Source organism: Rhinatrema bivittatum, chromosome 3 (assembly GCF_901001135.1).
Source record: "Rhinatrema bivittatum chromosome 3, aRhiBiv1.1, whole genome shotgun sequence".
In the NCBI taxonomy this organism is placed as follows: Eukaryota; Metazoa; Chordata; class Amphibia; order Gymnophiona; family Rhinatrematidae; genus Rhinatrema; species Rhinatrema bivittatum.
In genome coordinates, this window is record NC_042617.1 from 561,553,919 (window position 1) to 561,670,475 (window position 116,557).

General features: G+C 43.6%; 1 protein-coding gene across 2 annotated transcripts; it reads left to right on the plus strand.

The window, feature by feature from the left end:
* The first annotated feature begins 20,822 nt into the window (after window positions 1-20,822).
* Window positions 20,823-102,715, plus strand: IFNGR1 (interferon gamma receptor 1). 2 transcript variants are annotated; one of them, XM_029596489.1, is made up of 8 exons: window positions 20,823-21,550; window positions 68,693-68,749; window positions 71,072-71,186; window positions 73,142-73,314; window positions 76,671-76,846; window positions 81,691-81,856; window positions 82,835-82,959; window positions 98,203-102,715. In XM_029596489.1, the coding sequence occupies exons 1-8, from the start codon at window positions 21,415-21,417 to the stop codon at window positions 98,713-98,715; spliced, it is 1,461 nt and encodes a 486-aa protein (XP_029452349.1). In that variant the 5' UTR covers window positions 20,823-21,414; the 3' UTR covers window positions 98,716-102,715. The 2 variants fall into 2 exon arrangements, with proteins under 2 accessions (XP_029452349.1, XP_029452350.1); XM_029596490.1 differs by lacking the exon at window positions 68,693-68,749 and having other exon boundaries at window positions 21,379-21,550; window positions 98,203-102,711.
* Window positions 102,716-116,557: the final 13,842 nt, after the last annotated feature.

Here is a 116,557-nt window from a genome sequence, read left to right on the forward strand (position 1 = left end):
GGGAAGCGGAATATAAATCAAATCAAATCAAATAAATAAACAAACAACCTGTCAAGACTCACATGCAGTAGCTGATTGTAAATAACACTTTGCAGTCAAAAGATTCCCAAAAGTGTCAAGGGGGGGGGGGGGGGGGGGAGGCATATTTCCCAGTTTTGAACTTGGAGCTGCTGGGTTGGAGGTGGTTGTGTTGTGCATTGAGCCAGAGGAGAAATCAGAGAAAGCCAACTGTGGATTAAAGATGGCTTGCCACCCCTGATCTGGATTGGTCCTCAGGGGACTCAAAAGGAGTGCCGGGGCACGTCCCCAGTGTTCTCAGCATTTAGATAGGGTGGAGGCCAAAGAAAGGTGTGGGATCCCAGACCTGTGAGGTCTTGCCAAGCTATGTAATCATGTGATATTGTACTGTCAAGTTGTGAAGTCTGAAAGGATTATACTGTACTGTGCAAAGACCTGGACTGATTATCTGGACTGAAAGTAAGCTAGTTCCTACTTGTTGTTCACCTTTAAGTTTACCTGCAGCACATAAGTCAGGAACTGTTGTGTTGCTTACATCTCTAATAAATCCTTTAATGCAATATAAATCTTGTGTACATGTGCTGCAGAGTCTTCAGCCTGACAAAAAGATTCCAAAGTCTTAGAATACAAGCAAATCATACAATGACCCTGAACAGTAATCAACTCTGTCATCACTGGTGGCACATAAGATTAAACCATTCATTTGTTTATATTATTTGGCACATCACCCTGTTTCTGTATACTATGTTTTGGATCGAGTTACGCAGTCTTATAAAATGTGCTCTCTAGATTGTAGGAAATGTGATATTTTCTAGCTACATTAAAAAAAAGATTTCATTGGGATCATTCGTCCAATAACCCAATAATCTTCTTTCAGCCTCTGTAAACCGTGCAAACATTTTAACTATCACTATTTCCTTTATGCCCCAGTCGCTCTTAGCCTTTTCATCTATCACGAGATCTTTAAATACAAAATTCTGGAACCAGACCTGGTAGTGGGGGGAGATGGGACGTGCAAGAAAAGGTAAAAAGTCCATGATCGGGGACACTGTAAGGGTGGCTGAGAGCACACTACACGCTCTCACTCTCCCCCTTCCAAGTCCTGCCTGGTAAGGACTGCAGCTTTCAATGACATCTCTTCTGATTAGATTATAAAGACTGGGCAAAGAACAGGTGTGCAATGAGCTGTGTCTGGGAACACCCATAGACAATTTCTGGTAAATAGATGTCGCAATCGTTGTTCTGGTAAATTATCAGCAAAAAAAAAAAAAAAAAGCATCTGCAGTATCTGCGGCCGAGGCTCTCAAACCGGAAAGACAGCTGAAGGAACAAAAGCTATTGCGGAATACACAGTCCTGACTTACTGCAGATCCTTTACGTCCTTCAGTTTCATCAGATTGCCTTATGTCACCCAGGTCTGGTTCACTTAATACTGGATACTTGCATTAGTACCAGCATGAGGAAAGTGATCAGTTAGTGTCACAAGCAACAGCAAAAATAAAGAGAGTGAAAAAAAACAAACCACAAAACTGCAAGCCAAGCTGAGCCAGCCAAGCCAGCACCATTAGGCACTGTTCTGGTGAAGCTCGCGCCAGCAGTCAGCCAGCACACGGTACTTACTACTGCTCCGGAGACCAGGAAAGTATAGAAAAAAAAATTAGCAGAGGGAATTTAGAGGTCAGGGAGGAGAGAGGGAAAGGGGTAGGGTAGGGGTTATAGGACATTCCCTGCCAGTCCGCTGGGAGGGAACTGGGGAAAGGCCCAGTTCGTCGCTGCGCACATTTTTAAAAATTAACACCCCCCCCCCCCGGCACGCACGAGTCAGCACTCGCGTGCACGTGCACGCCAATATAAAATCGACGGGTCCATGTGCACGCCAGGAACCGCGCACATGGACGCCGGTGCATTCCTTTTAAAATCTACCTTTTAATCTCTTGCACGATTCTTAAGTTGTTGGACTCTACGTCACTCCAGACATAAAGCGCACCCCCCCCCCCCCCCACACCAAGTTGCTCCTCCCTATGATTGCGATATAATTTTTACCCTGGTAGGGCACTATCCCTTTGGTTGTCCTCCTTCCACCAGGTCTCTGAGATGCCAATTAAGTCCATGTCATCATTCACTGCTATACACTCTAACTCTCCCATCTTACTTCTTAGACTTCTGGCACTGGCAGACAGACATTTCAAAGGGTGTTTTTTGTTTGTATTAACATCCTGCTTTTTCCCTGTCAACTGAAATTTGGAATCTTTTAGCTCATCTGATTTTTTTACTGATAGGCACATGGACTACTTTTGCTTTTATTGGAAACTCTCTGTTGGATTGCGTTAACTGCTTCCTCATTATCCTTTGAAGATACCTTCCTCTGAAGCATGCGCTGCTGAGCGACTGTCTGCTTTCCCCTTTGTTCTAGTTTAAAAGCTGCTCTATCTCCTTTTTAAAGGTTAGCACCAGCAGTCTGGTTCCACCCTGGTTAAGGTAGAGCCCATCCTTTCGGAAAAAGACTCCCCCCTTCCCCAAAAAGGTTCCCTGGTTCTTTAAAAAACTGAATCCCTCTTCCCCTGCACCATCCTCTCATCCACACATTGAGACTCCAGAGAGCTCTGCCTGCCTCTGATGACCTGCACATGGAACATGGCTTCCAGAACCTCCTTCTTACATTTTCCTGTCGTTGGCTGCCCACATGTTCCACGACAGCTGGCTCCTCCCCAGCACTGTCTAAAATCTTATCTGGGTGATGTATGAGGTCCGCCACCTTTGCATCAAGCAGGCACGTTACCATGGCGATCCTCGTGCCTGCCAACCACCCAGCTATCTACATTCCTAATAATTGTATCACAACTATGATGGTTGACCTAAACCTTCCCTTCACTCCTAATCATAGTGCTAACATAGCAAACATCTAAATGGAACTTCCTTTTCTGAAATAAGAATACAATCTACTTTTGAAAGCAGTTCTGTTTAGCAGCTGCCAATGTCAAGAACCATGAAACATTAAAAAATAATTTCAAACTAAATAAATAACTCAGGTTGGCTACATAGCTCTCCTAAAGGTTTCCAGATAACCAAAACAGGTTCCAATTCCCCCCCCTCCCCCCCCCCCCATGCTTCCCAAGAAAAAAAATATCAAGAACTATATAATACATTAAAAAATTGATTCACAACTCAGAAAAATTCTCTCTTGGGTCAATGGTCACCTTAAAAAGAAAAGTGACTATTAACGCAAGTTTGAATTATTTTTTTCTGTCTTTAGTCTGGTTGTGAAGTAAATATCTCTCTTCAACATTCATCTAACCTTCCCTACTTCATTTTTTGTTTTATAGTTGTTGACGGTCCAAGAAAGCAAACCAGTAATCGATCCAGATGGATGTCAGCAACAAACACAAGTAGATGGATCGGTATAAAAGAAGATTTTATTGAAGCTTGCCCAACTCTGGCCGAGTTTCGCTCAAAGAGCTGCCTCAGGGGCTTTCAAGCCACCTCAATTGGCTTACACATCACGTAACCAAATCCAAATGATTGGAGCAGCTGGCTTTTTCAAACTATAAAAGCAAACATCTTTTTCAAACTATAAAAGCCAGCTGCTCCAATCATTTGGATTTGGTTACGTGATGTGTAAGCCAATTGAGGTGGCTTGAAAGCCCCTGAGGCAGCTCTTTGAGCGAAACTCGGCCAGAGTCGGGCAAGCTTCAATAAAATCTTCTTTTATACCGATCCATCTACTTGTGTTTGTTATAGTTGTTGACGACAGGCTCTGGTATGGACGAGAAGAACCACAAATGTAAACCTGTACAGTTCTTGCACCAGCCCCTGGGGGGGGCCCGGAGAAGGGACCGAGGCGGAATCATTTGCACTCTCCACCGTTCGATTGCTCGGAATGAGGACTGGTCTATTGGCCCTGGAATGCTGAAAATAAATGGATACTAAGCGCCAGTACCTGTCAGCTGCACCGGTACTTGGAATTCAGGCTAGCGGGAGGAGGCAAGATCCTTTTCTCCTCTCACTGGGCTTCAGAGCCACTTTGGGGCGTTTGTGGGTGGAGAGTTGGGTTAGGTAGAAGATATGGGGTTTGGGGTTTGGGGCTCAGCTACTTCTTTTCTTTGATGAGCAGGAAAGAGAGGGATCTGGCACCGCTTGCTGCTATATATATATATATATTTATTTTATTTTTTTCATCTTGGGGAGCGTGGGACGGAGGGGGGATTGGGACCTGTTTTGTTTATCTGGATAGCTTTAGGACAGTGACTGTATATGACTGACCTGAGTTATTTGGACCACATTAAGTGATTATTTGGTCTTTGTGATGACCTGTGTTGTTTTTTTTTAATGTTTCTAATTTAAAACATTCCTAAACCACTTCCCCAGCCATAAACAGGTAGTCCAAAGCAGTGTACATAGCTTAAACACTAAGGGGCAGGCGTAACTTAAAAATTAAAGGTAAGGGGAGGGGTAGGGGGTGGGGCAGAAGGAAAGTTCCCTCCGAGGCCGCTCCGATTTCGGAGCGGCCTCGGAGGGAACAGAGGAAGGCTGCGCGGCTCGGCGCGCGCAAGTTGCACAATCGTGCACCCCCTTGCGCGCGCCGAACCTGGATTTTATAACATGCGTGCACGTTATAAAATCAGGCATAAATTTGTGCGCGCCGGGTTGCGCACACAAATCTACGCCCCCGCACGTGGTTTTTAAAATCTGGCCCTAAATTTAATAAATACATAAATCAAAATGCAAAAGAAAGCAACAACTGATATTTGCAAAAAGTTTAGTCATGCCCTGGGCATGCCTCCAGCCCAGCCTTTGTTTCTTTGAGTAAGAACAGAAGAAATGCCAGGTTGGGTTAGAGCAAAGTCTCAGCGGCCAGTCTGAGTCACAAGTACCTGGCAGATTCCAAAAATAGATGTTTCTTGCCTTTCCCAGGAACAGAAATGGCTTTCCCTTATCTACCTGGTGAATAATGTTTTATAGACTTTTCCTCCATGGACTTGGCCAAACCTCTTTTAAACTCCGCTACGCTGATCGCCCTGACCACACCCTGTGGCAACAGATTCCACAGCATGATTGTGCATATTGCGGTCGATTTTCAAAACCGCGTGCGCACATGGATGCGCCGATTGTATAACATGTGCGCGCCGGCATGCGCATGTTATAAAGTCCAATGTCTCCGTGCACATGTGCACATTTTAACATCCGTGCACGCATGTGCGTGTGGACTGCAGCTCGTGCGCACGGGGGGGAGGGGAATTTTCAAATTATGTGCGGTGACGCGATCTGCCTTTTCTCCAGTTCCCTCCCAGTCCGCTCCAGTTAAAGACAGAACTCCCCTACCCCCCTGCCTAACCTTTCCCTTTCTCCTCTCCACTCAGACCCCTAACCCTTACCTAGCTATAGTAAATTTTTTTATTAAACTACTTACTGCTCCTCCGTCCCGCCCCACCCAGATCACCCCCCCACCCTTTTCTCAGGGCCCATCACTTCTGCGTGTAACGGGGGTTACGCGCCTTGTCGGGCCTGTTCTAAAATTGCTCGTGGTGCACGCAAGACCTGGCCAGGCGCGTAACCTTTGTATTTTTACACGCGCGGCCCTTTGAAAATTAACTTGATTGACAAAGTACTTTCTCTGCATTTGTTTCAAATCTGCTGGTTGTTATTTAGGAATCTGATTTATATTCTGCCTTTCTGCACTTCAAAGCAGATAACATTCAGGTACTGTAGGTATCTCCCTGTCCCCGGAGGGCTCATACTCTAAGGGGGGGTCATTTTTCAAATTGTGTTAGGGCCTTATCGCGGGTGTTAGGGCTCTAATGCCCAAGATAATGCCATAACGCGTGTGATAAATAACACATTGCGAGATGGGAATGCAAATTTTAAAAATTTAGTCAAGGGGGAGGAGTAAATAAAAATGAGGGGTGCTTAATGTATGCATGCTATCTTGGGATTTAACACCGGAAATAACTTACACCTTTTTTCCTGGCATTATGGCCAAGCCAGGATTTGAGATATTTATCGCAAAACCCGTTTCGGGCAGGGAGGGAGAGCACCTCTGGGGAGGTACACATATTAGTCAACTTTTTATACCACTGTAAGAGGGTCATCATGAACTCGGGATGAGGTTTTAGTGGTGGCCTAGGTTTGGGGAGGCAGTTTTACAAGCACAGTCAGAGATACGAACAGCACAGATACCATCAGTAAAGATTTTATGTGATTTGGAGTGACGAAAGGTACACAAAGATGAGGTTTGTACGATGTACTCTCGACCTAGCTTGGTGCACTCTCTAGCTGCTATCAAGCTAGGTCGAGAGTACATCGTACAAATCTCATCTTTGTGTACCTTTCCTCACTCCAGATCACATCAAATCTTCACTGATGTCTACTGTGCTGTTTGTATTTCTGACTGTGAATGTAAACTACTCCCCAAAATCTAGCCCACCACCAAAACCTCACCCTGCGTTACTAGTTGCCCTTCTTACAGTGGTATAAATAGTTTACTTATATAAGAGCCTTATAAGGAATATTTCTCTCTCTCTTTCTCTCTGCAAAGGTATGAACAACCTTTGTTCATAAGGAAAATTACCCTAACCGTGCCCCTTTTTATCGCGTGCGCTATTTTTCGTAAATTTTATAACAAAATGATAAATCTAGGCCTAAGTTTGCATCTGAGGTAATGGAGGATAAAGTGACTTGCCCAAAGTCACAAGGAGAAGCAGTGAGATTTTAAACCTTGGTTTCCCTGATTCATAGCCCACTGCTCTAACCACTAGGCTACTTCTCTTTGGAACTGTTGTAGATAATACTTTGAAATATTCAGCCAAAAAAGCAAATCAGCTTTTAGGTATTATTAGGAAAGGCATAGAAAATAAAACAAAGGATATCATAATGCCTCTTATCAATTCATGGTCTGACTGCAGCAAATATTGTGTGCAGTTTGTTTCATTTATTTATTTTATTTATTTAAATTTCTTATATACCGGCATTCGCGATGGGAGTCGCATCATGCCGGTTTACAAATAACAAGGTGTGACAACAGAATAAATACTTAATAACTTAAAAACATTAACATGTGATAGAAGAATAAGGTAGCAGTTACAATAAAACAGGGATAAAATGCAACTTGGAATGAAGAGAAGGCAAAAGAGAGATTAACACTGAGTGTCCCCTCATTTTAGTATTAACACTGAGTGTCTCCTCATTAGAGGGGACACTCAGTGTTAATCTCTAATGAGGGGACACTGAGTGTCCCCTCATTAGAGATTAACACTGAGTGTCCCCTCATTTTAGTATTATTTGAAAGAGTAAACAACCATTTTTATTTACCTGTTCCACTGAATTCATGATTTTGTAAACTTCTATCATTTCCCCTCTCAGCCATCTTTTTTCCAAGTTGAACAGCCCTAATGCATGCAACCTTTGTTCATAAGGGAGCCATTCCATCCCCTTTATCATTTTTGTTGCCCTTCTCTTTATCTGTTTTTTTGAGATAGGATGACCAGAATGGCACCCAATACTCAAGATGCACTATGGATCGACATAGAGGCAATATATTTTCCATTCTTTTTCAGATTACTCCTAACATTCTATTTGCTTTTTTGACTGCTGCTGTGCACTGAGCTGAGAATTTCAATACCTTGTCCTCAAAGACTCCAAGGTCCTTTTCCTGGGTGGCGACTCCTACTATGGAACTCAGCATTACTGAGTTCCATAGTAGGAGTCTGTATAGCCCTGCACTCATGCCACCTTCCTACACCACCACCCCCCCTTTTACAGACACACAATTAAATTATGCATTTATAACACATTTTACATGAAAAAGAACATTCAAAAGTACAGTCTTCTGAGACAATAACACTTACAACACGCATATTTTATTTACATGCACTCCTGTGGTACGAACCAGAAAACTCTGCAAACAAGACACTTAGAGCTCCTATGGAATTAGACTTTTTGTAATGTGTATTGGTTGTGAGCTTGGCCCTCAGAAAGCTATGAATAAACAGAATTACCATTACAATATGGTAAACCTCCCATACAAAAAGAATCCTAACAACCTTATATATGAAAAGGCTACACGGCACATATTACACCAGGCCCTAGAGCACCAATAAAACTCTTATTAGGATGCCAGGCTGCTACCAGAAATTACATGCCAGCAAAATACCTCATCTCAGTCACCAAAACAGACAGACCCTCACCAAATATAGAATAAAGTGATCAGAAAGTATAACCGGAAACATACTGAGAACAAGTGACCTGGAACAACAAGCCACCTCTATATGTAGCGCAACAGTGGAAAAACAGAAACCATTACCATTCTTCATAAAACATTAAATAATAAAATTAAGAAATATAAAACAGTCATAATAGTAAAATCAAATAAAAAAAAAAGAATAAAGACTTCAAACCAGTTAATGAATAGAATATCCAAAATTTCCCAACACCAATAAAATATTTCAAAACATCTGAATAAAAAAAATCCAATAATTAAAAAATGTTCTATTCCCCCAAAAAAATAAATATTTCAAGAGCAGAATAATCAAATTACATCCAATAATTAGAACTAATAAGGATTAAAAAATATTCTGCTCTCCCTAACTGTGATCTTCTGATTTCCAGTCACTCTGAGGTTGTCGTGGATTGAGGGAGGTAGGGCTGCACAAATTTTATCTTCTCTCTCACACACATTCACAATAACACATTCATTCTCTCACATATTCCCTCTCTCTAACATGCACAGGCTCCCTCTCCCTCACAGATACATTATATGTGTGTGTGTGTGTGTGTGTGTGTGTGCGCGCGCCTGTGAGAGCTTATATGTGACACACAGGCTCTCACAGGCACACATACACAAACACACACAGGCTCTCACAGAGACACACACACAGTCACATATACATGCACACAAACACAAGCTCTCAGACACACAGTGGCTCTCACTCACTCGCACACACATACAAGCTTAACGCACATACACACATGGCCTCCTGTTGTCATCAGCTGTGGTGGGATGAGCTCCGCTACAGCCCCACGAGCCTCTTTTTGCCTTCGAGTTGTGGTGGGTCATCTACATGCATCTTGTATGCCCACCAGGGAGACTAAGAATAACTCTAACAGTTGCAGTAAGTGGTGGATGTGGGGCCCATTTGCCTAATGATAACCAGACCCTGAGCCTCCTGAACGGAGGTGGCTCAGGCTGGCTGCACTTTCTGTTTCTCAGGAGCTCTGTAATGGGCAGGCTGTCACGGTGAGAGCCAGCGGGGGCCTGCACCGGGCCCAGCAGGAGACAGTGCCGCAGACGTCACAGCCGCCTCCCATGCCAGGTCAGGCGGGTGCCCCGGCTCTGTGTCTCGGGGCCCAGAAGGGGGGCAGCACCTCCCGACTCTGCCCTCGCTGGCGTTTCCCAGAGACGCACTGGCGGCCCAGCTTCTCGATTCGTGGAAGGGAGCCTGACGCGGCCACCGCCGCTTCCCTCCCCCAGAAAGGGAGAAGCCGCTGCTCCCTGAGTGCTGAGCAGCGGCGGCAGCTCCGATTCCAGGCCGGGATTGGGTGGGGCGAGCAGGTCGCAGTGCAGCTGGGCAGAGGGAGCTGGCAGGACACTGGGGCGGTGCGGCAAGTGAGGCGGCCTTTAACTTGAGCTCCGCCGGCAGCCCTGGCCTCTCCTGCTGCCATCGCCGCCACCGGCGAGTTGAGCTCTGCCAGCGGCCCCACAGCCTGTCCTGCTGCCCTGTGCAAATGCACGGTGTGCACACCTAGTCACACCGGGCCTGCAGATGCCTAGTCTCCTACTTTTGCACGATCTTTCTGCAGTTCCTTACAGTCCATTGTTGTTTTAACAACTTTGAATAATTTTGTACCATCTGCAAATTTGATTACCTCACTCTTTGCTCCCTTTTCCAGCTCATTTATGAATATGTTAAATAACACAGGTCCCAGTACCAATCCCTGTGGTACTCCACAAATGACCTTTCTTCTTTCGGAAAACTGAACATTTAGTTCTACCCTCTATATCCTTTTATCCAGATAGCAATCACAATAGGACCCTGCCTCCTATCCCATGACCTCCCATTTTCCTGAGGAAGGATTTTATCAAATGTCTTCTAAAAATCCAGATGCAATATATAGACCAGTTCACTTTTATATACGATTGTTTATGCCTTCTAAAAATCTAAAAGATTAATAAAGCAAGGAAAGGCTTCCCTTTGCTAAAATAATGTTGATTCTTCCACATTAAGCCATGTCTATCCATATGGCTAGTAATTTTGTTTTTAAGAATAGTTCCACCATTTTGTCTAGCACCAATATCATGATCACTGCTGTAGAGTTTCCCAGATTACACTGGAGCCCTTTTTTAAAAATTGGTGTCACATTGGTTACCCTTTAGTCTTCAGATACTGTGGCTGTTTTTAATCAATCATACAGGTGAATTTTAAAAAATGTACATAAGTTAAGTAGCCTCTACTCGCATATTCTGTTATTTTATAAAAGTAAAAAAAATACACATGCACATTCACCTGTGCATAAAAAAGTAGCCAGTCTAGGAGCATTCTGGGGCAGAGCCAACAGTTATATGTGCAAGCTGCTATTTTAAAAGACACACATTTGCCAACTTACTTGCATAATTTTATATCTGCTAATAATCTGGAGTGAATGATTTTAAATGTGTTTATTGGGTACTGATGGCTGGGTGGGAGGAGTGCACGCTAAAGAACCAGGAGGGTTTCGATGACCTGGAGAAAGACTGGAGGACTAATGGGCTAATTGGTAAAACTGGTAAATTTCTTGGTGTGTGCATGTTTTAAAATTGGTTGACATATGTGCATAAATCCCAATATACATGAGTCCTACTTTAATATGTAAATATACGTGCATATATTTTTAAAATAGATAGGAAAAGTATGCGGGTTCAATATATTGTCCACCACCCACATATGTAAATAAATTTTCAATTTTCTCATACATAGTATCTATTAAAGAGGTTGGCTCCTTGCCCCCTCTTCTGTATATAGTATTTATTTTAATTTAATTAGTTACTTTCCGTTCACCCCTTCTTTATTTTCTTATTCCAAGTTAAGGCTTCCTTGTTGTAATGTAACTGTATGCTCCGTACCTCTTGTTGATTGGTTAATTATATTTTTTGCTTAGTTCATTGTAAACCGAGTTGATTTGATTTGTATCAAGAAAGTCGGTATATAAAAGCCTTTAATAAATAAATAAATAAATATTGATATACGTTGTTTCAATGCATTGCATGTATTCGCTTGTAAGCCTACATGTGCGCATATGTTGAGGGGTAAAAGACATTTTATAAAATGCATGTATAATCACATGCAGCTTATAAAATACATTGGTAAAACTATGCGTGGCCATGTACATGCGTATATGTCATCGCGTGCATTTGTTTGAAAGTTATCCTCATAGGTTGCAGATTACTAATAACAAGGCTACAATTTCATGTTTGAGATGAGAATTCTGAGGTAAATACCATCCAGTCCTGCTGATTTCTTATACTGTTCTTAACCTTCCTAATTTCCTGGTTTCCTAGTTTGTCCCGTCCCATCCTGTTTTATTTTTACATTTGTAAATAGTTTTGAAAGTTTCATTATTGTTCAGTAAACAATTTACCATTTTTTTTCAAACTTTGTGTGTTGGTATCCTTTCTTTAGTAGCTACTAGGGCTTATTTAGGGGGGGAATGGCCAGCAATGCTGTGCCACAACATCTTACCAAGAGTTCAACCAGCAAGGGTTTTCTTTTTTAGGTCCTCCAATCTTATTCCCCCCTGCTCTAACCCTATATTGCTGGGACCAGAAGAGAAAGCACACACAAAGGGATGGATTTAACTTTAGTCTGGGGAGATCACGTGATGTGGTGGGCTTGGTAGGCATCAGCCACCCGAGCTCCGGCTACCACCCCAGCTAAATCCTTCCCCATTGTGTGCACCCTGCTGCTTTTTTTCGCGCCCGAATCATTAAATATTCCTTCGGATTCCAACGACATCTTGGTGCGGTGATACTGGGCTTCGCATGGCTTCCCGCACGATAAGGAAGGATAAGGAGAAGACGAAGGCCTCAGATCCTAAAATGGCCTTCGCACATACCGTGGAGCATCAGGTGGGAGAATCATTGGAGGATAAGATCTTGCATGCTGTAGTGGTGTCGGCCCTGGATATGCGTCTGCATCAGATATCAGAGCAGATCGCAGAGGTTAGGGCTTCCCTCACCGAATTTGACACCCGGGTAGAGCAGATTGAGGGCAGAGTTGATCTCGCCGAAGATGACATTGGAGCCCTTAAACGCCGCGTTGAGGAGCTAGAAAAGCAGGCGAAAGCGAGCAAGGACAAAATTGACGATCTCGAGAATCGCTCCCGCCGTAATAACTTGCGTTTCGTCAGGTTTCCAGAATCCCTACTTGAATTTGAGCTACCGTGCCTGTTGGAGGCTTGGCTGCTAAGTATCGTCCTCTCTCGCTTCTCCATCTGGTGGTCTGCTGGAGAGGGCACACCGGCTGGGCCGCAAGAGCGAGGGTGACATGGCGTGACGGCCGAGAGTGATCATCACCCGCTTTCTGCATTTTGCACACACATCTTTAGTTCCCCAGCATTATCAGAAGGCTCGTGAATTTTTTTATGAGTCTCATGGTCATGGGTGACCCTTCAGAGGAAAGCATTTAATGGTGTCTGCTCCAAGCTTTTCAATATAAAAATCCGATTCGCACTAATGTTTCCGCGAAGTTAAAGATCTCTCATCAAGGCCAACTTAAGTTCTTTACTTCGGCAATGGAGGCCCGCGAATTTGTTCCAGGCTTAGCTGGAAATGAGCAATCATCATCACCCTGATTGAAAACGGATCTACAGGCTGTGGGAGAATTTCCTCGAGGGTAACGTTCTTTTTGTGAATCTTTTGGAGTGTTTGTCAGTGTTGGCTCTTTAAGCGATAATTTTCTACATGTGGGGGGCCAGCCACATTGGGAAGCACATGGTTTTGAGCTCGTTTTCATAGCGAGATCACTCCAGCCTCCTCTTTACATATATCCTTCATGACCGGCTCAATTTTGGTCCAACTTCATTCATCGGGTGACTAGTTGAATCAGTTCTATGTGGTTTCTTTGTTGTGGGGCCGTTTGCTTATGTTTTTACTTAGAAGGATGGCGGGGTGGTAGCCAAGCACATGGGTCCATCTACGTGCTCCGTATCCCTTAAATAGGGATAAATGAGGTAATGCGGGGAGTGGAAGGGGCTATCGACTCTCGAGCTAAGACCAGACTCAGAGTTTGTTGGACAAGTTATTCATATTAGCTGGGGGTTGGGGTTGGGAGGGACGGGGACTTTACAGAGAACCTCAGTGTGATTATGCTTCAAGTTCTGGGAATGTGGTTTGTGTTATTATTCAATATATGCACTAACTGTCAATCTTTTTTTTACACCTGCAACACTGAGATCCCCTTGTGTACACGGGATAGGGCTTTCTCTCTGTGGGGATGACGTTCTTTTGCTGCGCCACAGCACCTTGAGAAAGGTTTCATGGCATTGAAAATGGTGACGTGGAATGTAGCGGGGCTGGGCACCCCATCAAGTGAGAAAAGGTACTTGCACGCTTAACCAGACTCCGTGCTAAATTGGCTTTATTGCATGAGACATCTGCTCCTGAAGTACTAAAATTACAAAAGAAATGGATAGCACAGGTTTTTTATGCTACCGGGAATTCCAAAAGTAGGGGGGTAGACATTCTTTTTCATAAATCCACTCCCTTTAAAATGCAGGAGACTGTGGTAGATCCCCAGGGTAGATACGTTATCTTGAAAGGATGTTTGATGGGATCGCCAATAATTCTGGCATCTATATATGCTCCCAATTCATATGACCATTCATATTATACTACCTTACTCTCCACATTACTAGGTTGGGGGATTATCCTATTGTAATAGGGGGAGATTTTAATTTTGCAGTGGATCCGATGCTGGGCAGACAGCCGCCGAGCGGAGGACACCAAATTAGTGAATACAAAGGCTCTAATTTCCTATGCAAGCATCTCCACCTGTTAGATTTTTGGAGAATGCTTCATCCTGGGGAGTGTGAATTCAAGCATCTTGCACGGGCTCATCCCGCCCGCTCCCGGATAGATTATTTGCTAGTCTCAGAATCTCTTTTTTCTAGATTCACTAAGTCACTATCGAAACATTATCAATCTCTGACCATTGCCCAGTGGTGGGGACTTTTGGCCAAAATGTGGCTTTTCCCGGAGTCAGCGGAGACCTCCATCCTTTCTGACTGGAGATCCCGAATGGGAGTACCATGAATAGATGAGACTCATAGCGGTGGCGAGTGAGGAAAAGGATGAAATTGCCCCCAGCCCCAGAGTCAAGAAGAGCCAAAGTGGCAAAAGTTCCCCCAGGATACTCCAAAGTGACTGGAACCGTATATTGGGGAGCAGGACTCACACAACCTAGGATTAGCTCCCCAGTAACGCCTAGGCTTGGGAGTTTCCCGGTCATTCCCAGCATTGTGCTAGCGTGTGTCCCTTACCTCCACAGTACAAACACAGGCCTAGGATATGGCAGTGCTTCCTTTCTTCTGGGGTGAGGGGACTGCAGCTGAGTTGCATGGGCTCCACAACCTGACTGGATTGATGTTCCTGAGGTAGTGCCATTGGTTGGGAGAAAGATGGAGCCAATGTAACGGGTCTATGGACAGATTTAATTTCTCGGGCCCGTTGCTGAAGTCTGCGATCAATTCTTCCTGACAGATTGATTAGACCTTCTAGATCATCAGGAAGATCCCTTGCCTCAAGCTCATCTTTAATGCAAGGAGATAGTCCTTCTAGAAAGATGCTGTGTAGACTGTCCTCCCGCCATCCTAGCTCCGATGCCAAAGTACGGAACTCAACCGTGTAATCGACCAGCAGCTGGGAACCTTGGTGGAGATGCAAGAGTTCTGACAAGCTGGCTCATCAAATACTAATTTAAAATTATGCAAAACTTGCTGTAGATTCCCCAGCAGGGGATCACCTCGCTCCCACAGCAGGGGGGCCCATGCCAGAGCCTTTCCATCCAATAAAGACAGAATGTAGGTGGTCTTCACCTAATCTGATGGGAACTGTGTGGGTTGAAGAGAGAACCATATGAGGCAGTGGTTGATGAAACCCCTGCACTGCTTGGCTTCTCCCGCATAATGAGGTGGCACTAGTAGATGTGTAGAGGCGGCTGGACCAGCGACTGGAGGAATCAGTGGTGGAACTACCACCGGGGGAATTGAATCCAGGCGGTTAGCTAGTCTTTCAATGGTAGCAGTCAAAGTATCTAAGCAGTGTTGCTGCTGCTGCATCCATTGGACCAGGCCGGGGATGGCCTGGAGGGCAGACAGATCCACTGAGTCCATGGCCTTGGCAATCGATTAATTATTTGATTCATGGACTCATAGTCTGACCTATGTGATAGAATAAGTCAGAAGGTAGAGCAAGAAAACAAACAGGCTTTTTATAAAACTGACCTTCAAGATGAGGAGTTGAACTGAACACGTAGGTGATTCAATATTAAAAGTATTTATTCAGCAAACCTTATAGGATTCAAGAAGATATCTCAAATGAAACTTTGGAACTGAGCAAAAACATGGTAACAAGCAAAAAGTATTTATACAAGTCAAAAAGGCAGAGACAAAGCTGAGGAGAAGCATTCACCGTTGCTGTCAGTTGCCAAGGCAACCAGAACGCTTCTCCTCAGTGCTTATAAACAGCAAACATACCTTTAGATTCTAAGCAGAGCTCGAGCCCCCTTTTCCCTCTGAAGTCTCCATAAATCATGTGCATGCTCCCAGCTGTTCAGGCCAGCACATAGAACCCAGCCAAGCATGCGCGCGTCTGACATCACGTGCGCATGCATGTGCACCCCAATGTCAGACACGGAGCGCACAAATCGCGGCAAGGCCCGAAACATCCGCTGCAGTCCCCGACCGATATGCCGATGAACCCCCATCAGTGACCTCCCGACCAACCTGCACCAAAGCCCATTCTAACCAGAGGTAATATCTTAACATTAAATAATGACGGATTAGAACGAGAAGAAACTGGTAGAAAAACAGCCTTGTTTACAAGTGGCAAAACATCAGCAAATATTTTCAAAACGTCTTAAAAAATATCTCCTTAGAGTTATAGTAGGAAGTTCACCCATAATTTTGGGAAAGTTCAATAAACGTAAATTCAGACGTCTTGAGTTTTCTAGAAATCCAATGCTTCTAGAAATAATTCCACGTTCTTGAACTAAATTAAGTTGATCTGCAACCCCTTTGTCCAAATCCTGCTGAAGAGAAAACAATTTATTGTTATGCTCACATATCTTAAGCTCTTGAAGAGAAACCAATGGATTCAACTTTGAAGCAAAAAAATCCAACATATGAGGGACTGAAGACAAATCTTGACCAAACAGACTTCAGCTCCCAAAGTGAGTCCAGCTTCATAGGTTTCAGAAACTCATCCAATGTTGGTAAAACTAGAAAGCCCGGGTCCAGGTCTGGGGAACTCTTCCCTACTTTTAAATCCAGAGTAGAGACTTCTGGGGAAGAAATAACCATCGGGAAAGACAGAATCGACCCCCTTCAATGATGGCATACCAGATGCTGACTACTCGGCAGCCTCCTCCCACATGGTTGACAGATCATAATTCTGCGCCAGTGCGATCAACGAAAGAAAGTTGCATCTGACTGCCAGCAGAAAGGATTGAGCACAGGGACTGAGAGAAAGACCAGAACCCCTCCACTGGCGCTCTCATCAGGGACTACACCACCTAAAAATCCAGGAGACACAAAGGAGGTGATTAGCTGCTGCCCTTCAAGGTAGAGGGTTTCTCGGGGGTAAACCCTCATCTTTCTTTTGCATTTAGGTACCATTAGAATCAGGAAACAAGTTGCAGAAACAAAGATATGGGGAGTAGCTTTCAGAGTCTCGGATCACACGGCCATCTTGCTTCTCCCTAGCTTACCTGAAGAAAGTTCTCCCTGAAGGAGACCTGTGTAGCGTATTCGGGCCTGCTGCGGCTGCAGGTATAGTTCAGGAATACAGTAAGACTGAACCAATTTAATTATGGTGTAGATATTTATTTACAGAGCTTCAAAGATACAAGAATCAAAGAAGTAGCTCACCTTGCGTCAGGCATAACTAACAGGTAAACGTCCATTGTCTGAGTGTATTGTGAGGTCCCACCAACTCCCTGGGGCCTCCTCAAGCTTTCTAAGTCTGGGATCTTCTGGCAGGGTGAAGGGAACCTCCTTCCACCTCGTATCCCTTGTGGCCTTCTGCCTTAAGGAAACCTGCGCTAAAGGCCTGAACTGGGCTCCTTAAGGTAGAATAAGGGAGTTTTCAGTATACTCTGACTCATACCCTCCCCCTCAGCTCGGCCATGTCCGGTCGAGCAACCAGATGTGCCCGGGGCATACCATGGCTCTGTCTCAAGTGCTTCCCCCCGCCGGCTGGATTGACACCAACACACGGGTTATCTCCATAAGGTTACAAAATGGGGACAATATTGACTCCGGACTACTGGGTATGAAAGCTCGGAGGACAGCCCCTTCTAACATGGCTTGTCCTGCGGCGGTCGTCAAGAGGACATGGGAAGTTGAACACTTTTTATTCATCCCCATGTATACATGTTACTGTCTCTATTTTCTTACCATTAATATGTCCTTGAAATAGTAAGTCTTGGTGAATGAGCGTTTTCCTGCGACTGGAATCTACCAAGGCCTGGGCAGAGATTCTGCCAGTTCCACCTGGTTTATAAAGTCCTTAAGTCATGACCGTGGGATGCCCACAAAATTGCAGCTTTGGAGTTTTGACAACTTGTGATCCCAAGCGCTTTCCCACATTTATTTATTTATTTAGTGCTTTTTTTTATACCGCCATTCATAATATCATGTCGGTTTACATGGAACAGGGGGTAATAACATTAACCTTAACAAAGTGCTGTGACAACTTCTTCACGGCTTCCCCCGGCCAGTGTTCCTCTCTCCTCCATGCCGGTTTTTGCACTGGGCCAGCCTATGCCGGCCCCTCCCCCCCTCTCAGCAGGGTGCCCCTGCCTTTGCTCCTCCCTCTCCTCAGGTTTCTGACTTGGGGGAGAGCAGTCCGGAGTCCACAGAGACTCAGGCCTTTGTTGCTAACGTGCCATCTCCCAGCCTTTACCCTTCCAGCGAGGATTCCCCTGGGTCTGTGGAGGAAGTTTCCTTAAATGCTTCGGGGAGGTGAGTTTTTGTCCTTCACCACCCTGGGTAAAGGCCCTGCCCCTCCTTCGAGTGCCCCAATCCCGGGTTTTTACACCACCCCTTCGCGACAGACATATCCAAGCCTTACTCATGTCCCAGGTGGCCCTCCCCCCTCAGGGCCTGACGGGGGCTATGGTGCGAGGTGGGAAAGCTGTGTCCAGATGCGGTGGGAGCAAGGGGAAATCCCCGTTGCCCAGAAGACAGGCTAGAGTACAGCACGCTGTTGCTGCGCCATGTGCTGATGAGTTGCCTAGTCCTTCGGGTGCGAGAATTAGTGCAGTTTGTACGTGGGGTGACCAAGGTGACTTTAAGGCAGATGCAGTCACTAATCAGTTCTCTTAATTTCAGATGCCACGTGATTCCGATGGGTCAGGCTTTCATTCGTAGGCTCTCTGCGAGGACTGTTGGAGTGAGGGCGGGTCATCATTTTGTCAGAGTAACACGCACAGTGAAAGAAGAGCTGGGGGTCTGGGAAGGTTTTTTAAGAGTCTTTCAATGGTGTTTGTATAATGCAGGAGGGGGAGGTATTGAATCATGACCTTGAGCTGTATTTGGATGCTGCAGGGGCTTTCGGTTTTGGGGTTTATTTCCAAGGGCACTGGTGCGCAGAGCCTTGACCAGAGGCATGGGGGGGGGGGGGGGGGGCGGAGGGTCTCACCAAGAATATCACTTTTTTAGAGTTGTTTCCCATAATAGTGGCGTTGGTTATATGGTGGAATAAGCTCAGGAATAAAAGAGTGATATTTTGGTGCGATATCCTGGGAATGGTTCAGGTGATTAATAGGCAGTCTGCCAAATGTTTGAGGGTGTCTGCTTTGCTCAGGGAATTAGTATTCCTTTATTTGCATTGGAATGTTACCATCACAGCTAGACATGTGCCGGGAGATCAATTTGATTGCTGATACTCTCTCTCGTTTCAAGTGGAACGTCTTCAGGGCATTGGCGCCGCAGGCAAATTTGATGGGGGAGCCATTCCCGGAGCATCTGTGGCATCTCGGCAGTCGTAAACGTGGCGATTGATTTAGAAATCCATGGCACCGGCCACATGGACATCGTATTTGGTGGGCAGAGGCATAGTGGCACGCTTCTTGCAGGCAGTTGGGTGGAGAGGGGGGCCTGCCAGCAAATATGACATTATCCATTTCATCATGTGGGCAAGGTGTCATCTGTGCGCTCCCATTTAGCAGGTTTTTCATTTTTTCAAAAACTGAGAGGCTGGGGAAACCCTGCAGTCAGTTTTATTGTCAAGAGGGTGTTAGGGGGTTGGGGGCAAGATCAGGGTAGAGTGCTGGATAAAAGGCGACTCATTAGGCATGTCTGGCCCCCACACACGCATCTCCTCCTCCTGCCCCCCCCCCCCCCCCCCCGAAGCACATGTCTGGCCCCCACACTCTCACCCCCCCCCCCCCCCCCCCCCCCCCGAAGCACATGTCTGGCCCCCACACACTCATCTCCTCCTCCTCCCCCCCAAGCACATGTCTGGCCCCCACACACTCATCTCCTCCCACCCCCCCCCCCCCCAAGAACATGTCTGGCCCCCACACACTCATCTCCTCCCCCCCCCCCAGCACATGCCTGCCCCCCCCCACTCATCTCCCCCAAGCACATCTGCCTCCCTTAAACTCATTCCCCCACCCCATCCCAGCACATCTCTGCCCCCCTCAAACTCATTCCTCCCCCTCCAGGTACTTCTTCTTTTTGGTTGTTGCCAGTTAAGTGCTTCATTCCCTTCAACATTCAAGCCTGCTGTGCTGCATAAATCTTTCTCTGATATCAGAAGCTGTTGCTTGCCATCAGTGCCTGTCTGGCTGCCCACGTGCTCCTCTGACGATGGACAGACCTCATCTGCAGCAGCAGCCAATCACAGGGACAGCTGGGCTCAAGTCCCACCCACCTAGTGCAAAAAAACACGATTGACAGAAGAAAACGCCCAATCATAAGCAACCCGCGAATTGACGCCTATGGCTAGAAAAAAAAAAAAGCCCAGACTCGGGGGGAAATAAGCGAGGTTGGCAACACTGACAGGACTTTACTTGTCCTTCCTCCTGTTCCCTGGCTGGGGCAGAAGGACGCTACCTTTTGTTCTCCCTTCCTGGTTGGAACAGTGAGGCTGCAAAAGAAAAAAAGAGGGGGGGCGGGGATAACGTGAGAAAGGTGAACAGGGCTTAGGAAAAAGATGAGCAAAAAGTGGGGGGTGCTGCAGAAATCCTGTCCTAACTCCTAGGAGGCAGCAGTGGTGGTCCTTGTCTGGGCAGGCAAGAGCCAGAGGCCAGGCCACAGGAGAAGCTGGGAGACAGAAATGTAGTACCTGCCCTTTCAAAAACCGACTGCTCAGACGTGCCACAGTGCACTGCAGGGGAAGGCGGGAGCAGTAACTAGGAGACAGAAACACTGCTTTCCTGCCTTCCCTGGCAGTTTTGCATTCTGGGAGCTGAGAGCTCCATACCGCAAGGAAGACAATATTGGAGGTACTTAAGCACCGACACGGCTGGCGCCTATGCTCACACCAGCCAGAGAAAAATGTTTTGCACGCATAGATTTGTAAGTCTCGCCTGTTTCAGGCCGGGGCCGCTTCTTCCCCCCCCACGATTCAGTCCTGTGAGTTTTCTGTGCCCAAAGGAAAAATAGAAAAGAACACATAGGCACAGAAACATCAATCGATGGATTCCCCAGTTCAGGAAAAATGTTTGATACCAAGAACTGGGATTGTGACAAGTTTGGTCTCATTTTGTAAATAGACTTACAAGAGTTGTTCTCGGCAGAGCTATTATTTATGCAAATCTCTTATAGCCTGCTTATAAGGAATTAATTGTTCTATCATGGGGTACTGTAGCTTGTATCGTGTGCTGCGGTGTTGAATTTGTGCCTGCCCATAGGAGGAAGTAAAATTAAGCAGGGAGGCGGGGCGGGGGATTCCCAGCCCTTACCCTGTTGTTCTGGTCGGGTCCTCGTGCTGGCTGGGGATTCTTGTCTGCCATCGTTTGGAACATCTCAAGGCACGGAAGAATGTTTTGCTCGTCCCGTTGGGCGGCGGAAGTGACGCGCAGGGCTTCCTGAGCGGTTCGTGCTGATTGTCCGTAGTGGGAAGAGGTTTCCGAGAGCGTTCCCCTTGCAAACCCCCCTTCCTCCCCACCCACCCCCTCTCTCCCGGCGGGACTTTCTGCCTTGATGATGGCTTCTCCGGCAGCTCGGCGCCTCCTTGCGCCCGGCTCGCGGCTTCTGCTACTTCTCCTCCTCCTCCAGGGCTCGGTGGCAGCTCCTTCGGCGAGTTGGGGCCAAAGCCAGCCCAGCAGCGCGGACACAGGTAATGGCTTTTAATGTACTCGCTATATGTTATAGTGCACTATGTATCTGTAGCCATATATATAAATACGCGCTGTATTCTGAGTTGTAGTGCGACATCGCTGTTTCCCCTTTATTTGTCCTAGCCACCCTTCCTCCGTTACGCCTTCCGCCGTCCTTTTCTCGTGCTCATTTTATTTTACGTTATCAAAGTGAGCTAGCGTCAGCCTTACTTGTGTGCCTGGATTTTAATTATTTGGAAGGAAAGAAAGGGAGCATGTTGGAGGGGGATCTCGGGGACGGGGGAAGGAGGAGCAACACCAGAAATGTGGGAAGGCGGGAGGAGCGAAGCTTCGGGATGGGCCACAGGAGCAGAGAAGGCAGGTGGGAAAAATGGAGGAGATTCTGGAATTGGAGAGGGAAGCGGAGGTCCTGGGACTGGTAGGAGGGAGAATGGATTCTCTCTTTCTCTTCTCCAGAATTGAGGAGGACGGTATCCAATTCTTCTGCTCTTTTTTTCCCTTTCTTCCTGGGCCTTTTTCTCAGTCTTTCTCACGTATACTTGCTCCTAGCACCATTGTCCTCACCCCCTTCGCTTCTTGCAACCTCCCCATTCCCCTCCCACTTTTCTGATCCCTTTCTCTCACTTAAACCCGACTCAGCTTACTTTCCTAGCTCTCACTCCTAGTCTCATCTTTTTTCTTTCCCTCTTCCTTTGGCACCTTTTCCCTCTATCATTCCTCTTCCCTTGCATTGCTCCAGCCAGTACGAAGAGGAGGAGAGTGTCAGTGTCTCAGGTCGCATCCCGTTCCTTTGTCACCGAAGTTGTATTCATTTTTTTGAACCATGCAGTAGAGCTGTGCAGTTCAGAACACACATTGGGCCTCAGCGCTAGAGGAGAGGGGTATGTGACAGCTAATCTCCTCCTGGTTAGCTGGATTGGTGTAGTGCGCTTATTCAGCGCAGTTTCTCATTCCTGTGATTCGGTAGCAAGAACCTGATTTTGCAGCCCTGGGCAATGGCCTATGTTCAGATTCTGTGCCCCCAAGCCAAAATTTAGCAGCATGGCCCCAGAACAGAGGTAGGGGCCACTGCTTTCTTTTGATCCATAGAAACATTGAAATGACGGCAGAAAATGACCAAATGATCCACCCAGTCTGCCTAGCAAGCTTATGCCAATATCCGCTGCTCTGTGCAGGTTACCCCCATGCTTATCAGTTTACCAGACTGTAAAAGGCAGGGCCCTCGGATGCTGTTTGAATCCAATTTCCCTTAACTGTTGCCGTGAAAGCAGACAGCAATGTTGGAATTGCATCAAAAGTTTGGGCTTAGTGATTAAGGGTAGTAAGCACCGCATCAGCTATTTACCCCCATGTTTGTTTGTTCCCCAAACCGTAAAAGTTGGTGCCCTTGTTGGTTGCCGTCTGAATCCAGTTTCTCCCTTTTCTCAGCGCTGTTGAAGCAAAGAGCAATAATGGAATTGCATTAACCAGCATTAAGGCTTAATTAAGGGTAGCAACTGCACACCAGCAAGTTACCCCCATGCACCCTTTTATTTCCAACCTCAATTTTAGGTGTCCACAGCGTTTATCCCATACCCCTTTGAATTCCTTGATTGTTTTTCGTCTTCACCACCTCCTCCGGAAGGGCATTCCAGGCATTCACCACTCTCTTCACGAACAAATATTTCCTGACATTGGTTCTGAGTCGTCATCCCTCGAGTTTCATTTCATGACCCCTAATTCTATTGATTTCTTTCCAATGGAAAAGGGTTGACGATTGTGCATCGTTACAGACTTTCTGATATCAGAAAGTCTGTATCATATCTCCCATGCACCTCCTCTCTTCCAGGGTGTACATATTCAGATCCTTCAGCCTCTCTTCATAAGTCTTCCTATGCTGACCCCTCACCATTTTGGTTGCTCTTCTTTGGACCGCCTCTATCCTGACTTTATCCTTTTTTAGATATGGGCACCAGTATTGAACACAGTACTCCAGGTGAGGTCTCACCAAGGGCATTATCGCCTCTTAACCAGTAAGATTTTTTTTTTTTTTTATTCCTGTCTCTATGCAGCCCAGGATTCTTCTGACTTGACACTTTGCTTTGCCATCTTCAGATCATCAGACACTATCACACAAAGGTCCCTCTCCCAGTCCGTGCTCATTAGTCTTTCACCGCCCATCACATGCAGCTCTTTTGGATTGCCTCAGCCCAGATAGATGCAGGACTCTGCACTTTTTGGCATTGAATCCCAGCTGCCAAATCTTCAACTACTCTTCAAGTTCTCTTAAATCACTTTTCATTCTCCCTACTCCTTCAAACATGTCCGCTCTGTTGCAGATATTAGTATCATCCGCAAACAGACAAACTTTGCCTTCTATCCCTTTCGCCAGGTTGTTCACGAAGATATTGAACAGAATCAGTCCCAAAACCAATCCTTGTGACACTCCACTTAACACGGTTCTCTCTTCGGAGTAGGTTCCGTTTACCATTACACGCTATCTCCTGTCAGTCAACCTGTTTGCAATCCATGCTACCACCTTGGCACCCATTCCTAAGCTTCTCATTTTATTCACGAGTCTCCTATGTGGGACCATATCAAAAGCTTTTTTAAAATCCAAGTAAATTGCATCCAATTGATTTTTTTTTTTGATTGGGCGACTAGAGAATTGGATTTGTCTGACAGGACTTTCCCAGATGAATCCATGCTGCCTCGGGTCAAGCAACCCACCAGATTGTACATAGTTCCTTCAGCAGAGTCTCCATTCATTTTATTTATTTATTTATTTGAAGCTTTTATATACCGAGGTTTAGCGCATGCCTTCACCCCGGTTTACATTGAAACGAAACAATGATACATAGAACAAGTAGTGAAACAAAAGTATATATAACAGGTCATGGAGCAGGTTGTAACAGGAAATAACTAAAATAGTTTAAGCCAAATAACGAAAATGAATATAGAAACGAAAAACGAGGAAGGTATATACAATAGAGGGGGAGGCAGTGGGAGGAGGAAGGGGTAAATATCTGCGGAAAAGAGAAGAGGGGAGAAGTAGGTGGAGGCTTAAGGCATCATAATTGTAATTTGCTTAAGTCATCATTGAAAGTCTGGCTGAAGATCCAGGTTTTCAGTTCTTTTTTGAATGCTTTATTATCGATGATATTGGTTAGGTAGTATGGTAGGGCATTCCAGAGTTTTGGCCCAGCTATGGAGAGAGCTCTATTTCTGGTGTTCGTAAGCTTTGCCATGGGATATGTGGATATGTGGGTATTTTCCTACCACTGAGGTGAGGTTAACCGCCCTGTAGTTTCTGCCTCCTCTCTGCTCCCACTCTTGTGAAGTGGGATCACCACCGCTCTTCTCCAATCACTTGGCACCACTCCCGATTCCAGGGATCTGTTGAAAAGGTCAGCACATCTCTGAGCTCCCTGAGTATCCTGGGATGTACCTCATCCAGCCCCATGGCCTTGTCCACTTTGTTTTTCTAGCTCTTCCCTTACATTCTCTTCTATAAATGGAGTTTAATCTTCTCCACCCCCATCCACAGTCTTGTTAACTAGCAGTGGTCCTTCTCCAGGTCCTTCTTTAGTGAACACCGAACTGAAATTTTTGTTTAATATTTCCCCCAGTTCTTCGTGTCTCTCCACACATTGATCTTTGTCGCCTTTCAATTTCACTATACCACTTTGGACCTTTCTCTGCTATAAGTGAAAAATGTTTTGTCACCTCACTTTACCTCTTGACAATCCTTTCTTCTGGCTGACTTTTTGTTTTCTTGGTTTTTTATCTCCCTCAGTTTCACCAGATTTTCTTCCCTGTGTTCCTTTTTTTGGGATCCTTTATATTTCTTGAATGCTGTTCTTTTTGCTTTTATTTTATCCGCCACCTCCTTTGAGAACCAGATCTATTTCTTATTTCTCTTACTTTTTGTTTACTTTTCTAACAAATGGATTTGTTGCCGTTGTAATTGTTCATTTTAGTTTGGCCCACTGTTGATCCACCTCTCATTTTCTCCCAGTCTTCTAGTTCTACCTCCTGGCATGTCCCCATTTCGTCAAAGTCCGTAGTTTTGAAATTCAAATCTCTGCTCTTTGTGTGACCCTCTCTGTATCCTTTTTTCAATATCAAGCCATAACTTCATATGATCAATGGTGCTCAGGTGGGCATATACCTGGACATTATAAACTTTATCGTAACAGGGATGGACCCAAAAAACAGACTGGAAACCAATCCAAGTTGGCTATGTAGCGACCAAGAAACAGAACAGGATCAGTGTATGTACAAGAGCCTTTATTCTGACAAAAGCAAGCCCGACTGACTGAGTTTCGTTCTATATGAAGAGCTGCCTCAGGGGCTATGTGTATATATGAACCAGCTATGAGAGGGTATTACTCCCACTCTGCCTCTAAAAGGTGTATGGACAGAGTGTTTGCAGTATTTTTTAAGACTATTTGGTTAAAGATATCTCCGTAATACTTCAATATGTGTGTTCCGGGTCATGGCGATTTATTTTGTCTGTTGGAAACAGTTTATCAATAAATGTTCTGCCAACCGGACAACACAAAAGACCAGCTGCGACGTGAGTTTTAAATGAGTGGAGCCACAGTCAAATCCATCTAGTGCGTCTGCAGCGTGGATTCAAGGGAGTGCAACTGGTGTTAAATTCAACATGCATCTAAAGGATATGTATAGTGAAGAACCACGGCGTATCAGTTGAAGCCCATCAAAAGTGAAATCTGGATTAAAGCCGGAATCTGGAGCCAGTATCACAGCGTATAGCGTCGACTCATTTAAAATTCACGTCGCAGCTGGTCTTTTGTGTTGTCCGGTTGACAGAACATTTATTGATAAAACTGTTTTTGTCAGAATAACGGCTCTTTTACGTACACCGATCCTGTTTTTTGGTTGCTACATTAGAAACTTTATCCCCGTTAGTGAGCAGTAAGTATAACTCCCTCCCTCGTGGGTTCCATTACCATTTGTTCGAATGGAGCCCCTTACAGAGCAACCGCTGTCTCTCTACTTCTGGTAGATTCCACAGAAGGGATTGTCTAGTCTACCTTTAGCAGACTAAAATCTCCAACAATGGTCACTTCTCTCTTCTTTCCCACTTTTTTTGGATGTCTTCGACCAGATCTGTCTAGTTCTTCTGTTTGAGTCGGAGGCCTGTAAACCACTCCAGTAAAAACGGATGCACCATCATCTATTTTTTTTTTTTTGCTGTCTCACCATATCTGTCCTCAGGCTGGCGGTGGTTGTAATCTCTCTCCCTAGCTGCAGCAGCAGTTCCTATTGGGCTTGGGGCAGTATCAGGCACCAGGCTCCAAATTTTTGGTGCCTAGTCAGCCTGGGATTTCTCCAGTCCTGCATATTACTGTAGATTTTATACAGTAACCTCATTTTACCATGCGAAGTTTAGTCTGCAGATCTTGCTTTCTACTCTTTATAGTGTTTGTGTGATGTAAGCTTACCAGCACTGCTGATACTATCTAGAGTGGCACTGAAAGGGAATTTATAGCTGCGAGTCCTCCAAGCAAAGAAGGCAGAAATAGATGTTGCTTTTTATTAGGCCATCTTGATTTCTTTATGATGTTTTGTTTCTATAGAACGTGTACATCATCAAAATATTAAGAGTGAAATTACTGGTGGTTAGCATTTTGAAAATGAAGTTCTTGCCCAGCGCAGGGCTGGAAGTGTCTTGATGCCTGGATATAGGAGAGGAGCTGTTGGCAGTGTTCGGGTGGCTTGTGCCGTGGGCAAAGAGGAGAAGCTGCCGGTGATCCCCCCCCCCCCCCCCCCCCCCCCCAAATGAGAAGAGGCTGGGAGAGGCAAAGAGGAAGAGAAGAGAGAAAAAAAAAGTCAAAATTAAAATAAAGAAACGTGAGAGAAGCTGTAAACATTTATCTGGCTCATAAATATTGGCACTGATAACCTCCCAGATTTGTGGTGGTTTTTTTTTTTTTTTTTAATTTAAAAAACAACCCCCCCCCCCCCCCCCCCCACTTCTTAGGAACTGTCTGCTCTGATGTTAGATAATATCTAATCTGAAGTCAAAAGTTTGGGTGTTATTTTAAACTCTGCTTTGGTGTTAAAGAGCCAGGTTTCTATAGTTTTACTAGGAAAGCATTTTGGCAACTGAAATTCCTTCTTAGGTGAGGGCGCAAATGACTTTAGTTCAGTATTGCAGAATAAGGTGCTAAGCCACCTAGTTTAGGAAGACCCATAGAAATAACTTACAATAAACCATCCTTTCAGTTGCAAGCAGTTAAACATCAAGCTGTCTAAACAGGTGAGTGAGCACTGCACGGTTGTTGGTCTCATTACATTGGGTTGCGTTTATATTTTTGTGTTATATTTAAGCTTTTAGGATTAACTTTCTGGGCCATAAACCAAAGTGGCCCAATTTTGAGTGAAAAGCTGATGTACCCATCTGATGTAGACTTGCAATTCCATCTGTAAATATGTTGGGGTTAAAAGCAGAGAAAGCACCTTTACTGGATGAGTTCCTTCATGGTGGAATGCACTCCCGCTGCCCCTCCTCTGATAAGGCCAAAGGTTGATCTGCGGTTTCTGGAGGAAGCTATTTTCTGCCTGCATGTTCAGGCCTTGCACTGGAGGAATTTATTTTAAATGCTTATATTGTGATTTCTGTGTCTAAAGGCAATACATTTCATAATTAGCCAAGAATTTAGTGTATTTATTTAACTCTTTTCTATACTGACATTCATGAAGCATAGCATATCATATCGGTTCACATAGAACAGGGGTATTAAAACTTAAACAATAGCGAGGAAGCTACTGATGGAGAAGTTACAGTGAACGAGGGTTACTGGAACTTGGTTGAAGGAAAGCAAAGATAACACGTGCATCCTAAAGGTGGATGGAGAAACTGAATTAATATAGTATGGAAGGTATTGTCTGAAGTATCAGGTGACAATTGATTGATATATTATATAACATAAATATCTGCTGCAAGATTGGGAGCTAACGGTAGAGGGAGGGTGAGGGGGATGGGAAATGTGAGAGGGGTAGGGAAATGGGTTAAGGAAAGGCTTGTTTGGACAACCAGGTCTTTAGGTTTTTTTGTTTTGCTTTTTTTTAAGGTCAGGGGGCAGTGTTCCTGGTGTAGCATGGAGTTCCATAGAGATGGCCCCGCTAAGGAGAAGGCATGTTCCCTAGTAAAAAATGTGGAGAATGGGGGGGGGGGGGGGAGAATGTGGAGGGATCTGACCGGTCTTTTTGAAGTGTGCAGGCGCAGTGAGTCTTTTTTAGCCAGAGAGAGTGCTGGTTGTGAATGGTCTTGTGAATAATAGTAGGGCTCTTACGTAAGATTCTAAAGCTATTGGGAACCAATGGAGATCTTTGCGGATGGGCGTGAGGTGGTCTTTTCGGCTAGAATTGGTTAGGATTCTGGCGGCTGCATTTTGGAGCATCTGTAGGGGTTTAGTGGTGGTTGCGGGGAGGCCTACAAGAAGGGAGTTGCTGTAGTCGATTTTTGAGAAAAGGGTAGCTTGGAGGACAGTGCGGAAGTCATAAAAGTGGAGGAGGGGTTTTTTGGTTTGTTTTTTTTTAGGATTTGAAGTTTGTAGAAGCAGTCTTTTGTTGTGGTGTTAATGGATTTTTTTTTTTTTTTTTAAAGTTCAGCTGGTTGTCTAGTACAACGCCGAGGTCTCTCACTTGTGTGGCTGTGGTGGTGGGGAGGGGTCAGGGTGGGAAAGGTTGTTGTGGTCAGGGGAGATAAGGAGGAGTTTGGTTTTGGCCGTGTTATACTGGTCGGCTCCTGAAAAGGCAGGATGCAAATTAGTATGGATTATAGTTTTCTTTATAACCCGCTTAAAATACCTAAGTGGGGGGGGGGGGGGGCGCTGTTCTGCCGGCGACGGTGATGGCCGCATAAAATTGGGCTTTCCCTCCCAGATCTACTTACTGCAGCTTGCAATCAGCCTGAATCTCCGTGACTACCCAGAACTTGAGATAACTTGCACCTTCGGAGGCTATTATGGCAGCAAAACAGAAAATTGCAGTCTTCCTTTCCAAGCTCCCTTCAGAGCTGGCAGAAGAGTCCGTGGATAGGCCAGTGCAGGCCGCTACGGAGGCCTCCGAGGTAAATTTTGGTGACGTGGTTACCAGCGCCGAAATCGAGCCCCCTGCGCTCATTACGAAGCTTCGCGATGAAATTCGGGGTTGGTTTGTGGAATTTCGAGCAGACTTAGTCACATAAAGAACTCCTAGCCTCCATATCCGATCTGCGGGAGGATTTTGTCACGTTGGGGCAGAGAGTGGATGAGGTGGATCTTAGGACTGAGAACCACGCGGCCGCCCTGAATACCTTGCACAAACAGCAAGACTCTTTTTTTGAAACTGAACTTTCTGGGATGCAAGACAAACTTGAAGACCTCAAACTGCATCAAGAGGTGCAATATTCACATACAGGGAGTTCCTGAATCCCCTGCCTATTCAAATGTACCTGAAGTGGCAGAGCAGATCTGCAGCTTCATACTGCAAGGAGGCACAAATTAAAACAATGGGTCGGGGGAGCAGCCTATTGTCATCAAACTGGAGAGAGCGCATAGAGCATTAGGACCCAGACCCGATGCCAAACCGAGAGACACAGTGCTTTGCTTCTATAGCTTTACCCAAAAAATGTCTGTTCTCGACGCTGCAAGAAAACACAATGTCTGGTTGTGGGAGGGTCATTCTTATAGCCCTCTACCAGGATTTAGCTTCCTCGACACTACGGAAGAGGTATGCCCTGAGAGAAATCACCTCCTTTCTGCGTAATGAAAACATCAGGTTCAGGTGGACTTTTCCATTTTGATTGCAGTTTATTGTGAAGGGAAGGTCGCATCGGGTCAAAACACAGAGCAAGGCTGTCGAGGCCCTGGGAAAGGCCGGCTTTAGCCTCAACATAGCTCCGGCCAAACCTGCACCCAAGCCGCAGAGACTGGAGGACCACCCGAGATGGCACAGAGTGGGCAAGGGTGGCCGGAGGCTTCGACGACACTCTGAGGATTCCATCGTGGCACTCGCGGATCAGGGCTGACAGCCTGCAGAGCCAGCCATTTCTTGGCACTTCAGGTCTTTACTGTGGCAGTTCTGTTGAATAGACACCTGCCATTGATTTTCTACATTCCACTGCCTGCTTGCAGCGGCGGTACCGGGAAGCCTTTGTTCTTACTTGGTTATGCCTGTTCACCTTAGTTCTTGGTTGATTGTATTTTCTTTTCTATGCTGCACTGATCTGGGGGGGTCACCGTCTGCAGCCCTCTTCAACCGCTTGGGCAACCCTCCCGCGTATGGTGTTGGCCATCCTATTCCCAGGATGGATAGGGGGGAAGGGGGATGGGGTTGCTCTTCTCGCAGTATGGTTTTGCAGACTTGAGTGGAAGGGGTCAGAATCTGGACATCAAGGGGTTGGGCCTCAATCTAGCGGAGGACTCTTATGGCTGATCTATTGAGGGTTATATCTTTGAATGTAAAGGGGCTCAATCATCATAAACGCTCTCTTCTGGGGCGAGAGTTATTGGCTAGTAATGCCTCTATTTGGGTTCATTCAGGAAACCCATATTCGAAAGAGATATGAGCATCTCTTATCAAACCGGCTATTCCCTTATAAGTACTTGGCAGCCAGGGGTGGGGATTCTTCTAGCCAAAGATTTTATTCATGAAGTTCTTGCCTTTATACCTGATCCCTTGGGACGCTATGTTTTACTGAAGATACGCACAGGTAATGAGATTTGGACTCTGGTTACTATCTATGCCCCTAATTCGGGCCAAGGTCCCTTCTTTAATACCATTGACAATTTACTGTTGCAACATGCCGATGGTTCTCTTCTCCTAGGCGGGGACTTTAACATTACGATTAACCACTCTGTTGACAATTCTGCTCAGGCATCGGTTGCTTCTAGAGCAGCGAGGACGTCTTTGATCTCTTTAATGGGAAAGTGGGGCCTAATTGATGTTTGGAGGTCTAAATATACCCACTCACGATCCTATACGTATTATTCTAACGCCCACCAATCCTACTCTAGGATTGATTTTTTTTCTGGTTGATACTCTGTTGCAGAACAGAGTGGCAGAGGTGGAAAAAGATCCCATTACCTGGATGGATCATGCACCGGTTAGTCTAGCAGTTAAGGTCACTACTACTCACCTAGGTCAAAGGTTCTGGAGACTTAACGAAATGTTACTCACTGACAAGGAATTTCTGCTAAGGATAGGGCAAGACTTGCAGTCTTATTTTAACTTAAATACTTCTCCAGACAGCTTACCTCCTACATATTGTAAGAAACAGGGGAAAAGAGAGCAAACTTACATTTATTTATTTTATTTATTATTTTTATATACCGACATTCGATCTCAATTGAGATATCACAGAGGGCTTACAATCTAAGTTTTTGTACCTGAGGCAATGGTGGGTAAAGTGAATTGCGCAAGGTCACAAGGAGCGACAGCGGGACTCAAACCCTGGTCTCCTGGTTCATAGCCCAGTGCTCTAACCACTAGGCTATTCCTCCTCCCCATGCTACTGTCATTTTTGGCAAGAGGGTGACTTGATGTCCTCTCACGCTCTGCAAGATCGGTATAGGGGAGATTTGCAGGACTTTCTGGGGTTGGCACAGGTCCGCCACTTTCTGAATAAGGCTAGAGATGATCGTGCGGTCCAACCTACTAAATCCTTCTTTGAGACTTACTGTGATTATGCTGACAAGGTTCAGGGGGTCATCTCTAAACTGTACTCCATTCTAAATTCACATTCTCCCTATGTATTTTCACATATACGGGCTTGGGTGGGTGAGTTGGGGGATGCCTTAACGGAAGATGACTGGAATATTCAAAACATTCAAAATATTCAAAAAATCCCCAAAACATTCAACCATTAACAATACCATTTGTACATAGTATTTAATTAATTTAATTTGTATTTTGTCTAACCAGTTATTCTTTCCTATCTCTTCCTTCTTCTCCAAGTTCTGTGACCCTTGTTAATTGTAACTGTTTCCTTCGATCGCCACAGTTTTAGTTTGATGTATTTAATGCACCCCGTTTCATGTAAACCAGCAAGATATGTCCTCATGATTGCCGATATATAAAAACCTTAAATAAATAAAAATAAATAAATAAATATTGTCTTTCAGAGGACTGCGAAAAGCTCTGTTTCTGCAGCCATTCAGGAACATTGTTATAAGTTACTATACAGGTGGCACTTAACCCCGCTACAATTGCACACTATGTACTCTCATGTCCCTGATACTTGCTGGCGAAAATGTGGGCAAGTGGGATCCTATATGCACATATGGTGGTCATGTCCGGTTGTGATCCCTTTTTGGGATAGCGTACGTGATTGGTTGAGGGACTTGACTGCTTTGGACATCATATTACACCCTGCCCAAGTATTACTGAATCTCCCTTGCGCTACATTGGATACTCCGATGCAAGCCTTTTGTCTCTCATGTATTTATAGCTGCTCGCTAGCTAGAGCTTGGAAATTGCCTACCCCACCATCTCTGCCAGCGGTGATCCACAGACTGCATCTATGCTATCGAATGGCTTACCTCACCGCCCTTTGACGGGATAAAATACCTGCTTTTCAACGGACATGGGAACCCTTTATTAAGTGGATTACAGCTCAATCTGCCCAGTAAATGGACCCTTTCGTTGCAACCCCGAAAGGTAGACATATGAAGAAGTACACACCAAGAGTCAACAATGCCTCTTTATGAGATTCATTTTTCATAGAGCACCAACTGCTGGACACTGTGCTGTCAATCTTCCAACGCTTTGCCACTGCAGCATCCTCCACCTACTGAATAACCTTTTATCTCTGTCATAAACTTTGGATAGAGATAAGAATAGACAGGGGGGGAGGGGTTACAAGACTTGTTGAACTGTTATACGAACTGTTGATATATTACTTGCATCTGCTCTTTGCTTACTGAAGATTTCTCGGTGGAAATTGTTTTGGCCTTCATGTTTCTTTTTGTATCTGTATACATGCGTTTCCTTGGGTCAATAAAAATTTACATTAAAAAAAAATGCCTAAGTGGCTGATAGGACATTCATAGTGAATGTTCAGTATAGAAAACCATAACTAAAATAAACTAATAAAATACATGGCAGAATTCCTTAACTCAAGAGATGTTCAAAACTTTAAAATTCTAAAAGAACATATCTGTAATATGGAACAAAAAATGTTAAAACAGAAGACCAGAAAGCTGTGTGTTTAAAATAAGCTTTTTAGCTGACTTTTGAACATTTTTAAACATGTGATAAAACCGTAAGGCCTCGGGTAACTTATTTACATACATTTGGCGCAGCAACTGAGAAAGCAGAGCTCCAGGTAACCTTCAAATGGGCCTGCCAGACACTTGCAACCTCCACTAGCACCTTCTGGGAAGAACATAAAGCTCTGGGATCGGCGCTTTTAATCACCGCATTACATTCAGGAGGGGGTTTCTGAAAAAGCAATTTATAGATAGCTGTAGCAACTTTATATTCAATTCTTGCATGTGCAGGGAGCTAATGCAGGTCAAGCAACAAGGGAAATATGCGCCCACCTTGACTGGCCCGAAATCAATCGAGTGGCAGCTTTCTGCAAAAGCTGCAGAGCATTAGATACAACATTAGGAAATCCTAGGTAAAGTGTGTTGAAATAGTCGGACAGGTAAGACTTAAAAAAAAAAAAAAATTCCTCTGTTCCTGTAACATATTGGATCAGATGAAGCTTTGAAGGATTAATGTTTAGTAGTGTTCTCACGCTGGAAACGAGAAACTATGTTGCTCCTATAGAAAACAAGGTTTAGCAATGATCAGTAGGGGTGTGGAGGGATCTGCATTGGTTTACCTGTGTGCTTGTGAATACTAGAAGCAAGTTTCTGGCTTCTTAAATTGTCTGTGTGGTTTTCTTTTTAGTTAATGATAAAATACTAGTGTGAGGGGGAGGGGGGCTGCATCTCAGCTAATACTAACGCTAGAAAATGAGAATATAGTGTATGACAGAAATTACAACCAGTTTTGAAATAAAAAGAAAATATTTAAGAGGAATAGCCTAGTGGTTAGAGCAGTGGGCTACGAACCAGGAGACCAGGGTTCCAGTCCTGCTGTCACTCCTTGTGACCTTGGGCAAGTCACTTTACCCTCCATTGCTCAGGTACAAACTTAGACTGTAAGCCCTCTGGAGATAGGGAAATACCTACAGTACCTGAATGTAAACCAGTGTGATATCTCAGATCAAATGTTGGTATATAAAAAAAACAAAACATAAGCTGCCATACTGGGTCAGATCGAGGGCTATCAAGCCCAGCATCCTGTTTCCAACAGTGGCCAATCCAGGTTACAAGTACCCAAATATTAAATAGATCCCATGATATTAATGCCAGTAATAGCAGTGGCTATTCCATAAGTCAACTTGATTAATAGCAGATTATGGACTTCTCTCCAGGAACTTATCCTAATCTTTTTTTTAAACCCAGCTACACTAACTGCACCAACCATTTCCTCCGGCAATGAATTCCAGAGCTTAATTGTGCATTGAGTGAAAAAAGAATTTTCTCCAATTTGATTGAAATGTGCTACTTGTTAACTTCATGGAATGCCTCCTAGTCCTTCTATTATCTGAAAGAGTAAATAACAGATTCACATTTACCTGTTCTAGACCTCTCATGATTTTAAAGACCCCTATCATATCCCCCCTCAGCTGTCTCTTCTCCAAGCTGAACAGCCCTAACCTCTTTTTAGCCTTTCCTCATAGGAGAGCTGTTACATACCCTTTATCATTTCGGTCACCCTCCAGTGCAACTATCTTTTTTTGAGGTGCGGTGACAAGAATTGTACACAGTACTTAAGGTGCGGTCTCACCATGGAGGGATACAGAGGCGTTATGACATTTTCCGTTTTATTCACCATTCCCTTCCTAATAATTCCTAACATTGTTTGCTTTTTTAACTGCCGCAGCACACCGAACCGATGATTTGTGTATCAATTATTTATTTATTTATTATTTTTAGTATACCGAGTTTCATGATAGGAATCACATCAACCCGGTTTACAATTAACAATGTGAGTAAAGGCAGAGAGTAACATAGTAAAAACATTTCCCAATTCAACATCAAATATAGTATGAAACTTAACAAATATAATAATATTTAGGATGTGAGAAAGTTACAAAAAACAAGGAAAAATAACTAGGATCTGAAAGGGGGAGGAAATTGAAGAAAGAATATTAACATTTTAGCCAACATTATGATGCCTAGATCTTTTTCCTGGATCGTAAGTCCTGTGGAACCTAACATAGTGTAACTACAACATGGACATGTTCATTCTTATATGCATCACCATGCACTGTCCACATTTAAAAGTCATCTGCCGTTTGGACGCCTAGTCTTCCAGTCTCACGCAATCTTCCAGTCTCCTGCAGTTTTATCACAATTCGCATGTGATTTAACTATTATGAATAATTTTGTGTCATCTGTAAATTTGATTACCTCATATCCCTTTCCAAATCATTTATAAATATATTAACAAGTTCCAATCCAAGTACAGATCCCTGAGGCACTCCACTGTTTACCTTTTTCCACTGACAAAACTGACCATTTAATCCTACTCTGTTTCCTGTCTTTTAACCAGTTTGCAGTCCATGAAAGGACATCGCCTCCTATCGCATGATTTAATTTTCTTTGAAGCCTCTCATGAGGGACTTTGTCAAACGCCTTCTGAAAATCCAAATACACTACATCTACCGGTTCACCTTTATCCACATGTTTATTAACCCCTTCAAAAAAGTGAAGCAGATTTGTGAGGCAAGACTTCCCTTGAGTAAATCCATGCTGGCTGTGTTCCATTAAACCATAAGAACATAAGAAAATGCCATACTGGGTCAGACCAAAGGTCCATCAAGCCCAGCATCCTGTTTCCAACAGTGGCCAATCCAGGCCATAAGAACCTGGCAAGTACCCAAAAACTAAGTCTATTCCATGTAACCATTGCTAATGGCAGTGGCTATTCTCTAAGTGAACTTAATAGCAGGTAATGGACTTCTCCTCCAAGTTGCAAGTTTTCCTCTCAAGTTGCTGGTATTACAAGTTATGCTTATTCTTTCTTGCTGAATAAACCATGTTCTCATAAATGCTGGGGAGCCATAAGCTGAATATTTCAGACAGGGAGTTGGTTGGGCTGAGCAGCTAACAGAAATTGGCACAGAACTAGCATGATCCCACCTACTATATTAGTGTCACTTGAGTTTAGGGGTTTTTTTTGTTTTGTTTTTTTTGTCTATCCCCTAATGGATATACCAACATGAAAACATCAAGACTTAGTATATATCGGTATATAAAAGCCAATAAATAAATAAGAATAGTCTGATTTCCAAACTGCAGAACAGCTGGGTTTATCACTGTTTTCTTAAACAGAACAGCACTACTTTAACTAAGTCTGTATTTCGCTGCTGTCAGGTTGACTTAATGTAGCAACTATACTACTTATTCTCTTAAACAAGAATTAATAAACACTTATCAAGCTCTAATTATCATTAAATAGCAGGTGATAGGGAAGTATTTCTTTTTTAATTAATTATTGAAAAGGTTATTATAGCTACTTAACTGTGAGTAATGTCAAACTTCATTCAGTCTATTGCACAATATTCTGTTTAAATACAAGTCCGGAATAAAAGCAGACTGATCCTTTCCACATTCATCTAGTATTAAAAGTGCAGTTCTATGCCGAATACTCAAATTTTTATTTTTTTTTTTTTAAATTTCATGGCAGTTGGCACATCATAGTTGCCAGCTTTTGCATCAGTTTCTTTCCTGACTGCATAAATGTTCTCTGCTGTTTGTTCTTCCTTAGACGAACAAAGGATTTTTATTTTTTCTCTCATGGTTAATCTGCTCAGTTAAACCTGCGTAGAGCCAGGTCTGAGTGCTGCCCTTATTTATTTATTTATTTAAAGCGTTTTTTTTTATACCGATAATAGTAGTTACATCATGCTGGTTTTCATCAGAACTGAAGGTGGAAAATACATCAAACAGGTACCGGGGATGGGACTACAGAGAAAAAGAGAGAAGTAGCCAGAAATTGGCAAACGAGCAACAGACTGTATAAAATAACAAGTAAACAATGTGACATTTATTTGTTTATTTATTTGCAGTTTTTATATACCGACATTAGTTTAGTAACCTCACATCGGTTCACAATAACTTTATACATACGTTAGATCACGTACTGATGCAGCAAAGGGTTACAGGCGCAGGGGAACTAATCTGGGTGAAGCCTGCTAAAAGAGCCAAGTCTTTAATTTGCTTTTGAATTTGACGGTACAAGGCTCAAGTCGGAGGTTTGTGGGTGGTGAGTTCCAGCGAGTAGGACCAGTAATGGAGAGGGCTGGATCCCACGTGGAGGGTTCCTTTATTGCAGGGGTCAGGAACCTTTTTGTCTGAGAGAGCCATGAATGCCACAAATATTTTAAAATGTAATTCCGTGAGAGCCATACAATATGTTTAAAACTAAATACAAGTAAATGTGTGCATTTTATGTAAGACCAACACTTTTTAAAAGTACAATAAGTCTCTGAATTCTTTTTAATAACGTTATTATGCTGTTGCTAACCAATGATGAATAAAGTACTTCTTACCATTAATGTGACTTCTGGTGCTGCATGGTTTTTTGCTGATGGCTTTGTAGTCTGGTTGATACGTGGTGAGGTTAAGCTTCACAATGACCCGTGTACGTTACGCATTTCGGTCCATTTCCTTCCCTCTCCCTCCCACTTCCTCTCACTTCCCCCCCCTTCTCCTCACTTTCTCCTCCCTCCCCACAGTCACTCTCCCCTCCCCTTTCAGCTCATCCATAACCCCTTCCCTCGGATGGCGCAGATGGAAGATCTCGGGGGGCTCCTCCCAGTGCCACGTGTTTTTTTTTTTTTTTTCCAGGCACGCTCTGCTCTGACCGACGTGCTTGCCCACACATGGGCGGTAGAGCTGCTCTCTACTGCGCATTTGTGGGCCGTTGGTCAGAACCCATTTATAAGGTAGATTTGTCTGCGAGCCAGATGTAGCCATCAAAAAGAGCCACATCTGGCTCGCGAGCCATAGGTTCCCGACCCCTGCTTTATTGGTTGCTCTGGTGGGGTGGTTAGAGAATGTGAGGCAGAAGCAATTTTTAGATTAACCCTTCATTTTTTTTTTTATTCATGCAAAATGGGGGAGAAGGGTTAGGACATTTTATTCTAAAATGTGGTGGTTTTTTTTAAATACAAAAAAGGTCAAAAAGTTTGCTTCAGATTCTACAATTGTGGAAAACCGTAGACCTTGCTTATGCTTGATTTTTACAATTTCCTATCCTCTCAGTAAGGTAATATGGTTGCCGTGTTAGCCCACTCAAATGCATGGCTAGCAACAATAAGGTACCTTTCTTTTTTTATCGGACTAACATAGATTTCTATCTTTTGAAAGCTAACGCTGCCTTTCTCAGGTCCAAACGGAATGAGCAGGTCGTTCTGGACCTGTCCATTCTGTTTGGAGCTGTGGTAGGGAACGTTTCCTCCAGAAAGGTGAAACTGTATTGTTAGTCCAAGAAAAAAATATGATAAACCTTATTTCCTGTCCCCTCAGTGAAATGGGACGTGTAACTGCACACTTTTTTATTGAGCAAAAATGGAACTGCCATGAGAAGGCAAGGTTGGGTTGGTTGGGATGTGGAGGTGAAAAATTCCCATGACCCCAAACGGCAGTCTGTTAACACTTTTATTTCCATTTTCTACTTATTTGAGACGAGAATCAAAACCATGACAGCAGATCTGCTTGCACAAGCCTGAGAAAATTGATCTGCACACACAAGTTTGCAAATCTTGCCTGTTTTCAGGCAGTGGCTGCTTCCTCCCAGTGATGCAGTCCTGTGAGCTTTTTATGCCCAAAGGAAATATAGAAAAGAACATGTAGGCACAGAAACATCAGTAAATGGATTCCCGAGTTTGGGGGAAAAGATTCTTGATACCAAGAACGGCTAGGATTGTGACAATTCTAAGAGCAATAATTTGGTCTTATTTTGTAAACAGACTTGCAAAAGTTGTTCATGGCAGAACTGTTGTTCATTTATATAAAAGCTGTTATAGCCCACTTAGAACAAATTAATTGTTCTGTCTTGGAGTTCTGTAGCTTGTTAGGGGTGTGTTGCACAGTATATGTAGAATTTGTTTGCTCATAGGAGGAAATACAATTTAACTAGGGATCATGACATTCTGATGGCATTCTGGATTATCTGTAAGTGCAGTAACATGCTTGGGTGTTTTAGAACTATTTCTTAGTGCTCGGAAGGCTGAAAAATGCTGTCTGACCTGTTTTATAGCCAGGAACATCTGATCAGCATTTTTTTTTTCACCCTTCCTGGTACTAAGAATGGCTCTAAAACCCTGAGCATGAAATGTTACTAAACGTCTAAAGGTCATTCTCCATGAAGAAACGGCACAGCAGCAACATGGATGACACTGGGCACCAAATCAAATGCCAAAACAATATCTTTCTGACTTATGTGCAGGAGTTTCCATGCTGCTGTTGCCGTGCATCACAGGTTTTGCTCGCTCCAGAAGTTGCTGCATGTGTAGAAATGTTTGTTTTGGTTAGTTCATTATGGCAGAGAAGGCCGAAAAGACCCTCTTATAAATTGTGAGAAATGCCGCCATAAATTGGCGAGCATGGACCTTCATGACCTGTGCTTGAGCTGCCTGAGGCCTGCTCACAATATGTCCATTTGTGAAAAAATATCCCCCAGGTCCCTGTCTTACAGGGACATGAAGTTAAAATGTTATCGTCACCGTCTGAGAGAGATCAAGCTCAAGAAAATTGACCACAAGGTTGCAGGGTAGACATTTGCCTAGCTTTAAAACAAGAAAAGAACACCTTCCCTTGGAACAATGGAGGCACAGCGATACTATACTGATGTTTCCTGCCATATCTTTGGTGCCAAACATGGTGCTTTATAAATCACCATGCCTTTGGTGATGTCGCGGGGAAATAGTTGATACCATATCTGACAGTGCAATTGCAAAAATCATTGCCAGTGGTGCCGAAGACAAAAAAAAAAAGTCAAATGACCAGCGTTAAATAATATGGTTCCAAAATCAGATTTATCCCCAAAATCCACACAGAATAAAAAACCCCTTCCACCTCTACTGGAATGCCATTCCATACAGACGCTGTGGTCAGATTTTATAAAGACCTATATGACCAAAAGAAATGCCATCAATATCAGAGGGACAGTGTGACCACCCCATATTAGAAAATTGGCATAGGAATTAGTCTCAATTGCCTGTATCACAATAATAAGGAAAGATTATTTCTTCTCCATCTATATCATTGAACTGCAGAACTTCCTCTAAGGAAACATTAGTTCTCATTCAGAGAATTCCTGTAGTTCATTTTGATTCTCTGAATCTAAGCTCTTTGGTTCATTATGAATTACCATCAGATCCATCACCAGAACAAATGAGAAGCTCTACACTTCTGGAGGATACTTCTACCCTGTTTTTTTGCAAAAGTTATCAGAATCACTCTTAATTTACAAGAGAATATGTCCCAAAGGAGGGAATATCAAGGTGTGCTGAAGTTTATTCAGGCGCCAAAACAAACCAAAATTGTTCCAATTCGTGAAGCTTTACTAGAAGCCCAGAGTGAAACATGGAGAAAACCATTCTCCATCCAGCCAGTTGCAAAGAACATAGATCTTAAGTATAGGGTGCAAAATTATTCAAGGCCACACTAAAATACAATTGCCTCATGATTCACCAATAGTAGAATCTGCATTGAAGAAGGCAGAGAGATCCAAACCCAGTTCTCCAGGGAAGGATAGCTGATATTCTTGATGGTATATCAAAGGAGTCGTATATTGATCCCATCATATGTTTTGTATAGTCTTCCGCATCTTCCAGTAGTGTAGTGAAGTCCACTTGATCTGTAGGAACAGATTGTTGGGAGAGGTTCTTCGTCTTTTGTAATGTGTTGTACAGGTATTATACCACTTGCAGCTGATGTGCTCCAATCCAGAATTGCAAGCTTGGTGCCTGAATTACTTTTGTACCTGCGATGGCCAGTTATCTGCTATAGCAACTAGAAGATTAGTTTGGCTTAAGGCTTCCAGATTGCGAGAAGATGTACATGAGGTATTGGTAGATGCACCATGTAATGGAAACCAGTTGTTCAGTGACAAAGAAAAGGAAATGTAAGAGATGTAAAAGGAGCAAAATATAGCAATTCAGTCTCTCGCCACATAGGTGCAAATAGGCCAGTTTTCTCATCATCTCCTCAGCAACCTTTTAGACATGTTTAGTATTACCCAAGAAGAAGATACAGTCAATGCCAATAATGCAGTCCGCGTTCACTGTCTATGTAACAACATAGTCATGAGTTGCTATAACAGCCACAGCAACAAAACAGATCTCGTGATAAAGATAAAGCTCTGCAGAGGCAATCCGAACAGCCACCTTGAAGGTCTATGCCAGGTTTTTGACTCTCATCCAAAGAAATCAGAACCTTTCCATAGAAGGGAGATTTCAGTTTTGTTTTTTTTCAAGCTCCCTAAAACATTTCAGACAAATGGGTGTTCAGAATTATAGTCAAAAGGATACTGCTTAAACTTTTACTCCTGGGGGAATTCTGCACCAAAAAATTGAAAATTCTGAGCATACATTCTGCACATTTATTTGTGAAAATAACAGTATTTTGCAAATCATCCTACATTTCCGTGCAATCCACTATTTTTTCACTTAAATAATAGAACAGAAAACAAAGAGCCTTCGCATTTTTTTCACTTTGTGATTTCCTTCTGGCAGAAAGTATCAAACTGTACAGAGAGTGTTTTACCTTCTTCATCTGAGAATCAATTAGTCGTCTTTGTGAGCCCACACCCTCAGTGACATGAGGCTCATCTGCCCGCAGTTGCTGTCACCCCCTCCACCTGAGTGTCCCTGGAAAGGGGGCTCGTCTGCCAGCAGTGGCAGCAGTTGCTGCTGTTGGCAGATGAGCTAAGCTGGCAGGGACAGCTGCAGTTGCTGCCACCCTTTTACCTTCTTCATTCCCCCCTCCTTTCCCTCCTCCTTCCTCCTCTCTCCCCATCACCATGTATTCCCCTTCTCCCTTTGACCATGTCATATGTTTACATTTGGTTCTTTACCTTTTTCTCATAGTACAGGAATAATATTTATTTTATTTATTTGATTTTTATATGCCGACATTCGTCGGAACATCATGCCGGTTTACATTTTAATACAATAACAAGAGAGAAATACAATAAACAGGGATGGGGAAGGGGGGAGCAGTAATGAAAGAGGAGAGAGGACAGCAGTAGGAAGGATAGGGAAAGAGAAATTTGATAGGAACATTTGAAGAAAATAAAATTAACAATAGACACTATGTACAGGTGGGCTGGTAGCTACCAGACCAGTGATGGCAGTGACAGGGAGAGGGAATGGTAGGGTAGGCTTAAAGCATTATGCACTGATTGCACTTCACTGTTGGTTTCCCAGCCTTCAAGCTGACTGGTTGTGCTGCGTTTGCGAAGGCCCAACAGGCAGGCTCGAGGAGTTTGGCTGTAATTAGCACTGCGCTGCCTCTCAAAAGCCTGGCCTATGTTTCTGGGGATCGCGGAGTTCTGCAGTTAAGGTCCCTTCTCTTCCGGCAGGCTCACGGAGCCATTATTGTTGTGATCTTCCGTGTGTTTGTTGGAGCGATGGTGGGAACTGGAAGCAGCGGTTTCTGCAAAGTAAATGTGAAAATCTGCAGGAAGGGAGAAATCTGCAGAAATTCTGCATTTCACAGTAATGCAGAACTTTCAAGGAGTAAATTTTCCATTCTTTATCACCTTAGAATCCTCCATTCGTTCAGCATCAGCCTGTAGATCAACTAACTTTACTCAAACGATAGCTCAAAGATCTTCTAAACTCAGGAGTGGTAGAACAGGTTCATCAATCACAAAAAAGGGAAAGGCTTCTAGTTGAGAATGAGATTTTCTAATCTCAGACACATGAGGTTTTCATCCTATTTTAGACCTAAGGGATTTAAACACATCCTTCAGAAACGAAAAGTTCAGGATGAATTTCTTAGGAATGATAGTTCTGTGATTGGAGATTGGCTAACAACTCTGGACCTCAAGGATCCTTATGAACATATATCTATTAAAAATAAGTTGCACAGGAAATATTTGGGGTTCACTATAAAAGTCCATCTATTTTCCAGTACAAAGTTTGCCAGTTCAGGCTAGCAAGTGCCCTCAGAGTATTCAAGAAATGTTTAGTGTTGAAGGCCGCCAATTTAAGGAGAACATAAGAAATTGCCATACTGGGTCAGACTAAGAGTCCATCAAGCCCAGTATCCTATTTCCAACAGTGGCCAATCCAGGCTACAAGTACCCAAACACTAAGATCCCATGCTACTGATGCCAGTAACAGCAGTGGCTATTCCCTAAGTCAGCTTGATTAATAGGAGTTAATGGACTTCTCCTCCAAGAACTTATCCAAACCTTTTTTAAACGCAGCTATACTAACTGCAGTAATCACATCCTCTGGCAAAACAACTCCAGAGTTTAATTGTGCGTTGAGTGAAAAAGAACTTTCCCTGATTAGTTTTAAATGTGCTACATTCTAACTTCATAGAGTGCCCCATAGTCATTCTATTATCTGAAAGAGTAAACAACCGATTCACATTTACCTGTTCTAGACCTCTCATGATTTTAAACACCTCTATCATATCCCTCAGCTGTCTCTTCTCCAAGCTGAACAACTCAAACCTCTTTAGCCTTTCCTCATAGGGGAGTTATTCCATCCCCTTTATCATTTTGGTTGCCCTTCTCTGTACCTTCTCCATCACAATTATTTTTTTTGAGATGTGTACAATTCTATTCACCACAGTATTCAAGGTGTGGTCTCATATGGAGCGGTACAGAGACATTGACATTTTCTGTTTTATTCATCATTCCCTTCCTAATAATTCCAAACATTCAGGCCGATACAGAATGGTGCGCTCGGCTGAGCGCACCACCCCTTATATTGTAAGAGGCGCATGGAAAACACGTGGCCAACCCCCCCGAAACTAATAGCGCTCATTACATGCAAATGCAGCTATTTTATTTATTTAAAATCTCTTCTATACTGTCATTAACTTAATTCACCATCACAACAGTTTACAAAAAGGCACTAAAGGAAAAACTTTAATTGGTATAGATTACAAATTATACATGTGCCATCATAGAATGGTAACATATCCTCAATAAAAGAGCTATGTGTTATATAAGATTTAATTATCAGTTGAGTAATTTTTTAAGCAGTTCAAAATTAACATTAATTTGCAGTTGGCCATATTAAAGGGAAAAAAACTGATTACTCGGTGCGTCCTTATTTTTTAAGTGTTTTCTAATTGTTTTCCTCCTCCTCTTTGTCCTTATAAAAAGCTTGTTTAAAAAGCCAGGTTTTCAGACTAGTTTTAATTTTCTTTGCAGCCTTATTTCGAGTGGCATGGAGTTCCATAGAACAGGTCCAGCCAGCAACAGGGCTATCTTTCTTACTTGAGTGGGGCGTGCTGATTTAACAGAAGAAACAGTTAATAGAGCTTTGTTGGCTGATCTCAGGTTTCTGTGTGGTACGTGTACGCACAGTGCTGTGTTAAGCCAGTTGGCCTTTCATTGAGGATTAATTTATGGATTATAAATAGTGCTTTGTATTGTATTATTTGTTCAATTGGTAGCCAGTGTAGTTCAGCAAGCGTCCCTGTAATGTCGTCTCTTTTCTTTTTGCCTGTCAATATTCTAGTAGCGGAATTTTGCATTATTTGGAATGGTCTAATGGTAACTTGAGATGGCCCTAATAGTAGAGAGTTATAGTAATCTGTGCTTGCGAATATCATTGCTTGTAAAACTGTGCGAAAATTGTTCAGAGTTAATAGGGGTTTCAGTCTTCTAAGGGCCATTAATTTGGCGTAACCTTCTTTTTAATTTCTGTGAAATGTTTCATGGTTAGCTCAGGGTCAATTATAACCCCTAGATTCTGTACTTTTATTGCTAAGTGCACTGGGTATACACATATCTCTCACCAGCAAGTAAAAAATTGTATATGTGACATTCAATGCAAAAGACTGGAAAGCTCCCCTCTTGCTGCTGGACTGCTGCCTTCATCTTAATTTTTTTGAGTTCCTAGTTAAGTTTAGGTTACTAAGGGAGTTGGAATTAGCGTCCTTTAAATTTACAGGTGTATTTACTAATTAATCTGCTAGTGTCCTACAAGAGGATGATTAACCTCTCAATAAGGGCTGGTGCAATAGTATGATTTAGTAAGAGTGATTTTTACTAAAAGTGCCTCTTGCCTAAAAATCAAGAGTTGAGATAGGGGTGGTTGGGAAAGACAGACACTAGAATTAACTCTCTAGTTTGCTTACCTCAGGCACACAAGCTCTAAAGAATATATCCCACTATTTCGTCTCTCTCTAAACTTTAAGTCCTAAGATTTCCCAATGCTATACTAAACAATCCTATTCAACCACCATTAAGGTGATCTTCAGTCAAAGGATTGAAAGGTTTGAGATTCGCGCACCTAACTGCACATGCTTCCGATCCTCCTCTTCTGCAAAGGTTGTGGGGCCTCTGGAAACTGGGGCTGTGGAGTTCAAAGCCTGGATCACTCGCTGTGACCGCTGGAGTCCTCTCATGGACGATGCTGGGAGCAGTATGCAGATGAGCCTTCCGGTCCTCTTCTACTGTCTTTGTAGTTCCTTAATTAGATGCTGGCTAATGTTGAATACATAGTTAGAAAATTCATTGAGAATACCTCTTTTACAGTTCTGATCTTTCAGATTCTGGGATTTATGATACATTTCAACAAGATCAATAAACACTTTCACATTGGTTGGAGTTCATATGATCCCTTCTCGACACTCTAGAAGGGGAAGCTTTCCTTCCGGTTCAAAGAAGAGTAAAGTTAACACTATTTATACACAGTCTATGCAAACAGGTGACTGTGAGCTTGTTCATGAAGATATTAGAACACATTATCTACAATACATGTCACACCTTTAGCTCTCCTAAATATGAAACCAATCTAGTAGTACCCAAGCATCACTGGAATCAACATCTTCAATCTCTATCAACCTATTATGTTTACCAGCTTATGGGGGCAGCTGGCACACTCATGTCAACGCCCGGACCCATTTCTCGTGACTAAATAGTGTCTGCCTGTGCAGCTGGACGCTCTCAGAGATCACTGCCATCTTCTTCCTTAGGCATGCGCGTGTCCAAATTTATCATGTTTAAAGGGCCCATGGCGGGAAAAGACCGTGATACCCCTGCATGACATCAACCTAGGCTGCCCTTTAAAAGGCTCCTCGGAAACATCCTCTTTGTTTCAGCAATGGGTCAACTACCGCTGGTAGTGTGAGTTTCTGTGTACCTGCCTTCATCTCACCAGCCTTGTCCAAGCCTCATTCACCTCACCCAACCTATCACATTCTCATCCTTGGACGGACCCCTGGTATTGACTGTAACCTGGACTCTCATTATTCTTGCTTGCCACGTGCCTCTGAACTCAGCCTGACCCTGCATCTAATCTTCTCCCTATGCCCCAGAGACTGCCATCTAAGACCTGCTAGTTCCCAGAACCCAAAGGCTCAACCCAAGGGGAAAGGGGCCGGTATAGGCAAAACTCCAGTTCAGTCTCTGCACCTGTCTGCTCCACCAGTTGATGGTGAGGACCCATAGGGCTTCCCATGTAGGTTGCATCAACCTCACCTCAACATAGGGGTCCACAATTCTAACAAGCCTTGGACCTTGTGGCTCTGTCCTTGCTCCAAACAATACCGGATCTGGCTCAAAGGCTGCAGAAACAGCAGCAGGTATTGAACCATGTTAATGCTGCTCTGGAAAGATTGACTGTCAGGATAGCACTGTGAATCCAGTCCCAGCGCCACTTCCAGTGGTTCCCCTCCACTGGAACCCCCAGCATCCACTAGATCAGTGCTGCAGTTACATGGGCAACACCATGCAGTGTTGAGATTTCACTTTGTTCTGAATTCACTTCTGGCCTGTTCTGGATGTTTGTACATCCTCTCCCTCTTAGGTGGTATTGCACTGGTTTGGGTCTCTCCCCTTTTGGGCACGTGAAGACCTCATGATCCACAATCTGTCCAGTTTTTTAAACTAATTCTGCTTCGAATTTGATGAACCCGGATAAGACACCTCACTAGCAGCTGAGATGCTAAAAATCGGCCAGGGCTCCTAAACCCTCACCAAACATGCTATAGAGTTCAGAACTCTTGCTTCCAAGCCGTCTTGCAGTCCAATCAAAGACGAGTTCGCAGCATGGGAGGTTTTCATGTCCCTGGAGAACCTTATTGCCTTAGCTAGGCATATTGACCGAAAGCTCCATGAGCGATCTCGAGAGAATAAAGCTTGGCAGTCTATTGTCTTAGCGCCCCAGTTCCAGAATCCACCTTGTCCACCTACATCAGGGGGCTCCTGATGTTAAGCCCTCAGAAGAACCCATGCAAGTGGACCTACAGCCACACTGCCCTGAATATGCCAAATACCTGGATGTCTTCTCCAAGCAATGGGCAGAGAAGCTACCTCCACATTTTTCCTATAATTGTGATATTGAGCTCCTTCCAAGTAAAGAACTTCCTCTGAACCAGAGACCAAAGCCATGAGTGACTATATATTTAGGAAAATCTAGCGAGAGGCTTCATCTGTTCTTCCTCTTCCCTCGTTGGAGCGGGCTGCTTCTTTGTGGCAAAAAAGAATGGAACTCTCTGACCCTATATTGACTACAGGGGCCTTAATGTAATTACAAATAAGGATAAGTATTGTAATCCATATGGATTACAATAAAAAAAAATGTAATTCCCTGGATCTCAGGCTGGAAAATTGGTGTAGGAGGGAAAATAAATTAAAGAAGAAAAGTTCTGAAAAGAGGTAAGGGGGAATAAAAGGGGCAAGTTTAGGTGTGTTTGAATGAAAGTTTTGTATGCATGTGGCTGTCACAAGCTCACTGAGCTTGGGACTGCTGCTTTCAGCATTCCAAGTGTAATAGACACGAAGAGATGGATCGGTGAAAAGGACTTTTGTTGAATCTTGCCCGACTCTGGCTGAGTTTCGCACTTCTAGGAACTGCCTCAGGGGCTTATCAGCCACATCTGTTGGCTCTTCCTCGAGCACACTATTTTTTTTTTTTTAAATTGAAAGGTATAGAAAGTTGGATCTTTTCATACATTGGAGCTATGTATGAGAAGTATACTCATTGGTTGAAACCATACTAATGTAGCGATTGTTTCAACGCCAGTATATATACACTTGTTTGTCAGCAGCAAGGCTGCAGTGCAACGTGAAATGCCATCCCATGGTCCGGGAAGCTGAAATGCTCTTGTTGACGCCATCTACACAACCATTCATTCAGCTTCAGAATACAGGCTTTTTTGCCTTTGCCTTCATCCTTGACTGGGATTATCGAGAAGAAAACCCCCTAACTGCTTCACCTTCTCTCCCAGAGCCATGAAGTCACTTTTGATATGTTCCAGAGAATACCTTGCAGGATCATTCTTGTCAATATGGATGAGCTACATTGGGTAATAGTCAGTAGGCTTAATGATTTTCTGTAACTTTTCTGTAGCATCTTTGATCTTGGCACTTGGCAGACAACACACCTTCCAGGACATCATATCTGGAGGACAGATAGATGCCTCCGTACTCCACAGAAGAGAATCTCCAACTCCCTAATTATTGAGTTAATGAGCAGCATGTTATGCTTCTTCCTTCCTTCCTTGGGCTGCTGATGTTGGAGGCATTCAAAAGCAACAGATATAGTTGAAGGGAGCTGTATATGGCTTTTGAGACACTGGTTGGCCACTCCTGGCATATATGATTAGTGTAATTCAGTTTCAGAAAAAATGTAGCACTGCTTGGACTGTGTAATTGCGTGTGATCAAGGTGTACAGAATCCTAATGGCTGAAGATGAATTAAAAAGAAATCTGCAGACTGCGCATAATTGCTCTTTATTCTAATATGCCAATATTTCTGGGCCTGTAGACTGATTAAATGTTGGCTTACTTCATGAAAGAGAACGAATCACTGCCACAAATTAGATTAACTTTCAGTATTGCTATGTATTCTCTACATTTTACATTCTAATGTTCAAATCAATTCTGTGCTGTAAAGGACCTCACGGAGACCCCTGGATTGATACTTTGTGGATATTTTTATGATCAGTTGAGTTCCTGTAGTGATGCTCTCCCTCTACTTCACTGATTATAGGAGCGAAAGACACCCACAAATGAACTGGAAACAGTAACTGAGGTGATCTTTGCTTTCATAGCTTATCTGTCTCTTCGGAATTCCAGCTGCAAACAAACTGATTTCAGTCTTTTTAGCAGAGTGACTTCTTTGTACATTAAAGGATGGAAGAATGGAGAATGGTCTTCTAAAAAAAAAAAGCAGGATGATAAATTGGGACGTAATGGGAAATAGATAACACTTGGAATTTATTTCACTATTAAATATTATCAATGTTTTGGGGCTTCAGCATTTTTTTCTGACGCCTAGCTGAAAGCACACTTTAAATGGAATTAAGATACTGACCCCAAGTCTTTCTTTACTTGAATATTTGTGCATGTCTGAAGAGGTTTATTCTCGCATGCCTCTGATGAAAAAACAGAAGTGTGCTTGAATGGTCAGATAGCATTCTTTGCTTGTCTAAGTACTGAATTGGACCGGATTATATTTCTACAAGCTGTACATACTTATTGGGGAACCTAACCACTTAACACTACCCGTACTGTTGTATATGTTGTTGATCTGTAGGGACCTTCACTTTCGGTTTTTATTTTTTCCTGTGATTTTTTTTATCAGAGTTTATTATAACAAGCACAAAATCAGAAGATGAGATCATGGGGAAAAATGTGACGCATTCTTCTGGGCGAATATCAGACTTTTTATTTTGCTGGACAGAAGCCAAGACAATAAAACGTGTTGGAGCAGATTTTTCCACTCAGCGGCATCCCTGCCTCTACCCCCCCTCCCCTTCCCTTGCTTAGCATGTCACTTTCTTTCCGAACACCCCCAATGCAAATCTCCCTCTCGCCCCCCCCCCCCCCCCATTTCAGCAGCATTCATCCTTAGGAGTGGTGGCTCCAGCTTTCTCCTCTCTCCTTCGGCAGCAGGCTTGCTGAGGCTCCCAGGCTTTTCTTTTCATGGGGCCAGTGAGCCTGCTGGGAAGTGCTTCAAATGCTGCATTGGTGGCACCAAGCAACAGATACTGTGGGTGGGGGGGGGGGGGAGCGGGACTTGAAACACTGCGGGTGCTTCGCCTGCTCTGGTTTCCAGCAGGGACTGGAGGCTTTTGAGATGCTTCGTCTGGAGCTGCTCTTTAATTAGCCTAAAATTAAAGTGCAAATCAGTTTGCTCTGAAAATAAGGCCCTATTCATCTGTCACTTCAACTGGGCTTTCACAGAATTTGCCTGATCCAAACTTGTTCAGAAGCTGTAGTTAATGTGAGTATGCTACACTGAAATCCCCATCTCCTTCCATGCTGGCATAAAGAGTTTGGCAATTGATAACACTGCTGTCCATGCAGATATTCATCCTGCTAAAGGACTCTTCTGCTTGTTCTTATCTAGAGACTAATTAGCATTCTGTTCTAATTTGTATATCTCCCAATTTAAGATTATATAAGAATATAAATACAGTATTTTTCGCTCCATAAGACGCACCTGACCATAAGACGCACGTAGGATTCAGAGGGGGAAAATTAAAAAAAAAAAAAAATTGTGCTAAACCGGCTCTGCGTCTGGGCGTCTTATGGAGCAAATTAGGGGAGTGCATAGCTTTTTTTTCCTCCCCATTTTGTTTTCGGGTCAGGGGAGGGCCATTTCGGTCCACTCCCCAGATCAGAAAACGTTTTTCTCTGGGAACCCCTCCCCCCCCCCCCAAAAAAAACCCCATCCCAACCCTTTAAATTAACAACCCCCACCCTCCTGACTCCCCCAAGACCTGCCGACTTAATTTACCACAACCCCCCACCCTCCTGACCCCCCCAAGACCTGCCGACTTAATTTACCGCAACCCCCCACCCTCCTGACCCCCCCAAGACCTGCCGACTTAATTTACCGCAACCCCCCCACCCTCCTGACCCCCCCAAGACCTGCCAAACGTCCCTGGTGGTCCAGCGGGGGTCCAGGAGCGGTCCGGGAACGATCTCCAGGGCGTGGGCCGTCGGCTGCCAGTAATCAAAATGGCGCCGACGGCCCTTTGCCCTCCCTATGTCACTGGGACCGACCGCTGCTATTGGTCGGAGTCAGGGGGGGGGTTTGGTTTTTTTTTATATTCGCTCCATAAGACGCACATACATTTTCCCCCCACTTTTGGGGGAAAAAAGTGCGTCTTATGGAGCGAAAAATACAGTAGTTCCATGCTGCATCTGAACAATGAACCATGGAGCCCAACATCCTGCCTCTGAAAGTGCCTAATTTGGGTCTTTTGGAAGTACCCAGCAGATCCAAAATGGGGAGAGCCAATCCCTCTTAATATCCCTAAGCTTGTCTGCTTGCCTAATAATGGATCTGTCCTCTCAAAATGTGTTCAGACTTTTTTTTAAACTCAGCTATACTAATAGGCTTAACTACTTCTGTGGCAATAAATTGCAGTTTAATTGTGCATTGCCCTGAAAAAATACTTTCTGAATAATTGTTTTAACTCTGCAACCAGTTATATTCATGGCTCGTCCCCTAGTCTTAGTACTGTTTTCAGGAGTAAATCATTCCCAACTTTCTTTTCCAACACCAATCATGGTTGTATAATCCTGTATCTTATCCTCTTAGAGTTCTTCGATTCAGAGAAGAGAAAATTAAGTTGTTTAGCCTTTCTTTGAGGGAGCTATTCCACCCCCTTTATCGTTTTTGTCATCCTTCTTTGTACCTTTTCTAAGTTCTTCTATATCAGGAGTAGGCAACATCTGCCCTGGAGTACCACAACCATGTCTGGTTTTTAGGGGATCCACAATGAATGGATGAGAGAGTTGCATGCACTTCCTCTATTGTATGCAGATATCTCGCATGCATATTCCTTGTGGGTATCCTGAAAGCTAGACCCGGTTTCAGCACTCCAGGACTTGGAGCTGCCTACCCTGTCCTATATAACTTCTTGAGATGTGGCAACCAGAACTACATCGCAAAGCTTGAGGTTTGGTCACTACAGAAGCATTTTTACAGCTTTGTTCCCTATTTTTATTTTCCTGAACAATTCCTAATATTGTTTGGTTCTGCACACTGAGCAAAGTCTTTCAATCTACTGGCCGCAATGACTCCCAAGATCCTTTTCCTCAGTGATTACTCTGGAACCCAGCATTTTGTTCATATTTTTAGGATTTATTTTTCCCTTTTGCAGTTGTCTACATTTAAATTCCCTGTGTTTAGATGTCCAGTTCCTTAGTCTTGCAAGGTCCTTCTGCAGTTTTCAGTCGGCTTATATTTTAACTAATCTGAATAATTTTGTGTCATCTGCAAATCTGATCACCTCATTCACTGCTCCCTTTTGTTTTATTTTTGGTTTCTTTTCTTCTTGTCCTGGAACCAGTGCTGAGATCCTGGTGTCATGAACCTTTATTTGAAATTACCCAGGCATTATTCTTGTATTTTAAACAGGCCCACCCTCCAACTGTTCCATCTGGTCCCTGCAGCAAGAGTCCTGAGGCCAGGATCCATGCACCAGGGCTTTCTGAAATCTTGTGTCATGGGCTCTAAATCTGGCCACCAGGTGTCACGCTTAACAAAGACTCCCTCTCCAAACATTTCCAGCTACTAATGCCCGTAATAAGCAGCGGCTATTCCCCAAGTCAATTTGATTAATAGCTTCTCCAGGAACTTAACCAAATCTTCTTTTTTTTAAACCCAGCTACACTAACTGCCTTAACCGCATCCTCTGGCAATAAATTTGAGCTTAATTGTGTGAGTGAAAGAATTTTTCTCTGAATTTCTTGTACATGTGTTACTTGCTATCTTCATAGAGTCCCCCCTAGTCCTTGTATTATCTGAAAGAGTAAATAACTATTCACATTTACCCATTCTAGCCCCCTCATGATTTTGTAGACCTCTATCATATTCATCCTCAGCTGTCTCTTCTCCAAGCTGAACAGTTCTAATGTATCATTTTGGTTGCCTTTCTCTATACTTTCCCCAGTGCAACTATATCTTTTTTTGAGATACGACCACTAGAATTGCACACAATACTCAAAGGGCGGTCTCGCCATGGAGCGATACAGAGGTGCTATGACATTCTCTGTTTTGTTTATTCCTTTCCTAATAATTCCTATCATTGTTTGCCTCTTGAATGCTGCAGCACACTGAGCTGATGATTTCAATGTATTTTTTCCGTATGTGCATCACTTTGCACTTGACATAAAATTTAATTTGCCATTTGGATGCCCAGTCTTCAGTCTTGCAAGATTCTCCTGCAATTTATCACAGACTGCTTGTGATTTAACAACCCTGAATAATTTTGTCATCTGCAAAACTGATCACCTCACTTGTTCCCTTTCCAGTTCATTTTATAAAAATATTAACAAACACCGGTCCCCGTCCACTGTTTTCCTTGCTGATTGTGTTCAATGGGGGGTGAAGGGCTGATGTCCACGGAGCAGGATAGAGACCTAGGGGTGATAGTATCTAATGATCTGAAGTCAGCGAAACAATGTGACAAGGCGATAGCTAAAGCCAGAAGAATGCTGGGCTGCATAGAGAGAGGAATATCGAGTAAGAAAAAGGAAGTGATTATCCCCTTGTACAGGTCCTTGGTGAGGCCTTACCTGGAGTACTGTGCTCAGTTCTGGAGTCCATATCTATGAAGGGACAGAGATAGGATGGAGGCAGTCCAGAGAGGGGCGACCAAAAAGGTGGAGGGTCTTCATCGAAAGTCTTATGAGGAGAGATTGAAGAATCTAAATATGTACACCCTGGAGGAGAGGAGGAGCAGGGATGATATGATACAGACTTTCAGATACTTGAAAGATTGTAATGATCCAAAGATAACGACAAACCTTTTCCGTCGGGAGGAAAAAAATCTGTAGAACAGGGGTCACGATTTAAAACTCAAGGGAGGAAGATTCAGAACCAATATCAGGAAGTATTTCTTCACGGAGAGCATGGTGGATGCCTGGAATGCCCTTCCGGAGGAAGTGGTGAAGACCAGAACTGTGAAAGACTTCAAAGGGGTGTGGGATAAACACTGTGGATCCATAAATTCTAGAGGATGTGTATGAAGAGTGGGCGGCTCGCGGGAATGACTGCTACTACCGGAGATAATACCCTTATTCAATAAACATACACAGTTAATGCGACTCCAGCATTGCTCTAAGCTTCAATGGCAAGAGGTAATGTGGGAAAAAATAAAAAGATTTCCATTCACATAAAAGCAGGGAGTAGCTTGCTTGTTACAGCGGATACTACTCCAAACCAAATAAGCCTGATACTTACTTTCAATGCATATCTAGCATAGCTCTCTGCTTCAATGGCAGGGGGAATGAAGAAAAGTGGATCTATATACAGATAACAACCAACAAGGACTGAATTACATAGTCGGGGTAAACAAGCATTGGGTGTAGCTTGCTTATTGCGGAGGTTACTACCCCTAACTAATTAAGCTAGATATTTCACTTAGTTGCAGTTCCAACACTGCTTTCTACATTAATGGAGGGGGGGAGGGAAACAGAACCAAAAAGGTTACTAAGGGCCAAGAGTAACAGATAAGTATGAGAAAAAAATAAGAGTGCGAAAGCTTGCATGGGCAGACTGGATGGGCCGTTGGTCGTCTTCTGCTGTCATTTCTATGTTTCTATATTAAATCATGTCTGTTCTGTGAATTTGTTCTTTAGAATAGCTTCTACAATTTTTCCTGGCACTGGAGTCAGGCTTACTGCTCTGTAGTTTCCCAGATCACCCCTGGAGCCCTTTTTAAATATTGGGGTTACATTAGCAACCTTCTATTCTTCAGATACAATGGACAATTTAAATGATAGGTTACATCTGAAATTTCTGTTGTCAGTGGCCTACTACATCTTCCTGGTTTAATTAATCTGAATCATCACTCTTGAAAACTTTCTGGAACAGGTATCTCCCCAACATCCTCAATAGTAAACACTGAAGCAAAGAATTCATTTAGTCATTCTGCAATGGCCTTATAAGTGCCCCTTTTAACACTATGATCATCTAGTGATCCAACTGATTCTCTTACAGGCTTCTTGCTTCAGATATATTTTTTTTAAAAAGTTTTTATTATGAGTTTTTTGCCTCTATGGTCAGCTTCTTTTCAAATTCTCTCTTAGCCTATCTTTTGAGTGTTTTATATTTAACTTGCAATGGTGGTTATGCTTTTTCTTATTTTCTTCAGATGGATCCTTCAATTTTTGAAGGATGTTCTTTTGGCTAAAATCGCCTCTTTCACCTCGCCTTTTAACCTAATACCTAAGCCTGTTCCTGCAGGGCAGTTAATGCAGGAAACGTATGTAAAACTGTCAACCTGCATCATGAACCCCCTAAACCCTCAGCAACTGGTGATCTTTTGTGACAGGAATGTTGTTACTTCTTGCAAATTAAGCAGTTGCACTTAAAATCATTATGGGTGACCTGTCAGCTTTGTACTGCTTACGGATTGGATAAGTGATGACATGTAAAAACTCCTTTATCATGAGTTTGCCTGCCTCTTTAGTGCTGCTGTCAATTAAGTTCCCACGCTTCCAGAATTAAAAAAAAAACCAAACAAAAAACTAAGCATACCACATCTTCACTTGCTGACTTTTGACTTTTTAGACATGACAGGAAGTTAAAGATCTTACAAAAGCAGCACAGTCACGCCAGCAGCTTTGAGGTGTGACAGGTAAGCTAGAAATTTTTTTTTAAAGGTTAGCAAGGTGCCGGTATCTGCCGGGCTGAATCCTGGGTTTGATTTGTTTTTGAGGAGGTTAGGGGGGTTTTTCTTGGAATCTTTTTTTTTTTTTTTTTTGTTTTTGTTTGTTTTTTAGTTGGCGCCTTAACCAATGACCATATCCACCCTGTACGCGTGGTGGAATTCTGCGCTGTTGTGCAGTGCAGAATTTTCATCTGTTTCAGAGATGCTGGGGTTGTTGCACGCACTGCTCGCTGTCCGTCCCTTGTTCTGATTCTTTTAGCTGTGCTGGTGCTGCCATTTTTTTTTTTTTTTTCCCCACCAAAACAACTTCTGCTTTTTGGCACCTCATGGCTGCCATTGAGCCTGAGCCATGAAGTGCCGGCACTCCTATGCTGGATACAGCACTGCACTGCGCAGCTCAAACTTGCCATGAGCCATGTGGTGCCAGAAAGCAAAAAAAGTGTTCAAGGAGCTGCACTGGTGCCAGTGAATGATGACAGACAAAGACCAAAATAGTCCATCTAGTCTGCTCAGCAAGCTTTTTAGGATAGTAGCAACTGCGCTCAGGCTACCCCAAGCCTTCTGTTTAAGGGTGGTAGCAACTGCCGCTCTGTGCTGTTCCTGTGGCATAGCAGCGAGGAACAGCACAACAATACTGTGCACTAAGGTGAAATTAGATATCAGTCTTCTACCAAACATTCACTAATTCCTGAAAGGTGTTAATACCTATTTCGAACTCTGAATTATCTATCCTGGGCCTAATTGCATCCATTAAAGAGAGAGACTGTGTATGGTTGGCAAGGGGTTTGAGTGAACTGACAGGCCTGGGAATAGGGGAACGACAGGAAGGAGCAAGTTGGGGAGGAGAGAGACAGTGGTGTATGTTGGAAATCAACTGGGAGAGAGTGAGGGTGTGGGATTTTAGTTTGGGGGTCTGCAGAGCCTGGAAAGGTCTCTTTGGTTGTAGGCAGCACCGAGCTTCTTTCAGCTGCTGGCACTTGGGATGTCAACCACGGGCAGTGCTCTGTCCCTTCAACCACTGGCATCTGCAGGTGAAATGCAGAAGAACGTTGTGATTGCAACAAGACAGTGCCAGATTACTTACTGCAAGTCATTTCCTGGCCTGTGGCTGAACCAATGTCATTTTTAATGAATCTATTAACACTGAAGAGTGTTTTTAAAAGTTAGCGTTTGCATTTCCATTAAACAAATTGTACTTTGCTGGTGTGGTTAATAAGTGGAATGGAGTCTTTCGGCATGTTCATTTGTGGGCATGTTTTTAAGTTATGAGGGTTTGCAATTTCTTGCTCATCTGGGAGCACAGTGCTTCAGTTAAACTCTCAGCATTTACTTTGAGATTAATCGGAGCACCCCCTCACAGTTTGTTGTTTTGTTTTGTTTTTTTAACCTACAGAGGTACATCTAGGACATCTGATTTTCACGGGTCTTAGTTTGGGAAGCTGCAGAGTCTGAACTTTTCGAGCTGTGGGCAGGGCCGATTTTTCCTGCAACTGCCGGTGCTTGTGGACACTGCTGTGTTGCCACAAAACTCCAGTTGGAAGGAATTTGAAACAGCTTGGAGTGTATTAGAGCTCGAAATGACTTTGACATTTTGATGAAATGGTAACAAATAATGAGATGAAGCATAGGAAAATGCAAGTTGCTAAACTTGGGGGAAAAAGAATCAAATACATAAATATAGAATAGGGAACGACAGGCTAGGCTGTATTACTGTAGAGAAACTGAATTCAGATCAGCAATGCAGTACTGTTAATTTTGAAAAGCTAACATACCAGGGTTCATTAACAGGAATATTACATGTAAAATACATGAAAGTAACTTCTCCGCTCCATTTGACATTGTGGAGTACTGCATCTAGTTTTGAGCTCCATATTTCAAGGTAGATGGGGAGAAAATCAGAGTAAGAACCTCACTCTGCAAAACATACTCCTAAAGTTTTATATCAGTAGAACAGGCCAGGCCTCATGAACAGGGGCACCAAACCTGCACCTTGTTTTCCTGGGGGCCTTATAGCTTCATATAAACACATACACTGTCTTTATAATTTATAACTTTTTCAAGAAATTGACACTCAATTTCACAAATGTGAACTTTTTTTGAAAAAGTTTAAAAAATGTTATTTGCATTTTGAAAAACGTTTCCTAGAAAATAGTTGGATGGCATTTGGAGGATTACACTTAATTAAGACCAATGATTATAAATTATAAGGCGGTATTTTTGTTGGATGGTGTTGTGGACTTTTGTGTTCGCATCTTTCGGTGGACAGTGTCTTCATTTCACACGGAGTTAAGTAAAGCTTCACTTACAGATGTGTGACTGAACTCTGAACAAACCACATCCTCTCTAGGTGGAAATGTGCTAAAACCTTTTATAATGCTCTCCCTTTCACATTGGTAATCTTGGCACCATCAGCATCTTTGGCATTGTGGTTTCACTTGTGAACGGAAACCGACCAGTGGTGTAGACATGCAGTCTCCCTTCGTTTTGCTAGAATACAGCAACATTAATTTGTGCTTTTGCCCACTTTCTTAAGACTTTTTTTTATTTGCAGCTTCTCGTACAGCAGAAACCTGGACTGATATTTTAATGCCTAATTGTGATCCACAAAATGCATGTTCTTTTTTTCTTTTTGCTCATTTCTTAAATATAACGCATGCTCCGTAATGAAATGGGAGTACAGTGGTCATGGCAAGCAGGTTCCTAGTCAGTGAAAGTATTCTCGGCACTGTTAACTTACTGTGTTGAGTCAGTAGGAGAAGAAGGGGGCATTTTGACTTAGTTTTTTTTTTGTTTTTCTTTTCATTTACACTTTCTTTGCTCTCTCCTCCCCCTCCCGCTTTCAGGCAGTCTTCCCCCAGCACCTCCTTCCTGCTGCCACACTCCTTTCCTCACAACTTCTTCATCTTGCTCTTACAGCCCAGCAATAAGGCAGCGCTGTGGCAGGCTCAGTTCATTTGCAACTTCCTCTCTCTCTCTGTCCTGTCCACCCCCCCCCCCCCCCCGACTCTTCCATTCCCTGGCCCCATGAGCCCCCAGGATTCCAGGCACAAGCCGATGTGGCTTCCATTGGATGCCGGGCCCTAGTTTTATGCACCTGGCCAGACTGGCACCTGGTGTTTTTTTCAGTTCTCTGGGTCAGGCTTTACTCTAGCGAACTGAGCTTTTTCATATTTGTTTGAAATATAATTTCAAGGAGTAGACAGCCTTCAGAAAATAGTGGTAAATTAAAAAGTTATGAATTATGTTTTCTTCCCCTAGTGTGCTGTGGTTCTGTGTGTCTGTGTGTGTGTACATCTTTTAGGCTTGTAATTTTATTAAAACAATTTTTTAATGCTGTTTTAGAAAACTGTTAACTGCATATTTTTCTTTTCCTGTCATAAATTCATTCTCAGCTTTTGCTGTACAAGTCTGCTGCTTTCTTTATTCATTTTTTAAAATTTTTATTCATTTTTATTTATATTCCACTTTTCACATTTTTTTCAGTGCTTCAAAGCGGATTACATTCAGGTACTGTAGGTATTTCCCTATCCCCAGAGAGCTTAGTCTGTTTGTACCTGAGGCAATGGAGGGTAAAGTGACTTGCCCAAGGTCACAAGGAGCCACAGTGGGACTCGAACTGTTTTATATCCCACTGCTCTAACCACTAGGCTACTCCTCCACTCCATTCTGCTTTTATTTCCTTTATTTCTTTTACTTCCCCATTTAGTTCTTTTCATTTTGTCTCATGACACTTGTCCATATATTTTTGCTTCAAGAAGTCACTACAGTAACATCAGGTTGTCTTTCATCTCACCTCCTCGCAGGTCCATTGAATGGAAGACACAAACACTGTTTATTTACTGCACCATAGTGTGGAGCAATATAGCCTGAGCTATGAGACCTTTTTTTTTTTTTTTTCCTTTTTAAAATGTCGTCTTACTTATTTCCTGCTAGACCAATCTGTTGCTCTTGGGATTATCCTGTTCCTCAGCTGTTGGAGATAGAGGGCATGCCCTTTTTTCATGACTTTGCATCTAGTTATAGAAGGGGGGGGGCGCAGGGTTCTAGGACTTTGCCTGTAGTCTGTCGCTATGGACAAGGATACTTGGACTTGCCAAGTCTCCCAGGATGTGGCTGTGGCCTGCTTGAGTCTTTAAGTTCCTAGAGGCAACAATCTCTTGGGGTTGCTTACACCAGTGTAGCTGCCTCCCAGGTGGGTCTCGGTGTAGTTACAGGCACCTAGGAGTGGCATTCCCAGCTCTTGAGGGACTAAGGCCTCCCCCCTCACTCACTGGGGAGTAGGTGATCCCAGAGGACCTAGGTCTGTTTTACAAAAAGAAAAGGGGCAGCGTTTTAGCTCTATCAGCCTGCAACAGGGCTGGAAAAAAGATGCATCATGGATGCAGGTGCTGCTCCTATTGGGGCCAAGCAGGTGCCCTGCATAGCAGGCTCCTTTTTGCTCCACTTATGATGGCAGCCCAGGGCTAGACCTCTTAGAGAGGTCCAGATTAGCTCACAAGAGAAGAATCTGCCCAAGAAAGCCGTCGGGCCTCAGCCATGGAGATCCAGCTCCTAGAAGGGCTGGGTTATGTGCAAAGAGCAGCTTAGAACTTTCCTGGCTGCTAGAGTTCTTCTCTTCGAGACCAGGGAAGTGCCTGTGTATCTGCCACCCAAGATAATCTCCAAGATAGTAGAACAAGTGACGATGTTTTGAGTCCTAGCGTCACCCAGGGACTGCCTCCACCTACTGGGATTGACAGATGTGAGTTCCCTGGGCCAGGGCACACATGCACCTGTAGCAACAAGCTGTTAAGTCTGCTGTTCACCAGTTTACCAGAATTATGATCATAGTCTATGGGTTCTCTGGATGGTGGCTGGAGCCTCATAACCTCTCTGAGGAAGTAGACTTAGAACCATCTGACTAAGTTGTGCTAATGATGGTTGCCAGTTTATTTCTTTGGGGGCCACACTGCCAGGGCCAGGCGGCTCAGGGAAATTGTTCAGAAGATGTTCTATGGCCAATAAACATGTTGGAGTTGAGGGCCATCAAAATATAAAATGATCAAAGTTCAGGACTGACCTGTAACTATTATTATGAATAACCATTTGAATTAGACTTTCTACTCTTCAGTTTAAAAGTGGAATATCCTTATCTCCTGGATGTGTTAGCGTTTTGTTTCCTTCTTAACCAGAACTATACTAGGCTGATGACACTAACCTTTAAAAAGGAAAGAGCAGCTTTTAAACTAGATGATGGGGGGGGTTGAAGCTGGCAATCGCTCAGAAGTTAGGTATCTCAATAGAAAGATCGCAGTAAATGCTAAAGTAGTGCAGCTGCCTTTAAGGAAAGAGCAGAAAGATTGTAAATCTTTGTTAATAAAAAAAAAAAAAAAAAGTAAAGTACTTCAGTTTTCACTTGAGCCTTATTTATATTCTGCTTTTGATTACAAACAAAATGCATACTTTGTAATGTCTGTACAAATTCTAGAAGTCTAAAAATATAAGATGGGAGAGTTAAATGTATAGCACTGAATGAAGAGGTAGATCCTCTTCATTCCACCAGGTCTCTGAATTGTCCAGGTCATTTCAGAGACCTGGTGGAAGGAGGATGACCAATGGAAACACACTGATAACAGGGTACAAATTTATATTGCAATGATAGAATGAATCAAATCGGTGGAAGGGTGGCACTATATGTTAGAGGGCATAGAATCAAACAGGGTAAAAGTTCTAAAGGAAACAAAATGTACTGTAGAATCATTATGGATAGAAATTCCATGTGAGAAGGGGAATAGAATAGCAGTGGGGGTATACTATCGTCCACCTGGCCAGAATAAACAGACAAACAATGAAATGCTGACAAAATTAGCAACATTTTAATAATGGATGATTTCAATTGCTCCAGTATTGACTGGATAAATGTCATATCAGGACATGCTAAGGAGAGAAGTTTTTAGTTGAAATAAGTAACTGCTTCATGGAGCAGCTGGTTACAGGAAGAGATGAGGAAGCTATTTTGCACCTAATCCTTAGTGAAGCACATGATTTGATGCGAGAGGTAATGGTGTTGGGGCTACTTGTCAATCATAACATGATCAAATTTGACTTGATAACTGGAAGGAGGTCACTGAGGAAATCTGGTGTGATAGCATTTAACTTGCAAAAAGAAAACTGTAATAAAATGAGAAAAAGGGTTAGGAAAAAAACCGAAAGGAGCAAAGGATAAGGAACTGATTTATATGTATAAATGCACTTTATCCAAGTAAGTGGACTTTTGAAAATTGCTACAGTATATGCCATTGAATTGTCAATAGGTTTTACCCATGTTAAGTGCACTTAATATGGGTAATTGGCTTTCAAAAATTGCTTCGATGTTACATTTACATACATAACTGCTTTGAAAATTCACCTGGAAGAGTTTGCATCAGGCATGGATGTTTAAAAATACCATCTTGGAAGCACAGAACAGAAATAGAATGCTAGGAATTTTTTTTTGGGGGGGGGATTAGGACAGGGATAGGGGCTTGGTAGGGGGTTGGGAACTGGGGAAGGCTGCGGGCGTCGGCAATTGTGCACCCTCTTCGCGTGCCGGTTTTATAAATGTGCGGCTTGGCTGCACATTTTACTTCCTGTATCCTGCGCGCATACCTAATAGCGCCATCAACATGCATTTGCCGTGGGTTGGACACGGGTTTTCCTCCCCTTGCTGAATAAGGGGTAAGGGAAAACGCGCGTCCAATAGCAGGCTAACAGTGCGCTCCATCGGAGCGCACTGTACTGTATCAGCCTGAATGTTAGGAATTATTAGGAAAGAAATGGTGAAAAACCAGAAACTCCAAAAAAAAAATTCAATCATATCACCCCTATTCTGATAACTGTCCATTGGTTGCCTATCTATTCTCGCATTCAGTATAAATGTTTGACTCTCATTCACAAACCATTTATGGGAATAACACAGAATGGTTAAATGCATCTCTTCATATTCACACGCCCTCTCACAACTTAAGATCACTAGGCAAGGCATTGCTTTCAGTTCCATCACCCAAATCGGCACATTTAAATGCAGGTAAGGGAAAGGGCTCTCTCCCTAGCCGGGCCAAAACTCTGGAACTCTCTTCCACTTAATATTTGACTAAGAACATAAGAACATAAGAAAATGCCATACTGGGTCAGACCAAGGGTCCATCAAGCCCAGCATCCTGTTTCCAACAGTGGCCAATCCAGGCCATAAGAACCTGGCAAGTACTCAAAAACTAAGTCTATTCCATGTAACCATTGCTAATGGCAGTGGCTATTCTCTAAGTGAACTTAATAGCAGGTAATGGACTTCTCCTCCAAGAACTTATCCAATCCTTTTTTAAACACAGCTATACTTACTGCACGAACCACATTCTCTGGCAACAAATTCCAGAGTTTAATTGTGCGTTGAGTAAAAAAGAACTTTCTCCGATTAGTTTTAAATGTGCCCCATGCTAACTTCATGGAGTGTCCCCTAGTCTTTCTACTATCCGAAAGAGTAAATAACCGATTCACATCTACCCGTTCTAGACCTCTCATGATTTTAAACACCTCTATCATATCCCCCCTCAGTCGTCTCTTCTCCAAGCTGAAAAGTCCTAACCTCTTTAGTCTTTCCTCATAGGGGAGTTGTTCCATTCCCCTTATCATTTTGGTAGCCCTTCTCTGTACCTTCTCCATCGCAATTATATCTTTTTTGAGATGCGGCGACCAGAATTGTACACAGTATTCAAGGTGCGGTCTCACCATGGAGCGATACAGAGGCATTATGACATTTTCCGTTTTATTCATCATTCCTTTTCTAATAATTCCCAACATTCTGTTTGCTTTTTTGACTGCCGCAGCACACTGAACCGACGATTTCAATGTGTTATCCACTATGACACCTAGATCTCTTTCTTGGGTTGTAGCACCTAATATGGAACCCAACATCGTGTAATTATAGCATGGGTTATTTTTCCCTATATGCATCACCTTGCACTTATCCACATTAAATTTCATCTGCCATTTGGATGCCCAATTTTCCAGTCTCACAAGGTCTTCCTGCAATTTATCACAATCTGCTTGTGATTTAACTACTCTGAACAATTTTGTGTCATCTGCAAATTTGATTATCTCACTCGTCGTATTTCTTTCCAGATCATTTATAAATATATTGAACAGTAAGGGTCCCAATACAGATCCCTGAGGCACTCCACTGTCCACTCCCTTCCACTGAGAAAATTGCCCATTTAATCCTACTCTCTGTTTCCTGTCTTTTAGCCAGTTTGCAATCCACGAAAGGACATCGCCACCTATCCCATGACTTTTTACTTTTCCTAGAAGCCTCTCATGAGGAACTTTGTCAAACGCCTTCTGAAAATCCAAGTATACTATATCTACCGGTTCACCTTTATCCACATGTTTATTAACTCCTTCAAAAAAGTGAAGCAGATTTGTGAGGCAAGACTTGCCCTGGGTTAAAGCCATGCTGACTTTGTTCCATTAAACCATGTCTTTCTATATGTTCTGTGATTTTGATGTTTAGAACACTTTCCACTATTTTTCCTGGCACTGAAGTCAGGCTAACCGGTCTGTAGTTTCCCGGATCGCCCCTGGAACCCTTTTTAAATATTGGGGTTACATTTGCTATCCTCCAGTCTTCAGGTACAATGGATGATTTTAATGATAAGTTACAAATTTTTACTAATAGGTCTGAAATTTCATTTTTTAGTTCCTTCAGAACTCTGGGGTGTATACCATCCGGTCCAGGTGATTTACTACTCTTCAGTTTGTCAATCAGGCCTAGCACATCTTCTAGGTTCACCGTGATTTGATTCAGTCCATCTGAATCATTACCCATGAAAACCTTATCCATTACGGGTACCTCCCCAACATCCTCTTCAGTAAACACAGAAGCAAAGAAATCATTTAATCTTTCCGCGATGGCCTTATCTTCTCTAAGTGCCCCTTTAACCCCTCGATCATCTAACGGTCCAACTGACTCCCTCACAGGCTTTCTGCTTCGGATATATTTAAAAAAGTTTTTACTGTGAGTTTTTGCCTCTACAGCCAACTTCTTTTCAAATTCTCTCGTAGCCTGTCTTATCAATGTCTTACATTTAACTTGCCAATGTTTATGCTTTATCCTATTTTCTTCTGTTGGATCCTTCTTCCAATTTTTGAATGAAGATCTTTTGGCTAAAATAGCTTCTTTCACCTCCCCTTTTAACCATGCCGGTAATCGTTTTGCCTTCTTTCCACCTTTCTTAATGTGTGGAATACATCTGGACTGTGCTTCTAGAATGGTATTTTTTAACAATGACCATGCCTCTTGGACATTTTTTACTTTTGTAGCTGCTCCTTTCAGTTTTTTTCTAACAATTTTTCTCATTTTATCAAAGTTTCCCTTTTGAAAGTTTAGCACGAGAGCCTTGGATTTGCACACTGTTCCTTTTCCAGTCATTAAATCAAATTTGATCATATTATGATCACTATTGCCAAGCGGCCCCACCACCGTTACCTCTCTCACCAAGTCCTGTGCTCCACTGAGAATTAGATCTAAAATTGCTCCCTCTCTCGTCGGTTCCTGAACCAATTGCTCCATAAAGCTATCATTTATTCCATCCAGGAACGTTATCTCTCTAGCGTGACCTGATGATACATTTACCCAGTCTATATTGGGGTAATTGAAGTCTCCCATTATTACTGCACTACCAATTTGGTTAGCTTCCCTAATTTCTCTTAGCATTTCACTGTCCATCTCACCATCTTGACCAGGTGGACGGTAGTATACCCCTATCACTGTAGTCTTCCCTGATACACAAGGGATTTCTACCCATAAAGATTCAATTTTGTATTTAGTCTCATGCAGGATGTTTATCCTGTTGGACTCTATGCCATCCCGGACATAAAGCGCCACACCTCCTCCCGACTGCTCCTCTCTGTCATTGCGATATAATTTGTACCCCGGTATAGCACTGTCCCATTGGTTATCCTCTTTCCACCATGTCTCTGAGATGCCAATTAAGTCTATGTCATCATTTACTGCTATACATTCTAATTCTCCCATCTTACTTCTTAGACTTCTGGCATTAGCATACAAACATTTCAAAGTTTGTTTTTTGTTTGTATTTTTATTCTGCTTTTTAATTGATAGGGATAAGTTAGAATTTTTTAGCTCAGGTGAGTTTTTAGTTACAGGCACTTGGACTACTTTTCTAATTATTGGAACCTCACTGTCGGGATGCCCTAATTCTAATGCATCATTAGTATCCTTTAAAGATACATCTCTCCGAACCATGCGCTGCTGAGCGACTGTCGGCTTTCCCCATTTTAAGAAACAACTAAAAACATGGCTGTTTGAGCAGGCGTGTAACAATGCAGAATTAACATCTTTTTAGCGACTACCCCTGAAAAATTTAGATTAGATAAAGAAGGTTTTAGTACTATAATTTTAACTCTTTTAAATGATGTTACCAGCAGTTATGATGTGTTTACCAATTTTAATGTATTATTTTGTAATTTAGAGCAGAGAGCATTATTACAAGTTCTTAGCAATTTTTATAGGGTTTATTTGGATATTTAGTTTTAATGTTTTTTTAGATTCAATGTATTAATGGCTTGACCCCAAATTTTGCTGTAAACCAATGTGAAGTGCACACACTGTTTGGGATATAAAAATGCCTAAATAAATAAAATGTCTCTGTATTCCTCCATGGTAAGACTGCATGCAACTGGAATACTGTGTACAATTCTGGTTGCTGCATCTCAAAAGAGATAGTTACAATGGCGATGGTACAGAGAAGGGCAATCCAAAAGAAATACACATGAGCTGTAACTGCACTCAGAATTTATATCATTCAAACACCACAAGTCCAGTAAATTCCAAGGGCAACCAAAATGATGAAGGGGATGGAACAGCTCCCCTCTGAGGAAAGACTAAAGAGGTTAGGCCTTTTCAGCTTGGAGAAGAGACGGCTGAGGGGGGATATGATAGAGGTGTTTAAAATCATGAGAGGTCTAGAACGGGTAGATGTGAATCGGTTATTTACACTTTCGGTTAATAGAAAGACTATGGGGCACTCTATGAAGTTAGCATGTAGCACATTTAAAACTAATCAGCTCAACGCACAATTAAACTCTGGAATTTGTTGCCAGGGGATGTGCTTAATGCAGTTGGTGTAGCTGGGTTTAAAAAAGGTTTGGATAAGTTCTTTGAGGAGAAGTCCATTACCTATTAATCAAGTTTACTTAGGGAATAGCCACTGCTATTACTAGCATCAGTAGCATGTGATATACTTAGTTTTTGGGTACTTGGCAGCTACTTGTAGCCTGGATTGACCACTGTTGGAAACAGGATGCTGAGCTTGATGGACCCTTGGTCTGACCCAGTATGGCAATTTATGTTCTTATCCACGCAATCCTAACTTTTACCCCTTGAGATGAAGCATAGCTTGTAAATACTGGAGGAGACTCGTGCAGCAGTGGCAGCACAGGATTACCCGCTTGTGCTCAAAAGATTCTTTTTAGTTTCTGAGTTCAGGGAGAGCATGCTCAAATTTTGATGCCATTGGATATCACCTACTTGTGTGGCTGATTTGTTCTGCTGTCAAATGGAGAACTGTTACAGCTAAGCAACTTTGCTGTCTCCAAAATTGTAATTATATATACCAAACTGCTATTACGCGGGATAATCTGCTCAGGTTCGAGCATGCCGGAAACATCTAGTAGCTTTTGTGGCAAAGTCCCCAATGTGGGGAAGACTGATATTTATTTAATTTATTTATTTATTTATTTAATTCTTTTTATATACCAACCTTCATGACGGGTGTCGTATCAAATCGGTTTACATGGAACAAGGGGTAAACATTCTTATCAACCGTTTAACAGTAAAATAATTAGAGGAGGTAAAAAAAAGTTACATATAACAAGGAGATCAAACTTGGGAATAGAAGAAAGAGAAGGAAAGAGGGATAACCCTTGTGATTAAAGGGTTTTGCTATGTAAGTTGTCCGGTAGGCTTGAGATGTAGAGTTCCGAAAGTGAAAAGATTAAGGGAAAGCTTGGCTAAATAGCCAGGTTTTTAGTTTTTTCCGATATCCTTTTGTCTTCAGAGAACTCCTGTTAAAATAAGCGACTTTTCTTTAATGATAAAAATATTCTGTAGAATGAAATGTTTCTAAAAATGTGAGATTTAGTGATGTCTTCATTTAAAATTGGTTTTACCAATTATCACTACACTTTTTTATGCTTATTGTTGTGTGTATGTAGGTCAGCCCCTGAAAGAGAAGCTGACTACAGCTGGGTCATTGGAAGAAGACACTAACGGTACGGGCAGCAATGCAATATCAAGAATATACTTTTCTTTGTCATTGAGTATGCTGCAGAGGGCACACAATACCCCAGCAAACTTGTGCCAACACAAGGCCCTGATTTGCTGATGTTTTGTTCCCATTCTGTAGCCCTAGAGAACATAAGTGCCAAGCTGGCTCAGACCAAGTGGTTAATAGAGCCCAGCATCCTGTCTGTGATAGTATCCATGCTGGGTCATTTGGAAGTGACCATCGGATCTAAACTAGATACCCAAGGCTACCCAGCTAAGTGGTTAATGGAACCGTCCTCTAGAAATGTATCCAGCCCTTATTTTAAACCTGACCATGTTCATATGTGCTGAAACATTTTCACAATCAGTCGAATTAAAACTCTCTCACGTTTCTGCACTACTGATAGTCACGTTTTTTTTAAATTGACAGCACACACTGACTGCTGGCATCTGTTCTATTTTACAGTGTTGCTTCGTAGTCTGCTTCCCAAACTTTAATAAGGATTGCATAAACAAAATATCACGTGGGCCATGTGTTTTTTTTTTTTGTTTTTTGACTAGTGATTTTAATCCTGGTAACATTAAGCAAATAAGCATGGGTGTAGCTTGCTTATTGCGGTGGTTGCTACCTCTAACTAATTAGCAGGCCGATACAGTAAGGACGCGGAAGAAAGAGTGCGGTAGTGCCGGGCGCACCCTTGTTTGCCGCACGCACAGTCCGGATCACCTACCGCTCGATACAGTATTTAAATGGCATGCAAATGCAAGCCGGGTCCATGAAGCGCAATCCATTTTACTGTATAGAGTGCTATACAGTGCCTATACAGTATCCTGGGTGCGCTGGTACCTGTCATTTCAAATGTCATTTCAAATGATATTTTGAAATGACAGGTAACAGGAAGTGGATACAGGAGAAGGGCTGGTGCAATTTGTTTTGTTGTCCTGTGCAAATGATTGCTTCACTGCCTGGGACAAGACCTTTAGAGGAGCCAGGATCGGGCAAACTTTCCCCCAGCCCCCACTCACCTGCCCTGGCCGCGTCCATGGGTGCCGGTCTCCCGTGCGGGCGCGCTGGCAGCTCCGGAGCAGCCCCAGTCCTCTCTCCCCTCCTCCGGGGCAGATCGGGCGCTCCCCATGCCAGGCGCGGCTTCCAGCAGCCCCCGCCGGCGAAGGTGCATGAACACCCCGCCTGTACGTGCATGAGCGCACGCTGTGACCTCGGACGTCCAGCCGGGCGCTCAGGTCACGGCGTGCGGCAGGTGAGCAGGGGCTGGGGGAAAGTTTGCCCGATCCTGGCTCCTCTAAAGGTCTTGTCCCAGGGGGGGTGAGGGGGTCAGGCAGTGAAGCAATCACTTGCATGCGCTCGTGCACCTTCGCCGGCGGGGGCTGCTGGAAGCCGCCTCGCATGGGGAGCACCCGATCCGCCCCGGGCTGCTGAAGCCTCACAGGAAAGTTTGCCCGTGAAATTTCCTCTCTCTCTGCTGGGGCTTGCCTGACGCTCCACACTAACGCAGGGGTAAGGGTTGGCGGTAAATTAGCAGGTTAAACACGCGGCAAAACTGCAGGTTAAAAAGGCGATAATCGGGGCGCACGTTACTGGATCGGAGGGAATAGCTAATCCGATCGTTTACATCTCATACACATGCCGCGGGCGGAAAGGGTTACCCGTTGATTTCAAGAAGTGGTAAGGATGGGTTAAAAGGGCTAGTGAATCGCGGGTTGGACTTACGCGGCCAACTTGTGGGTACAAAGCGGGTTAGAAGCAGGTTAACCGCGGCCGCGCTTTACTGTATCGACCTGTAGGTTAGATATGTCACTTTGATGCAGTTCCAACACTGCTCTCTACATTAATGGTGGGGGTGGAAGGGAAATAGAACCAAAAGGTTACTAAGAGCCAAGAGAAACAGATAAGTATGAGAGAGAAAAACAAAAAGAGTGCGAAAGCTTGCTGGGCAGACTGGATGGGACGTTTGGTCGTCTTCTGCCGTCACTTCTGTTTCTATATATTGAAAAAAAACAAAACACATAAAAGCAGAACTAGGGAGCACCTGTCTGTACATTCCTTGTGCCCTTGTATCTATTTCTTTTAGGAACAAGATGAAATATAGCAGCGGTTTGCTCTGTAGTTATCGGACGTATTAACTTGCATCCTCCTGCTTATGAAAGAAAAATATATAGAGATTAAATTACTTAATTTTGCCTTTTGGAAGCAACGCAAATTGCAGCTTTCAGCAAAGCAATTGACTTTTATAGGTTAACTTAAATCATTTTATTTCTTGCTTGTAACATAATTAAGAGGGTTTTTTTTGTTTCCTTTTGTCTTCTAGTGCCTGTGCCTACTGAGCTTGTGATAAAATCCTATAACTTCAATACGACTCTTTACTGGAATTACAGCAACACAACCTCAGTGCCTTATTTTAGTGTGGAGGTCTACGATTTCCGGTAAGTTGGGATATTTGATTGTCGCACTGCGTTCCATATGCTTTACCGGTCCTCAACATACTTGATTTTCAGTAATATAACATTCTAGAAATATTATTATGAATATCTTAACTTAAGCAGGCCGATACAGTACAGTGTGCTCCGGTGGAGCGCACTGTCAACCCGCATTTGGACGCGCGTTTTCGACGCATTAGCTTTACCCCTTATTCAGTAAGGGGTAATAGCGCGTCGAAAACGCGGGTCCAACCCCCTCCCCCCCGAAACTAATAGCCCCCGCAACATGCAAATGTATGTTGATGGCCTATTATTTATTCCCACGCAATACAGAAAGTAAATTGTGCAGCCAAGCCGCACATTTTACTTTCAGAAATTAGCGCCTACCCAAAGGTAGGCGTTAACTTCTGCCGGCGCTGGGGAAGTGCACAGAAAAGCAGTAAAAACTGCTTTTCTGTGCACCCTCCGACTTAATCTCATGGCGATATTAAGTCGGAGGACCCAAAAGTAAAAAAAAAAAAAAAAATATTAAAAATCGGCCCGCGGGTCGGAAGACGGACGCTCAATTATGCCGGCATCTGTTTTCCAAACCCGTGGCTATCAGCGGGTTTGAGAACAGACGCCGGCAAAATTGAGCGTCTAGTGTCCCTAGCGCCTCCTTTTACCGCGGGCCCTAATTTGCATAGGCCACCCTCCTGAATCGCGCACGCTGGGAGAGCGGGCGTTCTCCCGCGTGTTTTTCTGAATCGGCCTGTAGGTTTGAATAAATATTTTTTTAATGAGCAGGACAAAATAGTAGAACAGTGTGTAGTTTTCTTCTTTGACACTTCTTTCCTAAACAACCATTCACTGCAGTGACGAGAGTTTCAGAATAGGTAGACCTATATAAAAATTAGAAACTGGATTAATATTTTTCCAGAAAACAGAGGGATATATAGAAAACAGAGCGGGGGAAATACCTTTTTCTTGTGTACATATTATTTCCCAAACCATTCAACCTACACAAACCACATGTTCAGGATAGTTAAATGTTTAAGATAAGTAGATGCATATAAAAGCTAAAAACTGTAATGTTCTCCTGGAGAACTTAGATATAACCAAAACTTGGCAAAAAAAATCTATTTTTCGGCTGCCATAGGAGGACTGGACACAAAGTAACTGTGTTGTACTGACATCTTGTGGCCACTCTACCTGCAGCTTGTTCAAGATGAGTTCCCAAGAAATCACTATTAGGAGGGGGGAAAAAAAAGCACCTGATGATAACTGATCTGCAATTCTTTCCTTATTTGTTTTTTAAAAAGCAATGGAAAGCAGTCTGAAACAACCACTTACTGTGTGCTTTCCAAGCAATCCCCACCCCACGTTTTATACTCTGAGGGCATTAATGAAGCACTGCCGGAAGCTTGCAGGCACGTGGATACCTTGCACCAAAATTACCCCCAGAGTTTCCCTTTGAAAATGCGGCCTTGCCAGGAAAACGCTGGCACTTTATACCCGCCTACTTGTCACCTTTTATTTTTGCATGGAGATAAAAGTACTTCTACCTGCACAGAGAAGGGTGAATTTTAGCTGGTGCTGCAACTAGAGCCAGCACTTGGTTTGACTTTAGGAACCATCAGCTTGGTCATCTTGTCACGTAGCGCTATAGAAGTGATAAATAGTATTAGGAGCGAGGTCTTATTCTGAGGTTTTTTTTTATAGCATTACTTCCGTACATGCAAGTCTTCTGAAACCCCCTTCCAAGAGCGGTTGGTACAAAGATATTAAAGTGAGGATGAAGAAGCACCGCACAAAGAATTGCTGTAGTGTGGCTTCATTCCTGAGCATTTTGTGAGCTTGCCGGTTTTATGATTTTGTGTAGGGAACTTGGTGGTATTTAGTAGTGCAACATCCTTCTACTCTAGGATGGTAAGGGTTCCATGATTGCTGCCCTGTGATGCATTGTTTTATCTGTGTTCTAGTCGGTCAACCCAGAAGGATATTGAGACCTGCCAAAATATTTCACACTATTTTTGTGATCTTTCCGAAGAGGTTTACGACCCAAGTAATTTCTATACAGTAATGGTTAAGGCAGCAGTTGAATCCAAGGAGTCCAGCCATGCTGTAATAGAAGACTATTCTTTGCGACTGCAGGGTAAGTAATCTTAGGATCTCTAGGTTTTTATTTTTACGTCGTTTGTAAAGTTTGCAGTTTATTATAGTGATTTTTCTTAATTGAAAAAAACAATACTAATCACATGTGAGAGAGCTATTTGTGGGAACGTTCTCTTCAAAGTTGAGAACTTTTGATACGTTGTAAGATCTTCAGAGCTGCTGTCAGTGGAAGAAAGAAATGCTCAAAAATAATCTGTGTGCACAGTGAGTTTTCCCCAAAAGGCAGTCAAATGCTGTCACTCTGCAAGGGGCAACACGTGATCTGTGACTTGAGACAATAAACACCAGACCACCACAGAGCAGCCACATGTAGGATGTACTAGAGAGAACAAATTCTGAAGGAGCTTAAACATGAAATTGCAGGCCTGTTTCTGGCGCTTTGCACCCTATCATTTAAAACAGCCTCAGCTCCTGTGGCCAATGTGATGCCAATTTTCAGAAAGGGCTCCTGGGGTGATCTGGGAAACTATAGACCAGTGAGCCTGACATCGGTGCCAGGCAAAGTGGTAGAAGCCACTCTTAAAATCCAAAATGACTGATCACATGGATAGACATGGTTTAAGGGGAGTCTTGCCTTACCAATTTACTAGACTTGTATGAAGGTGTAAATAAACATGCAGATAAAGGTGAGCTGACGGATATATAATGTATTAGGATTTTCAGAAAGCATTTGACAAAATCCCTTCTGAGAAACTTCTCAGGAAATTGGGAGGTCATGGGTTAAGAGGAGCATCCTATTGTGGATTGGTTCCTGGATTAAAGACAGGAAACAGAGGGTAGGACTAAATGATCAGCTTTCCAAATGGAGAAAGCCCCAGGGTCTGTACTGGGATCTATGCTGTTTAGCGTATTCATAAATGATATGAAGAAAGGAACAGTGAGTGAAGTGACCAGATTTGCAGATGACACAAAATTGTTTCAAGACATTAAAAAAGTAGCAGATTATGAGCAACTGCAAAAGCACCTTGTGAGATTTCAGACTGAGCATCTTAATGGCCGATGAAATTTAATGTGGACAAGTGCAAAGTAATGCACAAAGGGAAAAACGATCCCAGCTAGAAGTATATTGGAACAGAAAAAGAAATAAAAATGTCATGAGAAAAAAAGCTGGAACAAAACAAAAAGTTATAGTAAAAATAACCACATTTACAAATGGATAGCCTTTACCAGGAAGGGGCTCGCCACGGCCTCAGTTCGAGTGCACCTCAGTGCCATAGCTGCTTACCACACTCCTCTCAGCAAGGAACCTACATCTTGTATCTGCTCGTCTCCAGATTTATGAATGGAGTCCTGCGTCTCCGGCCCCCGGTTCGGAAGCCTCCAGTACTGTGGGACATAAACATAGTGTTGGAACAACTCATGCTACCACCCTTTGAACCGCTGGACACTAGTCATCCCAGGTTCCTCTCCTGGAAGATGCTATTCTTAATCGCTCTCACTTCCGCAAGGCGTATCATCGAGCTACCCACCCTACCTAATGTTTTACCGTACGCATCCCAACTTCCTACCCAAGGTGACTTCCACTTTTCACATAAACCAAACCACCTCTCTCCCGACCTTCTACCCAAAACCTCATGAGAGCGAGCGAAGACTCCACACGTTAGATTGCAAACGAGCACGCGCTTATTATAAACAGCGCACTCATGCTGAACACAGAGCCTCTCGGCTCTTTCTCTCTTTCAATCTGAATGCTCCAGGATTCCCTGTATCCAAGAGAACATTATCGTCCTGGATCTCCAACTGCATTCAATTTTGCTACCAAAAACGTTCAGAGACCCTGTCCGCCACACCCAAGGCACACCAGTTCCGTGCTATGGCTGCTTCAATAGCCCATCACCATGAAGTGCCTCTCCTGGACATTTGTAAGGCAGCCACCTGGTCCTCACTGCATACGTTCACGTCCCACTACTGTTTAGACAAGCATGGAGCGGACCATCCTCAAGTCGGGCACATCTTGACCACGACGACAATAAAGCATAAGAACTGTCCGCCTCCTGTTTTACCATATTGAGTGCACTTCCTTATGTACCTCATAGACACATAATATCGACCTTTGCGCTCAATACTCAGTTGGGGACTCCCAGACAGCATGGCTAATTCATGCTGCTTATCTACGGGAAAAGAGCAAGTTTGTTTACTGTAAACGGTGTTTTCCGTAGATAGCAGATGAATTAGCCATGCTGACCCGCCCGGCTCCCCGGACAGTTGTGACATTGCATCACGTCTTGCTTGGTTATGGACTGAGGAGACTCAGGGTGGGGGGGAAACGTGGGAAGATACAAGCAGGAACGCCTCACTGACAAAGTTCAGTGATCTTTGAGAGCTCCGCCACCTAGTGGCACAGAGGACATCCCAGACAGCATGGCTAATTCATCTGCTATCTACGGACAGCACCGTTTACTGTAAGCAAATTTGCTCTTTGCTGCATTTGTGGAATAAATCGATTTTTCAGATGTTCGTGACTTGCACTCATTTATGAGGTCCATATTCAGCTGAATTCATTGCTAGAGAATGTGGTGAAAGTTATTAGTGTAGCTGAGTTTAAAAAAGGTTTGGACAAGTTCCTAGAGGAAAAGTCCATAAACAATTAAGGTGGACTTGGCTCTCATGAGGTTTTGGGTAGAAGGTCAGGAGAGAGATGGTTTGGTTTATGTGAAAAGTGGAAGTCACCTTGGGATAAACAGATTTCCCCAAGTCCACCTTAATTGTTTATGGACTTTTCCTCTAGGAACTTGTCCAAACCTTTTTTAAACTCATCTACACTAATTTTCACCACATTCTCTGGCAACGAATTCCAGAGCTTAATTATGTGGGGAGTAAAAACACATTTTCTCAATGCTTTACCGATTTAAATATTTAATCGCCCAAAGCGATTTACAAAAACTTCATTGTGTGTCCCCTGGTCTTTGTACGTTTTGAGTCTACCCGGCTATCTAAGAGTTTCTATGTTTTTAGCTGGATAAATTTAATCTGGCTCATTTTAGACCTGCTCAGTAGCAGGTCTGACTTACTCATTTAACTTAGCTGGGTAAGACTGAATATCAGCACTTATCTGACTAAGTTAGTCATTAAGTAGCCCTGCCCCCTAATGCCATAGCTTTGCCACCCCCCCCCCCCCTTGCTGGATAATTATTTAGCTGATAAATAGTTATTCGGCTAAGTGGCACCCACTGTACACGGCTGAATATTCAAATTGCACCACTTAGTTGTTTGCTTTACCCATCTTGTGCATGCTCCTTTTCTGTTTAACTTTCTTTCTCAGTATTATTTTCTGTAACCAACAGGTGCTTTATTTAAAAAAATAAATAAATATATATATATATATATTTGTTTTAGGGAAAATTGGGCCACCAGAACTGAAAATCACAGAGGATGATCCAGATATCATTGTTGAAATTTTGCATCCTGTCACTCCATATAAAAGAGAAGATCATCCAGATGCTGCGGAAACTGTGAGAGACATTTATGAAGATTTCACGTATAGCGTTTTTGAGAGGAAGAGTGGAAATGAGGTTTGTTACAGCTACATGCACTGTTAAACATTTGAATAGTGCTCTTCGGATTAATCTGGTTCAGAATTTGAAGGCTCTCTTGTTTTCAAACGCTTTATATTGATTTTTCCAGTGATCCTTGGAGCAGTAACAGAATACAATGTTTAAGCTGCTTCTTTCAGGAGCTGACATAGTATAGCACAATGGTTATTGTATAATGATACCCTTCTAGAAAGCGCTCCTAACCCATTTTCTGTGTCATACCTGATGTTAAAATGTCTTTCTACTCAAGTGCAACAGCAGAGACATGAAGATTATATAGCATGCACACAGAGGCAAGTAGCAGAGGCCTCATTTGGACAGTGATTTTTCTTTTTTCAAATCAAGGGACATATTTAGCTTGTTTTAAAATCGTTTGCAATTTCAGCAAAAAAAAACAAAACATATTATACAGGTTATTTTCACATTGGAGTTGATAATTTAGTACATACAGTGCAAGACTGATTCCGAAGAGAAAACAACTGAGCTATAGTGCTCGAGGCATATAGATATAGTATTTTGTCTCATATTGCCCATTAAGGCCTGGATTTTTCAAAGTGCACTAAATATTGCATGCAATAGAAAAAGGGGAGTGTTTTATGGTAATAGGCAATTTATCACAATTTGCGCTAATACCTATCTGAAGCACTAAGTTACCGCAAATTGCAAAAACTTTTTCACACTTTGAAATAAGTGCCAGAATTGTGGTATTTCCTACATACAATCACTGGGGGAACCATGTTTACTATCAGGGCCACTGAGGAGAGAGAGAGAGACTAGCCCTAATGCCCTTAACTACACTTAACTTCTCAATGCTTATGTTTATGCTTATGTTTTATCCTATTTTCTTCAGATTAATCCTTCTTTCCTCACCTTTTAACCATGATGGTAATCGTTTTGGCTTCCTTCCACCTTTCTTAATGTGTGGAATACATATGGACTGCGCCTCTAGGATTGTATTTTTAAACAATGTCCATGCCTGTTGAACACTTTTAAACTTTGCAGCTGCACCTTTCAGTTTTTGCCTAACTATTTTCCTCATTTTATCAAAGTTTCCCTTTTGAAAGTTTAGTGTCAGAGCTGCAGATTTACTTATTGTCCCCCTTCCAGTTATTAGTTTAAATTTGATCATGTTATGATCACTGTTGCCAAGTGGCCCCACCACCGTTACCTCTCTCACCAACTCCTGTGTTCCACTAAGAATTAAATCTAAAATAGTTCCCTCTCTTGTTGGTTCCTGAACCAATTGCTCCATGAAGCAGTCATTTATTACATCCAGGAACTTTGTCTCTAGCAAGTCCTGATGTTACATTTACCCAGTCAATATTGGGGTAATTGAAATCTCCCATTATTATTGCACTGCCAAATTGGTTAGCTTCCCTGATTTCTCTTAGCATTTCATCATCTGTCTAACCATTTTGTCCAGGTGGACTGTAGTATACTCCTATCACTATACTCTTACCCAACACACATGGGATTTCTACCCATATAGATTCTACTGAGCATTTAGTCTCTTGTATGATCTTTATCCTGTTGGACTCTATACCCTCCTGGACATAAAGTGCCACACCCCCACCAAGTTGATCCTCCCTATCATTGCGATATAATTTGTACCCTGTTAAAGCACTGTCCCATTGGTTATCCTCCTTCCACCAAGTCTCTGTGATGCCAATTATGTCAATCTCATCATTTGCTGCTATACACTCTAACTCTCCCATCTTACTTCTTAGACTTCTGGCATTGGCATACAGACATTTCAAAGTGTGTTTTTTGTTTGTATTAACAACCTGCTTTTCAGTTGTTAGGGATAATTCAGAAATCATTAGCTTCGGTGATTTTTTTACAAATATGCACATGGACTATGTTTGCTTTTAATGGAACCTCTCTGTGGGATGCCCTAACTCTCTCCTGTTTCATTAGTATTCTTCAAGGATACATTTCTCCGAACCATGCACTGCTGAGTGACTGTCTGCTTTCTCCCTTGTTCTAGTTTAAAAGCTGCTCTATCTCCTTTTTGAAAGTTAGTGCCAGCAACTTGGTTCCACTCTGGTTAAGGTGGAGCCCATCCTTTCGGAAAAGTCTCCCCTTTCCCCAAATGTTTCTCCAGTTCCTTACAAAGCTGAATCCCTCTTCCCTGCACCAACATCTCATCCATTGAAACTCTGGAGCTCTGCCTGCCTCTTGGGACCTGCACATGGAACAGGAAACATTTCAGAGAATGCCACCCTGGAGGTTCTGGATTTCAGCTTCCTACCTAAAATCCTAAATTTGGCTTCCAGAACCTCTCTCCCACATTTTCCTATGGTATCCACTTGTACCCACGACAGCTGGCTCCTCCCCTGCACTGTCTATAATCCTATTTAGGTGACGCGTGAGATCTGCCACCTTCGCACCAGGCAGGCAAGTTACCAGGCGGTCCTCACGTCCACCAGCCACCCTGCTATCTACATTTCTAATAATCGAATCACCAACTATGATGGCCGGCCCAACTCTTCCCTCCTGGGCAGTAGCCCTGGGAGACTTGTCCTCAGTGCGAGAGGACAACACATCACCTTGAGAGCAGGTCCTTCCTACAGGATCACTTCCTGCTATACCAGGGGGGTGTTCTCCTACTGGGAGACCTTTCTGATCCAAGGCAGCACTGGGGCTGCCAGACTGGATTTAGGACTTGGCTACTAGGTCCCTGAAGGTCTCATCAATGTAACTCTGTCTGCCTCAGCTCCTCCAAGTCTGCTACTCTAGCCTACAGAGATCAGACTCGTTCCCTGAGAACCAGGAGCTCTTTGCACCGAGTGCACACATACAATCTCTCGCTGGCGGGTAAGAAAATCATACATGTGACACTCAATGCAAAAGACTGGAAAGCCCCCCTCTTGCTGCTGGACTGCTGCCTTCGTCTTAGTTTTATTGAGTTCCTAGTTAAGTTAGGATACTAAGGGAGTTGGAATGAAAGTACTTTAATTAGTAGATTCATCTGTAAATTTAATCAGCCAGTGTCCTACAAGGGGTTGATTAAACTTCCAATAAGGGCTGTACAATAGTATGATTTAGATAAGACCCTGATTGATTTTTAATGAGAAAGTGTCTCGTGCCTAAAAATCAAAGGTTGAGTGGGTGGGAAAGACAGAGACTAGAATTAACTATCTCTGGCTTGCTTATAACCTTAGACACACACAAACTCTAAAGAATATATCCGTTAATGTCACCTTTCACCAAACTTTTATAAGCCCAAAGATTTCTGAAAACTATGCTTACCAGTCCTCTTTAACCACTGTTAAATGAATCTTCACTCAGTTAATGGAAGGGTTTGAACGGCGCACGCTTCCAGTCCTCCTCTTCTGCAAAGGGTGTGGGGGTTGTGGAAGTCAATCCCTGGATCGCTTGCGGTGACCTCTGGACTCCTCTCCTGGGGGATGCTGGGAGCAGTATGCAGATGAGCCTTCCGGTCCTTCTCTACATGATTCTTGATCTTTGATTGTCTTTGTTGGCTATTGTTTTATTTTACCTCCATGTTCTCCATTCATCTTGTAATCCCTGATTTTTGGTTTTCAGGAGATGATTCCTATTAAGCCATTGTGACTGCTTGTTTGCCTCCCACATCCCCTGCGTTCTGTAAACCCTGCTTTGGCTTTTTATGTGATGGTTCTTGTTGGCCATTGTTTTGTAACAGGCTTTGAGTTTACTCGCTAGATCATGTAACAAATAAGTGATGATGATCAGGAGATTTTTCTCATCATTACCAGTCTTTTGTAGGTCATGCAAAGATTAGGATTTTATATTTCATCAAGAAGTGTTGGCACAGTTTATGAAATGGGGTAAAATGAGAACAAGGTCTCAAGGATTTCTAAAACGTAATTGGCTTGCTAAATGTATATCAGAGTTCATTTAAAATACTCCATATATTCAGTTTTTGAGCTTTTAAAGATATAAATCATGCCCATAAAATTGGAAAATCTCTGGTTCAGGTTACCAAAGCACTTAAAATGTAGGTCCTGGTGCCTGCAAGAAGAAATGCTTTTGGGGGTCCAGGCTGCAGCAAGCCATGGTGGCTGCTGCTTGGAGGGGCCCCTATTACTAGGCTGAGGGTAAGATGCTGGAAGGGAAAGGTGGAGTAAGCTGGACAATGCTTGGAGAATAGGTAAGGGTCGTAGAGTGTTTGGAAGCAGGAGAGAGGAGGAGGAAGGGAGTAAGAGAGTCTAGGAAACGAGTGGAAAGGAAAGTAAAATGAAAAGACAAACCAAAAATTAAAAAAAAAAGACAAAAATACTAGACCAAAACAAACAGCAAATGAGCCAAAAAAAAAGGCAAAAACAAAATCCTAAATATTTTTCCACCCCCTGCACATTACATTTTTAGCATTCTTGTCCGCAGCATTTTAAAAGTTGTATTAGCAGCATTGTTTAGTCATCTAGTTTGAGTTTAGCTAGTTCTAACCATACTATTTTATAAATTCTGCAGCTGGGAAAGCCAATATTGATATGGTATTGAAAAGAGAATGCAGTATATGATGATGCAAGGTTCCATCACATTAGTTCTGACTATCTGTAACTAAAGGAAAACTTCCATCCCCTTTTTCTCAGAACATTTTTGGCGATTTATACCTTGATCCATTTTTTAAAATCCTGTCTCTATTTGGGAAAATCAGAAACTACATGATCCAACAGCAGCTTTCCATCCCCATAAAAGGAATACAGTATTGCGTACTGAAGACGGTTTGAGGGTATACAAACCAGTGCAAAAAGAATAAAGAAAGTGGTCATCTGATATTTCATTATGATAGGTTTTGAATTTAAAGGTCCTGAGATTATTTTGTTTTTTGATTTCAGTATAAACCAACGCGCTGTGATATATGGAAATGCATCGTAAAAATACCACATCTGTCGACTGAGGGTCTGTATTTGTCTGCTCAAGGAAAGTCGGAATCGTGGGCTATTGATGGTGAAAGATCAGAAGAAACCCGCTTTAATGTAACTTCTAAAGCGTCGATAAAAGGTAAAAAATCATTTGTATGCATGATTTTACAGAGTATTCCATGTCATCAGTACTATATAGTTCTACTTTATTTGCATTATCATGAAAGGATGCATCATTGTCCAACAGCTTGACTGAGCTGAGTTGTTGTTTATTATCACACTTTCAAAGTTCATAAGTGATTTGGTGGGATGTAGGAGGGGGCAAAGTTTACAATTTCCCCGTAACAAAGCTCCTCATAGCTCAAGAACCACTGGGCCAGTTTTTAAAGAAACCAATAAAAAAATGGTTTTTTTTACTCAATGCATAATTAAGCTCTGGAATTCATTAATGGAGGATGCAGTGAAAGCAGTTAGAGTAGCTGGGTTTAAAAAAAGGTTCCTGGAGGGAAAGGTCCATAAACCATTATTAAGGTAGACATGGGGGAAATCCACTGCTTATCCATGGGATGAGCAGCGTAGAATCTATTGGCCTTTTGGGATCCTGCCAGATAGTTGTGACCTGTGTTGGCCATTTTTGGAAACAGGATACTGGGTTTGATAGACCTTTTTTTTTTTTTTTTTTTTTTTTTGTCTGACCCAGTATGGAAACTCTTAACATGATTTCTGGGCAGAGGGCATGGAGCCAAGACTGTCTAGAATGTCACGCTTTCTTCTGGTTAAAGATGTAGTCCATTAAGATGCTGGGGCTAATATGTCAAAGGTGCTGTAACATTTGACAAATATCACCTGACTTGCTGTGTAGGTTTTCTAGGACATGTTTAGCTTGTACACTGTGACATTTGTATATTTAGTCATAGCTGCTTGGTACAGTTGATGAGTAGTCTCATGTCTCTATATTCTGTGCTGCCTGCTCAGCCACAGAAATGTTGTTTCTGTCTCCGCGTTCGCCTTACCACATTGTTGAAAAAAAATTAAGAAATATGCAGATTTGCTCACTGTGATGACAAAGATTTCCCAAGCTTGTGTTTCACACGTTACTTTTCTTTTGTTTGTCTAGATTTACGCTACAGAGTTTATGTAATCCTTGCCTTTGTCGTGTTTGTCGTGCTGTTGATTATTGTGGCAAGTATTTTGATTGTCAAGCTGCTAAAGGAAAAGAATATTCAATTACCAAAATCCTTGGTAAGTCCAAAAAAAGTACTTTGCCCCCCCCCCTCATTATGTCTGTAATTGAATCCTTGATTAAGGAGGCCCTTCTCTTCTTTCCTGTTTGATCTGTAAATGGGACACCAGGATTACATGGTAACATAGCAGATGAAAGCAGAAAAGACCATCCGGTCCATCCATTCTACTCAGTTATTTCTATCTACGTTGCTAAGGGCATGTTTTAGTTCCTTGATTAGCAGGAAGAATATTGCTCAAAAGTCAGTTTTTAAAGAGAAGAATTGTTGTTTGTCCCGTTTGTCTCATTTGCTGATAAATTGGCAACTGTGTCTCGCTCTTTTACCCCTTTTGCGCACCCTTGCTTTTGTACTGGGCCCCTGCTCCTCCAAGGTTTGTTCAGAAGGAGTAAAGATATTGCAAAAAAAAAAAAAAAAAGTGAGACCAACAATTCAGCAGGGGAGCCATGCGGCTGCAGTCAACGATGACGGGGAGCCTCTCGGGGTGCTTTAAGGGATTGAGGAGAGAGAGAGCAACCCTGAGGGCAATGCACTGCGTTTTTTAAGAACATAAAATTTGCCATATTGGGTCAGATGGAGAGTCTATCAAATCCAGTATCCTGTTTCCAACAATGGCTTCTCCAGATAGTAGATAGATTCCATGCTGGAATAAATAGTGGCTTTCCCCAAGTCTACCTGGTTAATAAAATTTTATGGACTTCTCCTCTAAAAACTTGTCCAAACCTATTTAAACCCATCTTCACTGGCTGCATTTACTGCAGTGTTTCCCAGCCTTTTCATGCCCAAGTCACACATACATTAATAAAATTGTCGTGTGGCACATCAACTTTCATGGAGCAAGCAGTGCTCCAAGTAGAGAGGACGTGTGTGGCCAAAAGAAGAACTAGGAAAACACTGAAAGCCCACCAGTCTCTCTCTCTCTCATATATTTTAAAACAAAGGGTGAGGGAGGGAAAAGAGACACAAACCCATCACAATGCACCAGCTCCCTATGTACAAGTGTAAGAGAAGGGAAAAGTCAGTGTGGTGTGGGCACTTGGCTAAGGGCCTCATTTACTAAACCTTTTTCCCATAGAGAGAATGGGAGAAGAGCCTTAGTAAATCAGACCCTAAGTCACCTTGGCTGCTTCATGTGGCTTCCAGAGCTGCTGCTGCTCCCAACATTCAATGAGTCATATCCAGTGTTTAGTGTACACTCTCCGTGTCTCATTCCGTCTTAGCCTAAGCTAAGCATAGGCTGGAAGGACTCGGACAAGAAAGACGAGGAGGTACTGTGTGCAGTGGGTGCTGGCAGTCTGTACCCTGCATACTGCCCTTTAATTACCACATTCCAGGGCTCATGCTATAGCTAGGAAGAGGAGGTATGTATGATTGATTACACATGTCCTCAGAAAGGTGTTCCTGCAAGTGTCTCTTGTTGCTATGAGGTGCTGGTCTGCATATGAACACCATGCAATGTTTTTTCTATGACACAACTGATCTGGTCTGAAGGCACATGATTGTCATGGCACACTGGTTCACAAATGCTGCTTTACCTCCTCCTCCTCTAGTAATGAATTCCAGAGCTTAATTGTGCACTGAGTGAAAGAATTTTCTCCAATTTGTTTTAAATGTGCCCCTTACTAACTTCATGGAGTTGTCCCTTAGTTTTTGTATTTCAAAAAGTAAATAACCAATTCACATTTACCTGTTCTATTCCATTCATGATTTTATGGACCTCTATGATAGCCCCCTCAGCCATCTGTTCTCCAAGCTAAACAGCCTTATCCTCTATAGCCTTTCCTCACAGGGGAGCCATTCCAGCCCCTTTATCATGTTGGTTGCCCTTCTCTGTACCGTTTCCAGTTCAGCTATATCTTTTTTTGAGATGAAGCATCCAGAATTGCACACAGTAATCTAGGTATGGCCTCATCATGGAACCAATACAGAGGTACTACGGCATTCTGCACTTTATTTTCCGTTTTTTTCCCCCCTAATAAACCTAACATTGTTTGCTTTATAACTGCTGCCGCACACTGAGCCAAGAATTTCAAAGTATTTTCCACAATGATGACTAGATCCTTTTCCTGAATAGTAACTCCTAATATAGAATCTAATATCATAACTACAGTGCATCACGCTTCATTTGTCCACATTAAATTCCATCTGCATTTTGGATGCCCAATCTCACAAGGTCGTCCTGCAATTTCTTATCTGCTTATGATTTCACTTCTTGGAATAATTTTGTGTTATCTGCAAAGTTGATCACCTCACTCTTTATTCCCTTTTCCAGGTCATTTATAAAGATATTAAAAAGCACTGGTTTCAGTACAGATCCTTGAGGCACTCCACCCTTTACTCTTCTTCACTGATAAAACTGACCATTTAGTCCTCCTCTGTTTAATATCTTTTAACAAGTTTGCAATCCACAATAGGACATTGCCTGCTATTCCATAATTTTTAAAAAAGGTTTTCTCAGGAAAGTATCATGGTGAACCAAATACACTATATCCACCGAATCACCATTATCTACATGTTTTAACTCCTTCAAATTAATGTAGCAGATTGGGGAGCCAAGACTGCCCTGATGTAAATCTACGCTGGCTGTGTCCCATTACAAATTGCTTTTCTATATATTCTATGGCTTTAGAATCTTAAGAATCGCTTCTATAATTTTCCCGGCACTGAAGTCAGGCTCATTGGTCTGTAGTTTCTCAGATCACCCCCTGGAGCCCTTTTTAAAGACCGGTGTCACGTTGGCTTCCCTGTACCCTTCAGGTACAATAGACAGTTGTAATGATAGATTCCAAATTTCTAGTGAGAGATCTGCTTCTTCCTGGAGCCACTTCTGTGTGGCAGGCCACGTTTCCTGTTTTAAATTTCAGGTGCTCTGACCCAGATCTGCTTAAGCTCAACAGACCATTTAAAAAAAAAAAAAAAAAAAATGCTGCACCGCAACAAGTACATAGCCTGTGGACATAGAAAGGGTCCCAGCATTGCTGCTTCCATTTGTCCAGCATATACAACAGGGACTCTGGCCTGGTCTCCTCGGATATGCCCTGTGAGAATCCCCCCCTCATGTAGGGAAAGGGCTGCAGGAAGAGGGGTTGGGCCTACAACTGACTCTTGCCTCTTTCCATCTGGGGGAGGGGGAGCTGCTGCTTCCAGCACATCCAGGTCCTGCAGTTTCATTGGCAGGGTCTCTAGGGTAAGACCTAGAAAGAGATTTTGGTACCCAGGGTAGGGCCTCTGACCCGATCCTACAGCAGGCCCAATGATAACCCATCCTTTGGCATTTATGCTGGAGTTTGTTATTATTACTGTTCAAAAGTTTGGCACTACAGCCGGTTCAATATCTTCAGACCAGAGACTGATGGAGATCCCCTTAGGGCCATCACTTCAGAGAAGGGGACTGGTCAGTGGACGAATCAAAGCTTAATGGTTTCCTAAGTTCCCAGGAAGAAGGGCAGGGCTTTTCAGAGGATGAAAATTCCACAATAATAAAACATCTTTGAAAGGAAGAGCTTTCAGCCCTCATATCCCGTGTGCAGGTGGCCCTGAAGATTTCAGGTACTAAAGCAGAAGACCCTTTGGAAGGCGATCCCATCCTTCAGAGAATGAGAGCCCTCAAGACCCTTTCCCTTACACAAAGACCTAAGAAGATGGTACTGACAGACTGGGAGGCAGGTGGAAGAAAAGAACAAGCTATTACAGATCCTAAGAGTTGAAGCACTGATGTCTGTGGGAAGCTGTAGAACCATCATTCTGATGGAGGGACGTACAGTCTTAAATGGACAGGAAAATCAAAAGCAATCCTAAAATAGACCACCTCTGTGGGGGCCATGGCAATTCAGGCATTGATCTGTGGATGCTATGTAGCCCAGATGGTCTTTATTGGATTTAGCAGTTGCCAAAGAGTCAAATTGCACATCTGGAGTTGGTAGTGGTTTTATTGGCAGACATAATATATGACCTGATCAGGCTATCCTCTAGGTCGATCACTTCTGAGATGGCAACCAGAAAGCTCCTTTGACATAAAAATTGAGCAGCAGACTCAGGTCCAAGTCATGGCTCTGCAAGCTCCCCTTCAGAAGGGGAGCTTGCAGAGCCATGACTTGGACCTGAGTCTGCTGCTCAATTTGAAGAAGATTTAGAAAATTTAGTAAAGGATCTGGGTGACTCCAAACCCCAAAGACTCCTGGAGTCTAGAGGCCGGTCAGGCACACAGGGGTATAGACAACAGTAGCTCAAGTTACAACACAAGGGTAAAACATCTGGACTGGTGCCCCCAAGCATGACACAGGGCAAGACCTACTCCTTTTAAGGGGGCCAAGAGGCTTAGGGGTGACCCACCTGTAGCAGCAGGAAGGAGTCACCCTTCACAATGATACACTGTCCCTCAGGTGATATCACCAGTAGGTGAGTGCCTGTCACTGTTTTAAGTGGAATGGGCCCAGATACTATGGACCAGTGAGTCTTGGTTATAGTTTTAAGGATATTTGCCAGAGTGCATATCTCCAGTCCCAAATTCATTTGATTTCCCCTTGCACATCTCAAATCAAGAGGGGATGGTAAGAGCTACCTTGGAAAGGTTATGTGATCTGGAGGCCATTGTCCCAGTCCCTCCCAGGAAAGAGGGCAGGGAACCTACTCAATTTTATTTGTAGTTCCAAAAAAAGACACTACCTTTCATCCCATTCTAGATTCAAAAGGAGTTGTCAATTACTTGAGGATTTCCCACTTCGGAAGGGTAAGCTTTCTCCTTGGTGATGGATGCAGTAAGAAAAGGAAAATTTGTCATTGTCTGTGGCAGAGATTTATATCTATACCTATCGGAGCTTCTCACAAGTTTTCTTCGTTTTTGCGTCCTAGGCCATCACTATCAGTTTTGGGCCTTATCCTTCAAACTTGTGACTGCCCTGAGGACCTACACCAAGTTCAGGGTAATAGGGGCAGCAGGTCTATGCAAACAAGGTATAATGGTGCATCCCTATTTGGACAACTGGCTCATCAGGGCAAAAACTGGCCAGGACAGCTGACAGACTTCTACCACAGTAATCTAGCTTCTAGAAAGACTGGGTTGAGTTGTTTGGGTGGTAAAGTATGCAGAGTAACAGAGTCCTCTCATTCCTTAGGGTTGTTCTGTACTGTCTTTGATATGGTAAAAGGGTATGTGACCCTGCTCCCCAAGAGGGTCACCAAATTAATAGAGCAAGAAAAGAAATTCTACACCCTAGTGGTGCCCAGAGTAGTAGACTATCTTGAGCTTTTAGGACTTTATGAATTTGGGCCTCTGGGTCAGCGCACATATGCACCCGTTATTAGAACATTGGTCTACGATCTCCCATTGCCTCCAGTTTTCCCGAGTGGCAGAGCAGAGTCTAGATTGGTGTGTAAATCAATTCAACTTTGTGGTTAGAATGACTCAGTCGGGCAGGTCTGGGTCTCTTTCACAGACACCAGTATGATGCCAGGCCCAAGGGAGCTGAAAGGAGGAAGAAGCCTTATGGCCAATAAACAGATTACAGGTAAGGGCTATCACACTAGCACTTCAGGCCTTTCTACCAAGAATAAAGGGGGAGGCAGTCTGAGTTCTCTGATAGTGCCATAGTGGTAGCTTATGTAAGCAAAGAGGCACTCACAGCTTTGGGCTTGAGGAAGAAACAAGTGGAATAATTGGTTGGGCAGAGAGGAACATGCCCTGAGTGTAAGCAGCTCACATTGCTGAAAAGGAAAGTATTCAATTGACTTTCTCAGTAGAAACAGGCTGGACCTAGGATAATGGGAGCTGAACAGACAGGAATTCTAGATGATAGTGGAACAATGGTGACCTCCAGCTGTGGACTTGATGGCAACTCGAGCCAACACCAAAGTCGACAGTTTCTTCAGTCAGCGGGAAGGAGTCTGGATCCAGTGGGATAGGTGCCTTAATCTTATCCTGGCCAAAGCTCCTGTATGTATTTCTAGCTTGGACCCTAATAGGAAAAGTACTAGAGGATAAAGGCTCACACAATAGAGCTGATGCTGATAGCCCTCGATGGCTGAGTAGGCCTTTGCATTCAGACTTAATAAGGGTCCTAGTAGGGATCCTCTTGCAACTCCACAAAAAAACAGGGATTGCAGTGGCAGAGTCCAAAACCAATGGAAGACCTATCTCAATTTTGTCTTATGGCCTGGCCCCTGAAAGGGCACAGCTGTGAGCCGGGGTTATTCCCACACATTCGTCGTGAACATGCTGAAAGGCATGTAAAAGTTCAACCCCCATTAGCCTATATTTGAGTTTGGAAGCTATTTAAAGCTTATTGTCAGGAGCATAAGGCTTTCTTAAGGAAGTTGGACATCCCATGAATCTTAGACTTTTCTTTCAGAAGGACCTGGATAAGGCTTAGCACTTAATTCGCTGAAGGTACAAACAGCCATTTTCTGCTATAGGAGCTTCATCAAAGGTACATAGGTAGCTGCAAATGCAAATATAGTGCACTTTTTAAAAGGGGTGAAGGCTATATGACCACCTTTCAGACCTATCGCTCCTCAGTGGTACCCTCACTTGGTCTTTAGAGCACTAATAGGAGCAGCCATCGAATATCTATTAAAGATCTAACTTTAAAAAATACTTTTCTAGTAGCATTTTAGAATTACAGGACCTCTCATGCAGAGAACCATACTTGCTGATTTCTCCTCATTCGGTCACCTTCTGACCAGTGCCCTCATTCCTGACAAAGGTAATGACCCTCTTCCATCTGAATTAGGCGAGATCACTACCAGCCTTCCACAGAAAGAAAGGAATATATAGAAGTAAAGATGAAAGACTGCACCTCCTGGATGGACGTCATACCTTAAGATACTTGAATCCCTTCAGGAAATCTGACAGGCTGTTCAGGAGACCATGAAAGGGGGAAGCAGCCTCCAAGGCTACATTAGCAAGACGGATTAAAGAATCTTTCGCCTAGCCTATATACTCAATGGTTGGCAAGCATTAGGGGTGCTCTGCACACATTCCTCAAGAGCACAGCCTTTATTCTAGGCAGAAGTATCTTCAGTCTCCACAGATGAAATCTGCAGGGCCGCCACCTGGTCATCCATGCACTTGTTTTCCAAACACTATAGCCTGGATGTACAGGTCAAGGAGGATGTGGCCTTCTGGTTGGGGGTCCTTGTGTCAGCCTTATCTTCCACCCAGCCTAGGGGAAACCTTTTTGTATCTCAGATGTAAGGACTAGTCTAGCACAAGGAAAAGAGAGGTAAAATTGTTCTTACCTGATAATTTTCTTTCCTTGAGTCCTGCTAAACCAGTCTAGGCCCCAGCTGGGAATTTAGGGGCTATAAGCACAGACTACAGACACCCAAGGTAATCCAGCTCGTTCTCTCTCTCTCTCTCTTCCTCTTTTCTCTCTCCCTTCTTCACCTTCCCCTGAGAATGGGAACAACCTCCAGGGACAAACTTTTTTTTTTTTTTTTTAAGATTTGGAAATTTTTATTGGCCACAGGTTACACATACATTCCAGAAATTATTTTTTACAAGAGGAAAAACAAAAGGGCTAAGAAGCAGGTCCTTGTCCAGTTGCTTTGACAGTAGGATACTGGCAAGGGCCTATGGCCAAGAGCGAAGTTGCAAAGGGGGGGTGTGCCTTCAGCCAGCTGAGGAGTGGGGACTAGGAAAGAAAATGATCAGGTAAGAACAATTTTACCATTAGGTCTCTGAGGCAGGAACTTACAACTGAACAGTACGCCGGTGCTGGGCGCCTGAGGTTTGATATTCTATTCAGTTGTTAATGCCCTCCCTAAGGAGCTCACGCTTTGTTCAGCTACAGTTGCCAACCCCAGAGAGCTTGCGGTTTTGATTTTATGTGCCGTGCATTGGGTGTGAGTGGTACTATGCATCCAGACTTTTGGGCACATGTTTGCATCCAAGGCTATTTTGGGAAGGCAGAACACATATAATCAAAAGGCACCTACATCTGAACTGGAGGGATACACAGCATCAAAATGCAGCTGAAGGTTCCAGTCCCAAAGAGGTTTGTTTATTTTTATTTATTTAGCTGCAGGTGCCTGCCCAAGAGAGCATATGCTGGAATTCCCTGTACGTACCTGGATCAGTCCAGACAGTGGGTTATGTCCCCAATCCAGCAGATGGAGTCAGTCAAAGCTTTGAGGGGGCGTCACCATGAGTGCTACTACCCCCTCTGCAGGAGTTCAGTATCTTCTGACTCCAGCAGATGCGAGTAGGGAATCCGGGTTGCTCCCGATTACCTTAGGCATTTCTTGTACTTCTTTATCTGGTTTTCTTCTCTCTGCCTACTTCTTTTGGATCAAGTTTTGTTTTAAAAAAAAAAAAAAAAAAAAAAAAGTGTAAAGTGAATTAGAGGGTTCTAATTGGGAGGCGTGGCTTCCCTCTGTGTTTGTCTGCTCTCTCCTTCTTCTATCGTTGCGAGCGGGGTAAGTGCAGTGTTGTTTTGCTTCTTTCCCTGCAGTTTGCTTCGACGGAGGGTCTCGCGGAGGCCAGTAGGACCGGCCTCTCCGCGTTCTCTCTCTTGCCTGCGGCCATTTTCGCGGCTCCTCGTGGGCTGCGGAGGCAGGCAGGGAGGTCGTCGTCAGCGGGTCGCGCGGCCAGGAAAGCCCCCCCCCCGCGGTGCCGTTTCGTTCTCAGCGGGTTGTGCAGGCCGTCCGGGCCCCCCCGCAGCGGCGCTCCCGTTCTCGGCCCCCCCCGAGGCTCTGCCGGGTGGTTTTTTACCTGCCGGGCCTGTTTTCTTCACAGCTCCGATGCCGCGGCCAGCGTGCTGCTCTGCTTGCGGCGAGCCGGGCTCGCGGATTTCGAGGGAGGGCATCTGTGCGAGGTGTCTCCCCGGAGGGGAAGGCACCTCGCGGCGCCTCATCGATTTCCCTCGTCTAACAGGCTTGCCCGGGCGGCGGGGGCCGGCCCCTCCCCCATTCCTGGCGGGAACGGCGGCCATCTTACATTCTGCACGTCCTGAGGGGGAACAGACAGCGCTTGGGGCTGGGGATGCTGGAGATTCTCCACCACACTTACTTCCGGAATCTGACCCGGAGACAGGCCCGCAGGGGCAGGGTTCCCCGGGGCCCCCCCCCCCTCGGAGCCCCCCTCGGGTAGACAGGGGTTTTCCCCAGAGTTTATCCTTTTGCTGCACACTGCATATCTGCAGAGCCTTGAGGCTCCCACGGGACCTCCTCCAAACAAGATACCGTGGCCCTCGCTGCCTTCCCCGGCCCCCCCCGCTCCGGCGGGTGTGGGGACCCCCCGCTCGCGCCCGGCTCCCGGGGGGCTCGGGGACTGCGGGCACAGGACCAGGTTCCCCTGGATTGGACCCGGCGGATCCGGGTCAAGGGGACTCCACTTCAGAAGGTGATGATCCGCACACTGTCTGTTCCAGCGGGAAGAGCTGGATGACCTACTTCCACAAGTTATTAAGGAGTTGGACCTCGATCCACCGCCGGAGCCGCCCGCGCCCGTAGCGCCCGCTGTGGTCACTTCCTCAAAGAAGGGGGATCCGGTCTTGGCAGCCCGGAGGCCGAGGGCTCGGGCTTTCCCCATTCATGAGTCTTTCCTTCAGCTTCTCACCGGGGAGTGGGATGCCCCGGAAGCTTCCTTTAAGGGCAGCCGGACCATGGAGAGACTCTACCCGCTGCCTGAAGATTTTCTCGATCTCATCAAGGTACCTAAAGTGGACTCCGCGGTGACAGCGGTCACGAAGAGGACAACCATCCCAGTGACGGGGGGAGCGGCCTTAAGAGACGCGCAAGATCGCAAGTTGGAAGTCTTCCTCAAGCGGGTCTTCGAGGTCTCCGCGGTAGGGTTGCGGGTGGTGATGTGTAGCTCGCTGGCACAGCGGGCCAGCCTTCTCTGGGTCCAACAACTGCTCACCTCTCAGGTCCTACCGGCCGGGGAGGCCGCCCAGGCGGATAGACTGGAAGCTGCGGTTGCGTATGGGGCTGACGCCTCCTATGACCTGTTTCGGGTCCTCGCCCGCTCCATGGCCTCGGTGGTAGCGGCACGTCGCCTCCTATGGCTCCGCAACTGGGCGGCGGACACGTCCTCCAAGTCGAGTCTGGGCTCCCTGCCATTCAGGGGCAAGTTCCTGTTCGGGGAGGATTTGGATCAAATCATCAAGTCGCTGGGGGAAAACGCGGTTCATCGCCTGCCGGAAGACAGGTATCGCTCCACCAGGGCGTTCTCGTCCTCTCGGACCAGAGCCAGGGCGCAACGGCGCTACCGGAACTACAGACCGGCGGCAGCCAGGCCCTCTGCCCCCAGGTCTCAGCCCTGGTCTCGCTCCTTTCGCGGGCGCCGCCCCGCGCGTCCCGCTCCCGCAGCTGGACAACCCTCTCCCAAGTCCTCGCAATGATGTTCAGCTCGCCCACTCCGCCGTCCCCAGGATCGGGGGGCGACTGGCGTTCTTCTACGAGGAGTGGACGCGGATCACCTCGGATCAGTGGGTCTTGGACACCATCGGACAAGGTTACGCGTTGGAGTTTGTCCGCGCTCCAAAGGGACGGTTCATATTCTCCCCTTGCGGCTCGAACACCAAGCGACAGGCGGTACAGTTGACCCTGGACAGACTTTGGGAGATTGGCGCCATTGCGCCCGTGCCCTTCGGAGAGGTGGGCTCGGGCCATTATTCCATCTACTTCGTGGTGCCAAAGAAGGACGGATCCTACCGACCCATTCTGGACTTGAAGGAAGTCAACAAATCACTCCGGGTGGTTCGGTTCCGCATGGAAACGCTGCGGTCCGTGATCGCGGCGGTGCATCGCGGGGAATTCCTGGCCTCCTTGGACCTGACGGAGGCCTACCTCCACATCCCCATTTGCCGGGAGCATCACTGTCTTCTACGGTTCAAGATCCTGGATCAACATTTCCAGTTTGTGGCTCTCCCGTTTGGGCTGGCAACGGCTCCGCGCACTTTCACTAAGATCATGGTGGTGGTAGCGGCTGCCTTGCGGAAGGAGGGGATTCTAGTTCATCCTTACCTGGACGATTGGCTCATTCGAGCGAAGTCTTTTCGGCATGGACAGGAGGCTGTGGCCAGAGTCATAGAGTTTCTGCAGTCCCTAGGATGGGTGGTGAACTTTTCCAAGAGCTCCCTGGTACCCTCGCAGCGCTTGGATTTCCTGGGGGCGACCTTCGACACCCGTCTGGGTGCGGTTTTTCTACGTCAGGACAAGGCGCAAGCCCTGCGGGAACACATACAACTGTTTTCTGCATTATCGGTTCCCACCTCCTGGGACTATCTGCAGCTCCTAGGGGTGATGGGTTCCACCATCGACATGGTCCCTTGGGCATTTGCGCACCTCAGGCCTCTACAGAGAGCGCTTCTATCCCGTTGGAAGCCGCTTTCGCAGGACTACCAGGTGCTCCTTCCTCTGCCGCTGTTTGCCAGGAACAGTCTGACCTGGTGGATGAATCCGGAAAATTTGGCCCGCGGCATGTCTCTCGATCTGCCAAATTGGGTCGTGGTAACCACCGACGCCAGTCTCGTAGGATGGGGAGCGGTCTGCGACCGCAGCGCCACGCAAGGGACGTGGTCCGCGGAGGAATCGAAGTGGTCCATCAATCTACTGGAGACCAGAGCGGTCAGATTAGCGCTCCAGCACTTCCTGCCACTCCTCCGGAACCGGGAGGTCAGGATCTTATCGGACAATGCGACGACGGTGGCCTATATCAACCGACAGGGCGGCACCCGCAGTCCGCAGGTCGCGCTCGAAGCAGAGATGCTGATGCAGTGGGCGGAGCGGCATCTGGCCCGCCTGGCGGCCTCGCACATTGCGGGCGTGGACAACGTACAGGCGGATTTCCTCAGCCGTCAGCTCTTGGACCCCGGGGAATGGTCCCTCTCGACGAGGCGATGCAGCTGCTCGTTCGGCGGTGGGGATCCCCCCACCTCGATCTCATGGCGTCCGCAAGCAACACCAAGGCTCCCCGGTTCTTCAGCCGCCGGAGAGAGCGAGGAGCGGAGGGCGTGGACGCTCTCGTACTCCCGTGGCCGGCCAACCTTCTTCTTTACGCGTTCCCGCCATGGCCACTGGTGGGAAGACTACTCCGCCGCGTAGAGGTCCACCAGGGACCGGTGATCTTCGTCGCTCCGGAGTGGCCAAGACGACCTTGGTTTGCGGACCTGCTCCAACTGGTGATCGACGGTCCCATCCGTCTGGGACATCTCCCCCGCCTCCTTCACCAAGGCCCGGTATTTTTCGACCAGGCAGAACTCTTCTGTCTTGCGGCCTGGCTTTTGAGAGGCGCCGCCTCCGGCGCAGGGGCTACCAGGAGGCGGTAGTCTCAACGCTGCTGCGTTCTCGAAAGACTTCGACGTCGGTAGCCTATGTGCGAGTCTGGAAGGTGTTCGAGCTGTGGTGTGCCGGACTGAACACGAGTCCCTCTGAGGCTTCGGTTCCTCAGATCCTTCTGTTTCTGCAAGCAGGGGTGGACAAGGGGCTTGCCTACAACTCACTCCGGGTTCAGGTGGCCGCCCTTGGCTCGCTCCTGCGGGACGGGGGTTCCCTGCTACAACACCCGGATATTCTCCGTTTTCTCAAGGGTGTCAAACACATGCGACCGCCGGTGCGGAATCCTTGTCCCTCCTGGAGTCTCAACCTGGTGCTACGGGCCATGTCGGGACCTCCGTTTGAACCACTGCGGAATGCGACGATCAAGGATCTCACTCTCAAGGCGGTGTTTCTGGTGGCGATCTGCTCCGCTCGGCGCATCTCGGAGCTGCAGGCCCTGTCGTGCAGGGAACCCTATCTCCGGTTCTCGGATTCCGGGGTTTCGATTCGCACTGTTCCCTCCTTTCTCCCGAAGGTGGTGTCCGCGTTCCATGTGAATCAGACGGTGGAGCTTCCTTCCTTCTCCTCTTCGGAGCCAAGGTCTCTCCGGCTTCTGGACGTCAAGCGCACCCTGCGCCTCTATCTGGAGGCTACGAATGATTTCCGGACTTCTGACCATCTCTTCGTCCTCTGGTCCGGCCCTCGGAAGGGAGCTCAGGCCTCGAAGACGACCATTGCCAGATGGTTGAAGGCTGGCATTGCCGCTTCCTACATTGGGGTGGGGCGGACTCCCCCGCCCAGTATTGTTGCGCATTCTACACGCTCTCAGGCGGCCTCTTGGGCGGAGACCCGCTCGGTCTCCTCGCAAGAAATCTGTAGAGCGGCCACCTGGAAGTCGTTACACACGTTCTCCAGACACTATCGTCTTCACCTCGCTTCCTCGGTCTTTGGACACTTTGGTGAGCAGGTTCTACGAGCGGGTCTCGCAGGACCCCACCCGGTTTAGGGACGCTTGGGTACATCCCACTGTCTGGACTGATCCAGGTACGTACAGGGAAAAGAAAATTATTCCTTACCTGCTAATTTTCGTTCCTGTAGTACCATGGATCAGTCCAGACGCCCACCGCATTTGGGTCCTTCTCCTGCTCGACTGGTTTTTCCTCTACGGGACGGTAGTATTTTCTGTCTCTAACGATTTCTCAGTTTTTCACTGTTTGTCACAGTTCCGTTTTGGGGTTGACACGCTGACCTTTGGTCCTCCCACTCGTTGGTGGGGCGGGCACGCTTTGGTCATACGGCTGATTGTTGCCGTTCCTTAAACTTGATCCAATTTGGGGGTTCTTGGTTTACTCGGGCTTGGATATACTCGATACTGAACTCCTGCAGAGGGGGTAGTAGCACTCATGGTGACGCCCCCTCAAAGCTTTGACTGACTCCATCTGCTGGATTGGGGACATAACCCACTGTCTGGACTGATCCATGGTACTACAGGAACGAAAATTAGCAGGTAAGGAATAATTTTCTTATGTAACGCCTTCCTTTGTCTGAGGTAAAGTAAACTTTCACTTCTTGTGACCAATGTTATTCTATTGCTGTACCCATTGTGGTAGAAGCAGCTAGAGGCTAGATGTTACCACACAGGCACGGCAATAAATATGGCCACCAGAAACGTGAGTGTATTCCACCTCAGACCCAGGAGTTAAGTGTCCTGTGTTGTGCCAGCCAAAGCAATGTCGGTTGCCTGCAGCCATTTATATACACATACCCCCGACACTTACCACGTCACTCACTCCCCAATACATGCCACCTACAACACTATCCTCCTCACCTCCCCCCTTCTCCCACCCCCCAACATACACATACATAGGGATGGGGAGAGCTGTAGGTCCTTGACGCATTGTGGAAAGGCACGGCAAGTAAAAACAAAGGGTAAGCTTTCTAGGGTGACCCCTGCAGCTGAACAGAATGCAGTGGCACAATGGGGCACAATCTTGCATGCAAGGCCATTTTGGCAGCACATGACACTCCATCCTGGAAGAACTCTTCCAAATGAATGACTCTTCCCATTTCAGGAAAGAAGCTACAGATTGGCTCTTCCTCCAGGCCGCCTGTGCAAAACTCCATCACATGCATTGAACTAAATTAACTGCCATAAACTGCCTGTGCATCATATTTGTGTGTCTGAATGTGCTGCTACGACACATTTGGTTGAGATGCTTGTATATTTACAGTGTTTCAAGTTAGGTTTACTGTGTTTATAAACGTAGTTATATTTATCTCAGGCAGTCATTAATATTGATGTAAAGTCTAGTCATTTATTCTGATGCACCTCAATCTTTGTCAAGCTATTATTAATGTATGCTGCCACTTTACTTATTGTACCCTGACTTGGTCAAATTTCTTATTCAAAAAAGGCAGGTAATCCAAATAAAAGACTTTAAGTTTGAGTCGGTAGAAGAGTGATGTTCAGCACTAGCTGGCTAATTTTACAAAGAGCACCCTCATTCTAGCCAGCTAGATACGAGCTAATTTAGAATATTGTGTCAAAAATAACATAACTGGGTTCTCAACTGCATGTTCTATTTGCTTCTGCTACATTCCCGGTTGTACTCAATTTATAAACGTCCTCTCATCCTTCAAGGTCTTGCCCATCCCGTATGGTTTGTTGCTTTTTGGTGTTCTCTCACATCCTCTCACATTTATGTAGTAGTGCTTTTCTTTAACCAGTCACTTGGTTTCAGTATAGCAACTGGTCCTCCCCTGAGAATCTGTAGTTATTGCGTTTGTGTGCCTCTGACACACAGGCAGGCAGTATGCTGTGCTTTGGTCAGCCTGAAAAACAGGAGCTGGAATACAGTTCCTGCTTCACATTACAAAACATTCTTATGAATCTGGATTTTAAAGAGAGATGGGAGCAGATGGAATTGTTTTCCTATGTGAATTCCTTAATTGTTCAACTGAAATATAATTTTTGCTTCATTTCTAGGTATCCGTTGTAAGGAATTTTAGTCCACATGTTACAAATGAATCAGAACAAACTTCCACCTGTAAGCTAATTTCAACTGCGCCAGTAACGCCAGTGAGTGAGAATGAAAGTCTGATGCACAGTGAAGAGTCAGCGGAAGTCCAGGCGATCCCTAACGCGGGAGAATGCATAAAAAAAGACAAGTCTTTAGAGATCTCGGGGAAAAATGAAGAGGAGAGAATTGAAGGAAGCTGCGGTGAAATGACTCCAGATATCACACCCACTGACCATGTGAAAGCCAAAGGCACATACTCTGACACTATTGAAACTGAACTGCAGAGCATCACCTCCGACCCAGAACCTTCAAAGGTTTGTCCTGAAGGCAGCACGGAGGTGAAGCCTTTGGCAGTCATTACAAACTGCAACCCGTCTTTCGGTTATAACAAACCTCATGTTCCTTTAGACTTGCTCATTGAAGTCGCAGAGGGGGAGACTGTGCTTGGGTACAGAGTAACCCCAGAAGCGGGAGACTAGCTGCACCTCGAGGCAAAAACCTAAGTTTACTGAGTTGATTTAAAGAAATTATCCTAAAAGGGACTGGATTTCCTGTTGGCTAGCATTGAAATCTTAAATCATGATCCTGTTGGTTGATCAGAGACAGAACTTGGAGAAACATATAATGTTTGAAATTTCTGTTGCTTTGCATAGACAGCTGGCAGAGGCACGCAGCAAGTCACTTCAGTGTTCTCTGGATCAATCTGGAAAGCCCGAGAGTAGTATAGTCCATGTATGATGTGTGCATGAAATACACTTACTATAAAAAGAAATAAACTAAAAACCACTTGCATTTTAAGACATTATTCAGGAGAGCTGTTCATTAGTATAGCAGACTCTCTCTGTAAAATACTGCACTGGGCTGAATCTGGTAGTATGGCGGTATTGGTATAATTGATAGTCGAAGTGTAAAGCTCGACACAGGCTCTGTTATATGTACATTGTCTAGACATAATCACTTAAATTTGATTTTCTGCAAGCTAAATTGCAAAATGCATATATCATTAAACTGATAGTTTGGGATGTTCGATGCAGGTAGTTTTAGGACATGTGCCTAACTGTATAAAAATGCACTTTGCCATTTGACAATAAAGTACAACTGTTTAAATAAAATACAACGGTCTAATATACCACAACAGAAAAAATACAAGTTTACTTTAAAATAAAATAGTTGAGATGTAATTCCAAAAAATAAAAGCAAATATAAAAAATGAACTATTCGCAATTGTGCTAATGGATAGCAATGAAACTATATTATACTTTTTTTTTTTTAATTATAGCTACTTAGCAGAAAGTTCTTTCGTTTTTTAAGAGATTAGTTAACACACCGTTGTTGGCTACTGGGATATAGTTACTCCTGTTAGATCACTTGATGAACCTGTAAGCTTTGAATTATAACGTGACTCTTGTCTGCTTTATTGAGTTTGACTGGGTTTCAGTGCTCTTTCTAATGGTCTGAATGAATTTCACCGCTACCTGAAAGTTTTTTTTGTTTAAAGCCAAAATACTTTTGTCAGAATTGTTTACAGTAGGCATAAGTTGAGCCTAATTCTTGGACATTAAAACGAAACTATAAGCAATGTGAAATGGGCAGGTAGATCTGGATAAAGTATCAAGGTCATTTGCTCATCTTATACATGCCAGATTTTTGCAGTCAGGCCTGGACAAATCTTTTTCCTGATCTAGATGCTGCCTTCAAAATGTAGATGTCAGAACGCATACTAATGCCCCCAGCACCCCCTGATGCTCTTACCTACCGATACTGCCTCCCCAATACCATCTCATTCTCCTACATCGGTTGGGTTCAGTCTCATAGTTTGTATACATAATGCTCAGAGTTCTGCAAAACTATTTTGTTCCATGTGATTCAAATTGTGAGAAGGTTTGCTTGTTATGAATCACTACACCCTTCTTGCCAACAGTCGAAGACTATGGAATGTAGCGGTCAGGGATTTGGAGGGATAGGTAGGGGGAAGAAAGACAAGGGTCTTATAGTTAACTTTTTTGCTGGACCAGTGAGATTTGACAGATCTTGGGTTACAAGAGGTAATTTCCAGGTGTCATGATGTACTGGTGCCCAGGATTTTTAAATTTGAAATTATTAAAAAAAAAACAAAAAACTTTACAGAGCATCTGATATTAAGTTGCACTTCTGAAGATGTATAAATAGTGGAAGCAGGTCATGGAGTAACATTCAATGACTTATCTGTCAATGGCACATAATTTGATATGTTTACCATGAAAATCAGATTAAGATGACTGCCAAGTCTTCAGTTGAGGTTCCAGGTGCAGAGATGAAGCTTGAACTCTTGTTCCAAGACTTCTTCTGAATCACAGTCCGATGCCCTGACCAGTAGACCACACTTGGAAAGGCCAAATGTGATTGATCTGTTGCTACAAAAAAAAAAACCTCTACCTCTTACCAGTTTTGTGAGGGGAATTAGCTCTGTGGTAGTGCCAAAATTTGCAATCAGACTTGCAAATGAAACCAAGTAATTCATGGATACTGACTACAAATTACATCACTAATCAATTTATATGAGTAAAAAAGTGTAGATATTTTGTATTCACTAGGGATCTTTAGAGATGGGATGTGTAAACAGAAAGCAAAGCTCTGCTGTTTATTATTCTAGCAAATGAGGCAATTGGCCAAACTGCTTCTGGTAGATCAGGTGGATGGGGGAGGTCAGATGATCAGTCTGTACCCATGCTTAATTCATGATGGGTGGCAGCTCCAAATTTTGTATGTCTTGTTTCATTTCTTATACCTTTTCAGCAGGATGTCTTGAATAGTCACTGGTGGCCATCCATATCACAGTGGACATATTGTATGCACTCTGAACAGTGTCACTGTAACTTTCCACCCAGGTTGTGTGTTGGCTTTTCGAAGAGATGTCTCGTTTTGGTAAAACAGGTGTGTTGGTTTGCAGTGTCTAGTACACACAAGAACTATAGTTCTTGGTGGTTTTAGCAAATATATTGATGGTGGTTTGTTTTTTTTTTATTAACATCAGCATTTTTATAGTCTATTTTGATTCTTCAGTCTGTAGAACTGGACCTGGTATACCCTTCTATTACATGCAAAATAATGGTGAGAGAACTATGCTAATACTAACAGCTGTGAAAATCTATTTGCATTCTAAAATTGAAGAGAAGAGTGGAAGGATATATTAGAATATAAGAAGTAGGCATGAGCTCTCAGATTACAATATGGAACATCTTTGGAAACTGAAGCTATGTGCAATTTGGATCTTGAACATGTTGCAGCAGTCATGCAAATACTGTAAATGAGGAAAGGTATTAAGTAAATCTACAGCTCTAGCATTAATTTTTCAAAAGGAAGACTGGTAAAATGAGGAAAATAGAAAAAGTTGAATGTTCAGCTACTAAGGTTGTTTACATCAGGTGTATCGTAACATTTATATGAATTGTCTACTTATGAGTGTACTGTCCTTCCCAATGCAGCCTGTTGCGAAACACATATGTGTCGGGGGACACAGCTCTTAAGACTATGCTACGTTGGATATTAAAGAACTGTTGGTGTGGACAAGTAAATGAGCATTCAAGTCTTTTCTTAAAATTATGTATGTGCTTCAACAGTTGTCCTTGCCTCCTCTTCTACTTGATTGTTTTTGCAAGTCTTTGGTTCTTTCCACTTTTGACTTTGAATCCATGGTGAATTTTAAACGACCACTCAAGGTTTGCTAAAAATAAGATTCATTATATATGTATGATCATCATATGTATAGGGATGCTGACCATGCCATATATTTTCAGAGACTGTACGAGTAGTTTCTGTTCAAAGCGACTGTATATTATATAGCTTCCAATATTCACAATTTGCTCTATATCATCACCTCCCCCTCATCTAATGCCACACTAAAATTATACACCCCCAGCTGGTTGCATCGCTCCTCTAGCCAACATTTCCTAGAGATCCCCTCTCCAAGATATGCCTGACTTGACTCCAAAAGGGAAAGGACAATCTCCATTGCAGGCCCCACCCTATGGAACTCCATGCCTGTATACCTTTGCAACATTGATGACTAAAGAATTCAGAAAGGTGCTCAAGATCTTTAGTAATGCCTTTAAAGAAGTGCTCTACGACCAGTCCAACACATGATTACTTTTGCCCAGTCCTCTCTACACAGCATTTTACCAAGGCCTACTCACAGGCCAAACTGTCTTAGTGTGCGTTTGAAGTACTTTTATGATGTGTGTTTTTGTTTTTTTTTGTTTTAATGTACCCCACCCTGAACACTGGAGGGAATGGGTTAGAAATATTTTTAAATAAAATAAACATCTCCTGTCACTGTCCAGCAATAGTTGGAAGCAGTGATGGGCTCCATTTGCCCTCATAGTAGCTGCAATGTCCTGGCGAAATCGCTCGCCATGCTCATTACTCACAGCTCCACAGTTGGTGGAAAAAATCTAGATGCAAGTGTAAAAAAAAAAAAAAAAAAAAAAGTCTTTAGTGAAATGTTGCAGCCAAGGCTTTTGTTTGCCTTGAGGTTTCCCCACCAACTCCTTGTAGTTGTCTGCCTTGTTTCTGAGAAAATTTAGCACTGACTGGAAGTCTTTCCATGCCATCTTTTCCTTGCCAGGCAAACCTAGTCATTCAGTCAAAGATGTATATTCGTCATTTCTGGTTTAGTTTGAGATCCTTTCCCTTCTAAACTCACTTATCCTCTGCATTTCCCAAGTCGAAGATTGTATATACTGACCCAGTAACATATCTTGAAAACTAAAGCTAATCAACAATTTTAAGTATCATTTTCATTCACAGTGACCCAGATTTAGTAAACATTCATTTTGGAAGCATTTAGACCGTAGACCAGTGTAATGAATCTCATCTTATTTTCAGCAAGCATTGAATAGCACCATGGTGATTTTTGTTAGTTTTTTCACACTGAGATTTGTTATTTTTGTGAAGAAACAAGCTTTCCCGGACTCCAGCTAATGTCCTTCAACTTCAAGTTCTATATCACAACCAGCTCATTTAACTGTTCTTTGTAAATATTTAAAATGCTATTAACCTTTTCTTTTTCCTTCCTCTCCCAGTTTAAGCATCCCTGTTTTTTGTAACTGCTTTCTTCCGCACTACAGTTCCAGTTTGTTTTTTTCTTTCTATGCACCACTGTTTTAATGTAAACCATGTGATTTTATCATGAATGCCGGTATATTAAAAACCTTAAATAAATAAATAAAGTATTATTTAACAATACCATCTCTTACACAAAGATTGAAAGTATGGATAATTATTCTAAGATATTTGAGATTTCTTAACTTTCCTCATTTGATTCCTTCTTTGGAGATTAGAAAACTTAACAGATTTTCTAAAACTCTCTAAAGAGGCTGTTCCTAAGATAGATAAAGCTTGCTATCTTCTGGAAGCTAAAGTTGGTAGTCAACACAAATGTGAAGATGGAGAGAATAAGGTTAAAAGGATTCCTTAAATTTAATACAATTTTTGGAGGAATCTAATTCTGACATCAAGGATAGAATTACCCAATTTGTAGTTTTTGCTCATGAGTATGCTACATTGCACTTTGAAACGAAAAAAAAAAAGTTTCAAAGTTTCTCCTTTGGTCACAAGATTACTGTGTTCCTGGATGTAATCAAGGAGGCACAAGCTCAGATTATTCACGGTTAAAAAAAACAGTTTTGGCTCTGGGTGCTTCCTTTTTATTAGTTCCCCTGCAAATGCCTTGTTAAACTCCAGGGAACCAGTTATACCTTTTTTGATCCCATAATTAGAAATTTTCCAGATTGGTGATTATACATGATTGTGTTAACGTTTTTGTTTTTGTGTTTTAATTTTCTTAAATCAAGATCTTGAATTATGTTAAGATTTCAATAAAGATATAATAAAAAAAAAAAAAATCTTGGAAGCCCAGTCCAGATATATTCCTCCCATTAAAAAAAAAAAAGTGGAAGGAAGACCAAACAATTGCAGGCATGGTTAAAAGGTGAGATGAAAAGCTATTTTAGCCAAAAGACTTTTGTAAAAAAAAACAAAAAAAAAAATCCATCTGGAAAAAATAAGGAAAAGCATAAGCATTGGCAAGTTAGATATAAGATTAAGGCAGGCTAAAAGAAAATTTGAAAGGAAGCAAGCTGTAGAGGCAAAAACCTAAAAAAAAAAAAAAAAAAAAAAAAGCAGGAAATGTGAGGGAGTCGGTTCGCCCATTAAATGATTGAGAGGTTAAAAAGATACTTAAACTAGATAACTTAGTTTTTCTATGATGGCCTTAATTCTTTGCTTCAGTGTTTACTGAAGAGTTTGTTGGGGAGATACCCATGCTGGAAACTGTATTCAGTGGTGGTGATTCAGAAGAACTGAAATAAATCACGGTGAAGCTGGAAGATGTAATAAGACAGCTTGACAAACTGAAGAGTATCAAATCGCCTGGACCAAATGGTATACATCATAGAGTTCTAAAACAACTAAAAAATAAAATTGCAGATCTATCACAATAATTTGTAGTCTATCATTAAAAAAAGCCGTTAACCCCAAAGATTGGAGAGTAGCCAATGTAACCCCAGTCTTTAAAAAGGGCTTCAGGAGTGATCCGGGAAACAATAAATCTTGCCTTACCAATCTACTACATTTTTTTTTTTAAGGATTTAATAAACTTGTGGGTGAGCCAGTTAATGTAGTTAGTTTGGATTTTCAGAAGGTATTTGACAAAATGCCCCATGAGAAACTACTGAGAAAATTAAAAAGTCATAGGATATCAGGCAATGTCCTATTGTGGATTGCAAACTTGTTAAAAGATAGGAAACAGAGTGACTCATGGCCCTTAAACTTTATTGAAAACGATATGAACATGCAAATTAACAATTGCTGTCAGAGACTAAATACAACGCAATTCGATATAAACTTTGCAAATGAGACAAATTGGTTCCCTAAATGTGAGGAGGAATGTATCTCTGCAGTGTGTTTCCTGCGCCCGCTCCCAGGGTTAAGCTAAGCCATCAAGAAATGTCTGTGCCTGGCTAACTTCGCAAAAAGGTGCATAGCATTAGCATGTCAGATTTTCAGTTTGGCAGGAAATTGGAGCGAGAACTTAATCTGTTTAGCCACCAGAGCAGAGCAGATTGGAGTAAAAAGCTTGCAGCTTTGGGAGACAGTTGCTGAGTAGTCTTGGAAAAGACGTACCTGAGGACCCTGGTCCTTGAGCTCCCAACGTTGTCTGTAACTTCTCAATATTTCTTGCTTGTGAGCTCCATTCAGGAATGTGGCAATAGTGGTTCTGGGTCTAGAATCTTCAGGTTTTTTGATTTCCCAGTCTGTGGGCTCTGTCTGTAAGGAGGTAGTGTGTGACGGAATCTGTAGGGCCTCCGGTAGCCATTTCTCTAAAACGCTGGCTAAATTAGCCTCTGTGACAGATTCTGGGAGACCTGTGAAATGCAAATTGTTGCGTCGGGATCTATTCTCCAGGTCATCCAGCTTTTCCTTGTATGCTTTAATTTGGGTCTCCAGGGTTGCTAGCTACCTGACTGAAGGATTAGTCGTCTTCTAGGGTTGATATGTGACCCTCCAGTACTTTCCAGGCATGGATGTAATTCTTCCAGCCAGTTCTGAATCGTAGAAATCTGGGAGGAAAGGTTGTCAAACTTAGCATCCAGTGCTGCAACTACAACTAGCGTGACTTTTTCTGATAACGCATCCAAGGTGGCCTGCGACGAGGCTGTGTCTGTGCTATCCCCTCCGTCCTCAGCATGCTTTTCTGGAGCAGACCTCATTTTTTTCTTTCTTTTTATCCTCCTTTAAGAGCCATAATTCTGGGCGATTTATGCATATACTTATCTATTGACATAAGATCCGCTGATTTTTGAAGGGAATCCAGCCAATTGAGCTGAGGATGGCTAAGATAGCAGAGAGAAGGCGGCTGGTGCTCAGAGCTCGAGAAAGCACGTCTTCCTCAGCCTATCACATCACGTGATCCCCCTCTCATAACAGCCTTGAAGGTGAATTTTAAAAGCCCTGCGTACGCCAAAACTGGGAGATACGCACACAGGTTGAGCTGGTGCACACTGATCAGACTTTATAAGCCGCCCATAGACACGCATATCCCCCACTGCACGCACAAGTGAAAAGATTCTAAAAAAGGGGCGTGGTCTAGGTGGGGCAGGGGGCATGTCAGAAGGCCAAGAGATGTGTGCGTAAATACGTGCACAGGCATGTGTGCCTGGGTCCCTTGCTGTGTAACTTTTCTACTATAGATGGCGTGTAAGTAATAAAACAAATCTAGGCTAGTCGGCGATGTTTTAAGGGTCACATCTAACAGGGAAATAGGGTGGCTATTAAAATAGGGGGGTTGGAAGCACTTTCCCTTAACTGGGCAAACAGAATGAACTGGAAAAAATGGTGAATGGAATTGGTAGGCGTCCCTTATAAAATCCCCCGCTTACGCAGTAGAAGTGGCACATGCGCGTGCAGCCAGGCTATTTTATATTATGCGCACATTTACACGTGTATATTATAAAATGGACGTGAGCTGGCAAATGCGTGCACGTGTGTTTCAAAGTTACCATCTTGGTTTCTTGGAGTTCTGTCGCCTCTGCTGCTGATGTCTCTCAACAGGTTTGATAAAAACTTGGATGGGAAAACTAAATGTTAGTCAAAAAAGAATAGGATGCATTACATCCCCCCGTGGACTTTTATCAGAAATAACTTAAGCAAATGAGCTTCTGATTCAAATTAAATGTAAAGGAAAACAACTGGAAAAAAAATGAAATTCTTTTCCGTGCACACCCCAACACTTGGCCTGTCCCCAGGACAATCGGAAGTACAAGTCCATGCATTCAGAAGGGTAAAGGCAGGACTGGATCAACTTGTTCAAGCTGAGCTGGGGCAAAGTGGCAGCCTTTCTCAGGTCAGAGCGCAGGGGAAAAATAATGCTGGCGGCCACGAGCAGTAAAGTTGTCAACACTTTCCAAGTTTGTGGAAGCTTGTGCATGTCCCTTTCTAGAAACGTGGGAGCCCGTGAAATGTTATTAGTTAATTCTGGTTTCCTTTCAGGTGGCGGAACTGAAATAGCTGCCTAGAAAAAGTGAGTAAAGTTTAGTCTGAATAAGGAGGGGAGGAGGAGAGTGTTTTCTTGTAGCTTGATAAACATGTCCTGCTGCTATGAAATAAACCTCTGCCACATGAAGTGTGCTGCATGTTCAGTTTTTACTGAAGCTCACCAATAAATTACCCGATTTTTTTTTTTAAAATGATGTTTTTCAGCTTTAATGATTTACACCCCTTTTCTCTTCACTCTATATTATTTTACCAAGTATTTATTTTTATGAAATGCTGTCCTGATAGACTTTTTTTTTTTAATTGCAGCACTGAACTTGAAGCAATGATGGAGCTGCTAACAAAAAAAAACCAAAACCAAAAAAAAACCCCCACTTTTAAAATGTTAGCAACCAAAGATGATATATTGCATCTCAAAAGTGAATACGCTACGTGAACATGCCTATCCCTGACAATGTAACGCTGGATATGCTAGCTCCGTGTTTTTTTTTTTGGGGGTGGGGGGATTGTTTTGTTTTTAGGGGGCACAACCTCCAAGACATTTATTTTAGTTTAGCTGCTCAATATCCCATTAGATCAGTGCATGCAGAATGCTTATTTTCAAAACTGAACCACAATCCACGTGAGCAAGAGGCTCAATGTGAGTCGAGTACCCACAGAAAGACCAGGCAAACCAGGATTTCTGGAAAAACTTAAGTTTTGATGCCTCACAAAAAATTTTGTGTATTAAAAAAAAAAAATGTATTCAAAACTTATTCAAAATTAGTTTATGCACATCTGAATTTTTAAATTAAAAACATTGTTTGACAAAATTCAACACTTTCTAAAATGTTTTTTTAAATCCTTGTTCATGGATACCGGATGATGTACAGTGATTGGACTTCTGGTGAGTACAAGTAGTTCTCTGGCAATAATGCAAATACAGAAACTAAACATGTCTTAATTGTCAGCATGTATATATTTATTACAATCTTATTTTCCCCCAACTTAAACAGATTTTTTTCCCCTTGCTTTTGATCCTGATTTTAACTAAGTTTTTATGTTTGGAAGATAAAGCATGAACATTTTTCGGAAACGTTTTGTGAAAACAAGGAACACTGCATATGAAGAATGTTCCTATTGTCCACATGATTGCCTACTACCCTTTCTCTCTTATGTATATATTGTTTAAATAGCATGTAAGAACTGAGGCCAGCACTGCCATGCAGAAGTCCCCTGTTCAATCTCCAAGCTGGGTATGCCACCCAGAACTTGTAACTAGGTATGTTTGTGTCCAGAGTGAGTAAGGGTTGTTTACACTCTATGCTCTTATTCTGAGCTCCCTTCCTCTACTCTCATAATGCCACTTCCTCAACCTGGATGGTAGGAGGAGAGCTCATTCTTCCTGGCTATTCAACTTGTATTTCAGCCATTTTTCTGTCCTCAAAATGTTGGACAGTTGCCTTTTTGTCCCATTCTTAGTTATGGCCACTTTTCCCGCACACCTGTTAGCCAGGGCTTTGGATGTGTTGCAGAGACAGTGTTCACAGACAGCCCCCCCCCCCCCAAAAAAAAGTGACACCTGCTGGCTGGATTTAGAGTTCTAGCCAAGGACTGTCACTGTGCTGACCAGACTAGGGGGCTGATGCAATAAAAATCAGTGAGGAAAACAGGTACCCGCTTTCCGAACGCACGCCCAGCACCTCTCCTGGGCCCGAGAGTGAATATTTAAATGAGGGGTCGCACTGCCAAGGAGGCACTAGGGACAAATGTGTGCCCCTAGAGCCTCCTTGGCAGCCAGGCATCTAGGAGAGGTGGCTGACAGCGGATTAGGAAAATGAACACTCAATTTTACGAGTGTCCGTTTTCCTAACCTGTGCACAACCTTGGGTTAGGAAAATGTGACCACTGGCATATATATATATATATATTTTTTTTTTAACCTTTTGGCTCTTCTGACTTAATATCGCCATGATATTAAGTTGGAGAAAGTGAACAGAAAAGCAGTATTTTCTGCTTTTCTGTTCACTTTTTTTGGGCTTCTCAGAAATTAACGCCTGCTCTGGGCAGGTGTTAATTTTTTAGCGTTAAAAATGTGCGGGTTGGGCGCACATTTTTGGGAGGAGATCGGGGGAGAATAGCTAATAGCCTCATCATCGTGCATTTGCATGTGAAGAGCACTATTAGTTTCACAGGGATTGATGCACATTTTGCATGTGCTAATCCCCTTATAGCAATAGGGGTTGTGGACTCACTTCCAATCATGGGTTAAACAATGCGCGCTCCGCTGCGTGCACTGTTTTGTATCCGCCCCTGGTTGCATTAGGGGTGGAGTGGATATAAATTAAGGGAAAAGTCAGCAGGTAATTATGAAGGAAGGCTCATGGCACTAGGTGTTTGTTTGTTTTTTTCTTTAAAAAAAAAAAAAAAAAAGGAACTAGGTGTTTCATCAAATATGTTCATCACTTCCTATAATTATGGTCGCTTTGCAGCAGGAGAAATTTTTCATTTTTACTGTCATGTTGCTCAAACATTGTTCTTTATGCCTTCTGATTCATTTCTTCAGGGCTGTTATAACCGGTAAGTTTTTTTTTTTGTTTTGGGTTGTTTTTTTTACTTGCTTGCTTTTTGCTCCGATTGATTTAACGTGTGTGATGTGTCTATATATGTGCGTATGTATGTATATGTATATTCACACGTATACATGTGTGTGTGTGTGTATATATATAATATATATATTTTTTGGTGTTTTAATGAATTTAAATAGATACAAAATATTAACTCTCTAGGTCTTTGCTTCCTTTCTACATCCAAGCTCCTGTTTTTAAAGAGTTTCAGGTAAAAATGGAATGGAAACAATCTGGAATTCATGTTCCATGATATTTGCTTGTTCGATAATGTCCCTCATTACACTAAACTCTACAGTATGATGGCCAACAAATATTAAAAAAAAAAGAGGGAAAAATGAGTAGTGGATAGCATTCAAGATTAGAAGGGCCTGCACATAACTATTCTTTTATTCTTGATGCTCTGCATAATGTTCACATCTCTTACAGACTTAACATCAAATCACCATCTGGTCTTGGTCCCTGCACCTCACAGGGTCACACTAAAAAGATGCATCTCCATTGGGCTTCACCCTGTAAAGGGATTTATTTTTTTTTAAAATAAAAATAGATTACAAATCTTTACGTTGTTTGGGGATTCACATTGAATGCATTTCATGACTTAACCAAGTTTCAATAGCGTAATACCATGAAAGAATGTTTATTGGGGGAGGAAGCCTAAAGGCGTATTGGAGTCACTGCGGGATTGTTCGCCAGCCCGCTAATGCACCAGCTGTTTATAAGCTTGAAGCTGAGATTCGCTGTTTTAATCAAGCAGAGGATGAGGCGACTGGCTGACTTGAGTCCTTCAGCGTGCTGCTTTAAAACCGTATTTCTGATGAGCGGGGATTAGTATTTGCCACGGCTTGGAGCCCTTGTTTTCCTGGCTTTCAGAAGTCCTAGTTATAAAAAACCGAGTTCATTAAAAAGTACAAAACAGGAGGAAGCTAGAACTCTGCATGCCATGTTTAGAGGAGAGGCTCTTTTTGTGGATGTGTTTTGCAAAGACTTGGCTTGTTTCAATGGTCTGGGGGGAGGGGGTTATGGGCTCAGTGGTTTCCTCTTCCTCCTGTGGGATTCCAGCTCAATTGGAATGGGCCTCTGTTGTTCTATGATGTTATAAGCCTTCAATGTGCAAGTGCATGGGATTTCTTCCCCGATTTCTATATCCCCATCATCTACTGATCATAGCAAAAAGCCCTTGGGCAAGGCCACACATTGTCTCCCATCTAACATGGCCCAAAGGTCTGGCCACTAGGTGGTGTCATTGGGTGATGGGTCAGACTTCCCTCCCAATTCTCCCAGGATGTTTCAACAGTGCCTCCACAGCACCAGAAGTCTGGCTTAAGACCTGACTCCAAGCCCTCCTTCTGGAGATATGAGCACCTGCCTCCGGGCTAGCCTCGACTGCCTCTTTCAGATTCACCATCTTGAGAACCACTAAGCAAACTTCCATTAATTTCTGGATTAATTTTTCACTGTCTGCAGCGTGCATGTAGAATGACAGCATTACTGACAAGTGTGCAATAGCAGGGAAGGGAGATTTTTGAATCTGGAACAGAAAGAATCCACTTAGTTAAAATAGTTGGTGCTATGCTACTGGTGCTATATTCTGCACTGTTCAAGATAAATATAATGGGGTTGGGGTCATACCAAGTCATAACCAAACTTATAGTGGTGGAGATGGAAACTGAACCAGGGTTTCTGGGCTTCAGTGTGATGAGATTAACATAGGAAGCTTTCATTGTAACAGGAAGTTGCCAGCAATCGGGGTATCCAATGAATAGGTGGCAATGGTATGATAATTGCTTGCCATGGATGCCCATGGCAAATCCTCAGCACAGAGAGGCAACCTTTTGCCAAACCCAGGGCCCACATTAGCAGCTTTCTATATGTCTATATTCTGCAATTTAAAAGTAAAGGAGTACTATGAAGTAATTGCATTGAGCTCCCCCAAATAGCTCTAGTTATCTCCCAAGCTACAGAGAGAGTTGGACTGATTTAAGATGGGTCAAACAAATTGTAATTGTATACCTTGCCCATAATACATAGGCAGAGGTTATCAGTCCTCAATCCCTGGTGGCAATAATACATAGGGATGTGCATTCATTTAAAAAAAAAAAAATGCAAAACGTGATGAATAAGGCTAATTTGTTTCATTCGGGGGGCCTTGAAACAAATAGGGGACCCCCTAAATGAAATGAACCTTATTTTAAATAAATGCATCGGGCTAGGTCTATGCCCAGTGCATTTATGGATTTGTATCTGTTGGTGGCCCTGAAGCCTCTCCAGCCATCTAGGGGGCCTCTCCTCTTCGGCCACTGGAGGGGGGAGGAGAAGGATTGAGCTTAGCTAACATGGCCTTTTGACTTTTTCAGCTGCTGGCAGGATAGGTTCCACTGGTGGCCCACAGCATTTCTTCTTCTTTGGCCACCAGTGGGTTGGGATTGCCCTGAGCCCATGGTCTCTATTCTTTGGCCACCAGCAGGATCGGCTCAGACAATGGATATGACCTTACCTTTTCTTCGGCCACCAGTCTTTTGGGCCTCATGGCCTCTGTTCTTTTTCAACCACCAGAGGGGTTTTTTTCATCCATGGCCTCTGTTCTTCAGCTGTCAGTGGGTTGGACTCCACCGGTGTCCCTACAGCCTCTGTTTTTTGGCCAGCAGCGGTTTGGGCTCTGCCGGCAAGCCACAGCCTTTCCTCTTCTTGGCACTCTGCCTCTTCTTAAACTTGGGCCATTGCCCCTTCTGAGCTGCCACCCTGTGCAAGTGCAGGGCTTGCACAATGTCTTCTGCTGGCCTTTGGTGGAATCCAACCTGCTGGTGGCTGAAGAAGAGTAAAGGCTGTAGGCTGCTGGCGGAGCCCAATTCGCCAGTGGCTGAAAAAGGTGGAGAGGCCATATTGTGCTTAGATAATCTCCACCCCTTCCTTGTGGCAGCCAAAGAGGAGAGGCTTTTTCTAGTAGCAGAAGAAAATTAGGTTAAAAAGGAGAAGTGGCTGGTGCGAGAATATGAGCTGCGAGTGTGTGCATGTTAGAGGGAGAGAAAATGAGCGTGTGTGCGAGAGAGAGGAGAAAGTTTGTGCACTCACATTCCCCCACTACTCCACAACAATCTCCACGTGATTAAGTGTTATTCAATGTGTCTGTGCTTTTGAAATATTTTTAGTGTATGGGAAACTTTTTTAAAATGTTTTTAACTGAATATTCTATTAGCTGTTTTAAATATTCTTTTTATTAGAATGGTTTTACTATTAATGATTTATATTTCTTTATTTTATTGTTTGATGTATGAGGAATATTGTTTGTTTTTTCCATTGTTAAACTGCATACAGAGTCTGGCTTGTTGAGGTTTCCAGTTCAATATTTGCCTGTGTAACCCCAAGGTGGGAAAACCCTGATATTATATCCAAAGGGTCATATCGCCCTCCATAAGTGCACAGTTTTCACCGCAGCTTTCTGAGAGTCCAGGAAGCGCATCTTCAAGGCCCTTTTTACATTACGTCCACCCCAACCCCTCTGTAAGTCTTCCTATCCAAGTCTTGAGTCCAGCACTTTCAATCTCTTGACATAGCCACCAGCAATAATCACACTGGGGCCTGGGTGGATTTCAGTTCAACTTTACTGATAGGTTGTAATTTGAAACGGTCCTAGGACTCTTCACAAATGAAACTTAATAAATTTGTAACCATACTTTATCCGACAACCGTTTTTTTTCCAATTTCTTCAGCCAATTCCTTGAGTGATTTGACTCTTTACTTCTCCTCACTTTGTTTCATTCCTCAACTCCCATGGGAATGGGGAAGAAGTTATCCCAAGTTACTTCCAGAAATCGCAAAATCCTACCTGTAGACATCATCTTCTCCTTGGACACTCAGCCTGCCTGGTTCCTTGGGAGGAAATCTGGATGGTATCTTCTGATTCTTGTTCTTCCTTTAGTTTAGTTGCTTTCATCCTTGATTGTTGTTTTTCCTGGGGACTTCTCTTAGGGGAGAAGTCAGTGGGATCAAGCACACTCTCCGCTCTGAAATCTCAGTGGGGAAGGGAGATCCAAAAACCTCCCCACTTAAAGTCCCAAAAATACTTTAAAGCTTAAACTGGATATCTTCTTTGCCCTGGCTGTGTCTCACAGCAGGATCCATCACTGGTGCTTGCCCACCTAGAGTTTAGAATAGGCTTGCAGGTCTGTGGTCCCCTGATGAGAGCTCTTTGCCCCAAAAGGGGGATCAGGTGTAAAATCTCTCTGTAAAATAGGAGAAAGAACCTCAGGCAGGGAGTCCACTGGGAGGTGTCACTTCTAAAAGGAACTCCTGTGGGTGACCTATATCTAGCTCTCTCTAACTGAATCCCACAGTGTAATAAAATGGTTGAGCTAAATAGTACTGAGGCATCTAGGTGGGAGGGACTGTGAGGGTATGGATGGCTCCTTCAGCGAGGGTTATACCACAGGGGTAGTGACATCTGTGGCACCCCTACCGGCTTTGGCCACCATAATTTTCCCATAGTCCTCTCTAACTTCACTCTCCACTTTGTAGCAAGGGATGGACACTTTAACACACCACTCTTCTCTGTTTATCCCTGAGTTCATACAGAATTCTTACACCACATCTCAACTTCTTATTACTAGAAATGGATGAGTCCATTCTTCCCTGCTGACATCTCTTCTTCTCCCAATCCTTTTAAAAGGAAAGGTACGTTCTGGGACCTGAGGTACTCGTTAACACACCAAGAAAAAATGTTACTCACAAAACCAACCCAACAAGAGGCCGGAAAGTGGAAAAAGAAAAAACTTTCTCCTCTGGCAATTAAAACAGCTCCCTCAAAACATGGCCAAAAAGTACAGGGATAGGGCACTCTGTGTCCCTTTTTTGTCCCAAGTCTTGATGTAGAGAGAGCCCGGGGACTGACTCAGAAAATACTCAAAGTGGTACAGATTGGATACGCCACCCCTTTAAAGGTTACCAGAAGCTTTTTTAGCTGAAAATCCACAACTAAAATCTAAGATGGTGGCAGCAATTTATAAAGGCTCTGAGAGCACCGTCTGCTTCTCTCACATGGGAGAGCAACACTCAATCTTCTGCTTCACTGCTCTCTGTACCTCCCCAGAATTTTTCATTTTAATTAAGTAAAAAAAATACTACTCGTACTTTTTCATTGCTATATAGCGCTACTAAGACATATGCAGTACTCTGCAATTAAGCAGAACAGACTCTGTGGAGCTTACAATCAAGGCAAGAGGTACAGGCAAATAAGCTTTAAGAAATGTATTTATTATAGAAAACATGACTAAAATCAGCAAGGCTATGATCAAGGACAGCCAGGGTTTAAGATTTAAAAACAACTTCAAAATGGAGGGGGTAGCCCCTAACCAGGGTCGATGCAAGGGGTAATAGGTGCCCTAAGTGAGCCTTCTACTTTGTGCCAGCCATTCCCGTCCCCCTTCCCCCCCATTGCATCAGCCCCTCAGTTTTATCTCCAAGCTCCTACCACATTTGTGCCTGACGAGTGTGTGCTGATCTGGGCTACGAGCAGGATGGGCATTGCTCGCGGCCCACCGAATCTCTACTCCTCTTTGCCGTGAGCGGGGTAGGCTCTGCTTGCAGCCTCACGTGGGCTGCTCTTCAGCGCCCCCTAAGGGTTGGCACCCAACGTCACCGCCTAGTTTGCCTAATAGAATGCGCCAGCCCTGACCCTAACTCTAGGGTACATAAAATGATGCGTTAATGTCACTGAAAGAGAGAAGGCACTCGTTTATTTAGTGGGATCTAAATTATGGGTTATGTAGATCTTGAAGTGGACTTTAATAGAAACAGTAAAGGTTAGCTCACTCACTCTCTTTTGAGTGGTCAGGAAGAGGATCACCCCTCTCCCCTCCATGAACCCGGTCCCTAGCATCCATTAGTGCTGGCAAAATAAAGCCTTGGAAACTTAGAGTTTCACCACTCTCGGGTAAAACCAAAAACTCCCCTTTATTTCTGCCTCTACAGTCAGTCCCTTTGGTACATCTCAGCACAGGGAGGCATTTCAGTACCAAACACTCAGAATTCATGGGACATACACGTTCATAACCACATCAGCGATTATACCCTCTCCGGCACCTAAAGAGTCAGAGCACCAGTCCCGCAGTCTTCAGACGAGCAAGCAAAGAGCTTCTGTCCCCTCATTCCAGTCCTCTCTTCCACCAACCTTCCGTGACCCTGCAGTTTACCCTTTTGCAGAATATAGAGTTTACATCCCTAAATCTTCCTGTATGTTGCAGTTCCTCATCCCACAGATCCCATTTTTCCCCACACACAACTCTCCCATTGAACAGGGAGTCTCACTCTCTGATTTCTCTTCCTTATAAATACCAAACCACAATGTAGGACCTTAAGGCTACATCCCTTACTCCTGGCCCCTCTTTCTTTATACCCCGTAACTTTACGCCTCTATGGTCCTCTCGCCTGTCGTCCTAAGTTCATCTTTACAGCTGCGTGCAGGGCTCCCTGGTCTCCTTCACTCTCTGAAACTCAGTGGGGACCCTCCCTCATTATGGATCATCCCTTCTCGCTCTGGCTTTTCCCGCAGGTAGAGGAATTTCCTCAGACACTTGTGTCACGTTTCCTCGAGAGGAGGAAAATCCTTCATGCCATGGCCTCAGTTCTTTCCCCTTGAGGGGAAAAGCCCCATGCAAGGTCCTCTCCTTATTTAGAAGGGTTCCCAGGT

What these genes read in the sequence shown, in the direction of transcription:
- IFNGR1 (XM_029596489.1), top strand. Translation starts at nt 21,415, where the DNA reads ATGATGGCTTCTCCGGCAGCTCGGCGCCTCCTTGCGCCCGGCTCGCGG. An exon ending in TTCTAAAGCGTCGATAAAAG is followed by an intron (nt 81,857 to 82,834) that starts GTAAAAAATCAT and finishes TTGTTTGTCTAG; the next exon opens with ATTTACGCTACAGAGTTTAT. An exon ending in TTCAATTACCAAAATCCTTG is followed by an intron (nt 82,960 to 98,202) that starts GTAAGTCCAAAA and finishes CTTCATTTCTAG; the next exon opens with GTATCCGTTGTAAGGAATTT.